Source organism: Leucopleurus acutus, assembly GCF_964270905.1.
Source record: "Leucopleurus acutus genome assembly, chromosome: 3".
NCBI lineage: Eukaryota > Metazoa > Chordata > Mammalia > Artiodactyla > Delphinidae > Leucopleurus > Leucopleurus acutus.
This window is the reverse complement of record NC_139145.1, coordinates 45,518,994-45,662,625: the sequence shown is the minus strand read 5'-3', so window position 1 is coordinate 45,662,625 and position 143,632 is coordinate 45,518,994. Positions and strand designations below refer to the sequence as shown.

The 143,632-nt window shown below is 41.1% G+C and overlaps 4 protein-coding genes across 13 annotated transcripts in view; 2 read left to right on the top strand and 2 right to left on the bottom strand.

Annotated features, from left to right (window-relative positions):
• The window catches only part of FAXDC2 (fatty acid hydroxylase domain containing 2), a 26,790-nt gene extending 3,207 nt beyond the window's left edge, over positions 1–23,583 (bottom strand). The window contains exons 1-6 of one of the 2 annotated variants that reach the window (XM_082835459.1): positions 23,482–23,583; positions 11,354–11,401; positions 9,242–9,333; positions 9,007–9,110; positions 5,574–5,695; positions 439–644 (exon numbers count right to left, since the gene is read on the bottom strand). In XM_082835459.1, coding sequence (XP_082691585.1) covers positions 439–644; positions 5,574–5,695; positions 9,007–9,110; positions 9,242–9,333; positions 11,354–11,401 — 572 coding nt within the window. In that variant the 5' untranslated portion in view covers positions 23,482–23,583. Of the gene's footprint in view, positions 1–438; positions 645–5,573; positions 5,696–9,006; positions 9,111–9,241; positions 9,334–9,572; positions 9,671–11,353; positions 11,402–23,481 lie in introns of those variants that run through there. The other variant, XM_082835460.1, reaches the window with a different exon arrangement.
• A 5,702-nt stretch (positions 23,584–29,285) lies between these two features.
• On the top strand, positions 29,286–56,510 carry CNOT8 (CCR4-NOT transcription complex subunit 8). 4 transcript variants are annotated; one of them, XM_082836750.1, is made up of 7 exons: positions 29,286–29,369; positions 36,100–36,284; positions 37,464–37,657; positions 39,685–39,846; positions 40,582–40,726; positions 41,422–41,532; positions 43,215–44,740. In XM_082836750.1, exons 2-7 carry the CDS (start codon positions 36,168–36,170, stop codon positions 43,362–43,364), a joined length of 879 nt encoding a protein of 292 aa, XP_082692876.1. In that variant the 5' UTR covers positions 29,286–29,369; positions 36,100–36,167; the 3' UTR covers positions 43,365–44,740. The 4 variants fall into 4 exon arrangements, with proteins under 4 accessions (XP_082692876.1, XP_082692877.1, XP_082692875.1 ...); XM_082836751.1 differs by lacking the exons at positions 29,286–29,369; positions 43,215–44,740 and adding exons at positions 30,677–30,767; positions 56,324–56,510; XM_082836749.1 differs by lacking the exon at positions 29,286–29,369 and adding an exon at positions 30,677–30,767.
• Positions 44,809–86,841, bottom strand: GEMIN5 (gem nuclear organelle associated protein 5). 2 transcript variants are annotated; one of them, XM_082836747.1, is made up of 28 exons: positions 86,644–86,841; positions 85,671–85,831; positions 84,767–84,948; positions 81,776–81,927; positions 81,446–81,565; positions 79,700–79,832; positions 78,481–78,646; positions 77,399–77,611; positions 76,312–76,397; positions 72,488–72,570; positions 70,974–71,110; positions 69,653–69,726; positions 68,766–68,947; positions 64,605–64,744; positions 63,435–63,606; positions 61,392–61,619; positions 60,257–60,370; positions 59,384–59,506; positions 58,505–58,603; positions 57,941–58,078; positions 56,787–56,934; positions 53,617–53,736; positions 52,879–53,089; positions 51,568–51,822; positions 49,957–50,119; positions 48,825–49,329; positions 47,357–47,453; positions 44,809–46,795 (listed from the first exon to the last, which is right to left on the bottom strand). In XM_082836747.1, the coding sequence occupies exons 1-28, from the start codon at positions 86,807–86,809 to the stop codon at positions 46,628–46,630; spliced, it is 4,536 nt and encodes a 1,511-aa protein (XP_082692873.1). In that variant the 5' UTR covers positions 86,810–86,841; the 3' UTR covers positions 44,809–46,627. The 2 variants fall into 2 exon arrangements, with proteins under 2 accessions (XP_082692873.1, XP_082692874.1); XM_082836748.1 differs by having other exon boundaries at positions 58,505–58,600.
• On the top strand, positions 86,452–122,534 carry MRPL22 (mitochondrial ribosomal protein L22). Of its 5 annotated transcripts, XM_082836756.1 has the most exons (8): positions 88,577–88,617; positions 90,655–90,728; positions 108,864–108,956; positions 109,568–109,703; positions 113,376–113,441; positions 114,242–114,319; positions 116,052–116,121; positions 122,241–122,534. In XM_082836756.1, exons 5-8 carry the CDS (start codon positions 113,421–113,423, stop codon positions 122,450–122,452), a joined length of 381 nt encoding a protein of 126 aa, XP_082692882.1. In that variant the 5' UTR covers positions 88,577–88,617; positions 90,655–90,728; positions 108,864–108,956; positions 109,568–109,703; positions 113,376–113,420; the 3' UTR covers positions 122,453–122,534. The 5 variants fall into 5 exon arrangements, with proteins under 5 accessions (XP_082692881.1, XP_082692880.1, XP_082692883.1 ...); XM_082836755.1 differs by lacking the exons at positions 90,655–90,728; positions 108,864–108,956 and adding an exon at positions 86,452–86,508 and having other exon boundaries at positions 88,575–88,617; XM_082836754.1 differs by lacking the exons at positions 90,655–90,728; positions 108,864–108,956 and adding an exon at positions 88,466–88,500 and having other exon boundaries at positions 88,575–88,617.
• The last annotated feature ends 21,098 nt before the right edge of the window (positions 122,535–143,632 follow it).

Below are 143,632 nucleotides of genomic sequence, written 5' to 3'. Positions count from 1 at the left end.
CCACCAGAACACGAGAAACCAAAGGTAGGAACTGGGGTTATATCCACGGAGCAAAGTTTCACATCCAGTGAAAACACACTGGATTGGTGCTCCGACAGCCCTGCCTTGTGAGTTCTTCTGGTGACGTTGCCTCTCTCTACCTCAGTTGTATGAGCTGTAAAATAGGGAGGATGGCCAGAAAGGATTCAATCAAGGGGATGAATGGGAAACTGCCCTGCCACACACATGAACGGAGATCCCGGACCCTCGTCGGTGGTCGCACATCGTCAGCGGTGGAGCGAAGAGTTGGCTTCGTGTTAGCTAGTTAGCGGGAGGCTCTTGATGCCAGGTGCTGTTGGTCGCACCCCTACAACTCCGAGGAGGCCAGGTTTCACCCCCATTGGTGGGTGAACCTGGGAGAGTGAGGAGCTGGCTGTGCTCAGGAAGGAAAGCGCTCACCGGTGTGCATAGTAGAACAGCACTTCCTCAGTCAGCGTGAAGACTGCCAGCTCCAGGAGGAACCAGTGGAAGGTGGGTAGCTCTCGGCGGCAGGGGTCGCCCCCCAACTTGAGGATGGGATAGAGCCAGACCATCATGGGGAAAGAGATCACAAACTGGTTGAAGAGAACCGTGCGGATAGACTGGCGTAGTTTCATGGGGTCCACCTGCCCGGGGTGGGGGGGGAGAGAAGGAAGAAAGGAGGTAGATGAGAGTGTGGGAAGTAGGTCTTTCCCTTCTAGGAACCAGGCTCCTCTGTGAGCAGCTCTCGGGAGGCCCTCGCTCGGGGCTGGATGCTAGGAGTGATGTCTGCCTGTAGCCAGCAACCCCTGAGTGCTGCCCGGCCCAGGGATGGAACCGCCTGGTAATGCCCTGCCTTTGGAAACTCCCCTCCCCTGGCCTTAGTTTCTGCCTGAAGCTGCCTGCTCCTTCCTGCTTCTGCAGCTTCCACCACCGTCCTCCCCATTTCTCTGGCCAGGCGCAACCCCACGTACTCCCGACAGGCATCTTGGGGAGCCTCCAGGGTGCTTGGAGAAGGCTCCCAGCTTCATTCCTTCTTTAGCCTTTTGGTCCCTGCTCGTCCAGAGAGCCTTGACCAGGACCAGGTACAGAGATCAGGGTCGCCTGCCTCCTCGTGTGGTCCAGCCTCCCTGGGTGGGAGCCAGGGAGCTGCTATCTGGCCTCTTGTCCCGCTTGCTGTGAGCAGGTCTTGCTGGTTTTCAGGATGGGGCTGTCAGGATGAGGGGCTGCCTGCGTTCTCCCCAGAGCGCTGTGGGGAGCTGGCCTCACGTGCTCACATCCCTTCGAGCCTCAAGACTACAGCCAGCGTTTCCTTGGGAACCAGTGACCCCTGACCCTCCCATTTGTCAGAGCCCTGGAGCTCCTGGGAATAGCCCCATCTCCACAGGTCACTTGCTGGTCCCGATGAACTGGTTTGGCATTCTCAAAGGGGATTCCCTCCTGAGAACTGTCTGCAAGCTGGAGGGTTTCTGCTCCTAGGTGCGGCCGGGTTCAGCGTGGTCCTCATACTTCAGGCCTGCCTGTTCCTCTGCCTTTTCCATGTCCTGCATGTATTGATGGACCAGAATTCATCCCATGGTGAAGCCAGGTCTGGGCAGCCTTGGTCTGAGAGCAGCACAGAGGAAGCCATACACCTCTTCTAGCAGCCTTGACCAGGAGGTGGGTGTGACATGCGATTATTCACTCAGCTGATATCGAGCACCCTCTATGTGTCAGGCAGTGTTCTATGTGCTGGGGAGGAAGCAGTGAACAAAAAGATTGCTGCCCTCACTGAGTTTGTACTCTTATTGTTTTAAGTAGAACGGTCAGCGTAGGCTTCATCGAGATGGTGAGATTTGAACAAAGATGAGGGAAACAGGTATCTGGGGGAAGTGTCTTCTGGCAAAGGGAAGAGCTGGTGAAAAGGCTCCACGATAGGCCACACTCCTGGCGTACTTGACTGGAGAAGAGTGAGGTGTGAGGTGGGGAGAAGTGGGAGGGGAGGTCAGAGAGGCAGGGAGGAGCCAGTGCGTACAGGGCCCCGTAGGCCACTTTGAGGACCTTGGCTTTTATTCCAAGAGAAGCGAGGGTCATCCCAATGTTGTGAGCGGAGAAGTGACAGGATCTTACAGGGTTACTCTGGCTGCTGTGCTGGGAATAGACAGTAGGAGACCAAGAATACAAACGGGAAGACTAGAAGTGCTAAAGTACACATTTAAGAGGATGGTGGTGATGGAGGTGGTGGGAAAGGGCTGGATCCTGGATCCATTTGGAAATTGCGCCAATAGGGTTTCCTGATAGATTGGATGTGGTGTATGAGGGAAAGACGGTCGTCAGGGGTGACTCCAAGGCCTCTGGACTGAAAGGCTCCCCAGCTGAGACTGGGGAGGCTGTGGGTATCAAAGGCTTTGGGGGCTGGGAGAGCAGGAATTCTCCTTGGGTCATGTTGCGTTGGAGATGTCAGGGAGGCATTTGGATGTTTAGTCCTGCACCGAGAGAGAGTTCTGAGCTCGAGAGGTAAATTGGCGAGCTGTTGGCGTTGAGGCGGTTATTTAAAGTCATGACGCCGAGGGGACGAGGACAGAGAAGACGACGAGGCTGTGCCCTGGGCGTCAGCGTAAACAGGGTGGGGAGGTTAGGCTGGGGAGGATCCAGAAAGGAGGCTGTGAAGGGGTGAGTGGCGAGCTGTGAGGACACAGTGGGGCCTTGGCAGCCGGTATAAGAAGCTACAACAGGATGCGGCATGAGCAACTTGTGGAGACGGCCCTGGTAGGTCTAATGAGACAAGCCTGCGACAGGAGCACTGGTGACCTAGCCCAGGACAATCGTGGTGGAGCGGTGGAGGTGAAGGCCTGATGCTAGGAGGTTTCTAGAGGAGGTGAGAGGATTGTTTTGTGATTATTTTAGGAGGTGCAGGCTGAAGGATTTAGAGTTTTATGGTGTCTGAACTTAGCTTCAAATGATGAAGCAAAAAATTATAGATGCATAGATATTTACAGTTTTATATACAGAAAAAGCACATATTGTAAAATGTTTAAGACAAGACTGGAGAATCTAGGTGGTATATAAATGAGTGATCAGGGTACTACTACCTTTTCCACTTCTGTATACGTGTTTTCAATTTTTCATAATTCTGAAATTTTGGGAAAAGACAGTGGACAGGGAGAAATCAGAAACTGTATAGACAACCCTTTAAAGAGCTTTGCTGCGAAGGGGACCAAAAATATGAGTGGGAGTGAGTATGGGAGATGGACGCAAGGTTTTTGGTTTTGGTTTGGTTTTAAGCTGGGAAAAATTATAGCAGGTTTGTAATAAGCCAGAGAGTAAAATCCAGAAGAGGAAGAAAAAAAAAAGGACAAAAGAAAGAGAAGGAAGAATTGCTGGAGTAAACAAGAGGTGCTGGGTGTAGCGTGCAGACAGTGGAGGAACGGGCTGGAGTAGGACCAGAGAGAGGCCACGGGCTGCAGCAGGTGGGCAGTCAGAGTGTGTGCGCAAGTGCTGCCCCCAGGCTGCGGTGGTGCACGGCCGGGGGAGCTGTCTTCTGCTTGAAGCAAGGCCACCCTCTGGGAGGAGGTGACGCGCAGAGGTGTTGAGGATCTGAGGAGGGAGGAGAGGCGTGAACTAGCCATCCAGTCCGGGAGAGTGGGAGGGTACCCAGAGCCGGGCGGCGGGGGTGGCTGGTGGTGTCCTATGAATGCCGTTGCGTTCAGGTCCCACTCGATGACCTGTTTCTGATGTCTTAGGTCAGGGGTCAGACCTTCTTGGAATGGGCCGAAGACAAAATGGCATCTGGGGCTTCCTTCTTACTTGTGTGACTACCTGAGGGTGCACACAGTGTAGGAGCAGATGAGACGAGCTTTCCAAGAACAGTCTAACCTTGAACTAGTCAGTGCACCTTTCTGAACCTCAGCTTCTGCCAAATGCCACGAGACCTTCCCTGTGTGGCCCTCCATTCATGGTAGACTGTGAAGTTTATTGCGCTAGGTGATTCTCTTGAGAGCTGATGTGGCCTAGTGGTTCAGGGCACAAGCCCTGGTGTCACAAAACTTGAGTGTGAATCATGGTTCTAAGCCATGTCACATTTCAGAGCCTCTGTTTTCTCTTCTGAATGATGAAGATGTTTACAGTACTTGGCCTTGAAGATGTACGCATTCAGTCAGTGGTGCCTGGTAAGGAGACCTCCGTGGCCTGACAGGTGAAACATTCTCAAGGAACAAGCCCTGCTTTTAACCCTTTGGCTCTGGTCCCTGCCTGCTGAGCTGGACATGGAGGAGGCCCCTGCCGTCTCAAGTGACGGGAACTGTGAGCCAGGCCAGTAGCTCTGGTTCAGGAAGGGACGGTCCTGAAAGCCTGGATCAAGGGCACTATTTCTCAGCCACTCTGCTTTCTAGAGTGCTGGCCTGGGTAGAATTCCCTGAGAGCTGAGGTGACTCATCCAGGCACCTGGACAGATAATTAAAAATGATTGTCTGGGCTTCCCTGGTGGTGCAGTGGTTAAGAATCTGCCTGCCGATGCAGGGGACACAGGTTCGAGCCCTGGTCTGGGAAGATCCCACATGCCGCGGAGCAGCTAAGCCCGTGTGCCACAACTACTGAGCCCACGTGCCACAACTAGAGCCTGGAGCCCGTGCTCCGCAACCAGAGAAGCCACTGCAATGAGAAGCCGGCGCACCGCAACGCAGAGTAGCCCCCGCTCGCCACAACTAGAGAAAGCCTGCGCACAGCAACGAAGACCCAACGCAGCCAAAAATAGAAACAAATAAATAAGTGAATTTATAAAAAAAGAAAAGAAAATGATTGTCTTGTCTGGGAAGGAAGCCAGGATGTGGTTTGGGTGGGGCTGGGGTAAAAAAATCTGGGTTTAAGAATCAGCTTCTTCCTTGTTGTGTAAGAAAAGGCTTCTGAGGTCGTCAGAGCGCTAAGCAGGCAAGCCGGGCTCAGGGAGCAGTGAACAGTGGGGCTCAATTCCCCGGCCTGTGTCCAACCAAGATAGGTGCTTGGCTTTTTCTCTCCTTCGGGGCCAGGAGTTCCTTGTCAGCAAGGTCCAGGCCTTGTTTACCATGGATGACCTACGTACTATTGGTGGTACTGAATAATCAGGAAGAAGGACCTGCTTAAAAAACCACCACCACCGACACATTCACAATTAATATGATAGTGGGGTTATGCGTTGTTTCAGCAGCTGTGTCCCTCTCTCACAAGGGCAGCTGTTATCCGTGTTTTCAGCATCTAGTTATTGCTGTCCCTTCTCCCATGGATAGGTGGAGACCTACCTGACATATCTGGGACTCGGTCCAGTGCTGGGCTGAGACAATCATTTCTGTTCCTAAAATGCTGGCCACAGTGCCGTAGGCCAGCACAGGCAGGTAGAGAGCCAGGCCTGGGATTCAGAAGATTAGTCTTGACTGACGTTAGGCTGGCTGGCTAATGTCATATTATTTCCTCTCTCTAATTTTCTAACCTGGGGGAGCCTTGTACAGAATCACTTGGCTCCCACCGGCCCCGGTCTCTCCTGGGCCAGCCAGCAGAATTTGGAGAATGTGGCTTTAGCCCCTGCTTTCTGTGCCTTGACCAGGAGAAGCTGCAGCAACACTTACAGGGTCATTCTTGCCGACCTGAATTCGGTAGCGGGAGATGAAGTTAGGCTTTCCAGTTGTGTCAACCACCAGTAGAAGTCCACTGACGGTCCAGAAGAGCAGAACGGGCACCTGGGTGGCACCTGAGGTTGGGAAGAAGAAGGAAACGTCAGGACAACTTCAGGAGCTGGCGGCGCACGTATTCCCCGAACACACGCTCGGTGGTAACTGAGGCTGCGTCGTAGGCAGGCAGGCCCTTGCCAGGGCCTTGGTGTCTGGGTGCTCGGGGCTGGGGGCCTGCCTTCAGTCTTGGGGTGACAAACCAGCTGTGGGGACTGGGATGGGTCACTTAAGGAGTCTCTCTGTTTCTTTTCTTAGCTGTAGAACGGGGACAACAACCTTCTAGGCGGTTGGAGAAAAAAACAACACAAAACTATGGTAAGATGTATGATACACTCCAAACAGAAATGAATTTCGGTTGACATTTGGGCGTCTGTGCCCACTGAGCCCTTTAAGAACAGCCAAGGAAGGGAGAAGCAAAGGGAGAAGCAGAGGAGGAGTTTGGTATGGTACAGCTCACCACGGGCACTTGGGTTCCCCAATCCCCATGACCTTATGATGACATGAGCGGGGGTACTTCAGGCATCCAGTGAGCATTTTCCAAAGTGGAAAACCTACCTCTCAAGGGGCTCCTTGGTTAAAACAGTCTTCACACCCTACCTTCTTGGAGAGTCAGGGTCCAGACAAGTGTGGTCACAGCTCTGAGAATTCCTGTTTGACTTTGTTAAATTCAACCTTTCTCAGGCTTTTCTTTACCCAGCACTCTGTCTTCTCAGAACATCTGAGAAGAGACTGGCCATTCGTCCCTGTCTGCCCAGGACAATTTCAGTATGTATCCATCATATCCATCATGATTAATAACCCCTCCTTTATTCTCACAAATGTCCCATTTCGATGATAAGTCGTATGGTCTCCCCACCCATTAACCTCCGATAGAACTGATGTGCTGCAGGGTATCTTAGAAAATACCGATCAACACAAATTTAGATAGGGCTTTTTGCCCCACATCCCACTTTTCCATGAAGTCATCCCAAGTATTTCTGTTCTCCTCCTGTGAACAAATAAGCACTTTGTCCACCCCAGTTGGCAGTTATTCAAGTGACGTTGTAGTGTTACCTAACTCTTGTACTCTTAACTTTATTTTTCCTTGATTTGCCGCCTCCTCTAATTTCAATATTCCAAGGAGCAAGGGTGTTTAACTTAACTCTCTGTCTCTGCATTCTTCCTCCAGTACCCTTCTTGCTCCATCAATCAGTGTGCCGTGTGGCAGTTGATACCTGAAAAATACTCGGCTAGCACTGTGAGGAAATGGGATTGGCTCAGACATCCTCAGGGCAGTTTGGCAGTATCTGAAGTGAGGAAAAGATCAGAGTGACAGACCAAGACAGAGACAGAGAGACAAAGACAGAAAGAGGGGAAGAAAGAAAAGACATACACACACTCGTGCACATAAATGCCCATCTCAGCAATTGAAAAAAGAGCACAGTAGAACATGTAAGTAACCTAAGTGTCCCGAATCTTAGTTCCCTGACCAGGGATGGAATCCAGGCCACGGCAGTGAAAGCACGGAGTCCTAACCACTCGAATTCCCAGAGAATGGACTAAATTGATTAGAATATTTCCACACAATGGAATAGACAGGGCAGCTTACAATATTGAGCAAATCTATATCAGTTGATATGGAAAGATGTCCATAATCAATTCAATGAAAAAAAGTTAAAAAAATAGTAGATGTCGGGACTTCTCTGGTGGCTCAGTGGTTAAGAATACACCTGTCGATGCAGGGGACATGGGTTCGAGCCCTGGTCTGGGAAGATCCCACATGCCAAGGAGCAGCCAAGCCCGTGAGCCACAACTACTGAGCCTGCGCTCGAGAGCCCGCATGCCACAACTCCTGAAGCTCGAGCACCTAGAGCCTGTGCTCTGCAACAAGAGAAGCCACCGCAATGAGAAGCCTGCACAGCGCAACGAAGACTAGCCTCCTCTCTCTGCAACTAGAGAAAACCTGTGTGCAGCAACGAAGATCCAAAAAAAGCAGCCAAAAATAAATAAATTAAAAAAAATAGTAGATGTCTTTTAAATTTAACCAAATATGCAGTATACTAACAGTGCTTATTTCGTGGATATGAGAGGTAGGTGATTTTCACCTTCTTTATGCTTATTTGAATTGTGTGATTTTTATTTATTTTATTTAAGTGAGCATGTATTTACTTTTATCCTCAGAAATAAGAAACTTTATTTTGAAAAAAAAAAAAACCTTAGGTTGGTTGTTGCCTAGCGGGCCACCCTTCGAGGTGCCTGCCTACGTGTCAATCCAAGGGCTCCTGGAGGAATATACCGGATGAAAATCACAAGAGGTGATCTTGAACTGTTTTCCAGTTCTAACATTTCAAATGGCAAATATTTTTTCTCTCTGGTATTTGCTTATCACTGAGGTGATAGGTGGTTTTCCCATCATCGTAACAGAAACATATAAAATGTTTTCCCACCACTCTCCCCATGTATATTTGCAATCTGCATTGTTCTTTTCAATGAGTGCTTAAGATTCCATTAACCTGTCATGTTTAATATTCAGCCCATTTTCGGAGTTCTCTTCCTAGAAGAAAGCAATCATCAGAAACATTTTATTTCTATGTTTGCTTTGTGACAACTGACACTTTTTAATCTCCCATTCTAGACTGTGACAAAGTGTTTTTGGTTGAGGTTTGTTTGTTTTGTAGTTATTAATTTTCTTCCAGTCAAACGGTGACATAGTTTTTTAATAGGGTAGACATTTTACCTTAATACTTTATCTTAAATATCTCTATATCCTACAAATGAGTTTGGCACAGAATAACTTAATAAATATTATGTGAGTGAATGAATGTATGACGGAGGACAGTCACTATTGTAGATAATGCTATCATAAATACCTATGTTAAAATAGGTTTTTTCTTCTGCTATGTTTTGAGCTTGCTTTCAGGCTTTGGCACTGTCAGTAAATACATTTTGAGTGAACACTTGCTGTCAAGGCCCAAGAGCTAGCTAGATTGCACCAGGTCCAAGGACACAGCCTCACATGAGACAGAACAGCCCTTTGCACTTGTGGACCTGACATCTAGAAGCAGGATTACTGCTCTCACAAGCATTCGTTTTCACACAAACGATTTCTTTTTTTATTTTTCTATTTGGGGGGATGGAGGAGGTGTCTCAACTTCTTTTCTTAGATATCCTTAAACATCCATTCCATATTAACCCCCAAATTTAGCACTCTGGGGTTACCACTGCCTTAAACTTTAAGTCCTCATTCCTTAGGGTAATAAACTGAGAAGTCCCAAAGTAGAGAACAAAAGAAAAAGAATTAAGCTATAACCATGTACCCAAACCCTAAGTGCTGGTGGTCTGGGAATCTCACCTAGAATGTAGAGGAGCCACTCCTTCCCTTCGAACGTAGACAGCAGCCTCTCCCACTGGGCTTGCCAGAAGTAGCCAGAAGCACCCCAGAATCTCTGAAGATGCCTTGAAAGAAAACTCATTCATGTTTCTGGGTGAAGACTGGTGGGTGGACAGCTCCTAAATCCATGCTCTGCCCATAGACCGCCACCGCACGGCCCCCAGCTCCCAAATCAGAGCTGGCCGAGAAGACTCACCATGTGACTGAGTTCCAGAGGGCCACAAGCAAGAGAAGGCCAGAGCCCAGGATGAAAGCCGTCCTCCTCATGGAGCCCCAGATGTGTCCCTCCTAGGGGAGGACAAGAAAGCGTCAGGTCCCAGCAAGCCTCCTGCCTTCACACGCAGCTCACTGCTGAAGCCCAGCAGGAGCGAGGTGGCATCAGGTTCTCAATCGTGCCACCATGGCGCATCTGCTGACCTTTTCCCAACTTCCGTGGGAAGGCTCTTCCTTATCAAGAGCTCTCAGGCTGTGTGCGGAGGTGAGTATGAAAGTTAGAGCTTAAGGCTGGGGGAGGGAAGAGAGCAAACCTGATCCAGAGAATCTAGCATGCAATTGCGTCACCCAGAGAAGGACAGGTGAGCCTTCCGAGAGTCATGGGATTTCATGACCAGTCTTCTTGTTGAACAGAGATGCAGATTATTTGTACATTGGAATCACCTGGGAGCTTTCAAAAACTCCCAGTATCCGGGTTACTCCCCAGCCCGATTACATAAGAGTCTCTGCCGGGGCAGGGGAGGGGGGGCTGGGCCTCCCTGTCTTTTAAAGGTCCCCAGCTAATTCCAATGGACAGGCGGAGCTGGGACGGCCATCACAGAAGGATCTGCAGAATCCTTGATGAGGCCACAGGGACTTCAACTGTGTTCCTGAGCCAAGCCTGTTTTCCCATGCCCATCACCCTTTTGCCCTTGAAGAAAAGAGTAAATAAACATATTTTCTGACTTGTAATATGTCCTCTGCCTTCCAGAGATATTAGCCTGGGCTGCCAGCTGAACGGGACAATGATGGCTTCTAGGGGCAAAGAACAGACCGCTGGCCATCACTGGGCGGTCCTTACATGTTCTCCTCCAAAAGCCTAGAACAGTGGTCATTGCGAGCTCGATGGTCAACCAGCAGGTCCCAGACTTGCGGAAGGAAAACCCTGGCTGCCAGGTGTGTCACCAATTTCTATAGTACCTTGGGCAGGAATGACAAATGTCCATCACAGCCTATGTTTCTACGCCCAGATGCAGTCTGCTAATATTCTTTCGTGGGAGAGGACTGGAGGTGGTGGTCCCTATACGTGTGTGCAGTTAGTGAACCAGGTCACATACACTGTTGTAGGGGAAGCTGATCTAATAGGGGCCAGGTTTTAATCCAGCCTTTGGAGATCTAAAGGAGCAGACCGTTTTGACTGACTCATTCAGAGCGACCTGAATCTGCACTGACTCTTTTCTTCTCTGATTACCCTATCCCACTTTTGATCAGAAGTTAGTAAGTCATTTTCCATGGCTAGTGAAATGTTTTTAAAGGTCTACTCGGGTCCTGAGGTTTGAAAAATGACCTTCTCTCTCTCTGAGCTCTGAAAATGACCTTCTGTTTCCCTCTCTGTCTCCCCCCGTTAAGGGCTGGATCGCCAAGACCACAGAAACTTGTTCTTTTGTACAGGCTTTTCAAAGGTCACCCCCAAATTTGCCAGACAGTTCATCTTGGGCTTTTGCAATTAGTCCTTTTTTAGGATTCAAAGGACCCTTTTCCTGAGCTTTCCAGATTCACTAGGAATTTTTCATTTGAGTTTACTCAAATCAAGCCAAGTCATATTTAAAACCTCGATTTCACATGTAAGATTAGATGTGTTTTCAGGGATCGTGGTGTTTTCTCTCTCTAGCAGCGTGAGGGCCAGGTAAAGTGACAGGACAAAGGTCTCTGGGAAGGGCAGGAGCATGCAGCACAGAAGTTATCTGGGCTCAACAGCTGGTTCCCACCCCCCAGTTCCCAGCCCCCAGTGGGCCTCTCTTGTCCCCAGAGCAGCTGTAGAAAGGGGTGGTTCCAAAGGCCTGAGCCTGGGGCATTCTGAGGGCCAAGAGACCTTGGTGGGACAGCTACGGGGCTCTTCAGCTACCTTCATGCAGGCAAAGGGGCTTGAGTTATAATCGGGCAGCTGGAGTCAAGTGATTCTGCTCAGCTACTGAAGCAAGCACTTCACTGATGTGTCAGCTATATCCCGAAACCTTGGGGGGGGGGGTGTTGTCAGTTATGCTGCAGGCGCAGATGTGGAGAGGGTCACTGGCTGCGTTCTCACCAGTTTGGTGGGTGAGGTGCTCGCGTTTACCTGCTTTTGCTTCTCATTGTGTGGCACACTCCCAGCTTCTCCCTTCATCTGGAATGAAAAAGCACAGGTGAGCCTGGGTGTCATTTTCACATGCAACCAAGGAAGTAAGGAATAGAGAGAGTCAAGGTGAATGGCCAGCAGTGGTTTTTAATGCCGGCAACTCATTAAAATCACCTGGGAGTTATAAAATAAAAAAACCACCAAAAAAAAACCCTGGCGGACAAACTGATTCTAAAATTTACATGGAGAAACAAATAAGAATAGCCAGGAATACAGCAGAAGAGTAGAGGAGGGACGGGCACGAGGGATACTAGGTCTAGCAAGTCTTAAAACACATTATAAGGCTTTTTAAAAGACTTAATTATGCTCTTCTCACTTCTTCAAGGTAGTAAAGAGTTGTTCCTGTGAGATAAAAGAATATCAGTGGACTCTTAACCAGGACTTAAAGAGTAGCTCTAACTTGAGTTGGTTCAGTTGTGTATTCTTTGTTATTATTTGTCAGTTTAAAAACAACAACCAAGGTTTTTCTGAAACCAGTCAACAATTCTATGGCCAGGTAGATGGATAGGAATGCGGTGCATGAAACTCCTTCTAAAATGCTGTCAAACAAGAACTGGCTAGAAGGAGAATAATTAGAAACGCGTTTGAGATCTCCATTTGACAGTATGACAGGGTAAATCTTTCTGGAAGTCTTAATAAAACCAATATCTAATAAGATAAGAGAAATTAAGGCTTGATCATTTTTATTTTCTAATGTGATGTTGCAGAATTTTCCTGGTTATATAAAGATAATGATCAAATGAAAAATAAAAGTTATTTTAAGGAATCCAAATAGTAGTTATTAGACAACTGAATAAAAATTCTGATGTCAAAAGGTGGTGAACACAGATTAAAAACCAATTGCATCTCTACTTAGCAAAATGAAACAAAAAGGATAAAAAATGGCATTGTCCATAATATATGCTGAATGAGATATTTTTGGCCACGTAAACATATTTTTTTTAACATCTTTATTGGAGTATAATTGCTTTACAGTGTTGTGTTAGTTTCTGCTGTACAACAAAGTGAATCAGCTGTACATATACATATATCCCCATATCCCCTCCCTCTTGCGTCTCCCTCCCACCCTCCCTATCCCACCCCTCTAGGTGGTCACAAAGCACTGAGCTGATCTCCCTGTGCTATGTGCCTGCTTCCCACTAGCTATCTATTTTACATTTGGTAGTGTATATATGTCCATGCCACTCTCTCACTTCATCCCAGCTTACCCTTCCCCCTCCCCGTGTCCTCAAGTCCATTCTCTACTTCTGTGTCTTTATTCCTGTCCTGCCCTTAGGTTCACCAGAACCATTTTTTTTTAGATTCCATATATATGTGTTAGCATACGGTATTTGTTTTTCTCTTTCTGACTTACTTCACTCTGTATGACAGACTCTAGGTCCATCCACCTCACTACAAATAACTGAATTTTGTTTCTTTTTATAGCCATGTCAACATATTAAGTGTGCTTTTCCCTGCTTTTATTTTTATGCATCACAAGTCAATGCATACAGAGATAAACTTTTTTGACTTAAAATATTTTTAATTAATTAATTAATTTACAGCTGCATTGGGTCTTCGTTGCTGCACGCAGGCTTTCACTGCGGTGGCTTCTTTCTTCGCGGAGCATGGGCTCCAGGTGCGCGGGCTTCAGTAGTTGTGGCTCACAGGCTCCGTAGTTGTGGCGCACGGGCTTAGTTGCTCCGTGGCATGTGGGATCTTCCCAGACCAGGGCTTGAACCCGTGTCCCCTGCATTGGCAGGCGGACTCTCAACCACTGAGCCACCAGGGAAGCCCAAACAGGCGATTCTTAACTACTGCACCACCAGGGAAGCCCGGTACTAGAGTTTTGATCTAAGTTTTGAGGACGATATTCCTTTTACTACAAGCTAGTTCTATACTGTCAAAAACATCTACAAAAGTATATCCTCCACACTTACACACATACTGCACAGAACTATAAAATCTGGCAAGGTAGAAACTTTCTGGAATTTTCCAGTGTATTTTCAAGGTACAGCAAGCCAAAAGAAAGCATTGTGGACAAGTATGCATGCTGACTCAGGCAGTGTTTCCAACGTAACTCTAGTGTAACACATTCATATACATATACACCCAGGGAATATTTCAGAAGCATCAGTTCTTTACACCTTACACTTGATCACGGATGTGGGTACGTCTCTGACAGTTCATCCTCTTCTTGTGCCAACACCACCTGACTGACCCTGCGGTGGCTCCATAGTGAGGTCAAGGCCAGTGCCATCTGCTGTTTCTTTTTGTTGTTGTTGCTGTTGGTGTGTTTCTTGAAGAGACATAGCCTCTTGGCTTTGTGGTGTTGTTAGGGTTGAAATGCTATTCATTGTGTCTTCCATTTGTCGCATTTGAACATCCAGTGTTTTAAACCGGTGTTCAAATTGTCCGTCAAGGCAGAAGTCTTTGTCCGTGTTCATACTCCTCAATGTAGCATCCAAAGATCTGACTACACCTGCCAGACTTGCCTTTGCTTACTGCTACTGCAGTTTGGTCTCCAGCTGCCACAGCATTTACCCTAGGTTTTATTCTCACAAAATTAAGTGCTAGGTTTTTCTGATGGTTTGTGTCTTTGGAGTGTGTTCTTGTGACTTCTCTGTGCCAATCTGAATGACCTTTTAGATCTTGGCCTTTTTCAGTCTCTTCTTTATCACATTTCTTGGCATTTCTATAAAGTGTTTTGCAACAAACTTTGTGTTTCTCCATATTTGAAATAAAGCCATGACTTCTCTGTGAAGGTGACAGCCTGGGACGGTGGCTGGGTTTGGTGGGAGGGTGCTTGGGGATTGCACTTACCCTGAGTTGCTGCCCAGCTTGACTTGGTTGACTGTCCCCCTACTTGTCTTACCATAAAGGGTTTTTTTTAATAAATTTATTTATTTATTTTAATTTTGGCTGCGTTAGGTCTTTGTTGCTGCACACAGGCTTTGTCTACTTGTGGCAAGTGGGGTCTACTCTTCGTTGTGGTACGCGGGCTTCTCATTGTGGTGGCTTCTCTTGTTGTGGAGCATGGGCTCTAGGCACACGGGCTTCAGTAGTTGTGGCTTGCGGGCTGTAGAGCGCAGGCTCAGTAGTTGTGGCTCAGGGGCTTAGTTGCTCCATGGCATGTGGGATCTTCCTGGATCAGGGCTCAAACCTGTGTCCCCTGCATTGGCAGGCAGATTCTTAACTACTGCAGCACTAGGGAAGTCCCACCATAAAGTTTTTTCTTTTTTTAAAAATTTTTATTTAATTAATTTATTTTTGGCTGCGTGGGGTCTTCGTTGCTGAGCGCAGGCTTCTCTACTTACTGAGAGCGGGGGCTACTCTTCGTTGAGGTGCGTGGGCTTCTCATTGTAGTAGCTTCTCTAGTTGCAGAGCACGGGCTCTAGGCGCATGGGCTTCAGTAGTTGTGGCACGTGGGCTCAGTAGTTGTGGCTCGTGGGCTCTAGAGTGCAGGCTCAGTAGTTGTGGTGCACAGGCTTAGTTGCTCCGTGGCATGTGAGATCTTCCTGGACCAGGGCTCAAACCCATGTCCCCTGCACTGGCAGGCTGATTCTTAACCACTGCACCACCAGGGAAGTCCCATCATAAAGTTTTTTTTTTTTTTTCTTTTTCTTTTTTTTTTTTTTTCTTTCTTAGCGGTACGCGGGCCTTTCACTGCCGCGGCCTCTCCCGCCGCGGAGCACAGGCTCCGGACGCGCACGCTCAGCGGCCATGGCCCACGGGCCCAGCCGCCCCGCGGCACATGGGATCCTCCCGGACCGGGGCACGAACCCGCGTCCCCTGCACCGGCAGGCGGACTCGCAACCACTGCGCCACCAGGGAAGCCCCATCATAAAGTTTTAATAGTTGAAATTGTGTGCTAGCGCATGAGTAGGCAGACATATACAACAGATTAGAAAGTCTGCAAATAGACCTTAAAATATACATGGGAATTTAGTATATAATAAAAAGAAATCAGTATCAATGGACTCTAAACTGAAAAGATGCTGAACTTTCTCCATAATAAGAGAAATGTGAATTAAAACTATAATAAGATATTATTTCTCACCTGCCAGCGTGACAAAAATCCAAAAGTTTGGCCACATGCTCTGCTGATGAGGCTGAGGAGACTTTAAAATTGTATTTGTTCTTTTTAAAAACATCTTTATTGATATAAAATTCACATACAATACAGTTTACCCATTTAAAGTGTACATATATATGGCTTTTAGTATATTCACAGAGTTGTGCATTCATCATCACAGTCAGTTTTAGAATATTTTCATTATCCCAAGAGAAATCCTACACGCTTTAGCCATGAATTTCCTGTCTCCCTATCCTCACCCCCCTCTAGCCCGCGATAATCACTAATCCACTTTCTGTTTCTGTGGAATTGCCTATTCTGGACATTTCATATTAATGGAATCCTACAATATGTTGTCCTTTGTGGTTGGCTTCTTATACTTAGCATAATGTTTTCAAGGTTCATCCATGTTGTGGTATCTATCAGTACTTCACTCCTTTTTATTGCCAAATAACATTCTGTCATATGGATATATCATATTTTGTTTATCCATGCCTCTGTTGATGGACATTTGGATTGTTGCCACTTTGTGGCTGTTATGAATAATGTTATGAACAATTTTGCATAAGTTTTTGTGTAGACACGTTTTTATTTCTCCTGGATATATGCCTAGGAGTGGAATTGCTGGGTCATATAGTAACTATATTTAACTTTTTGAGGAACGTGAAGTGGTTACACCATTTTACATTCCCAAGAGTAGTAATGTATGAGGTTCCAACTTCTCTACATCCTCACCAACACTTATTATTGTCGCTATCGAATAGTGTCATGACCTGGCTGAAGAGGAGCGTTACAGTTCATCGTCCTGCCATGTGACAAGGGTGAGAGAACTTAGAGAAAGGAGGCCAGGTGAGTTTCTAGATGGCAGAGCCAGGATCAGGCCCAGCTTCCAATATCTCTAAGGATGTTTTATTCTTTTGTGGATGTTTATGCTTGGTTTTATTATTCTAGATGCATTTTTACCAGCTTTGACCTTAGGAAATACAGCTTCCCCTTGACCCTCATTTCTTACAGGATACTTAGGCTGGAAAAGGGAAGAGAGGAATGGTGACATATAAAGTGCTTCCAGGGGTTTGAGAAGTTAGGACAGCAGAGGGAGGTGATAAGCTGCTCACCAGCTCCACTGTGAATCATATCACAGCAGAAGGGAGGCAGTCAGCTCAGAGGAAAAGCCTGTCAGAGAGAAATACCGGGAGGTTTGATTCCCGGTCAGGGAGATAGCATCTGGTTTAAGAAAAGGCACCTGAATGTTTGGTGCAGTGTCAGCCCAGTCTCTACCTGGAGGCAGGGGAATGGATTTCAGCCACACTATAGCCCCCCCAGCCCCACCCCCCTAGGCCTGCTTCTTTGTCACCTCCACTCCCTCCTCCAGCACCCTCTGTTGCCTGGCCGGCAGCAGGAGAACCTGCTGTAGCTTGGAGGTGTGGAGCTCTACCTTGTGCTGACTTCTCAATAAAAAAGAAAGAAAAACACACAACAGAAGAGAAGGAATAAAGTGAAGCTGCAGGCATTCACTCCCTGTTCTGACCCAGGAGGGCAGTCAGGATTCCTTTGCTTACCTGAGTGTTAGGGGTGCTCTATAGTCATATTCTGTACCGCCTGAGGCCTCCAGAGGATAACTGCACACGCGTTTCAGGATGACAGGTCTCAGCCCCAAAGTATGGTAAACAGCCCTGCCCCACGTCGGGGACCACAGATGTTACTCAGTAACCTGAATTTATAAGGATTCCCAAGAATTCTCCTTTTTAAAAAAGGTTTAAAATTGTATTTTGGAGTATAGTTGATTTACAGTGTTGTGTTAGTTTCAGATGTACAGCAAAGTGAATCAGTTATACATATACATACATCCACTCATTTTTAGATCTTTTCCCATATAGGTCATTACAGAGTATTGAGTAGAGTTCACCATGGTATACAGTAGGTCCTTAAGAATTCTCCTTTAAGTAGTGATTTTCAAAAAAAAAAAAAAAAGTGATTTTCTCCATCTTCATTGTGCTGAACAATTCCTATTGGCCCAATTCCCAAGTTTGGCCCACATCCTCAAGATGGATACAGGCCCATTCATGAAGTTACCTTTCACACAGTGGTAGAATTCTGGGATGAAGCAGGGTCATTTTCAGTCTGGCAGTTTGCCTTCTTCCTGGAGTCCCAGAAAGCACAGATCTTTAAGGACCTAGTTGTGCTAGGTACTTTGGGGGCTAAGCCTGTAAAGTGTCTTAATGACAAGGAACCAAATATGAAAGGAAACACCTCAAGTTGGGAACGACTTGGAGATCTTAATATCTGCAAACCATGTGCAGAAAGGTAGACCCTTCCCATCACCATGCATTTCCCTCCTCAGTGCTTGTTAGGAAGTGTGAAAGGCTCTGTGGACCCTGTCGAGATATCCATCCTGTTTGGGAGGGAAGCTGAGGGGATTTGGGGTTTGTTTCTTTGTTTGCCTGTTTGTTTCTTTAGCTACCAGTACTCTTTTTGCCATGCCATGCCACAGGAACTTCACTTACAAGTCAAAGTCTCATCTAGCTTTTTCCCCGATATCTTATCATCACCGTTATCTTTGCCAAGAGCTTGCAAAGCTAATAAGACACGGTCTTTGACCTTTTGAAGCTCCTCTATTCCTTCCAGGAACATTTACGAAGAACTTACTATGTACAAGGATTCCTGGAGGTGCAAACTCTCAGTCTAGGTACATGAACCCATCATTTCAAAAATCCATATGAAAAGTGCTAGCCTGAGTTCTGGTCCAGAGCTAAGAAAACACTGAGTAGGACAGGAGATCTGGCATGCCCAAGAAATCTTTAAAGGAGGACAGTGCCCGGGCTTTCTCGTGGTCTCCAACCTTACAAGCAAGCCTTTTCCTCCTAAATTGCATTTTAGCTTATCCAAGGAATGCTGGGTTTTAGTTATATCATACTTTTTTTTTTTTTAAATCAAGATAGATGTAAGAATCTGCCACATGAATATCAAAACTGCCATCGAATATATTCCTTACCCCGCTATTTAGTTCCCCAAATGAAGTAGTGCACTTTTGATGAGAATACAGCTGATAAATTCTTATAAAGAAATTAGTGCACAGGACTTTTCCTCTTGGGGAGCAAACTTGTGGTTGCTAAGGGGGAGGAGGATGGGGGAGCGATGGATTGGGAGTTTGGGGTTAACAGATGCAAACTGATATATATAGAGAGAATGGATAAACAACAAGGTCCTACTGTATAGCACAGGGAACTATATTCAATATTCTATGATAAACCATAGTGGAAAAGAATATAAAAGAAAGAATGTATATATATGTATAATTGAATCACTTTGCTGTACAGCAGAAATTAACACAACATTGTAAATCAACTATACTTCAATTAAAAAAAATTAGGTTTTTTTTTTTTTTTTAAAGAAGTTCTCCTCTTTGGAAGAAGTGGTATGTTTACTTGTGGAATGCAAAAAGGCAATCCATTTTGGTCCTTCTCACCCCTTTTTGCTTTGGCTGCCTGTAATTTCAGAGTTAAATTTAATGCTCAATTATACTTCTTGGGATTGTTTTTTCCTTTTATATAATCCAGTATATAAAAAATGATGTGTGTCCAAGGATGTTCATTGTGGCATTGTTTTTAACGACTAAGAATTGGAAACACCTTGAATTCCATCAATAAAGCGTTGGTTAAGTAATTATAGTACATCTAGTAATGAAATATTCTGTAGCCATTAAAGGAATAAGGCAGCCCTATGTGTACTTTCCAGAACTCGTAGGTGAAAAAGTAATGTGTGGAACATGTGTGTGTGTGTGTGTGTGTGTGTGTGTGCTGTTTATGTATACATAGAATAGTACATAAAATATTAGACTATTGCTGGAAGAATATATAAGAAATTGGTTACAGTGGTGGCTTCTGGTGAGGTGAATTCGGTGGCTGGGGGTCAAGGCAGAAGGAAGGCTATCTTTCTACCATGTGCCTTATTTTTTGCCTTTTGAATTTTGTACCATGAGTATATTTTACCTATTCAGAAAATTATAGAAATATTAAAAAATTTTAAATGAATTCAGTGCTCATTCATAGGAAATATTTTATTGAAGATTCACAGAGTAATTCATTTTTACTTTACTCTTCATCATATTAATTGCAGTTCCTTAAGGGCTTTGGGAAATCTTTGTCTCCCCTGAAATTTCATTTTTCATATTCATAGCATTCATTAGATTATTAAAGGTAACTACGACAAGGACCAGTGTCCTGTTTCTTCTTCTTCTTTTTTTTTTTTTTTTTGGTAATGATTTTACATGGTCCAAAAGCAAAGCAATAGCAGTAAAGCACGTGGTTCTTTTTTCTACAGATCACTGCCCCCCACCCCCACATCAAAACAGTATAAAAGGTATTTATTGAGTGCCTGATGGGTTCTAATCAGTTTTTATTTTTCTGCAACTATTCTACTGCATATATCCTTTTATTGGAAGCTATCTCAAACCCTTCTGAGATGGAGGCTGGATGTAAAGTATTAAGTAGGTATTAAAATTAAACACCTAAGTGAGACTAGGTAGGCTGTCAGTACAATAAGACCCTGGGAGGAGGCGGGTCTGTTGACACCACAGGCAGGGTGCTGATGCCTGCTGTGTCCATGCCATAGAAACTGTTTTGCTGAGACTGAGTGATTAGGGGCTGATAACTAAGCTTGACTTTGGAACGTCAGCCTTCAGGTCAAAGGGAAAGTGACTCTTTATCTTTTGGTGGTGGGAAGGCCCTGTGGCTGCAGGAGTCATAGCATTTATCTGTTGACATCTGACTTCATTAGAAGCAATGAAACATTTCCCGATATGCCATTTTTCTTCGGCTAAGCCAATAGGCCCACATGCTATTTCCTGAGATGTTTGTCTAGGCAGCTGACTCCTCTAAGCTACACAACCGTATCATTCTTCTGAATATTTTATGATAAAGCAGCTTGTTTTCTGTGCCTCTCTACATCTGTAGACTTGTTTTCAGTTTTAACTGAACAGAGTCAGTCAGAAAGGTTCCATGGGGGACCTCAAACATGGTGGGCCGATGTGTCTTCACCCAAAGAATTTCCTTGACATTGTTTGCCAGTGGTATTGTTCAAGTTAGAAATTTTGGCAAACAAAATCAACAATAGCAATTATTAAATATTTACTATGTTAAGGTACTATAATCATTACATTTTTATGGTACCTCCTCTCTTTTTTCTCTACCTTTTGAAGTCTCCCATCTAAGAGCTAGAAGTTGTCTTAAGCTCATCTATTCTGATGCCCCCATGTTCCATTTGAAGAAATGGAGGCATAGAAATCTTCATTATTCAGCTTCAAATTACAGTTATTTAGTGGCAGAACTTGAATTCAGTGCTCATTATACCGATTAAGTCTGCAAAAGGTATAGAATGTGCTGATGTCGGTGAATGCAGGGTGGGCATTTGGATTGTAAAAGGATACAAAGGAATGAGATCAGCCTCTATCAGCCACAAACAATGGATTAGATATTGTGTGTGTGTGCTTTTTTTTTTTTAATACAAAAGGTAAAATAGAGCATGGTTTTTCTAAGATAATAATCATTCTTTCAAGAAATATTTATTAGGGCTTCCCTGGTGGCGCAGTGGTTGAGAGTCCGCCTGCCGATGCAGGGGACGTGGGTTCGTGCCCTGGTCCAGGTAGATCCCATATGCCGTGGAGTGGCTGGGCCCGTGAGCCATGGCCGCTGAGCCTGCGCATCCGGAGCCTGTGCTCCGCAACGGGAGAGGCCACAACAGTGAGAGGCCCACGTATCGCAAAAAATAATAATAATAATAATAATAAATTAAAAAAATAAATTCCACCAGCTAAACATGTGTTTTAAAAAAAAAATATTTATTGTGTGCCAGATACAATGCTAGCTACAGAGGATACAAACATGAATAAGACATGCTTCTTGGTCCTATTTAATAATGTAATACTATATAACTTTGATTTTCCAAGTGAGAAAGTATGTAGGAGGAGGATATGAAATAACATTTATGATGAGAATGCATTCAGAGAGAGAAAGAAATTAAATGCACTAAAAGTAAATATTCTAATACTTAATAACAATGAATTGATTCTCCCTTAAAGGGATTTCGATAGATATTATAAGATTATCCAAATTAGATACTTTTTAGTTTGGTTGTTTTGAAAGCAGATGATTCTGACTGTTTTGAAAGCAATGATTTATTGCAGAATCCCCAATCTAGGTAAACGGCACAGTGAGCCTATAGTGCATGTTCACAACCTAAAAAAATCTGAAGACAGGGGAGGGGAATGGGATGAGGGTGGGAGAAGTAGACAGTTTAATTTTAATTTGTATTTGTCTGCAGCCTGATTCTTTCAGATTCTAGCTTCCTGGATATTCTGCATGGTTGATGAAGGTTCCCATTTTATAGGTACAAGATATATTATCTTTATGTGAATGTGCATGGTTTCTTTGTAAATATCTCATGAAATAATCAGAAAAAAAAAAAAAAAAGACCTGATGGACCATCCGGTCTACCCCTTCCATTTTTATCGCTAAAGAGATAGGCTTAGATAGCAGAACTGACTTGTTCCAAACTCCACACAGTTTCTGGCAAAATCCAGGCTTCCTAACGCTTCGCCTGGTACCACATGTGTTTTCAGAATAGCATAAATTCTATTTCATACGGGAGAGGACTACTCTCCTGAGGACTGAAACTCCCATTACTTCAGCCTCTGTTCTGAGGCTGTTTGTATTCTTGGGAAAAGCTGAACAGCCTGCCTCTAGCTTAAAGCCTCTGATGAAGAGGGTTTCGAGGAACTGCTATGACCAAGGTCTGTACGTACGTGAGACTTTTACAGAGGGGAAAGATACTCATTCAAGAAGGTAAAATGCATGAAGGAAAAGGTTGAATTTTGAGACAAAAATTACTCCCTTTGGACAGTTTTAGCAATGCTCCCTTCACTGCTTTTGCCTTGGGTACTTATACCCTTTATGATTTACTGCCCCAGTTGACTGCATGCCCGTGAAGCTGAAAGCCTGCCTATTTTGTTTACTACGAGATCCACAGTTCCAAACACAAACCTGGCATGTAGCAGATACTCAGGAAATATTTGTTGAATAAACAAAAGAAGGGTAAAAGAATTAAAAGCCTTATTTTTTGCCCTCAGAATGTGTCCAACATTTGCTCTTGAACGTTTCAGCACCTTTTCCTATACTACACACTTACCTTTCTAAGGTCAGAAGCTAACGCTCAGAGCATTTGTTTTACCAAATTGAATTGAATCTTTATATCCCAACCAGAGAAAGTTAGTTGGAATTGCATATGAAACTGAAGCACCCTACAAGTCTCTGTCTTGTCTTGCTTGCCTTATGCCGCAAAAGACCTGTATAGCATCCTGAAAACCAGTGGCCCATTGTTCACACCCTTCTACACACACTGTATTCCTCTCCCTCGGTACCCTCTGTGGGAATCCTTCCTGAGCTACTACCAGGACATCAGCAAGTCTGAAAGTGGAGCATCTGTTGATAAATCCCGGTATGTCGATCAAAACAGCTTTGACATGGTTGTCCACCTTCTAGTCCCCACATCGACCTGGGGCCTTTGCGATTTTAAGACTGTTGTAATTGGCCCCATCCCTTCCAGGTGACCCTGGCAGGTTAGAGAGGAGAAGCAATTCAACCACAGTTGCCTCCTGGCAGTCTTTTTCCAGTAGGATTTTCGAGTTCTGATTTGGGATTTTCTCTTTCATGTGGTTTTGAAGCCAAAGCGAGTCCGTTTGACAGAATTACCTGTCAATTGCTAGAAAAACAAGACTACGGAGGAGGTCGATTGTACAAACATGGGCAGAGGACGGCAGACATTAGTGAGACAGAAAGGGACTCTGTGTACTAAGAAAACATCCCAGGACATTGTTCAGAGGCAGATCTCACCTGCCCTGTAAGTGGAGAGGACAGAGAGGTGGCAGAGGTGAGAAGGGTATGCTTTGCCTTTCTTTAAGTGAACTTGGACGCGTCCTGACCTTGGCGACCAGCTTCCCTGCCCAGCAGCTCCCGCTCACCTCTGCAGTGGGCTGTGTCCCAGCTCCTCCAAGGTCCTGGCACAGCTCAAGCCCGCTTTCTCTTCCTTCAGCCCCGACGCTGGCAGCTGCTGTCGCTGTGCTGCCGCCTCACCCTGTTATTAGTCGGTAGGCTGGGAGGCTGGCCAAGGTGATCATGTTACGGAGCAGCCTACTGGCTCCGGCCAGGCACGTGACGGGAGAAAGAATTTGGGTCTGTTTTGACGAGAGACAAAAGCGCCCTTCTTGCCAAAGGACATCTCCTGAAAGCTGAGAGGAAATGCGCAGTTCAAGCCGGAGCTGGAAAAAGCACATTTGACTGACCTCTGGGCTTGTTTTTCTTCTTTTTAAAAACTTCCCGCATCTTCCTCAACTTAAGAAAATGTCACGGTCCCCTAGGAGGCAGTTTCGATAAGAGGCATGGGTGTCAGATCATGTTGAAGGCAGAAGATGGGCAGTTCAAGTGAATAAAAAGGTGACATGGACCACAGGGCCTCATTTTCTCATTTTTGATTGCTTCTGTCGCTGCTGAGGGCAGCCAAGGGAGGAGAGATGTATCAACTACTACTGTTCAGTCTAGATGCAGGAAAGGAACCCCTGGAGAGGTGAAGTTTACACTTTGAAACAGGTGAAATTAGAATACAGGATGACCTGTGATGTAAAAAGGTGAGACCTTTGAAAAAGAAGTGAGCTTTTATTTTTAAATTTCTAAAAATTATTTTTGAATAGGTAATAATGTCTAATATAAAAAACAAAAGGGTCAAAAGAGTGTACAGTGAAAAGCAAGTCTTTTTTTTACTCCTTCCCAGTCCTCTACTTCTCCCGAGAGGCAACCCCTGGGACGAGTGTTTTGTATATCCATCCAGAGCTTGTCTCTGTAAATAGAAACGTATGTATCTCCCCATCTTTAGAAACAGCTTACTGTATATGCTTGTTATGCTCCTTGCTCTTTTCACCTAGCACGCACATATGGAGATTGTTCCATATAGTACCTTTAAGAGCTACAATGTTCTTTTGAAGGCTGAGTGATGTCCCGTTGTCTAGATGTGTCATCCTTTATTTGGCCAATCAAGGACCATATCTTAGTCATCTTTCCCTGACTAACTCCTTGCACAGCACAAAGCTCAGTAAACATTCAATGTTTGTTACAAATTTTATTTTGTACAACTTGTTCCTGTTTTTCATCATCTCTCCTTTTAGAGGCACCAATATTTTTTTCAATATTCCAGATATTTGCATAATGTATATGTTCCTGGCCACCCAAGTCTGCCTCGTGCCCTGATCAAACCTTTGCTACCTCACTTCCAAGGCCTGCCTTAATCTAGCTCCGCTCATATAACATTATTCCTCACTACTTCCTGTTTTCCTATGCTCTAAGCATCACTGTCATGTGCAAATATTTATTGATTGCTATGTACAGAAAATTTTTTTCTATTTTCTCTCATGCCTACCTCCAAGTAATTGCTTATACTAATCCTCCCACCCAGAATTTCCTTCCTTGTCTTGACCACTACTCTGCCTCTGGTTCTTTTTTTTTTTAATATATAAATTTATTTATTTTATTTTTCGCTGTGTTGGGTCTTCGTTGCTGCACGTGGGCTTTCTCTAGTTGCGGTGAGCGGGGGCTACTCTTCGCTGTGGTGCACGGGCCCTAGGCGTGCGGGCTTCAGTAGTTGTGGCACGTGAGCTCAGTAGTTGTGGCTCCTAGGCTCTAGAGCGCAGGCTCAGTAGTTGTGGCGCACGGACTTAATTGCTCTGTGGCATGTGGGATCTTCCCGGATCAGGGCTCAAACCCATGTACCCTGCATTGGCAGGCGGATTCTTAACCACTGCACCACGAGGGAAATCACTTGTTCTTTCCTTTCTGAACTTTCTTAGCTTATGTGTTCAACACTCCCTAGAGTAGCAGGTAATTTTTTCTGTAATCAGGTCAAATAGAAGCTTTATGTATCTTCATGGCTCTAATAACTCTCACACATAGTAGGTTCTCAGTAGAGCTTGCACAAACGAGAATATTTCTCTGGTCCTCTGGGTTTTCTCTCCATTCTAATTCTGAGGACTTGCTTAGCTTTCCTGTTATTTCAAGGTTGTGTAAGATGGCCCCTCCCTTAGCTGATCTCCTTTAAAGGAGGAGAGGCCCTGAGATCCTGGAAGAAGGTAGATCTGGGTTCAAACTGAGCACTGCCACTGACCAGCTTTGTGACCTCGGCCTCTCTGAGTCTCAGCTTCTTCATCTGTCAAATGAGCCAGTTGGATTAGAGGATCTCTGAGGCCCATTCTATTTCTAATGGAGTTGAGACTTATAACTGTGTTTACCAATTTTTCTGGAATATATCCCTTATCCCACAAACAAACACGTCTGGTTAGAAACTTCAGAGATATTCTGAAGCCTTTGGATCCCATTGCTCCTAGAAAACGACAGAATGTTGCAGAAGTTCAAAACAAGATTCTCAACACTGGTCACATTAAGAAAAAAAAAAAAACCTCACAGGGGATTTTGAGATCTGGCTGTAACACCAGAGATGGGTTTGTTACATTCACGAACAGGGAGAGGAAGGGACAGCTAGAGAAGAGAGCTTTAGAAGTGACCAGAGAGTCCCAAAGTAAAAGTTTTACTCTTAGCTATATTGATGTGCTCTCTTTCCATTGGCTTGTATTTCTGTTTGCCTTGCTCTGTATAGACAGAGGTCAACTTTCTTCTTTATAAAGTACTGAATATTCAGTTAGCAGCTTTGATGAGTTTCACAGTAACAAAAATCGAAAGAAGTAGTGGCAAGTAACTCTTAGTCAGACCCACCTAGTAAAATTACCTAAGTTGTCATCAAATATTTCCATAGGCAACGTATTTATCATGCCTGGGGGAAGCTAGCTTTCTTTTCTTATCAAATTTACTGTAATTCAAATAAAAAAAATTAAGATGTCTCTGCCTTTACTCCATTCTCTGACCCTGAGAGTCAAGGTAATCTTTTATTTATTTATTTAATTAATTTTTGGCTGTGTTGGGTCTTCGTTGCCGTGCGCGGGCTTTCTCTAGTTGTGGCGAGCGGGGGCTACTCTTTGCTGTGGTGCGCGGGCTTCTCCTTGCGGTGGCTTCTTTTGTTGCAGAGCTCGGGCTCTAGGTGCGCGGGCTTCACTAGTTGTGGCACATGGGCTCAGTAGTTGTGATGCACAGGCTTAGTTGCTCCACGGCACGTGGGATCTTTCTGGACCAGGGATCGAGCCTGTGTCCCCTGCACTGGCAGGCAGATTCTCAACCACTGTGCCACCAGGGAAGTCCCTATTTATTTATTTTTTTAAGGTAATCTTTAAAAACATAGATCGGGGGACTTCCCTGGCAGTCCAGTGGTTAAGACTCAGCGCTTCCAGTGCAGGGGCCACGGATGGGTTCAATCCCTGGTCGGGGGTATTAAGATCCCACATGCCGTGTGGCCAAAAAAACCCAAAAAACAAACATAGATTGGATCAGGCCATTCCTGTAAGTAAAATCCTTCTGGGTTTCCTGATGCACTTTGAACAGAGTGCAGTTTAAAGCCTCCCAGGCTTTAGGCTCACTGGGCCTCTGCTTTCCTGTGGAGCCACTCTGCCTTTGCTCCACCTCTTGGCGGCTGCCCTGGCCTTTCACTACCTCTAACACAGAAAACTCATTTGTAATCCTTTTACTGCTTCCAACTGCTCAAGCCTCTCTCTCTCTCTCTCTCTCTCTCTCTCTCTCTCTCTCTCTCTCTCTCTCTCTCTCTCTCTCTCGTTTTGTCCTTCTTATCTCTGCCCAAATGCCACCTTCTCAGAGAGGTCTTAAGTAATTGCCTATATCTTCCCCCAATCCAGTTATTCTCCATGACTTTTACCTCATTAGTCTCCTTCATGACGGCTATCAAAATTTTCATTAGCCTTTTATTTCTTACTTGAGTGCTTGCTTACTTGTTTTATTGTCAGTCCCTGCCACCAAATGTTAAGCTCCACCAGGCCAGGAACCATATCAGTTTCATTCACTAGTGCATCCTCCAGTGCCAAAATGCAGCCCTGCCCATAGCAAATGGACCATAAACACAACTGATTGGATGAACACCCAATCCCATACTGGACTGGAAATCAGAAGACTCAAATCCTGGTCCTATCTTTGGGAGCTGGGTAACCTAAAATTATTTAATTATTGTGAAATTAGGGGACTGTATTAGTTAGGACACTTTGATGGACCCTCTCAGCTGTGGAAATAAGTCTTATGATTACTATTGGTAGATTTTGAAATGTTAGTTTAGTAGACTCCAAGGGAGAAGGAAAATCAAATGAGATACAAATAAAATGATACCTATTTCTGGATTTTAAAAAATGAACTCTGATCTCTGATCTAATCAGAGATCAGAAGGTTTTTCAGGTTGTAATAAAAAGATCAAAATAATACTCAAATGCTTAGTCATGAAACATGATCTTTGCTTTACATTTAGGGGAAGTTTGATGCTCTGCTGATAATTGTCAAGAGTCAGAAGTTTTTTCTATTATGTAGGAAAAGCAGGGACAACACACTTCAAAAGCAGGAAATTTATCCAACTATACCAAGGAAACCAGACAGCTGGATGCATCTTCAGTTGAATGTAAAGATATATATATATATATTATCTGCTAAAAAAACATCATACAAAGTGACAGACCTTGTCTAAGCTTGGGGCAGTGGGTACTGTAATGGAATGGAATTAATCAGCTGACAGGCATCTAGGTGTGTCAGCACTCTATAAAGGTTTTTGAGATTTGGGCTCATATAGCAGTACTATATGCCTGGAGGCATTTACCTTTTTCTCCATTTTCAAAATATTTCAAACCCAAATATGTATTTTAGATTTTATCTTCCTATACATATTCCAGTTTAAGAAATTCATCTTGTTAGGTTTATTTAGACTTGGTAATAATGGAAAGGCTTGGCTGGCTAAGGAAATCACCCTGTCTGGTTCTTAAGGAGACCCGTTTTACAACCAATGTTTTCCTCAGTTTTTTAAAACCTGTACTCTCCCAGCTGAGATGATGTTTAAGCCTTACTTTCTATAGTTTGTAGTGCACAAGCAATATGTTTTTCCGAATGTGATGTATTCATGAATATATTCTACTCCAACGACCCTCTTATTTGTTTGGGGCCTCCCTCCCATCAGGAATCAGTGATTTACACAATTGTTCTAATTTTGCAATAAGAGCAGCATAAAATCCATTGTTTGCAACAGACACTCCAAGGTCTCTGGAAACACAAGCCATCATTGTGTTTGTGTTACCCTTGTCTTCAGTGACCTGAGAAATGAACCATCAGTTCTGGGTGAGGGTGCATGAGGGGGAAGGATATGGGGTACGTTTCCTGCTTGATTGTTTCGGTGCACACCAGGCCCAGTGCTGCAGGAAAAAACAGGCTGCTCTTCATGCGACTAGCTGCTGATAGGCCTACGCTCTCCTGAATGTAATTTCAGAGTGGATTACAGAATATTAGAAACTCACAGGACAGGGGGAAGGGAGCGGCTTACCTGCTTTCTCCATCACAGTATTGCTGAACAGAATGACAAGGGTGCTAAGTCTGCAGCAGAGCTAACAAACACTGAATATCTCGGGGATAACAAACTGAGACAGGCCAGAAACAATTATCTATTGAATACACTTATATATCTTCTACAGTGTGGGGTGGTTTTTCCATTTATTAACGCAAACATCCGCTGATATAGTTAGTCATATCCGTATGTTGCAGATAAGGAGACAGACACTCATGTGAAGGGGAGAAGGGGAGGAGTGTTCAGAAAGTGCATTTGATGGCAGTGGGGGGTGGGGTGGGGGTGGTTCACGTCCCTGGAGACTAGCTTTTGGGAATCCAGGTTGGAATTTGCCGCTGAAGACTTGCCCTGCCTCCGGTCTCGGAAACGGAGGTAGGATTTTGCAGAGCCTCTTTAGGGGGAAATGGTTAAAAGTAGGAAGGTGCAGGGACTTGGGGGTGAATTTGCTATCCACTTAACAGCCCCTTTCGAGGGAAGGCATCAAGGAGTATGACCACAGCCATGCTCTGGGGAGTCCGCACCTTCTCTTAGGGACAGGGTGGAGGTCTTGCGCGACTGACTAGGAGGGCGGCCCGGAACTGATAGCTGTGTGCGGGAGGTCAGTGCTTTGTCTTCTCTCCCACCACTGGAGAACAAACGCTGCTAAGGACAGGCGTTGGCGAAGAGTTCTCTTTCCAAACAGGATTCACAGAGAATAGGAGGGCGGGTGGGAGCTTTGAAGGAACCTCCTAATATAGGCCTGGACCCCACTGGTCTCGCAATGAAGATCTGGCGAGCTCGCTTAGCGTCCGCCGGGTCTCAGACCCTCTCGGGAAGCGGGAGGGCGCCAGCGCTCGCCCTGCGTCTCCCCAACCTAGGCTGCATCTTCTTTGTAACTCGAGCTGACCCTAGCGGGCCGGTTGCTATGGTAACACTGCTCGCTCAGCTCCCCGAGGCTCGGAGCGGGGAGGCGGGCCTTGGCTGACGTCACCCAGACTCGGTTTCGGGGTGCTGCCCCACCCCCAACCCAATGTTTGCCAGAAAGGAAGCCGTATGGTAGAGGTTTTGTAAGTGAAGGTCCAGGGGGCCGCATTAGTACAGAAGGAAGCGGTCAGGATCTCCCCCAGCGAACCTCCTCCCAACTCAGCTTCCGCCGATTTTAATGGCCCTTCAAAGAAGGTAGACGGGGAGGTTGCAATTTGGAGGATTTGGTCAGACGGGCCACGCCCTCTCCTCGGGCTCAGATAGGCGACGCCCACCACGGGGTGGGGCTAGTTCTAGACTACGCCCCCTCTGAGCGCACAGAAGTAGAACCGAAATGGAGGAGCAGTGATCCTGGTGAATTGAACCAGCGAAACTAACCCAGCGAAGGCCGTAGGGGGCCGTATTTCACTTGCGTCGTCTGAGGTCGCCCCGCCCCGCCGTTTTCGCGGCGCCCTCTTGGTTTTGTGCCTGCGCGCCGCTCCCGCGAGCTCACAGGTTGGGCGAACACGCACGGAGTCGCCGGGGCGCGCAGAAGGGGAGGGGCAGGCAGCGTCAGGCGCGCGCCCGCCTGGAGCGACGCGAAGGGAGCAGGCGAGTCGGGAGGATCGGGTGGGTAGAGCGGTGCGGCCAGGTTGTTTGGAGGGCCGTGCGTAAGGTCGCTCTGGGCATGAGGGCGCTCATCTCACTGAGCCGCTCGGTTCCAGTAGCCGATCCGGGGCAGCGGGCGGAGAGCACCGGGTCACGCAGCTCCCGGGTAGTCTGTCCGCCAGCCTGTCTGCCCGCGCTTCGCGGGCCCTGCCGGTCAGGGTAAGCGGGCTCCCGCTTATCAGAGAGGAGCGTGAGATGAGAGAGTGTGGGAGGCCATCGGGGGCCTGCGGGAGGAAGGGGAGTGGGAGCGTGCGAGAGGGACAGGGTGTGTGAAAAGAGAAAGAGGTCCGTCGAATAGTAGTCATGATAACCACCACTACCACACGATATTAATATTCTAGTGATATGTGCCAGCACCTTAAATGCTTCATTCTGTTACCCCCTACAGCAGTCCTCCGAGGTGTGCACCACCATTAGACGACCCATTTTACAAGAAGGGAAAACTGAGGCACGAGAGAGGTTAAGTAACTTATGCAAAGCCACACAGCTCGTCCGTGTCCTGGCTTCGAACTTAGGTCTCTCTGTCCTTAAGGCATGCAATTTAAAAACCTTCGTTTTACAAAAAAAAAAAAGAGTTAGGAGGAGGAGAGGGATGAGGGTGTTTTGAAGAGGGAGAGTGATCCTGAGCAGGAAGAGAAGGATGACGAGAGACGGTGTGAGTCAGAGGACCTGACTTTGGAACCTTGCGGGCTTTCTCCTTCTTGGTTCTTGCGTCCCCGCAACTTTTCCTTGCTATTCGGTGGCTTTATTAACCCGAGCTCTTGGCTCTGGAGGAGCCAGCTCACAGGCCTGGGCCCCATGGGTGGTTTGAAGATCTGGTTGAACTGCGGTTCGGTCGAGGGTGGTGTCTTGGGATACTGTGTTTGGCGGGGATGGAGGACTGCGGGCCCCGCGGCCGTGGATAGAAAGAACCCTCTTGCGAGCGGCTGCCATTTCTTCTGAAGTGCTGCTACTTCCTTTTCCATCTTACCCATGCGCGGCAAAGCCTTTGTCCGGTCGTCTAGAATGGGGAAGTGATGTTTATTGTTTCCTTGCACTCTTAGCCTTAAACAAAACACAATCAGAAAAACCAAAACATGCTTTTCTCCAGCAAGGTCTGGCACTCTGGATTGCTTGCAGAGAAAGCTTTCGGTTGCCTTTATCATTTACTTGCTCTTCAGAGCTTTCCTGGGTTAGTAAGCAGCTTTGTTTTGGAGAAGTTTACACTGTAGATCATTGGGGGGCGAACTGCACAGTTTGTTCTACAGATGAGCGCAGGGCAGAGACCTCAGTAACTCCTGGGTGACCTTCTTATACGGTGTAGTACTGGGAAACAGCAGGTATCAGGGCTTGTATTTTGCTTTCATGTAGAGTAGCTCATGTGGCAGTCAAGTTTTCAAGTCAGCCTGCAAGGCAAGCAGTGCATGCAACCAAAATTATCCTTAACAATTCCTTAGGAAGGCGTGGAGTTGGAGGTGGCCATAGTGTTTCTCAGTAAATCCAGCACAGTCATTTTTCCTTCTGTTTTGAAACTTGTTACTATTTCTTTGGTTGTAACCCAGGTACAGTAATTAGGTTTACCTTTAGGGGCCATGTTGCACAAATAAACATAAGTGAATGGCATAGAGTCATTCTGCACTGTGAGGTGCACTGTGCAGTGCTGGCTCTGAGAGGCTTAGAAGGAGGAAGACTAATAACCAAGGGGAATGGTATGTTTGTGATCCCCATTTTAGGCTCATACTGGAGCATGTGCTCACTGAGTGGAAAGTGGCAGGCAGAATTGCTAGTATTATTTTATTATTATTTCTTTTTTGGCTAGCATATCCAGTAATTTATGCTAAGTTAAATGTGTGCAATGTGATTCCTTTTCATTGTTTGTGTGGCACTACATTTGGGGCTTGCAAGTTTTCCTAGGTAAGGGTTTGGTGGAAGAATATCTTAAATGTTTTGCCACTGGTCTGGTTTTGACTTCCTTGTTTGTCAGATATGTATACAATGGTTAGCTTTTAAAAATAATCCAAAAAAAATTTAAATTATAGTTGATGTACAGTGTTATATATAAGTTACAGATGTACAACATAGTGATTCACAATTTTTAAACGTTATACTCCATTTACAGTTACTATAAAATATTGGCTATATTCCCTGTGTTGCACAGTATATCCTTGTAGCTTATTTTTTACATAATGGTTTGTACCTCTTAATCCCCAACCCCTATATTGTAAAAAAGAATTTTCTTGGAAATGGAAGCCATGGACACTACCTTTTAAAATTGTCTCTGCATTTCAGTTTTCTTATCTGTAAAATGTAGAGAAAGATAGTACTGTACAAAGTTATTGAGAGTTTTCTTCACTGTTATTTTGAAGTAAACCCCACATTTCATATTGTATCACTTATAACTCTTTTTCATTATCTCTAAAAGGTAAGACTCTTTTTTTAAAAAAAACCATAACCACAGTATAACACCAGAAAGAAAAAAAAAGCAAAATAAACAAAACCCTGAAACAAAATACCCAAATCAGGCACTGTTCAGACTTCTGCTTGTCTCAAAAATGTTATAATTTTTTTTTCCTATCACTTGTTTAGAGCAGGGTTTAATTTAGGTCTGTATGTTTTGATTGACTGATAGGTCTCCTGAGAGTCTTTTATTTCTTGTAATTTATTTGTTGAAGAAGCTGGGTTCTCTAGTTTTGTATAGAAGTTTCTGGATTTTGCTGATTGCATTTCTCTGGTGTCATTTAATATGTTTCTCTGTCTGTATTTTCTGTACATTGGTAGTTAAATCTAGAGGCTTGGTCAGATTCAAGTTAGATTTTTTTTTGGTCAAGACTGTTTCATAGTGGTGATGTGTTGTTTTGAGGCACTAATACCTGGTGGTCTCTTTTTGTGATGATTACAGCCCTAGTGATTATTTTAACAACTTTATTGAGATATAGTTTACATACTATAAAACTCACCCATTTTCATGTAAAACTCAGTGATTTTTAGTAAATTTACTGAGTTGTGCAATAATCATTTTAATGGAGTTTGGGAACATTTCTGGTCACCTCATGAGGTGAGATACCTCATTCCCATTTATATAACTCTCAGTCCCATCCCACCATGTAGTCTTTTCTGCCTTTATAGAGTTGCCTTTTCTGGAAATACCGTATAAATGCCATTATGATTATTGCCCAGATCTCTAAGTTCATTAGGGGTTACTAAACGGTGATAGTCTGTCATTCCCTATTTATTTTTATTTATGCAACTTTTATAAAGAGAAACTTTCCTTCAACTATTTGGTTACTTGGGGTTACAGTTTATATAGGAAAGACAAGATATGTATTTTTAAAAATAAGTCCATTCATTAGCATTCTCCAATGGTGGCCAAGTAAATTTATTTTCTTAGTTCATTATGAACTCCTGGATTTAAATCTCTCTATCTGAAAAGTGATGCATCGTAGTAATTATCCATAATGATGTTCATATCGTATTTTATTTGACGAGAGGGAGCCTCTTCATATTGTTTCCTGAGTTCTTCTGATAAAACCTTAAGAGCTTCTTAGCTGGGGAGCCTTGTTCTAAGGGTTGAATGTAAATATCTAATTGCCCTCTTTTTAAGTCTGCTCTTTGTTGCTTGGAGGCCAGAGACATTTTTTGCTTGAGTCCCTTTAGTTGCTTTTGCTTTTATGGAGGTGTTTCAATTAGTGATACCCACTTCCCCTAAAGTAGTTTATGGTTGTGTTTAAAGTGACACCAAAAAGGGAGTGCATTGTTTCAGTTAGGGAAATAAGGAAGCGAAGTGGTACTGATTTAACATTAATGGGCATAGAAATGGTTTTATGCCCTTTTGCAGGGGAAAACCTTAAGCATGGTTTAGAATCTAAAGTTCTGAGCCCCAACATTTTCTTTTTTGTCTTTTTGGCCTTGCTGCGTGGCTTGTGGGATCTTAGTTCCTCGACCAGGGATTGAACCTGTGGCCCCCTGCAGTGAGAGAGCTGAGTTCTAACCACTGGGCAGCCAGGGAATTCCCCCAACATTTTCTTAATTATGGTCCGATAGGGGAATTTACTACACACTCAGTCTGAACTTCTGCCATTTTCTGATGTTCTTGATTTCTTCATCTGCATGCCTTTCATTCATGCCCATTGTGTATAGAACAAAAATGAGAAGAAATGGATTCTGCCTTTAAGAAGTGTTCACCCATATTTGTTAGGAAGCTACCACAGTCTACTTAAGTTTCAGAGTAATTACAGTAAGTCTACTATAATTTCAGAGAAGCATCTGTAAAAACGTGGAGTAACTTGAATAAATGGAATCTTCAAGGGTTGGTGACAAACCAATAGATTGTTTTCTCAGAAGTGTCTCAGAGAAATGATGCCACTTGAGAATGGCAATTTTGTTTTGATCCAGATTCTTATTGTTGTATCTGCTTATCTTGAAAGTAGAAAGCAAAGGTTCGTTTTACTCTTTCTAGGAATTGTTCCTTAAATATATGCGCTGGAGCCCACTCTTACATTGTGTTGAGGATCTGTGCGTGGGCTTGCGTTTTAAGGAAATCCACTTATGATAAGCTCCGTTTCGTCTTTTTATAACTGAGCGTATCATTGCTATAATAACAGCATTACTCTGAGGCTGAACCATGTTGAGTTTTATCGTGTAGAATACTGTTGCCTCCCCAGTTTCCTCCCAGAATATACACTGTAAATCATTCTGCTTCTGGTTGAATTATTTATACCTGCTGTCTTCTCTATTTTTATTGTTGAATTGATACTTAGTTTCTTTATAATATTGTATGTTGAAAAGTAGACATTAATAAATTCTGATTTTCATTGTGGTTGTTCAACTTGGGATTGGTTTTTACAACTTACATCTCTCACTTCATGATCTATTTGCCTCTAGTTGTATTTGACTTGTGGATTGTCGGGAAAAAGAATTTCCTTTTTTGGGGGAGTGGAGGGGCAAGTCCCATGTCCATATTCATCGTATGGTGTTAGGACTTCAGTGTGAGAGTTCAGGTCCACATTCTTTCAGGCTTTTGGAGATCCCAGTACATTTAAACTGGCTAAAGTGATTCCTTTCGAAATGTTTCCATGATTTGGTCCCTGTGCAAAGTAATGTGAAAGTCATGGTAAGGGCATATTTGTGTCAACAGGGGACTATTTTAGTCTTTAGGTAGTCTGGAGAGGGCTCAAAAACTGGTTTAGGGCAATGGTTTCATTTCTGTCCTAAAGGGTAGCTTGGGCAAAAGTTTCTTCATGTTTCTTAAGTAATTTTATTTTCTTCCGGTTAAAGAACTGAGGGAGGGAGAGTGAGTGAGTGAGTGAGTGTGTGTGTGTGTGTGTGTGTGTGTGTTTGTGTCTGTTTTGACAAAGGCAGGTTCCCTCATATAAAATGGAGAATAAATATAATAGTCCTAATGTTTTAGCTTAAGCTGATGAAGTGATGGTAAAATACTGTTTTGATATCTTTGTGAATGTCTTAATGCCAGTATGTAAATTAATGTGATTTCAAAATGTGTTTTTGAATGTAGATCAGATCAACCATTGACATAGTCCCCTCTAACATAGTCAGCTGAAAGCGACTTCAAGTTTCTTCAGGATGCCTGCGGCACTTGTGGAGAACAGCCAGGTCATCTGTGAAGTCTGGGCCAGCAATCTAGAAGAAGAGATGAGGAAGATCCGAGAAATCGTGCTCAGTTACAGTTATATTGCCATGGTAAAGAGCCCTACTCTGTTTGACTCACCTTCTGGTATGGACTTAGGGAATATTTAATGGGAGATTTTTGAAAGAAATGATTATACTAAAGCCATGGTAAATTAAACATGATGGAAGGTTATATTGCTTTTATGAAACATCAAGGTAGCCTGTGTGTCTGAAGAGGATGTAACCTCTAGTATCTAGTGTTTATGATGTTACTTTTGTCTGCAAGTCTTTAAGCAGAAGTTGTCTCAGTGCATAGGGCACATCTGCTCCACAGGTATGGTGAATTTGACTGGCAGCGTTAAAGCAGTTTTTAAAAAGTAGTTGCCAACATTTAAAAATCAAGAGACCTTACTGAAATTCCAGATTTCTGGTATCTCTGGAAGAGATGGACAGATCTGGCATTATAGGGTCTACATTCCTGCCTGACACTGAGTGGCTGGGGGGAGGCACGTATCATAGTGATATCAAGAGCCTCTTTTAGGGGTGGCATGTACCCTTTAGTTTGCTCCAGTCCCCATTACTCATAACCATTTTAATACCCTGCACACTTTACTCTGTTACGTGAGCTGCCTGGAGTTTGCAACTCCTGCTGTGGAGGGTGTAGAATTATGTCTTTAGCCTGGTATTCAGAACTCTCTCTGATCTTGTTCCAGGCTTTTTACTTTAAGCCAAATGTGGCTATTTATTACTTTTGTTGAATGGCTGTTTCAGTTTCCTGTACTTGCATTTTTATTTATATAGTGTTTTGTTCTCAACCTAGACTGTTCCTAATTAACTGTATATGAACCTAGAATGTTCTCTTTTTTTTGGCGGGGTGGGGGGCGTGCTGCGTGGCTTGTGGGATCTTAATTCCCCAACCAGGGATCGAACCATTGGACCGCCAGGGAACTCCCGAGCCTAGAATGTTCTTAATAGACCTAGAGTTAGTCAACTACTTCTATTCACATCCTGCTTAGGATCTCCAAGTTGTTGTGTAAAGCTTCATGTTTCTAGTGCTCCTTCTGTATACATCAATGAAATCAGTATTTTAAGGTGAATTTTTGTGCCTGAGCTTGGGGCTTCTCACATAACTTTTATAAATTTTTATTTATGAATGGTCAAGTCAGCATTCAGTGGTTTTTTTTTTTTTTTTGGTTTTCAGCATTCAGTGTTTTGTGAAACCTTACAATGAGAGATTTTTTCCTTTTCTAGGACACAGAATTTCCAGGTGTTGTGGTGCGACCCATTGGTGAATTTCGTAGTTCCATAGATTACCAGTATCAGCTTTTACGGTGCAATGTTGACCTTTTAAAAATTATCCAGCTGGGACTTACATTCACGAATGAGAAGGGAGAATATCCTTCTGGAATCAACACTTGGCAGTTCAACTTCAAATTCAACCTTACGTAAGTGTCTGAGACACTTCTCAATGTTATTCTTAGATTTGCTACATTTGTACAGACTGATTTCTAACTGATTTTATTAATTTTAAGTTTTGTTTTCACCAAACCCAAGTAGGGGGTTGGAGAGAGTAGTCAAGCAGAAGATGGAGTAAAGAATCTCAAAGAGTAAAGTCCCTCTTAAAGAACTCTTACAAGTCGACAATAAAAAGACAGCCTAATTAAAAATGGGCACAAGGGGGCTTCCCTGGTGGCGCAGTGGTTGAAAGTCCACCTGCCGATGCAGGGGACGCGGGTTCGGGCCCCGGTCTGGGAGGATCCCACGTGCCGCGGAGCGGCTGGGCCCGTGAGCCATGGCCGCTGAGCCTGCGCGTCCGGAGCCTGTGCTCCGCAACGGGAGAGGCCACAACAGTGAGAGGCCTACATACTGCAAAAAAAAAAAAAAAAACGGGCACAAGGACTTCCCTGGTGGCACAGTGGTTAAGAATCTGCCTGCCGATGCAGGGAACACGGGCTTCAGCCCTGGTCCGGGAAGATTTCCTGTGCCATGGAGCAACTAAGCCCGTGCGCCACAACTACTGAGCCTGTGCCCTAGAGCCTGCGAGCCACAGCTACTGAGCCCGCAAGCCACAACTACTGAAGCTCGCCTGCCTAGAGCCTGTGCTCCGCAACGAGAAGCCACTGCAGTGAGAAGCCTGCACACTGCTACGAAGAGTAGCCCCTGCTTGCTGCAAACAGAGAAAAGCCCGTGCGAAGCAACGAAGACCCAACACAGCCATAAATAAATAAATAAATAAATAAATAAAATGGGCACAAGATCTGAATAGACATTTCTCCAAAGAAGATTTAGAAATGGCTAGTAAGCTTATGAAAAGATGGTCACCACCATTAGTCATTAGGGAAATGCAAACCAAAACCATGAGATACTACTTCATACCCACTAGGTGGCTGTGATCAAAAAGACATAATAACAAATGTTGGTGAGGGTGTGGAGAAATTAGAACTCTCATACATTGCTATTGGGAATATAAAATGATGCAACCTCTTTGGAAAACAGGCAGTTTCTCAAAAGGTTAAAAATAGAGTTACTGTGTGACTCAGCAGTTCCACCCAAGAGAAATGAAGACATACATCCGTGTAAAAACTTGTATGTGAGTGTTCATAGCAGCATATTCATAGAGGCCCCAAATTGGAAACTGTCCAAATGTCTGTAATCTGAGGAATGGCTATATGTGGTATATCCATGCCATGGAATGTTACTGCACAGTACAGAGAGATAAAGTACTGACATATGCTATACATGGATGAGTTTTGAAAACATTATGCTAAGTGAAAGAAGCCAGACACAAAAGATCACATTCTTAGCCACTGCACCACCAGGGAAGTCCTGCTTTTCATTAAATAATGAGAAAATGTGGATCTTTCATAATTAAGATACTTATTTTGTGGGGCAAAAATCCCATTTTTCTTTCTGTCACAGGTAAGATTACTTTGTGTGTTTGCTAGAATACTGGAAGGAATGAATTGATTTATTCTTAAATTATGAAAGTATTTCAAGAATACTTACTCTAGGGACTTCCCTGGTGGCACAGAGGTTGAGAATCCACCTGCCAACGCAGGGGACATGGGTTTGAGCCCTGGTGCAGGAAGATCCCACATGCTGCGGAGCAACTAAGCCCGTGCGCCACAACTACTGAGCCTGTGCTCTAGAGCCTGCGAGCCACAACTGCAGAGCCCGCCTGCTGCAACTACTGAAGCCCCCGTGCCTAGAACCCGTGCTCCACAACGAGAAGCCACTGCAATAAGAAGCCCACGCACCACGATGAAGAGTATCCCCCATTCGCCACAACTAGAGAAAGCCTGCATGCAGCAGTGAAGACCCAACATAGCCAAAAATAAATAAATAAAATATTAAAAAATTAATTAAAAAAAAAGAATACTTATTCTATAATTTATAAGGTGATGGTAATATTGTTGCCCCCTACTTCTGTTACCTTACCAGCAGCTAAGAAGTAAACGCCTTCTCTTTTTAGAGAGGACATGTACTCCCAGGATTCCATAGATCTCCTTGCTAACTCAGGACTGCAGTTTCAGAAGCATGAAGAGGAAGGGATTGACACTTTGCACTTTGCAGAGCTGCTTATGACATCAGGGGTGGTTCTCTGTGACAATGTCAAATGGCTTTCATTTCACAGGTCAGTCTCAAGAGAATGTTTCTCTCTTCCTTTGGAAGCAAGAATTGAATTCTTATGTTATTTTTGCAGTCCTCTTGGCGCTCTTTTGTTGCTCACTAGCAGTTATAAAGTTGAAATGGTAACAGTTGCTCACATGTCAGTTTTTCAGAAAACACTTTGGAGCACATACTGGTTTCTTTCACACAGTACTAGGCTGTATCATGTGGCTGCAGTGGGCATATGTCGAGTGGAAAGATGGAGGGTGGGAAGGATGGAAGTACTTGGTCATCTTTTTCTTGTCATTTAAATGGCTGGCCTGGAGTTTCCTGGTACTCAAAAGCCAAATTCCCCTTAGGAGAAGTTATTTTACCTTTCAATACCTTTTCTTTTCTTTTGGTCGCCCCGCCTGGCTTGTGGGATCTCAGTCCCCAAACAGGGATTCAGCGTGGGCCACAGCAGTGAAAGTGCCAAATCCTAACCACTAGCCCACCAGGGGACTCCATACCTTTCAGTACTTTTGAATTTTTGATGAATAAAACCCACATTTATAAACCCTTGGGTTCTCTTATATATCTCCCATATTAATCTGTTATGTGGTCATTTAGTGGAAAGTTCAGAGGACAGGATAAACTACTTTGGAAAACTGAAAGTTCCTAACATGAGGTAGCATCGTAAGTTCTGAGAAATAAAGCAGTTGAATGCTGGGGCCTGTTAACTCCTGCTCTTTCACCTTACTGCCTCATTCTCTCCTCGTAGTGGCTATGATTTTGGCTACATGGTTAAGTTACTTACGGATTCTCGTTTGCCAGAAGAGGAACATGAATTCTTTCACATTCTGAACCTTTTCTTCCCATCCATTTATGATGTGAAATACCTGATGAAAAGTTGCAAAAATCTTAAGGTACACAATATTTTTCTTAATAGTAGTAATGACAACAAGACAAAAACGCAGACTTGTCATTTTGCTTTATTGCAGTTTGTTCAGCATGTGTCCTTTAGTACCTGCTAGGTGCCAGCATGGTGCTAGACAGGGTATATATAGAGTTGATTGACAGAGGGATTTGTGTGGTAACTGTCTTTAACCTGGGCATGAAGGGAGCCTTCTGCTACTGTCACCCTAAGGCAGGCATTCTTCACTTAGGGCCCACGAACCTAGTGAAACAGTTGGAGACATGAGGTATATGTATGATTTGCTAGGAATGAGGTCTACAGTGTACCAGACTCTCAGAGGGGTTCTTAGCTCTAAACAATTTAAGAACTCCCTCCTCTAATAAATTGTTGATATAAGAGGTTTGCCATCTAGAATTGGATTGGCATTTACTATTTCCCCAGCCTTGTTTTACAGCAGTGAGGACTTTCAGGGGCGGAGGTCTGACAAAACTAACGATACAGAAAAGAATGAAAGGAGTGAAAGTGGAATATAACAGTGTATCATTTGGAGGGCTAAAAAGGGGATACTGCTGGGGAAGACCTGTTAAGTAAATGGCCTGTTCCTACTTCCTGTCACCACAAGAAGTAAACTCAAGAATAGACATAGTTGACTCCAGTAGAGAAGTCGGGTCTGTAATATTATATTTGTTTTCCTTACATCTCCAGGGAGGTCTTCAGGAAGTTGCTGATCAGTTGGATTTGCAGAGAATTGGAAGGCAGCACCAGGCAGGCTCAGACTCACTGCTAACGGGAATGGCATTCTTCAGGATGAAAGAGGTAAGGCAAAGGTTTTTTGGGCTGAGGTTTGTTGAAAATTTATAGTTTCTCTTGGAAGTTGGTGATCACCTTGAAAGCAGTGGGTTTTTTTTTTTTTTTTTGGTTGGTTTGTTATTCATGTGTTCAGTATATTAGATGTGCTTTGGGAGGCAAAGAAGCATTCTGAAATGGAGGTCACTCAGAAGTGTACTTGGTGTTCCTAGCACCTCTCATCCTTGCAATTATTTGCTTTTCTTCTGATTTCTAAAATATGGAACACATTTGTGAACCCACCCACTTATTTTATGCTAAGTTCTATTAATTATCAAATGTCCCACAGCTAACATCATATTCAGTGGTGAAAAGCTGAAAGCTTTTTCTCTAAGGTCAGGAACAAGACAAGGATGCCCACGCTCTCCACTTTTATTCAACATGTTATTGAAAGTCCTAGCTGGAGCAGTTAGGCAAGAAAAAGAAATACAAGGCATCCAAATCAGAAAGGAGGAAAACTGTCACTGTTTGCAGATGACATATATAGAAAACCCTAAAGACTCCACCAAAAAACTGTTAGAGCTAATAAACGAATCCAGTAAAATTGCAGGATAAAAGGTTAATATAAAAAATATGGTTTCTATACACTAATAGTGAACTATCAGAAAGAGAAATTATGAAACAATCCCATTTACAATTGCATCAAAAAGAATAAAATAACCTTGGAATAAATTTTATCAAGGAGGTGAAAGACCTGTATACTGAAAACTCTAAGACATTGATGAAAGAAATTGAAGAAGACACAAATAAATGGAAAGATATTCTGGGCTCATGGATTGGAAGAATTAATATTGTCAAAATGTCCATACTACCCAAAGTAGCCTACAGATTGAATGTAATCCTGATCAAAATTCCAGTGGCATTTTTCACAGGAATAGAAAAAATAATCCTCAAATTTGTATGGAACCACAAAAGACTCCAAATAGCCGAAGTGATCTTGAGGAAGAAGAACAAAGCTGGCAGCGTCATGCTCCCAATTTTGCCCTCTGAGGTACCTTTGGCAATGTCTGGAGACATTTTCGGCTGTCATAACCTGTGGGAGCTGGGTTGTGTGCTACTAGCCAGGGATGCTGCTGAACATCCTACAGTGCTACAATACACTGGACAACCTTCCTCGATCCCCCGCAGAGAGTTATCCTGCCTAGTAGTGCCCAAAAGGGTGAGATACCTTGCTGTGTATGTGCTTCCTGTCCATTTTCTCACTCGTAACAACCTATTATTATATTACCCATTTTATGGATAGGAAACCGTGGCTTAAGGAGCGTTGGAGTGATTTTTCTAAGATCACACAGTGAGTCAGTCTGAGTCTAGAGCTCAAGCTCTTCATCATTGCACTACCTGTTAAAGAGAAGGGAGGAGATAGAGGCAGTTGTATTAAATAGCTACAGCAGCACAGGGATCCTGGCAGTAAAAACTCATGGAAAGTGGAAGTCTATTCAGAAAGGGGCGCCTATGTAGAGAGAAAGGAGCATGAAAAGACTGTGTAGGAAAGGTCTGGAGCCTTTCTTTATGAAGTTAGTTTCTAGTTGGCTAGGTTTTCAAGGCTTTAAGAGAGCTGGGAGGTGTTGATGTAGTAGTATTGCGGCTTGGCCTGATTCTTGGCATGACTCTTGGCATGATTCTCACCAGGGGTTCTCTGTCCTATTCTGCAGTTGTTTTTTGAGGACAGTATTGATGATGCCAAGTACTGTGGGCGGCTCTATGGCCTAGGCACGGGAGTGGCCCAGAAGCAGAATGAGGATGTGGACTCTGCCCAGGAGAAGATGAGCATCCTGGCAATCATCAACAACATGCAGCAGTGATGGCGGCGAGGCTCTGCAGGGTGGGCCTGGTCCCAGAGTGGTGCTTAACGTGCTGACTGTGTATACTTATCTTCCTCCCCAAGAGAAGACGCTTCTTTTGAGCAAACTGTACCTACCATCTGCGTTGACAGAAAGACTTTTGTTTTGCTGAAGACAAAAGATGTCTTTTAGATCCGGAGGAAGGGAGTTTGCTCTGAATTTGTAAACACGTCTTCCCTGTTCCTCATCCCTAAGCCTCTCTTCTCCAGTTGCCTCCTGCCACCAGCATCCATGGCTCATTTGACACCTTCTAAAATCCAGGACAAGTCAGAAAGAACCTAGTAAAATGTATATAACTCTTACCTGTGTCATTCTTTTTCTTTTAAATTTGTTGCTAATCTCTGAGGATGAAGACTTCTTGCTGTGATTCTCAGCTGAGCTGAGGACTTCAAGGGAAAGTGGAACCAAGTGGTGGTCTTGTGAAGTGGGTTATAGATGTTGAACCTTTCCTTTCCTTCCTTCCTTTTCGTTTATTTTGACCCTTCTCGAGGACATTTGCTTTCCTCACACTTTGTTGGTCTTTATGTATTATTCCGTGGAAATGAATTACTCAGTGCTGAAATACGAAGACCAGATGATGAAAACTTCCCTTAAAAACAAAATTCTACTGAATCTGTCTACCCTTTATTCACAAGGAACTCCAGAATGGGTATTAAGTTAAGCACTTTCTTTAAGTCTGTGTTCCATTGCGCCACTGAGATTTGCTGTCACATGTGCATCATCTGAAATCATTTTAAGTTTTCATTTCATAAAATACCTTGGATTTGATCCCGAAGGAAACTACTAAGAGCAGGTTTTTGGATCATAAGTCTGTTACATTTTCAGTAATGTGATTTCAGATGGCCATCTGTATTCTCCTGCCTCTCTTCTCTGTTTTCCCTGCCTTTCCTTTTCAGCAAACTGAGGAGAAGTTAGGGAGATGGATTATGGTGAGTACCAGCAATGTGAGTCTTTAAAAAGTTATAGTGGTTACATGTAAACAGGACAGTAAGGAATTTGGTTTATAGGGTTCTCTTGGAGTAATATCCCACAACTGGGGTAGGAAGCTCAGGACTGTGATTTTTTTTTTTTTTTTTAAACTAGTCATTTAAAAAGTACACTGTATTTTTTTTTGAATGACTACAGTATGGACAATTTCAAAAAACCAAAAACTCCTTTGGAATAGTGGAAATGAAAACTGGTAACTCACTGAAGTGGTTGAATAGTCTTGCATATTAAAAGCTTATGGAAAACTCAATTTAAAATGATTCAAAAGTGTCAAGTATTATAAGCTGGTATTTAAGATGCTTGTAAATATTATTTATGTTTTTAATTTTGTAAAATAAAGATTTCTTTTTAACCACTGGCATGAAGGTTTGGTCTTTCAAAGCTCTGAATTGCTGGCTTTAGAAGACGGTTGTTCGCTGTCAGTGATATGGAAGCATCTTGTCTGTTCCCTATCTCTTGCCTTCATTTTCCACAAGTTGGCTTGCATTACAGAATGTCTCACTTTGTAGGAAGCTTTTAACGAGCAGCTGTGTAAATGGAATTGTCCCTTTACTTCATACGCCTCGCTGATTATTGGGCCTTACTAGGAAATCAGTTTTAATTCTACTTCCTGGTGCTACTCCATTATATACGGCAGATTCACTTATTAATTAGTGGACTTCTTCTGGATAAATTGAACGTCTGACATCCTAAACTTGGTTCAGGACTTTGTTTCCAATCCTGTCTATTGGCCCAAAAATGTGGGGTTGTAAGAAGTCAGGTACAGGAGCAGATCTAGGATTTTGCCTGGGATGTTCACATACTGGAAGAGATATATTTATCGTAAGATTTGTGGTAAAGCAGCATAGGTCAGTGGTTCTCAACCAAGGTGCTTTAGCATGCTGGTGACTGTGAGCCCTCCACATATATCCTTAACAAATTTGGATTTAAAATAGGTGTTTATTTTTGCCACAGTTGACAACAGGCTTACTGACATGTCAGGAGAAATGTTGAGATGAAGGGTTGAGGAACTGAGTGTTGAGTAGGGGTGTGCTCATTGCATGGGAGAGATAAGAAACAGTTTATTAAAGTGGTGCTAAAGAAAGGGGCACAAGTGTAGCAGAACTGTAAAGAACTTTGCCTTGTGTATATATAGGAGTGTATGTAGGGCTGTGTTAGTGGTCATCCTCAGAAAGGGATGGTCCTGAAGAGTAACCAAGAGAATACAAACTATGGGCGTAATTCAGCCCCTCCATATACAGTAGTCTCCCCTTATCTGCGGGGGTTATGTTTCAAGACCCACAGTAGAGGCCTGAAACCATGGGTAGTACTGAGCCCTGTAATGTATGCTTTGTGGTTTTCCTATACTAATGGGCAGGTAGTATATACAGCATGGGTATGCTGGACAAAGGGATGAGTCATGTGCTGGGTAGGACGGAGTGGGACCGCCGTGAGATTTCATCATGCTACTCAGAATGGCCACAGTTTAAAACTGATAAGTTGTCTATTTCTGGAATTCCCCATTTAATATTTTTGGACTGCTATTGACTGGGGGTAACTGAAACTGTGGAAAGTGAAATCGTGGCTGACGGGGATGCTATTGTACTGCCAGATGTTCTTGAATTCCTGTGTTCTGCTAACGCAGTAAGGTCAACTACCAATCACAAGCCTTAGTTGTCAGCCAGTGCTGGTATCAATGACCTCAGTTTAGAGTTAAGTCTAAGCTATTGATGAGCATTCTTTCTGTTTCCCAACTTATTCAGTTGAAAGTTTCCATTATGTACCTATTAGATACCAGACACTCTTTAGTGAGTGCTAGGGGTAAAATAGTAAAGGGAAGACATAATCTCTACCCTCAAACAAGAGGGTACATGTTTATGATCAGGCAAAGCATTTATAAAGGTAGCTTATGTTTAAGAATGTAACACTTTGGGTGATTAAAATAGTTTCTCCTCTTTGGACGAAACCTGCATAAGGCTTTAGAGATTATCAACAATCACTTTGTAGGTGTTAGTTCTGAGTAACTACTGCTGGCTTTTCATGATCTTTCTTCCAGTAGGAAACCACAATTGAGTCCAAAGTCAGATTTCATTGTGTTTAAGTGTAGAGTAGATTGAAACTTGACTCTCATTTGTATTATCTGGATCACTGCAGAAACATACAGGGATCAAAGTGAATGTCTGGCGAGGTGTAAATGCAGAGGTGAAAGGTGTTGGATGTTTTGAATTTGGCACAGTTTCTTAGAGGTCCTTGAAAGTTCACGTGCAGAGGGTCTGGTAGTGTCGTTTGTAAACTTTAGTGCTGCCGTATTTCTGAAGGAGCTCTTGAGCCTGTTGCTGCATTTCCTGGGTCACGAAGCCAGAATGTTGGGACCCGATGTGAAGCAGGATGAGGCAGCACTCCAGCACATCTGGGAAGGGCCAGGTCTGAAAGATGACACGGGGATAAATAAGGAAGCATTTGCCAAAAAAAAGCCACAGACACCTGCACAGAGGCATGAGTGTCTCAAGTCTTATCTCATGACACTTCTCTGGCACGGTTGAGCCATTTCTCTCCTAAGACTTCATCGGTTACTCTAAGGAGAGATGATACTCAAAACTGAGATGTCCCTCTCAAATGATACAATCTTTTTCTAGAGCCCTACTCAAATGAATTTAAAACATGATGCTTCTGTTACTACTAGGGCCACATCCAAACATACCTATCCATTTGTAAGCGATCAAACACATGGTTCCAACTGTAATTTTACTTTACCTCGTCATTAGAAAATTTGTTACATTTCTCTGAAGGCTAAGGTATAAAATTGCTTGTGGTGTCAATAATTCTACTCCCACAAAACATTTTAGCTCACCAAAGGCAACTGGATCTTCAATTTTTAAGCACATACAAATGTGTACAGATTTCAGATGACATTAAAGAATTTGGTGTAGTCAATTGATAATATAAAAAGTAATGTTTTACCAAATGAACTGCTATATAAATCTTACCTTAATACTCTCGGGAAACTTAGCTATTCTCTCATTGGCCTCTGTAATCCTTTTGGTTAATTCAGGCAAAGAAACTGGTTCATTTTTTTCTTCTTTACTAGTGATAATAATAATAAAAAAAGTACAAATTATACGTCTTGCCCCTAACTTTTAAGTCTATTGTCCTGTAAATAAAATTACTTTGTCACCTGGGTCTTTATCTCTTCTCTTTAAATACAAAGGCTAAGAGAAGGGAATTTAACGTGATGTGATATAAAATTTTCAAAATGCAGTCTTGTTCCTCACCACTTTCCAAATCCCCACTTCTTAGACATAGAGCTCCAGTGAAAACTAAGGACCTTCAGGGGATTCAGTCCGCAGCCAAATGCAAAGGGCTTGGACTTCTCTGGGGAATGGGTTAGACAGAGCCTGGGTTCCTACCCTCAGGGTGTGTGGATGCACATTTTTCTGGGAAGAGTGTCTTAAGCTTCTCAAAGGGGCCCTCTGAGCCAAAGGTTAAGAGCCGCTGGGTTAGAGAACTTTTTTGTGTTTTTCTTGTTACTAAAACCAAACATAAAGCGCTGCCTAGAGTGTGGTAGCTCACTAGAGAAGTAACTCAAAACTCTGACTCAAGATTTCACTTGTAGTATTTTTAGAGCAACAGATGTAACTTTAATTTTTAAAAGTTTAGTAATAATAGCTGTAAGTTTATTGACTGTGCTAGTTACTATATTTTAGGCCCTGTGCTGCGGGGGGACATAATCAAGGTAAAAGGCACTCGGCATAACAACTAATCAGTAACTGTTAATCACTGCACATGCCCATAGCCAAGTGCCCTGTGATAATGCAAAAGGGCTCTAAAGTGATTAATAATCATCTATATCTACCTGGCCCTTATTCTCAATGGAAATGATTAGGATGCTGCAGCAATCTGATCATTTGGGATTTTTTACAGTTTAGTGTGTAATTCTGTACACTACCCTTTTTGTGTATTTTTTGGGATACTGCTTTCACTGACGAGGGTGCGGGTTCAATCCCTGGTTGGGGAACTGAGATCCCATAAGCCGCATGGTATGGTGAAAAAAAAAGAAAAAAAGAAAGAAAATCAATGGTTTTCATTAATGATGCAATAATGCAACTCCCTATTTTACATGATTGATGATTTAGGAATCTATTGCACAAAAAGTAGGATTTTATTGTACTGTTGTTATTAACAATATTTGTGATTCTGTTTAATTCTCAAAACAAGCAAGGATGGAGTTGGTACTCCATTTATGGATGAGGGAACTAAAGCTCAGAGACATTAAAGACTCCTTCCTGCCTGAGGTCACTGAACAGGGCCAGGACTGGAACCCCACATCTGACTTCAAAGCCTGTGCCTTAATGACTGCATTGTGGTGCTTCCAAGTGACCCGATCAATCTCATCAAGTACTATGTGAGAATCCAGCAGGGTATTTTAGTTCCATGTTGTATTGAATCAGTACTTACCACTGGTTCTGGGGACTAGAGAGGGACTGTTCTGCTTCCTGTTCAGGTTCATTCTTATCAGGGCCATTTGCTGTGGATTTACAAAGCTGACTCTTCTGGTGTAGGCGGATCATTTCTGCCAAAGTCTCTTGGACTTCAGCAATGGTTCTCTGTGCATTTTGGAGACCAGCGTGCTCTTCTGAAAAGAGCTCCTTACAAGCGTTCAGCATTTGCTCACCTTCTTCTGTGAGTCTCACGTCTAGTTCTAGAGTCCTGCTTGGCTCTGGCTGGGAAGCTTTGGGGTCAGTTTCTTCAGGGCTGACATTGTCAAGCTGTTGGCTCTGCTCAACAGAGGTTGTCCTTCTGTGAGCAGCCCTTACCCAGACGCTGGATTCGGGGCAAGGCCCGGAGAGAGACCACCAGAATTCATACAGACGTCCATAAAGAAAAAAGGCCTCCAAACTTTTGAAAGCTGGTGTGGTGGGGGACTGATGGTCACCCAGTTTGTCTCTTAGGTGGTCACAGCCTAGGAGAGAAGAAGAAGATTTAGGGTTGTTCATTTCTTTATCTGTCAGAAATCTGGCTTCCTGCCCACATGTTGTTTCCCGTCACCCAAGAGGCATATCAGATCCCAAGAAACAGAACAGCAGTGATCCATGGGACCACATGCTTTCCACCAGAAGCCAACCAGAGCTAAACATTTCTTGGCCTAAGGCAGTGTCCTCATTGCTACAGGCCATTTAAAGCATGATAGAAAAAGTATTTCATCTGTCCCACTGAAGGCTCTGGGGTAAGATCCCACTGTGTCTCTGAAAAACCACAGTGTTTTAGGTTAGTGACTAATTGTGCAGCTCAAGGAATGTCTTCTCCATTTTTAATAACTTGAGAGCACACTGCTATTTCTCTAGAGCTGTGTGTAGGAAAGTATATAGGAGGCAGTGAGGTAGGTAGGTAGGACCAGGTAAAGGAAAACAGCTTAGTCATTCTGGCTACCTCTTAAGGAGGTTGGGTAAGAGAATTCAAACTTCCTACTATATGACACACTGGCCCATGTCTGTCTTTCAATAACCTAGGTACTCCTGGTGCCACAACACTGGCGGTGGTTATATCATCCTTTAGTGGGTGTGCTCCAGCAGAGCTGGGGGTCTTTTACCCTCTGGAAGAAAGGCTGAGTGCACTTCCTGCATGATGGTGAAGTTTCCTGAGTTGTAGCTCCGGATCACAGCCCGAAGCAGTCCTTCCACAGCTGCGTCCCAGGAGGCCACCTGCTGGCTTAGCACTGCCAAGGTCAGGTCATGGCAAATGTGAAGCAGGAGCTGGAGAGAGGAGCCAGAGACTCAGTTAAACATCCTCTCACATCAGGCAGTGGGAATGACACCAGAAATGTTCCTATTAACTGCATTTGGGAAGTACACACAGTCCACAATTAAGAAAGGTCCTCCCTATCTCCACCACCCATTTTTGCTTCCTCACTGGAAACTTTCATATTTAGTTGTACAGCAACATACACTGTCTGGTGTTAAAGTCTGTTCATGCTAAGAAAATGCCTTGACATTTGCTAAATGCAAATTAAAACAAAAAATTAAAATTAAAACAAAATTTAAAAAATTAAAAAATTAAAACAAAAAGTGAGTTTCTTGAACCAAAAGCTGTAATTAAAAAAAATCTGGAGTGTAATTAAGATTTATCAATTTTAAGTATGCAATATGATGAGTTTTGACAAATACATATATGTGTGTGCATATATATATGTATACATGTATATATATATACACACGTACATATGGTATAACTACCACCAAAATCAAGACATAGAACATTTTCATTGTAAGATACTTCTTTGTGCCCCTTTGTATTCACCTCCCCTCTCCCCATCCCTTGGCAACCAGTGATCTAGTTTTTGCCAGTATAATTTTGGCTTTTCTATAATTCATATGAATGGAACAGCAGAGTATGTAGTCTTTTGTGACTTGATTCTTTGACTTACCATAATGCTTTCAAGATTCACTGATACTCACTGATACATTAGTAATTTGTTCCTTTTTATTGTTGCATAGTATAGTTTTCCACTATATGGATATACTGCAGTCTGTATACCCATTCACCAGCTGATGGACATTTGTGTTGTTTCTATTTGGCTATTATGAACTAAGCTGCTGTGAACATTTCTGTACAAGATTGTGTAGACACCTGGGTTCACTTCTTTTAGGGAAATATCTAAGCAATGGGGTTGCTGGGTATCTTCGTGCACAGGTATGTTTAAGATTTTATAAACAATGATCACATAAAGAAGCTACAAAATAACACGTGTGGTCTGATGCAGGGGCTGAAATTTTTGTGAGCTAGGGCAGGGAAATGGCACTGGGAAGGGAACATGAGGGACTTCAACTTGATTCTTCTACCGAAAGCAAAGGAGTATACAAAACAAAACCAAAAGACTCCATGAAGCAAAAATGACAAAATGTGAACATCTGTTAATTAATTCTAATTGATGGGTACCTATTATTATATTAGTTTCTGTGCTTTTCTTTGTTTTTAGACTTTTTTCTTTTTCTCTTAGAAGGGAATTCGGATCGAAGACTAACTTTAAAGATAAAGGGCTCTAATTCATCTGAAGGGATCTTTCCAGGTTTCCTGGGCCTGGCTTAATCTTTTCTGAAGTACAAACTGGCATTCTACATGTTTCCTTATTATGCTAGACATGGATTAGAGAAGTCTCAGACTACTGAGTGATTAATATCAAAAGCTCATGCAGAAGGGGTACCTGTTTGGAGGGAGTGTTACTTGTAGCAGATGGGTACTTGATATCTTGCAGCTGCTGAAATGCTGCCTGGGACTGCTCTGGGGAGTCGAGGCTGAAGGCGCTTTTCCATACTGCAGTCACCCTCTCCACAAAGGGCCTCTCGCTGCCTGCGGGCCACGCATTGTAAGAAGAGGAGGAGCTTTTGCCCTCTGAAAGCTGCTTTTCCTCCAGGTGCCTGGACAGTAGCTCAAGAAGGCAGAACACCAATCTCTGACCCTGGAACCCAATAACAAAGGAGAGGAGCTGTTATGCAGGGAAGTGCTCCATTATGTAGAGCTCTCCCCAGTCTCTCAGATTCTTCCCCTTTGCATTTGCAGCAGCCTTCCCCTCTGTGCTGCCAGCCCAGTGAGTCTTGTGGGAGGGAAAAAGAGGTGATCTAACAGACAGTTTTTCCAAATGCCTTTTGGGGGATTCCTACCCACAGCTCTTGGGGCTCAAGCAACCATATTTATTACTTTTTTTTTTAGCAACCATATTTGTAATATGACACCCCAGCTATAGCCCTACTCACTGAAATTTAAGCCACATGCAGGCCAGCCACTTAAGACTTGTGGCCCAGTTTGAGAAAAGATGGGCTGGACTCATCTAGTTCTTTTCTCTGCCCAAACTTCAGATTAAAGCATACAGAAGTTAAAGCATCATAGGCAGAAGGTGCTGGAGCAGACAAGCTGTGTAGATCTGAGAGCTGGGGGAGTGGTTAGGGGCTGTATCCAAGTAGGTTTAACAGAGGGAATCAGCTGGAAGAGAAGAGAGCACAGAGAAAAGGTCTAAAAAAAATCCTTACTTCTGCTGGGTTTTCAGTTGCCATGAGATTCCTTGTATATCCCTATAATATTTTCTCACTTAAGCTTGGGAAGGTCTCTGTTTCATATAGGCAGAATTACTGCTAACAGCTGAAGAGGGCTGCTACAGGTAGAGCAACGTGATTTCTGTTAAAGCCAATCCATTTTCTTCAAAGCAGACCCTCCTCCTCTTCATTTTTGTGCTGATGACATCAATGAAGAAACACAGGGGCTGAACTGACTGAAGGGTATTCGACTGCTAAGCAGTGGGAATTACTGTCAGTAACCACATTATCTTTTACTCTGAATGGGGCAACTGATAAGCCACAGTACTTAAATGGGATAGTATGGCCAGGGCTTGCTGGACACTTCTAAGGATACTTACCAAATTGGTACAGCTTGTGCAACTGGGTAATTCACTTGGAATTTGACTAGAAAAGGGTTTGGGGCTCATCCCTCTTAAAAGCAGGAGAGGCAGTAACAGACTGACCTTTAGACTTTCGTGGAGCTGCAGGGCTTCCTGGGCTCCCACCCAGTTCCTGGCCAGAAGCAGTTCTTGAGCACATCTGAGAGCCAGCGTAGCAGACAACTCATTCTCTCCTACGATGGAAGCCAACTCTGCAGCCGTTCTAAGTGATGTCACATCCCCCTTTTTGGCCAAAACTTTGGCTGCATCATAAGCTGAAGTGGCTCCTAAATAGCTAAAATACAAAAGAAAACTCAAGCAGAGTGTCATAAACAGATCGCCTACACCTGCTCCCCAGAGGGTTGAATCATTTCTTTCTGTCCACTTTGCCTGGCGTGCCTTCCTGGGGTCCCAGGTGTGTCATTACCTGTGGCTGTCCCTGTGAAGGCTGAGGCCAGTGCAGCAGAAGCTGAAGAGGCAGCATTATACAGGTTAAGGAAATAAAGGAATTTCAGCAGTTGCTGAGTTGAACCCAAGCAAAGGAGGCATTCCCTCCCATTTCCCATATTTACCGATACAAGACATCCCTAAAGAAAGGAGTGATTTCCAAGTCCATGACTTGGATTTCTTGAAGTTATGGTGACTTACATAAATACCAAGTAGGTAGATCCTGATGAATCTTATGAAGCTGCTTTAATACATATATGCTTTTTAATTTGCTAGTTATTTCACCCCCACCTCTAAACTTCTTTCTTCCATCCTTGTCCAGCTCTTTCAAAGCTCTTCTTTGTTTGGGTGCACTCCTGTTTCCCTCAGACTTACCATTTGGCTGCTAAGGCATAATGGCCGTCTTTTTCTAGGATGGCTCCCCAGCTGAGGTACAGGTCTTTCAGGATCGGGTCCTCTGGGCGCAGCCGGGCCTTGGCAATTGCAATAGCCTCCCTAGAGGCAAGAATAGGTAATTAGCCAATCTGAAAGAGGCCTTAGGAGGGGCTGCAAGGTAGGATAAGCCGTTCCCTTTGTGTTGTCTGTCTTGTTCCAACTTCCCATAAAAAAACTGTATCCCTGCATTACAGGGCAAGTTAGAACTGCGTGCTGTGCTCAATTCTTCACCTATGTCAGCAGTTCTTAAAGTGTGGTTTGTGGATTCCAGGAGTTCCAAAGGCTCTTTCAGGGGGTTCATGAGGTCAAGACTATTTTCACAATAATGTCAAGAGGTTATTTGCCTTTTCTCAGTGTGTTGACATTTGTACTGATTATGCGAAAGCAATGGTGGGTAAACTGCTGGCATCTGGAGCAGGAATCGTTAGTGGCCCTTGTCGTTAAAAAAAAAGGTAAATTTCCTTGAAAAGGAGAAATGATTAATTTCAGTAAATCTTGCACATCCTGTTAATATTCTATGTGACAAAATGGGAAGAACATTTTGTATTCTTTGCTGAATTCCAAAGTACAATGGTTCTATGAAAAACCTGTATGAACGAATTGCAAGCTGAACTAGTTGCTTTTTTTTTAGATGGAATCTCATTACTTCTTGAAAGAATGACAAACAAACAAACTATAGTTATTTAGTGTTGAGTATTTGGCAGATGTTTTCTCAAAAATGAACAAAGCAAGCCTGTCATTTCATGGAAAACGACCAACAGTACTGTTGCCAATGATAAAATTTGAGCTTTCAGGTGAAAATTAGAGTTTTAGGAAACTTGTGCCTGCCACTGTGAGCTTGACGGCTTCCCCAAAGTTAAAGACTTTTCTGATGAAGTAAGCAATGTGATTTTTTTTTGATATTTTATAGTGAAATATGTTAACATTTGGAGGATCTGTGTTAACTGACTGAACTACTATTTTCCAAATGACATACAACTTCTGAGTTGCAGCCAACATAAAGTTGCAGCTGGAATAGAAGTGTTTTAGACTAAGGTGATTTAGACACAGCAATATTTAAGAAGTACATAATTTGAGACCTCTACTTCCAGCCATGATGGAGTGACAACTAGGACCAGACGTATCCTCCTGTTGCAAAATTAAAACATTGGAGAAAATAGGCATGAAGCAACTGTTTTCAGCCACTGGACACCAGGCAGCACAGGACTGTCATCCCGGAGAGAACGAAACAAATGTGAGCCCAATCATGGCCCTGGCTTTCTGCCTAAAACCATTTTCCCAGAAGGAATCCCAGCAGAGCTTCAGCAGTCAGGGCTGAGGGGAGACGAAGCCATTGGAATTTGTGGGGCAGGACAGTAGGAAGGAAGAAGCTGTCCAGAGAAAGAGCTCCACAACAGTGCTTAGGGATCCTGTTGAGTCTCTGGTTTGAACACAAAGCTCTGCATATGTAGGAAAGTCCTTAAGGCTGTACAAAGAATAATCAGGGAACGATAAGCTGAATAATTCCCAGGGCTCACTCAGGTTGTGGAGACATAAAAGTTTTGACCACCCAGACATTTGAGTTCTGATTTGTTGACTTACACAAGGCATTCAGTAAAGACACCAGAAGGCAGGAGGGCAAACTAATTCTAGAGTACGGATTTCTCTGAACTTGCCCTAAGAAAGCTTAAAACAGCCAGGAAAAGATCAAGTTGATCTGCAGGTAACTTTACGGCTTGCCAGAACAGAGTCCGGCATTCTCTAAAGGAAGACAACACACCAAAATAGGATTAAAAGAAAGTCTCACCAAAGCCATCATATGAAATGGCTGAAAATCAGTGGTGGAGAAAGTCCTAAAAACAGTCAGAGAAAAAAGACATAGTTCCTGTGTAACAAAGATAAGAATAAATGCAGTAGTCAAGTCAACAATGCAAGCCAAGAAAAAATGGAATGATATCTATGAAGCACAAAATGACAGAACCTTCCAATCTAGAAGTCTACACCCACTGAAAGATCCTTTAAAATAGAGGCAAAATTAAAGAATTTTATAGACAAACAAAAGCTGATGGAATATGTCACCAGTGGGACCACACTACAAAAAAAATGTTGAAGTTCTTCATGGGAAAGAAGGAATTGACAGCAGTTGGAAACTTGGATCTACATAAGAGAATGGAAAGTGCTGGAAATAAATATATGGGCAAATATAAGAAAATGTTTAAAAACTTAAAGAAAGGTAATTGTTTAAAGCAAGAATTCTGATATTGTAATGTGGGGTTATAACATGTATATAGTATGTGAAATATATGACCGCAATAGTGGAAGGGACAGGAAGAAAGAAAGAAGTATGATGTATGCAAGAAGTGGTACAATATTATCTGAAGGTAAACTGATAAGTTAAAAATGCTCATCGTAAACCCTAAAGTAACCATTAAAAAAAAAAGGATTATAGCTGACATGCCAGTACTGGAGATAAAAAAATATTTAACTAATTTGAAAGAAAGCAGGAAAAGAAGAAATGAAATAGCAACATGGTAGATTTAAATCAGTCGCACTAATATGTACATTAAAACACTCCAATTAAAAGGCAGAGACTATCAGACTGGATAAAAAACAAGACCCAACTGTATGCTGTCTCCAAGAAATATTTTGTTGCTTTTGTTTTCTGTAGTTAAATATGTACTGTAGTGGAAGAATAATAACTTGAACAGAAAGGATTCATACCAGTCTCAGAAGAGTGGTTACTCCTAGAGAAGGGATGAGGACAGAATCGGGGAAAGGCAATTCAACTAAGTCTGGAATGTTATACTTCTCACTTCACAGGTGGGGCTTAAAAAAGTTCCTCTCTTAGTAATTCATTAAGCTGTTCATTTGTGTCATGCTCTTTTCCTTATTTGTATTAACAATAAAGAAATTAAAAAAAAATATCAGTAGCAAATATTGCTGAAAGTTAACATTTGTTAAGTATAGGTGGTGGGTGCACTGATGTTTAAGCTAGCGAACATACATTTGTGTACATTTGAGATGTTTAATTACAATAAAGGTTTTATGGTGGTTATAATGAAACAGAACTGTTACGTAGATTAATTTCACATTACATCCAACTGCTGGTTCAACTGTTGGGTCATACAGACCTGTAGAAATGGTTTGACTTGAGCAGCTCCACAGCTTCATACACTTTGTGGATAGAAAGTAGGTGAGAGGCAGCCTTGACATACTGGTCCTGAAAACACAGTTGTTTGGCAAAAGCTTCCACGGCCCATACCCACACGTGGTAACCGGCTTCAAACAAACAAACAAAAAAAACCAGCAGATTTAAGGGAAAAAAGCACGTACATTTGGGTTGAAAATGCTTGTTAGTCACTGCATTAAGCAGAACATTTAGATAGTAATTCAGTTGCTGTTTCATCTGATCATGTTTCATCTACCTCTCCCCATCCCTACATTTTGAAATGTAAATTGTTTCTCTGATTATGTAATACATAAAAAATAGTACAAAATTCAAATGTACATGAGTATGGAAGTCAGACAGTGCTTACCCTTGTTGGGGTGCATGCAGACTGCCTGAAAGGGAGCATGAGAGAAGCTTCTAGGGTGCTGGTAATGTTATGTTTCTTGATATGGGTGCTAGTTACAAGGGTGTATTCAGTTAGTCAAATTCAAGTACACTCATGACCTGTGTACTTCCATCTCTCTCTCTGGCATACTTCAATAAAAAGCTAAAAAATGAGGCATGGCATAAAAAATTTCCTTGTTATCCTGGCATCCTACTACCCAAACTTGTCCAAATTCCTTTCCCTGGAGACAACCGTTATTATTAGTTTCTTTTGAAACCTTTGGCAATAATCTATGAATATATAACCACACATGTATAAGTATCAAGGACAGAGTATTAAATATTCTGTTGTGCATCTATACCTTGATTCTTTTCACTTACTAAATTTTGGAGCTCCGCTCTGTATCAGAATGTACAGAGCTGCCTCATTTTTGGGGTATCTATAGGAGTTTCTACTGTATAGATATACAAGATTTAACCAGTCTTATACTGATGGACATAGAGGTTCTTGCGATCTTTTGCTATTACAAACACCACTGCAATCATAGTCCATATATAGCTGCCATTTTGCATGTGTAGGTGCAGTTAAATTCCTACAGTCAGAACTGCTGGGTCAAAGGGATGTGGATTTTAAATTTAATTATTAGACATGGCCAAATTGTCCTTCAAGACAAGTCTATCTTTAGTGGATGTATCCTAGAGATGCTAGGGCTTTTGTTGAAAAGAACATACCGACTGGTGCCATAGCCACAAGATTGTCTGTCAGCTCCCCTCTTTCTGCTGCAGTCTGCAGAACACCTTTTAGATCTCCTTTCCAAAGCATGAGCTGGTGAAATAATTCAGGGTGGCCATTTTCCAAGTGACCTTTTCCTGTTTGGAGGAGAAATATTTGGAAAATGTTTTAGAAACATCTGTCTGCACTGTCTTCTAGAAAAAGAAAGGCAGGATGAACGACAGGAATAAATTCCTAGAATATGTAGTCACTGGCTGATGGGTAAGTCACTTCCCAGAGTGTTCATAATGGGGACTGAAGCCCACTCAGTCACTTGTCCACCCACCCACCCACTTTCACTTGTACTCAGACACTCAGAATGAACACTGTATGTTTAGGGTCCTGTGACAGATGCGAGTGAGGAGTGTTTATGAACATGTAAATAAGGAAACTCAAAACCTAGTTAGCTGACATGTAAAACTAACCATTACCACACCACAGGATGGCAGCCGTAAAAGAGGTATGTATAAAGCGTTAGGGAAGCGTAAAGATGGACAGGATTGTGTTGATTGGACTAGTCTCACCTTCAACCTCAATCATTCTGTACAGGGTAGCCCTGTCTGTGAAAAGCCCCAGGTGAAGTCTTTCCTCAAGGTCAGCAGACACATCCTCCTTTGGCTCTGCTAATTCAGAAAGACAAAAATTCAGATGAAGTCATTTAATAGGTTACTGTTTTCTGTCCAGTTACTTCCAAATGTATGTAACACCCACTTCAGATGCTGAGAAAAAGCGTCCTGTGCCCTTGTCTACCCTAACAGAGACCCCTGCGGGTTACAAAGTTGGCAGAATATGAAAATTCTTCGGTAGGTTTGTTAAGTTTGTTTGTCAGGTTTGTGAGGCTCAGGTTTTATACCGTTTGAATTTCATTTTATCATGTGCATCCTTTTTCAACACATAAAATTCAAAATTAAAAAGAAAAAAGTTGCTCAAATGTTAAAATAACACACATTAGGTGAGGGCTTTGAAAAACTGAGACCAAAAAACCTTCTATAAACAAAAACTTCCATCAAAAATTTTTAAAGGAACTGCCGTATTAAGGGTTATTTCCAATGAGCAAATGATTTTTTTTCTACATGTACATGCTGTTTACTGGGGAAAAACAGTTGATGGAATTGATTCACGCTGAGATATTTAAGCCATCATACCAATTCCAGCACCCATATGGCTGGCAACAACTTGATTTATAATAGAAAAGCAGAGCATTATGTCTCCAAGGCACTGGAGAGTGCTGACAGCGGTCAGAGTGTGGACAGAACCTGGCAGCAGGGTGTGGGGGAGGGATGATGCAGAAATACAACAATTTTGGACATTTGTTGGCTCATTCATATAACATATAAACAAGCACTTCTTATGTGTCACTTCCCAGAAGACTACGGATGGGCCAAGGAAGTGTATTTCTGTACCTCTGGAGTGTTTTGCAGTGGCTAATACCAAACAGTCCTGATGAAGCTCCTCTTTGGATCTGTGGTCCAGACTTGTACTCAGTGGAAGCATGGAACGAGCTTTTCGCTTCTTGATTAAGGCTTCTGAAATGTAATAAAAGTACAGACTGTCTGAAGAAGAGTTGATCAAAAACACAAAACTGAATGCATGCCCATTGTATATGTAACCTACTGGAGGGATACTGCTGGGCAGAGAAAGTTCCCACTCTTATAAGGAAGCTTTCAAATTAAATTAGCTGGGGGCAATGTTCACAACACACACAAATGTGTCCCTGTGAAAACTTGTGAAGCAACATCAGCAACTGCAAAATGACAGTTCCTCAAGTACTAAAAAAATGACCCCAAATCGAAACAATCAAAACACTTACAAATATTTAAAATCTAAAACAAAACGAAAAACTGAAAACTTTTGAGTTTTCAGTTGCATGCAATTTTTGAGGATACTTTAACAAAATATTTTATTTATTGTAATAGCCAAATAAATAAATTTGTTTTTTATTCTTTTGTTAAAAAATTTTTGGCTGCGTTGGGTCTTCATTGCTGCACACAGGCTTTCTCTAGTTGTGGTGAGAGGGGGCTACTCTTTGCTGTTGTGTGTGGGCTTCTCATTGCGGCAGCTTCTCTTGTTGCAGAGCACTGGCTCTAGGAGCGCAGGCTTCAGTAGTTACAGCATGCGGGCTCAGTAGTTGTGGTGCACGGACTTAGTTGCTCCATAGCATATGGGATCTTCCTGGACCAGGGATTGAACCCGTGTCCCCTGCATTGGCAGGCGGATTCTTAACCACTGCACCACTAGGGAAGTCCCCCCAAATATTTTAATTATTAAATACCAACCTGACTTTTCTTTAGGTGCCTCCTTTTTCAGTAAAGTGACTTTGTTATTAATGGTGACTTTTGACTTTTCAAAGCCTAAGAATGCTGGAGTGCAGATAACTGGTTCTTTAGAGACTACATCATGGGGAAAAAGAAAAAAAATGTGGATAAGAACAATGTAGAATCTAGTTCTTTTTAAAAATTAAGAGTATACCAGCCTTAATGGTGTGATTTTATCTATTACCCCAAATATAAGATGAAATATTTCAGATAGGAAGCATGGGTAGTCTCCCTTTCCCCATCTCACAAACTGCCTTCCAAGAATCGGTAGGTTTATTGCTTAGAACTCTTGACTAATTGATCTAAGGAAAAGTTATAAAGGTTCTAGCCTCCACAGCTTTATACCATAGGTCTAGGAGTTCCCAAACTTGGCTTGGGTGACAAAGTACTAATTGCATATTTAATTCCACAAACAAGGAACAACTTTACCAATAGAAATTTAAAGTGTATGGGATACAGAGTCACAATCCTGAGTGTACACACCATGAACTCAAAAAACCCCACAAAAAACAAAAAACCCAAACTAAGTTGTTGATCTACAGGGGTAAAAGAACATTTTATGATAAAGAAGTATTCTGATGAATCTAAAAAATAAATCCATTAAACTTTTTAGATCTTTATTTACCCAAACTGTGGGTCCCAGTGGCCATCCCTTGGGATGGAGAGGGTCAGGGAGGACTCTGTACCATATATTTTGGCCATTTTAAATTCTGTCACATCAAAATATTCTGCTGTAGAATTAAACATGAGTCAGTCCTATTTATATTGTTTGCCTGCAAGTTCCCAGAGTGGTGATAGTTTCTAGGTCAGATATTTGTAAGGCACAATGGTTTCTTTCAGTAAACATAGCTGATGACATCATATTGTTACAACTTTCCCCATGTAAGTTTCTATGTATACATTGCCCTAGTTTCACTTTGTCCCACAGTCTTACCCTGCTCAAGTTGATAAGAAGTTTTCTCTATAGAACTTCACTATTTCCATCCCAGTCACCCAGTAGACCCCCTTAATACGTCAAAGGTAGACCTGGCTCAGTTTCCTGGTCATGACTGCTAAGTCCTAGAGAGTTAGTGAAACACAGGATTTGGCCACATACCTGCCGAGGTGACACCACAGGGTAGCTCTGGCTCCCGGGCTTCCTCCTCAGTCTCCTGGTCTGACACTCCATTCTCAACAGGGCCCGAGCTCTCCTTTACACTCTCTTCTTCATTCCCGTCACACAATTCCTGCTTTACAGGCACTCTCAAGATGGGCTTTTTCTTCTTTTTGGGCTTTGGCTTAGGTTGAGAGAGCCTTTTTTTCTCTAATTCAATATTTTTCTTGCCTATAGAAATCACAGTTCAGAAAAGGATAGATTAAAGTATATATTCTTGGTTAAAAGCACTCTAGGAGATAATCTCCAAAACCTTATTACTCTTGTTTTTGATAACATTCTTGCCCTTTCCCTTCCTTCCCAGTGAATTCTTAGTTATATTATCAAAATGTTAACCAAACCAAACCCCTTTGGGACTTCATTAAATCATAAACACAATGCCCCATTTACCCCTGAATACTTGAGTGTGTATCCTACAAACAAGGATATTCTCCTACATCATCAGAGCACAACCGTTAAAATCAGGAAATTAACGATGATACATTACTCCTGTCTACTCCCACCTCACTTAAGTTCTGCCAGTTGTACCAAGAATGTCCTTTATACCAAAAAGAATCAATCCAGGACTACATGTTGCACTGGCTTGTTATGTCTCTACTTTCTTTCAGCCTGAACAGGCTCAGATTTTATTTTGACTTTCATGACTGGAAACTCATGAAGATTACAGGATAGTTATTTGGTCAGATTTCCTTCAAATTGGGTCTGCCTTATGTTTTTCGCGATTAGATTTAGGTTATGCATTTCATTGCCCCAGGCAATCACTGATTTGCTGTCACTGTAGTTTAGTTTTGTCTGTTTTAGAAATTCATATGATTTATAACTACATTTTTTTTTTTTTAATTTATTTATTTTTGGCTGCATTGGGCCTTTGTTGCTGTGCACGGGCTTTCTCTAGTTGCGGCGAGCAGGGGCTACTCTTTGTTGCGGTGCACGGGCTCTTCATTGCAGTGGCTTCTCTTGTTGCGGAGCATGGGCTGTAGGTGCACGGGGTTCAGTAGTTGTGGCATGTGGGCTCAGAAGTTGTGGCTCGCGGGCTCTAGAGCACAGGCTCAATAGTTGTGGCATATGGGCTTAGTTGCTCCACGGCATGTGGGATCTTCCCGGACCAGGGCTCAAACCCGTGGCCCCTGCATTGGCAGGGATTCTTAACCACTGCACCGCCAGGGAAGCCCTATGACTACATTTCATACTCTGTATTAGCTATACAGTATTTAGTCTTTGTGCCCGGCTTCTTTTGCTAGGCATAATCCTTTTTGAGACTTATCCATTTTGTTGTGTTTAAAAGTAGTTACTTTTTATTGCTGAGTAGAATTCCACTACAGGATATAGCATAGTTTATTTACCAGCTGATGTACATTTGGGTTGTTGTTTCCGGTTTGTGGCAATTATAGATAAAGCTATAAGCATTCTTTTATAGGTCTTTATATGGATGTATCATTTCATTTCTTCGGGTATATTTCTAGTTGTTTATATACTCTGTCTAGTTTTCTAGCTATTTCTGGTGAGTGGGCAAATCTGGTACCAGTTATTCTTTTATAGCTAGAAATGAAATTCTGTTAATTATTTCAAGTTCAGATTGTCCCAGATTTGGGTAGCCAGCCCCTTCAAGCTGGCTCCTTTGTCCTTTTGATGATCTCTATTCTTTGAGCACTTCCTTCCTTTGTGGCATATGACGTTGCAGGCTCCTCTTGTATTTTTCTGGTCCTAACCTGGAATTAGCCATTTCTCCAGAAGCCCTGGTCGGTCCCTTTTAATGGAGAATGATATTTAGAAAACAAGATCTGGGTGCTAGGTATACTTGTTACTATTTGGGTGTTGTCCTCAGGCCCCTCCTGGCTGCTATCCTTGCTTGGGCTTCCAACCCTACCATCCTGTTGCTGCCGCCCTGCACGAATGTCTTCCTTGCTTGACTCCAGTCAACTCACTTACTGAGGAAAGGAGAAAGGGAATTAGGCAAGCCTTTATGGGCTCCAGGGTTTGACTGACCTTGAGGAGGTCGGGAATGTTCTTGCATGGAAGTGAGCCATTTGTACACACAGAAGTCATCTGCCCCTGAGTAGATGCAGTCTGGATCCAACGGGGACCATGCGATGCAAAGCAGTCGACCTCGATGTCCTCGGAAATTGCATAGAGGCTCTTCCTGGAGAGTATCCCACACCTAGAACCAAAAGTCACACAAGAGAATAATTTCTCGTTATTCTATTGTTTTTTTGGGGGGTATACATTTTAGAAAAAATCTTAAAAATCTGTGTACTCTTATTTCCTCTTGTGATTTGTACTTTTAGGAGTTCAGTTTCAGAAAGTGCTATTTCCTGTGGGAGATTTTTGTATTCTGGGATATAGAGGCATTCCCATGTGGATGATTTTGAGTAAGCTTTAATGGTGCCCTATGGATTTCACTGTCCTCAACCGGTATCGTATGTTATTTTTGGGCTGGGGATTCAGATACCATGAAGAGAATTCTAATTCAGAGCCCACACCTGCACATGTGATGGATGCTTAGGGTTCTAACTTCTCACAGGTGATTCTTCTGTCTGTGGGCAAATGATCAATTTCCTTGCTGTTTCTTGAATTACTCCAGTCTGCGCTGCACAAAGGGTAGCCCATCATGGCTCTCAGCTCTGTGCAGATAGCTCATTTACCACTCAATACTGAGACAGACATCCATCACAGATGATAGATCCTAAGGTCTCTTCTGGTTCTGATATCCGAAACTCACCCCATACCTCTGGTTTGGCATCTCATCTTTATTTTTGAGAACTTGGAGGTCTGAGTTACCAATTTATTTTTAGAAATATTTTTTCATTACTTATAGTCACCATTCTGTGATAGAACAGAATGGGAGGAGTACTTTTCACATCAACTTTAGTCCATTAAACTGACAGTAGGTCAGAATGAAATCTTTAAAAACATCAGAATTTAGCTAGTTCCTGTTAATATTTCCCCTTTCATCTAAGTAAAATACACCCCAAACTTAGCCTGCCAAGGGCCCAGATATGTTTAATAAACTAAAATGCCCTCTAGAGCTCAGAAAAATCCCTTTCTATAGAAGATAATGGTGAGGGAAGGAGTCTGTACAAAACTGGGGGAAAGGAGGAAAGAGTCTGAGTTAGAGTACACAGTGAAGAACCCACTGAATCAAGGACGCAATAGTACCTGAGCTGTACCATCATAGGAAGCAGATATCAGCCTTCCGTCATGATGTGGGCTCCATGCCAGACTGGTAATCTTGGCTGTGTGCCCTGAGAGGGTCCGGTAGGGCTCTGTAATGGTCACTGGAGATTCAGGATTGCTCTCTATAAGACAAGGGGATGATGTCATTTCTACCAGCAACAACAACAGAAAGACATAAAGGAGGGTATTAACATGGCAAGAGTCAAGATTTTGCCACGTGCTTTCTGTGTGATTTTCAATATTGTTTCTACGTGGGCAGTGTTGTTTAGTAGTTAAGTGCATAGGCATATCCACAGTGCCTGGCACATGGGCTTACTGCAAGAAGTATTAGCTATCATTCTTTCTTTCTAAAAGCCATCAAAATGAAAATAATACATTTTGGATGTGATACCAAGAACATATCATGTATATGGCACTCTAGCTAAAAATGTGTGACCTGAATCTAGTCATGAGAAAATAGGAGACCAAACTAAATTGAGGGGACATCTACAAAATAACAGGCTGGCATTCTTCAAAAAAATCAACATGAGGGACTTCCCTGGTGGTCCTGTGGTTAAGACTCCACACTTCCAATGCAGGGGGCATGGGTTCAATCCCTGGTTGGGGAACAAGGATCTCACAGGCCATGTGGTGCGGCAAAAAAAAAAAAGGCTGACAGACTGTTCTAGATATAAAGGACAATATTGGATCAATTGACAACACGAGAATAAGCACGGCAGATCAAACTATTGTATTAAATTAATTGAAGTTTATAATGGAATTATGGTTATGTAAGGGAATAGCCTTATTCTTACAAAATACACAAATATTAAGGGATATGGGGCATGACATATGCAACACAAACAGTTTGGAAAAATACATACATACACACACACACAGAACAAATCAAATATGACAAAATATAAGTTGTTGAATCTTTGAGAGGGTATATGGGAGTCCTTTGTACTATTCTTGCAACTTTCCTCTAAGTCTCAATTATTTAAATATAATATAAGAAGGTAAAAATAAAATGAAATGGATTCTGGCCATTTTTTTCCGTTTTCTATTATTCAGTAGATATGAAATAAAAAAACAAACTAGGGTGACAGTATTACAGTAGAAAAAGATCTGCACTGCTCTTAAGTATTAAGTTAATGCTCTTCAATAAGTGATGCTGAGAAAACTGGACAGCTACCTGTAAAAGAATGAAATTACAACATTTTCTCATACCGTATACAAAAATAAACTCAAAATGGATTAAAGACCTAAATGTAAGACCTGAAATCTTAGAACTCCTAGAAGAGAACTCTTCGACATAAATCATAGCAGTATTGTTTTTGGCTCAGTCTCCTAAGGCAAAAGGAACAAAAGCAAAAATAGATAAATGGAACCTAATTAAACTTAAAAGCTTTTGCACAGCAAAGGAAACCATGGACAAAACGAAAAGACAACCTACTGAATGGGAGAAAATATTTGCAAATGACTGATAAGGGATTATTTCCAAAATACCTAAACAGCTCATAGATCTCAGTGTCAAAAAAACAAACCACCCAATTAAAAAATGGGCAGAACACCTGAATAGACATTTTTCCAAAGAAGATATGGCCAACAGGCACATGGAAAGATGCTCAGCATCGCTAATCATCAGAGAAATGCAAATCAAAACCACAATCACATCATTTCAAACCTGTCAGAATGGCTATCATCAAAAAGAACACAAATAGGGACTTTCCTGGTGGCACAGTGGTTAAGAATCTGCCTGCCAATGCAGGGGACACGGGTTCGAGCCCTGCTCCGGGAAGATCCCACATGCCGCAGAGTGACTAAGGCTGTGTGCCACAATTACTGAGCCTGTGCTCTAGAGCCCATGAGCCACAACTACTGAGCCCGTGTGCCACAACTACTGAAGCACACGCGCCTAGAGCCTGTGCTCTGCAACAGAGAAGCCACTGCAATAAGAAGCCTATGCACCGCAACGAAGAGTAGCCCCTACTTGCTGCAACTAGAGAAAGCTCGTGTGCAGCAACGAAGACCCAATGCAGCCAAAGAAAAAAAAACAAAAAACACAAAACAAAACACAAATAACAAATGTTGGTGAGAATGTGGAGAAAAGAGAACTCTGGTACATTATTATTATTATTTTTTCTCTCTCTCTTTTTTCTTTTTCCTCTAGTACATTATTGGTGGGAATGTAACTGGTGCAGCCGCTATGGAAAACAGTATGGAGGTGCCTCAGAAAACTAAAAATAGAAGTACTATATGACCCAGCAATTCCACTCCTGGGCATATATCCAAAAAAAATGAAAACACTAATTCTAAAAGATACATGTACTCCAATGTTCATAGCAACATTATTTACAACTGCCAAAATATGGAAGCAACCTAAATGTCCATCAATAGATGAATGTATAAAGATGTGGTATATATGTACAATGGAATATTACTCAGTCATAAGGAACAAGGAAGTTCTGCTGTTTGCAACAAAAGAGACCTAGAGGGTATTATGCTAAGTGAAATAAGTCAGACTGAGAAAGACAAATACTGTATGTTTTCACTTATATGTGGAATCTAAAAAATAAAATGAATAAATGGAACAAAACAGAAACAGACTCGCAGATATAGAGAGCAAACTAGTGGTTATCAGTGGGGAGAGGGCAGAGGGGAGGGGCAAGATGGGAGTGTGGGATTAAGAGGTACAAAGCTGTATATAAAATAAATAAGCAATAAGGCTATATTGTATAGCACAGGGAAAGATAGCCATTATCTTATAATAACTTTATTATTTATTTATTATTATTATTTTTTTTTGCGCTACGTGGGCCTCTCACTGCTGTGGCCTCTCCCGTTGCGGAGCACAGGCTCCGGACGCGCAGGCTCAGCAGCCATGGCTCACGGGCCCAGCCGCTCCGCGGCATGTGGGATCTTCCTGGACCGGGGCACGAACCTGCGTCCCCTGCATCGGCAGGCGGACTCTCAACCACTGCGCCACCAGGGAAGCCCATATAATAACTTTAAATGGATATAATCTATAAAAATACTGAATCGCTATGTTGTCTACCTAAAACTAATACGATATTGTAAATCAACTATACTTCAGTTTAAAAAAATTAAGTTTATGTCCTTTGCCAAAGTAGATATTTAATTTGGAATCAGAGGACTAGGATAAGCTTTCTAACATATCATGCTTATTAGTTACAAACTGTCTGCTATTTATTATTAGCAAAATCTATGTACACTATTAGTTTTCTTATATTCCTTTTAACTTGAGAGAGTCACTGCTAGAATAAAAATTGTTTTGTTATTACAAATAAAGATTCTCAGGAAATCACTGGAAATTAGTTCTAGAGAAATTTAAAATGTCAACTTGAAATTTTCACTATGGTTGACAGCACATACTCTCCAGCATTGGAAACAGATTAGTGTCACATTATAATTTCTTCATAGAAAAAAAAGTAACTACATCTCCTTCACATTAAAAGAACAGGCGCCTCTGACCACTTCTTATGGTTCTTCTGGGTGCTGAAGAAATTCAGAGAAGTTTAAGATTCATTAAGGAATACATCATATGAAAATATGAAAAAGATCAACGTGCCAGGCAGGGACTAGTAGTTACTAGAACACATGCAGACTCTGCAATTAGACAATTTGGGTTTGAATCTAGGCTCTATCATATACTAGCTGTGGGACTTATGGAAGTGAGCTAACCTCTCTGAGCCTCAATTTAATCAGGAAAATGAAGATAACAAAACCTACCTCCCAGGACTGTGAGAATTAGATGCAGTCACACATGGAAACACTGAGGGAAGGGGATATAAACTGGCAATATCTTTTTGGAGAGCGACAGTTTCACACAAGATGAAAAGTCATATCCCTACCCCTGGCCTGGAATAACTATAGCAATAACTATACTTTAGAAAATCTGGAGAAAACATGCAGCAAACTAATAACACTGGATTTTACTGAGGGATGGGATTAGGGAATTTTGTCATGTTTGAAACTTTTGTTGTATTTTAAGTAAGGTGAATATACTACTTTTGAAAGCAGAAAAATTATAAAAGTAGTATTTACTTTAATACCGAAAAGAAAGGAAAAAGGCACAGAAATTGGAACAAGAAGTAGCGGAACACATATACCACCCCCAATATGGAAAGAAACCAAAGTTACCTATGACGGTCTGCAGGTTGTGCACATAAATGACTGCATTGTTGGACCCAGAGGCCATCAGATAGCTCAGCTCTGGCCGGCTGCCATACTCATGATGCCAGCTAATAGTATTCACAAGCTTGTGATGCTGCTGGATGGTGCAGATCAGTTTCAAGTTAGGAACCTTGAATATTTCTATTGATCTGGAATAAGAAACACACCAAGACAAGAAAGATGGATGCTCAAATTACAGTCCAATGCAAACAGGTATCTCCTTCATCCCATCAGTCAAAGAAAGGTGAAATGGAATAGGATAACCCTATATAAACTGCAGAGGTTACTCTCTCACAAAGAACCAGACACAAAAAGTAGTCTTTCAAACAGTTTTCACAAATCTCAACAATCTCTGGAAAGTTGTGTTTATCAGGCTCTTATAATAAATGGTGCAAGGGAGAAGCTAAAAGAAGAATTAATAAACAAATGGCTGAAATAGGACTATGTTACTATGATCAACATTGGAAAGGGGAAAAAAAAACCCCCAAAAAAACAAAAACAAAAGAAAAAGATGTTGGAAAGGGCATGGTGAGGTCTAAAAAGCATTTCTGCCTAGGTTTACTATAAAAAAAAATGAAGGGAGATTTAGGCAGTTTAATTCTGGAGATGAGGATTCTGTGAAGCACACAACAGCCAAAACACAGAGTAGTGTTGAGTACTCTTTGGGCTGAAAATATTTAACTTATTTTTCAGTTCTCAAAGATGCAGAGAGCTGAGTCATTTAAGGATATCAAGGATAAGTCAGAACATCAAATACAACTAGGTTTTCCCAACTAACATTACAGATGGCATTAGCTTGTGATCAAATATATGCGCAATTACAAAGTTTTTTTTATAAAGAAACAAACACATACCCATCTTCATTGCCAAGAGCCATGATTTTGCCATCTGCTTTCCAGCTGATCTCTGTGTGTACAGGCAATTTGTACTAGAAAGCAAAACAAACCAATCTTGACTGAAAACATTGTTCTTCTTACAAATCAGTGATGACAGTGTGGGGAAAAAAAAGAAAATCCCTAGTTTAAAAACGTTCTAATTGTACAACAGCCATTCTTGTAAATAATCTACATAATTCGCCAAAGAGGTACTAAGAGCAAGTGTTTGAAATACGATTTCCTAAATGGGATAAAAAAGAGAGACCAGTAAATACTACACGTCTGCAGTGTCTAACCTTGTGAAATGAACTTAATTAAAATGATTTTTATCCCACAATAAGACATGAAACATATCCATTGGCTTTGATAACATGGGGGTCGTCGCCTTTTTAATAGAAGTCATACACACTACGCTTTTTTCTTCCTATCTCTTCTGTTTCTTTTCCAGAATCTTTTTTTTTCCTAACTTTTTTTGGTGTTTCCCAAAGCTGCCTGGGCCCTCTTCTATTCTTACTTGTCTCTTTAGATCACCTCATACATACCTGCAGCTTCTTTAGCTACCATTCATGTGAAGAGACTCCAAATTTCTATTTCCAGCCCAAACTCCTTATATGAGCCTCTGATCCATACATTTAACTGTCACAAAACTAAAAGTTTGTTAACAATAGAAATTTTGTCTCTTTTATTCATTGTTGAATGTTAATGTTCAGATGACATTTAAGACACGAAGGAATACAGTCAACAAAAATAATTCAATTTATGATTAAATGTTATTTTTATGCTAGCCATACAAAATAATGAGCAACAGTAAAAAATGCTCATTTGAAAGAGTAAGGAAATCTCAACATTTATGGTTTCATTTAAAAAGACAGTTCTGGCATACAGATACACTGATAGGATGGTAAAGAAAATGTGGCTAAATGTGGAAATCTCAGTCAAGGATATAAGGAAATTATTTGTATTATTTTTGCAACTTTTGTATAAATCTGTAATTATTTCACTAAAAAAATTAAAAACAAAATGACAATTCTGTCTTGAGCAAAATACCTTATATCTGCACTTGAATACCATATTAAAAAATTATTTTTACGAACACCTCACTCTGGAGAAAGTGGCTGGCGTGAAAAGGCTGCTTTATATTCAAGATCAGAAAGTTTATAATAAATCACCATTGCAACTGAGAGACGCTTGAAATCTGCCTGAGCATAATGGATACCTCTTATAATGGCATTTATCATGCAAGATGAGAAGCCAAGAAGATGGAGAGATCATGAGAAGACTTTAGACCACAGGAACTCACTTTGATTGAATTGGTGTCCCTGATGAGTTTGTTGATGTCAAAGGCCTCTCCACTAAGCTTCCAGGGGTTGTGTTGTAAGACAATCCCTTCCCCTCCACAGCTGTATAAAGTGAGGGAAGGTCTGTCCCCTTCTCCTCCTATATGAGATAAGGAAAGAAAGCGTATCCGTTTTGTACTTCACCAGCTTAACTATTTGTTGCTATAGTGTGACCATATCATACTATGAGATGTTTTAAAAGAATTACATTAATTTATTGGAATAAAGTCACTGTTCTTTGCATCTGAACACAGTTGTTGGGGGCAGAAATAAATGGTATATTAATTCTACATTAATATTTATAATACAACATATTTGCTTTAAACATTCTTCTGCCACTCAAAATAGTAGGGGTGCCAAAGCTGGGATCAGAAAACATGTTTTCAAAGTTTTGGGGAATTTACCTTCTCTTACCGACAAGTACTCCTTGGGCATTTAAATATATGGAGCTGCAGGACTTGCTATGACTAACTGTAAGAAGCTGTACTCAAAGCAATGATTTCTTTGGTGTTACAGCAATCATCCTGTTGATTTTTAAGAAGCAAACAGTGGTTCTGGTGGGTTTCTGTAAGGGCAAGTTTTATTTTCACCACTGCTAGAACTAAGCTTGGCACAAGTCGAGGATCAACATTTGTTGAATGAATGAATGAATGAATGAATGAACGAACTACCACTGCAATGCTGCTTGAGTTCTGATGATTTACACTGTAAACGTTTACATTATTATGGAAATTTACAGATGTTCCATTATATATGGTGAAGAAAAGATTACCAAAGACTTTTGCTGAACACATTCATTTTTAAAATTCTGCAAGACCTACCACTGTAGGCATACGAAAGAGAAATATAAGGCTGAGGGGTTAGAAAAGGAAAAGGGTCAGAATACATCAAAGGCAACAAGAGATCATTTGAGAAATTCTAAGTTTGCTTTAACTGTAGGTGAAAACAGATGATCATTAACATTACAATTCTTTTTTTTAAATTTATTTTTTTAATAAATTGCTTATCTTTATTTATTTTTTTGGCCACACTGCATGGCCTGTGGTATCTTAGTTCTCGGACCAGGGATTTAACCTGGGCCTTTGGCAGTAAGAGCACAGAGTCCTAACCACTGGACTGCCAGGGAATTCCCAACATTATCATTCTGATAAAATTAAAAGGTGATAGCAAATTTTAGTGAAAATCATTAGATTAGGTATCAGGACCAAGCATGAGATAACTATATTCACAATGAAAAAATTCAGCTCAAAGAGATCAAATATGCTTTAGTTTGGAGTTTGGAGAGGCTTATTCTGGGTGAATGCTTTCCAATTTATCACCTGTTACAACTGCCCTCATGGACCCCTGGGAACATAGCAGCTTGCTTAAGTAACCACTGCATTAGAATATTTATGACTCTTTCCAGGTTGCACATCCTAGGATTAAGTTGAAAGAAAGAGAATACTCTCACGTTTGTTACAGAATGACTCACACTTACCGGGTGCCATGGAGGGTACCGGTGGCCCCCAGGCTAATGAGTATACAGTCTTCTTGTGATATGTGCTAGAAATCTGTGGAGGCCTGGGGGGAAGGGGGATTACAAACAGAAAGACTTAAAACAAAAAGATATAGTGGAAAACAGACCATCTTTTTCAAAAAGTTACCTGTTATATAAACTTAGTTGCTGATATTAAAGAAAAATTATTTAACAGTACCCTTCTCCAAATAACTGACTGTAAACAAGCAAACACTTAAATAATATACCATGTAATGATAGCTACTAACAAAATAATTAAGTCCCGAACATACTTCACCCAGTAAAAGAATGCTATTAACCTCCCTAACTGGCCAGCTTGGGATCAATCTCCCCATCTCTGTCAAATATTCTAATATTATTGTAGTTATATAGCAGTGTAAAGGCTATCACAACTAGAGAAAAACAGGACAAGACAGAAAATGCAAACTGTTAAGCCCAGAACTAAGGTTACTGCTAGGCATATATTATCACCATGCAGATGTATCCACCTTATATTCAAGTAAAAGACTGGAAGTCATTTTTGGCTTACCCTGTCGTTAACATCACATTCTTTTTTTTTTTTTTTTTTTTTTTGCGGTACGCGGGCCTCTCACTGTTGTGGCCTCTCCCATTGTGGAGCACAGGCTCCGGACGTGCAGGCTCAGCGGCCATGGCTCACGGGCCTAGCCGCTCCGCGGCATGTGGGATCTTCCCGGACTGGGGCAGGAACCCGTGTCCCCTGCATCGGCAGGCGGACTCCCAACCACTGCACCACCAGGGAATCCCTATTTTACAGTTTTTAAAGGTTACTTTCCATTTAATTATTACAAAATACTGGCGCTATTCCCCATGTTGTACAGTACATCCTTGAGCCTCTCTTACACCCAATAGTTTGTACCTCCCACTCCCCCACCCCTATAGTCCACCCCACCCCAACCACTAGTTTGTTCTCCGTATCTGTGAGTCCGCTTCTTTTTTGTTATATTCACTAGTTTGTTGTATTTTTTAGATTCCACATATAAGTGATAGCATACAGTATTTGTCTTTCTCTGTCTGACTTATTTCACTTCACATAATACCCTCCACATCCATCCAAGTTGCTTCAAATGACAAAATTTCATTATTTTTTATGGCTGAGTCGTTATTCCATTGTGTGTGTGTGTGTGTGTGTATACACACAACTTTTTTGTCCTTTCATCTGTTGATAGACACTTAGGTTGCTTCCATATCTAGGCAGTTGTAAATAATGCTGCTATGAACACTGGGGTGCATGTATCTTTTCGAATTAGTGTTTTTGTTTTTTTTGGATATATACCCAGGAGTGGAACTGCTGGATCATATGGTAGTTCTTTTTGAGTTTTTGATTTTTTTTTTTTAAAGAAACGTTGCTCTTCAGGGTATTTTTGAAGGTTGCTGTGGTGATTAATAATATGTGATGTGTCAGGACAGGGCAGTGCGGTTATTACCTTTAACATATACTGTATTCTTTGTATAATTTTAGAATTCCAGGATTCTAGAACCTATGACTGAACTAACTTAGCTGTTGACTTCTTTATTTCCATGTATCTGACACATTTACCATTATCACTCTAGACAATGAACCAATTTTTCTTTGGCTGAAAGAAGTAGAATAAGCATTTCTGGCTGAATACTAACAATGTACCTACAGCAACATCCTTCCTCCTACTACATACCTTTGCTGGTATCAGTTTGGATATTCAGCTTATAATAACCAAACGATAGTAATTTACCAGAATTAGTCAGCAGTTTTGTGATGACACAAACCTATTTAAATTGATACATAGTTTTATTTTATTAAATACTTCTTTGAAATAGTGTAGCCTTTTTTAAAAAAGCTAGATATGAAGAAAAATAGTTAATGCGTATTCAGTTATACATAAGTACCTAAAAAACTGGCATATAAAAAGGTTAGCCGCACAGTATAATGAATGATTCTCACTTAGATGCAAATGATCTTTAGGCAAACTTTTTCTGTAAAGGGCCAGATAGTCAGTGCTTCAGGCTTTGTGAAACATGCAATTTCTGTCACAACTCGTTTATTCTGCTGTGGTAGCATGAAAGCAGCCTCAGACAAGAGGTAAAAAAAATGAGTGTGGGGCTTCCCAGGTGGCGCAGTGGTTAAGAATCCTCCTGCCAAGGCAGGGGACATGGGTTTGAGCTCTGGTCCAGGAAGATCCCACATGCCGCGGAACAACTAAGCCCGTGCGCCACAACTACTGAGCCTGCACTCTAGAGCCCGCGAGCCACAACTACTGAGTCCGTGTGCCACAACTACTGGAGCCTGCATGCCTAGAGCTCGTGCTCCGCAACAAGAGAAGCCACCACAATGAGAAGCCTGCGCACCGCAATGAAGAGTAGCCCCCACTCGCTGCAACTAGAGAAAGCCCATGCACAGCAACAAAGACCCAACGCGGCCAAAAAAAAAAAAAAAAAGAGCGTGGCTGGGCTCTAATAAAACTTTACTTATGGACAGAGAAATCTGAATTTTATTTACTTTTCATACATTGTGAAATACTCTTTTGATTCTTTTTCATTTATTTCAAAAGATAAAACTATTCTTAACTAATGGGCCATAATTCTCTAATCCCTGGCCTAGAACAGTGCTGTCCAATAAAGTATACCTTAGCCAAATATGGCCCTTGGGCACTGGAAGTGTGGCTCATGCAACTAAGAACTCAATTTCTAATTTTATTTATTTTTAATTACTTTAACTATAAATAGTCACACATGGCCAGTGGCTACCAAACTGAACAGTGCAGGTTTGGAATCTAATCAAGCATCTAGAATAGCTGTGCCCAGTAGATTTATACTGTGAGCCACATCTGCAACTCAAAGCTTTCTAGTAGCCAAGTTAACAGAAGTAAAAGAAACAAGTGAAATTCAATTTTAAGAATGTATTTTATTTAGCTCAGTATATAAAAAGTATTATCTTTTAAAATATAGTGAAAATAAATAATTACTGAGGCATTTTACATTCTTTTCTGGGGACTAAGCCTTTGCACTCTCGAGTATGTTTTACACTCAGCACATCTCAGTAGCCACCTGTGACTAAAGACTACTGTAATGGACAGTGCAGCTCTAGACAGTTTATAGGAAATACAGGGAATACAAGGAATATAGGAAATACAGGGAATAGTGAAATGAGTTACAAGTCACCACAAAGAATTAAGAAGTCCAAAATGCAGAATATGCTACAAAACAACTTATCTGGAATCTTCAAATTGAAAAGGCAATGTTATGGAAAGAAGTGGGGGATTATTCTAGAATAAGAGACTAAAGAGACATAACAAAATACAACGTGTGATCCCTGATTGAAAAAAGCTTGAAAAAAAAAAAAACACTCATTTGGCTCAAATGAGGAAATTTGTATATGCACTGGATATTAGCTCACATTATGGATATTGTTAATTTTTGTTAAGTGTAGCCAAATAAGGCAAGTATGGCAAAATGTTAACAACTGGTAAATCAAGACGGAAGGTACAGAGATGTTCTTTGTTCTCGGCTTTTAACATTCTTCGATGTCTGAAAACTTTTGTAAAAAAAATGTTGAGGGAAAACAAAAGCAAATGGTTTATTTTAGTGGTTCCCACAGGTCAGATGGGCTGAACCACCATCACCTGAAAAAATTTTTTTAAATAAAATTCTGAGTTCTAAGCCTAAACTCAGAGTCAGAATCTTAAAGATACTTCCCAGGCCTATTATGATATACATCCAGGTTTATGAACTCAAAATTAACTCACTGACAATTTGGTCAATGGGCTAAATAGAAATCGTCTATTTCTTACTTGTTGGAGTAGGTGTCATACAATCCCACTTTTCCATCATCAGTTCCAAAAGCTAAGCAGCCTTCCTTGGTTGGGTGCCAGCAGAGCTACAAAAAAATGAGGAAAGGGGCAGTGTTAAGGGAATCCTTAGGTTATACTTCAAGTGTTCAGTTGGAAAACTTTCTTGTTCTTTCTGTCTTATAATTTTAAAAGTAACAAATTCTCATTATTTAAAAGAGAGAAACAAAGAAGTATTAAAAACAAAGTAAAAGTCACCTGTAATCTCACCATCCAAACACCCCATTGCCAATTCTGTATCTTTCTAGACATTTTTTGTGGTTGAACTTTATATATAATTGAAAAAACAAAAATAGGTTCAAACATTTAAATGATGTGCATGATACATTGTTGAGTGGGGAATAAAAGATTCCAGAACAATTCAGAAAATATGATTCTATTCATCATTAACAAAGCTTGGAAAGATACATCACAAACTGTCAACAGTGGTTCTCTGGATGATGGAAGTGGGAGAATGGAGTCAAGGGTGGGGTAGGAAACATTTTTTGCTTCCTACACTTCTGTACTGTGGTTTTCGTTTTGAATCACAAACCTTTATTGCTTTTAGACTAAATAGCCACAATAAAGATATCACTTCGAAGAAAAACAAAAAAATTATACATATTGTTTTGTAATCTGCATTCCATGTTTTATAATTTGCATTTTTCATGAATCATTAACATTTTCCCACATCAAAGAAAGATCTACATTATCACTTTTAATAGTTTAATACTATTCCCCATGTGGTTATAATTTAATGTATCTCCTATGAATACACATCCAGGTTATTTCTAATTTCTTACTATTAGAAAATAGTGTGACTTGAACAAAACCTTAATTTTACAAACAAAGCCAAATTTCTGAATTAGGAGGTATGTAATGGGTTTGGTCAGAGAGAGTCCTTCTGCTGTTCCACTTTCAAATTGCATCGAAAATACCCTTGAAGAAGTCTGAATTCCCAATAGAGTTCATTTATATGAATAGGTATTCTCTAAAAGAGAATTAGTTATTTGAAAAAAGTTCGTGGCAAGCTCAGAGAAAGCTTCCTTACCGCTGTAACCTTGGACTTGACACCCTGCCAAAAAATTTTCACATCATAGTTGTTCTTTATGGAGAATGTATTCCATATACGGATCATGCCATCACCAGCGCCTATCGCCAAACAGCCTGTGTCTACAGGAGAGAAAGCCAGACTGTAGGCAAACCCACCAAGGGAAGGCAGGGTCCAGCAGCACTCCAGGGTGGCCATGTCCCAACATTTTACCTGAAAAGATGAAGGGTTAGGGTCTTTATAAAGAAGGTCAGAGAAACAGGGAAAACAATCAACACTTCAAATAGGATGGGCTCAGAATACATCAGGATAATGTAACTTAACTATTCCAGTAGGAATGAGAAAAAAATAATCAGTTATAAATTGTAGAGCTCAGAGGGATCTTAGAATACATTTATTCCCTAAGATGCCAAGTGAATAGAGAGCACAATAAACTAGAACCCAGGCTTCCTATTTCCCAGAGTTCAGTGGCCTTTCCACTCTACTGTATCACTGTATTACAGCATTGGTAATTTTCTCATTTGGCAGACTCAAAAAAAAAAAGATACAGGTGCCTCAGGACAGTGGAAGAATCAGAGTCGTTATCTTCAAAAGCAAAATATTTTATCATAGCCAGTGGAAGAGGAGTGCTGAGTTTTTAATCGTCACTTGTTTAACAGTGACTTGGAAGAGAACGGTCTGTCAAACAAGCCTAGCTTATTGTAAAACAGAAAGGTGTCTCAAGTAAAGCCGACTGTCTCTTACAAAGACTGTGCCAAGAAGGGATGGCTCTGCTACCTGAACGACAGACGAGGGTATCTGAAAGCTAAGGCTTGATGATCTCGCACAGCCTTCCATGGACACATCTACTCTTCCTTGTTGTACCTGCTTTAGCAAAAAGGCATCTTGGTCGTTTCTCAGCTTTCCCCTACTTTTCTGCTGCTAATGTATTTAATGCCAATCAGTAACAGTAACTCTGAACCTGGAACGCGGGGGCAAGGTGAGGTGTGAGAAATCTTGTACGGTTTGAAAAAGCCCTCTAATCCCATGCAAGTCCTCAATCACTGCTGTACAGTGCTGAATGCAAAATAAGCTGTTCTTACATCTCTGTCCATTGATGTGGAAAGCAACAGCTGTTTGTCATCTTCAGTTTGTAGAGGACATAAATTAAACACAATTCTTGAATGATTCTGCCCTTCTGATGAAGCACTAAAGAGGGTATATTTCCGTCTCCAAGACTGAGTGAGATCCCATAGTAGCAGTTCGCCTCTGTGAAGGAAAAACAAGTATTAGTTCTCTTTCATGAGCAATCTGAAAACAAGTGATTTTGGGCCAGAGAGTGTGGGCCCTCAGCTGCAAAATAATTTCTGTTCATTGTTCCTTTAAGGAGATAAAAATTACATATTCTGAAATAGGCACAAAATAATCTCTGGAAAAACACACACAAAACAAAAAAAAGTCACTGCCTATGGGGAGGGGAACCAAGTAGTGAAGACAGAGGTGGAGAGGGAGCTTTGGAGTTCCCTGGTGGTCTAGTCATTAGGACTTGGTGCTTTCACTGCGGCGGTCCAGGTTCAGTCCCTGGTTGGGAAACTGAGATCCCGCAAGCTGTGTGGTGTGGCCGAAATATTAAAAAAAAAAAAGGGAGCTTTACTATATCCTTTCATTCTTTTTGAATCATACAGTTGTACTGGACTACCTTTTGAACAGATTTTCCTAAAAGCTTTAATTATAAAATGCCACCATAATTTGCAGAGCCACAAAGGCTTTAAGACATAGTATGTCTTTTTTGGAGCAGTGGGGATAGTTGGGATGTGACTAACACTTTGGGGTATTTCTATATGCTTTGCCTGTATTACCTCATTTAAAAGCAGGGAACTTGTCTGTTAAATTCACTTATCATCTCAAGCAACTAGAAGCTGGTGCTTAATAAATTTTGCTTAATGAATGGCCATAATCATCCTAAGAGAGAGGAAACACTTATATCCTCCCCTTTTTTCATGTGAAGTCACTGAAGCTCAGAAAACTGAAGGGTCTTGCTTATGAACAGCCGGTAAGTAACAGATTGATTCTGAAATTCAGTTCCGCCTGAGTTCAGAGTCCACACTTAACCACCAGGCCGTACTTATTTGATCTTTTCACAACTCTTATTAGACAGCACAGGTATTAGTTCCATGATTTTTCCATTACAAATGGCCCATTATAATATAAACCTTAGTCACTGCTTTCTCCATCTTCTGTGTCTAGAAAGAAAGGCCTAGGAATTCCTGAGGCTAGAGAGGAGAACAAAATATGTCAGAGAGCATGACCAAAAAGACTTACCCAAAACAGCTGGATACCAGCTGTGTTGGCTGACCCTTGGGCCAATGGAGTGTCAACCAAAGGCGCTCTTTAACAGTTGGGTCTATACCCCCTCCTCTTCTCTTCAGAAAGGGCAATTTCAAAGTCGTCACCACTGCAGATTTAAAGAAGGTCCATGGACAGTCAAGACAATGAAAGTACATCCATGAAGCCACCAGCAGTTCACAACACAGTTCATGTTTAGAAGTTTGTTAGTTTGGTTGCTTAGAATTCAGACCTCATTTTCTCATGGAAATTTACGCATATAGTGGTTAATACTAGTCTAGCACATTTTGGTCAAACAAGCTCTTACAGGCTGTCTCGGCAACTTAAACATTAAGAATATGGTGTGGGGCTTCCCTGGTGGCGCAGTGGTTGAGAGTTCGCCTGCCAATGCAGGGGACGCGGGTTCGTGCCCTGGTCTGGGAAGATCCCACATGCCGCAGAGCGGCTGGGCCCGTGAGCCATGGCCGCTAAGCCTGCGCGTCCGGAGCCTGTGCTCCGCAACGGGAGAGGCGGCAACAGTGAGAGGCCCACGTACTGCAAAAAAAAAAAAAAAAAATGATGTATCTGGGAAAATGAGGTTCCAACTGGGATTGAGAACCCAGATGGTAACACAACCCAAGATTCTTCAAAGTTGGAAGGACAGAGAGTAGGACTCCATCTTCTAGCTGGCAAGAAATCCAACAACGGGGATAAATTTGGCAGTTGCGGTGGTAAGTTCTCCACTCCTGACATGCTACTGACCAGATGTTCTTAGTCCCTACTGTGTATGAGAACTACCACTTGCGCTTCTAAAAATACATATGCCAGGGCTCTACCCCTAGAGATTCTGATTCAGCAGATCTGAGGTGGGGTGTAGGCACCTCCCGCTGATTCTGCTGCATGACCAGAATTGAATACCATTGTATTAGACATCTGTAAGTTCAGAGATTACCCTTTTGGAGGGATTCCTAGCCCAATGTTGTCCCTACTAGGGAGTATCAGCCAAAGTGTGTCCAAAAGCAGTCCACAAACCTTAAAAAATTCTGCTTTCCAAAATTATACTACTAGGTACCACTGACTGAACCCTAACTATGTGCCAAGCACTGTGCTACTTGCTTTACGTGTACTAATGCATCTGGACAAAGACGAAAAAACTTCCATGGTTTTACATAAATTGGAGAAAGAAGACTGCTGTAAAGAGAAAAGCTAGATTTTTACTGTAAAGGTAGAATTCAGTCTGCCTGGAGTTCCTCTCAATCTATTCAATATAAACTTAAGGTAAAAGTTCTGTTCGAAGAGAAGCTTGGGAAAGCTATATGACTGAGGGTCTCTGTAATTTGGGTAAAGTGAGCTTTCACATTTAAACAGGTACTTCTATATTAGGTATACATTATTAATTCTGCATTTGTGCATTAAAAGCTCTAGCTCTAGAGATCTTTTCCATTCCTTTGATCCAGGCCTTGCCAAGTTCAGATATTCCCATTCTCATAATAAACATCTTGCCCTCCAGGCCAGACAGTGATCTTTCTGTGAATGCAATAGAAAACCTCATTGCCAACACCAAAGCCAGATGTTCAGAGTGCAGAGAGCTCTAGCCCAGGCTAAAACTTTCTGGATAGAAAAGTAAAGAACTGCTTTCTGACAGATGACACACACTGAGGATAACAAGAAATAATAAGCTTCTACTTCTACTGGATTGCTAATAGGTTATATCACAAAGGAAATGTTAAATGTCAGTCTTACCTCGGCCTCTAGAGCAGCTCCAGATACGAATGGTCTGATCTTTGCTTCCAGTGGCTAAGTAGCAGCCTTTTTTTACTGGAGTTTGTGCTACAACTTTCCCATTGGGGATTTCAAGTTCTTCTAGGGTAGAGATGGTAATTTTGTTTTTAATTTGCATTAAACATGCACTTATCAAAGAAAAAATAGTTTGCAAGGGTTCCTGAAACTTAGTTACTGTTTTCGTAGATTTGATCTGTAAAATCTAGTTTTAAACATAATTCAAATTGTACTATTCTACCTAATCTGTTCTTTAGGTCTAAAGAGTAGTGAACCCTCTTAAATCATCTCTACCTGAATTTTCCTCTTGATTTATGAATAAACAATCTTCACCAGGCAGGGGGCACCAGGCTATGGAATGGATCTCATCATCGTGGCCTCGAAGCCTGTGTATAACTTCTCCTTTCTTGCTGATGTCAATTATAACCACTATGCCATCCTTGTAGCTAAAAAACGAGAGTTAGAAACATTACTGAAAAATGAAGACAGACTGTCTTTCTAGGAAACATTTTGGCTTAGGAGTTATTGTGCATTTCTAAAAGTTAAGTGCATTTGGGGTGGGGGGAAGGAAAAAGAGTAAGAAATAATCTTGTTCTGTCCTTATTCCAAAGTACTTATTTCATGTTTTCCAGTTTTTAAAAAAACCCTCCCCCATGCCAAACTCCTGGCATTAAGTTATACTATACACATTTCCTGTCACGAAGCTCAAACAGTGGACCATGCCTGTGCCCAAGGGGAACTGACAGAAGAATAGTTCTGACAGGGGCCCAGCAATTTCCCTAATTGGAAATGAATTTGTCCTAATAAACGAAAAATATCTCCTTCCTTTTACAGATGATCTTACTTTTCTAACAAAAGCTGCAGAATTCTAACTTCTAGATCTGGATATTCCAAGGCTGTCATTTTTTGAATTCGGAAGAAACTTAGAAATTGTAATAGTTTTGTTTTTTCTTTTTTAATGATGAAGTATTTCAGATACAAGAAATATCTACTCTCTAGCTTAAGAAAAAAAATATTACCAATACAGTTGAAGTCCTCTATACATCCCACCCCAATCAAACCTCTCTCCCTTTCTTCCCCAGAGGTAAACTGCTATTCCTAAATTTTGTGTTACATTAATCCTAGCCTTTCTTTGTATATATTCCTAAATAAGGTACAGAATTACTTTGTACATTTAGAAACTTCATATAAATGGTATCGTGTTGTCTGTTTTTCTGTAGCTTGCTTTTTTCACTCATTCTTTTTGTGAGTCATTCATGTTGACACATGTAACTCTAGTTCCTGGTCAGTCATTTATACTATTGCATAGTACTCCACCGTATGAATATACCACAAGTTTAGTTACTCATTTTCCTTTTGAAGGGCTTCCATTTTTTTTTCTACCATTACAAACAAAAAATGCTATTAAGAATTTTATACACACTTAAGCCAGTTTTAGGTTTGATGTCTAGTAATAGGATGTTAAGATATACACATTTTTGCTTTACTAGAAAGTGCAAAATTGCTTTCCAAAGTGGACATACCTGTTTACATTTCCTATACACTAGACGGTCCTACAGGGAAAAATACCACTACAGCTTTATTTATTTTTCTCCTTTTGTTAAAATTTTTTTTTCCCCATTACAGCTTTATTTAAAAAACATGACATCATAGAATATATCAAATCTTTGAAGACATAGACTTTGAAAACCATCAAAATATATAACCTGATAGTCATGTGATCAACCTGTTTTACAATTTCAGTCAAGACTTCAGGGACTGTTTTGAACCTCTAAAAACAAATTCTGATTCAATCCTCTTTGATTGTCTTGCACCTGAAAGACTCTTCTTGTGAATTCCTGCTCATCTTTCAAGGTCAGTTTGATTCACGCTTCTCTGACCCCTGCCTACCACCCTTTCTGCTCCCTCTCTTGTACTCCCACCAAGACAATGCTCCCATTTCATGGAGACCTCCGATCACAGACCCCTTCCATTTTCACTGTTAACTCACCCACACCTGTCTTCCTGTCCTTTGCCCCATGCAGTGCAGATTTTATGATCCATCATTATATTCACTCCTTAAAAAACACCCTTATCTCCTTTGTTCCCCCTTTCTCTCAGGGGTATTTACTCCACAAAACCCCAAACCTGGTTGAATCCCACCATTTCCTTTCTCAGCCAGTTTGAGTAGTTTACTTAAAATTCATGACCACAATCCTTGGCTTGGCACTCAACCAGGACCACAGGACCTGCAGTTTCTCTCAGTAAGTTCATTTTCCTCTTCTGAGATGACTGTTTACATACCCTCTTCCTGCATCCAGCTCCTTCCCCACCCTGAACTTGACTCCACCTCTTTGACTTCTTCTCCACCTCTTTCTGCCTCACTAAGAAAATCAGCAGCCATCAGAATGAAACACCCTCCTCTTCCAACAAGATCTGTGAATCTTCTTGCACCTATTTCCACATTCTTAGCTGTTCTTTCTACTTGTGGTCTGGATCCAGTTTCCTCTTGACCTCCCATTATCACTCATGCATTCTTCACTGTTCACCCCTGCCACAGGCTCCCCCTTTTCTGCCTCAGCATCAGCATAAAAACATGCCTTTGTTATCTTCCATTTAATACTCCCTTGACCCCCATACACCTCCTCTGGCTTCATGTCTATATGCACATTGTCACAACAAACTGTGGAAACGTTGTCTCCATGTGTATCTACCTCACCTCCCAGTCTCTTGAATCCACTCCAGTTGAACTTTCTCCTCCTACATTCTTGTGCTTATGTCTAGTATTCAAACTAGAGAGACTGAACATCTTTGGGAGAGAAGTAAATGGAGTGGTGAAGGAGAGGGGATTGTGCTCTCAGGCAGCTCGTGTGAAACAACCTTGGTGATCACTGGGGAGACAGATCCCAATGCCAGATCGCTTTCCCAATTAAGTGGGAGAGCTGAGAACCAGACACAGAGCTGAGTCATTTGACACTTTGGGAGTAAATGTTATAACCAAGGGTAAGTATGGAGGGAAAAAAGATGAAAGAGGACATTTCTGACATTTGGAGGTTGACTGAAGCAATCAGATATGAAGAATGAGTAAAGTACAGTATCATGGAAACCAAGGAAACAAAAATAGAATGGGAGAGACAATGAGGACCCAGAGGTCACAAGAATAAATGATACCAGGGGTGAAGGGAGAGTGGTTAGTACCTGTAAATGGTTTCCTCTGAAGAATAAAGGGACAGGAGAAGGTAAAGAAAATGCAAAATAAGATCATAAACAAAAATAGATCATCAGTGCAGATGGCACAGTACTTACCCAATGGCTACTAAATCTTCATGATGAGGTGAGCAAGTAAGACAGAAAATTGTCCTGGGTTCTATAAAGAGGTGCTGGCTGTCATTTCTGTTAAGCCAGTAACAGAAAACTACTCCTTTTTCATCTCCAGATACCAGTAAATCCTTTACTAGAGGAGACCAATGCAATGCTGATATTGTATGCTTTAAAACAAAACAAAGATATCTTCGCTTTTCATTTGTCAATGCTGAACTTTTTTTACTTAGTTTTTAACCTGTATAATGCTAGGCACATTATAGGTACTTAATAAATACTGTTAGGACCACTTGTAGAGCAAGACTACATTATAACCAAATGAAAGGAGAATTTAGGCTACTGGGGATCAAAAAGCCATTTAAAAAATTTCTTCCTTTCATAGATTAATGCAAAGTTCTTACTAAGATTAACTGAGTCCTTTCCTACATTCTCTAGGCAGGTATATCAATTAATCATCTAGTTTGGAAACAAGTTTCATTCACTTACAGTTTATATCAGGAGTTTTTTTCATGGTAAAGTGCCAGAGAGTAAATATTTCAGATTGTGTGGGCCATACTGTCTCTGTTGTAACTACTCAACTCTGCCACGGTAGTGTGCAAGCAGCCAATACTTAAAATTGTAGACAGTACTTAAATGAATGACTGTGATTGTATTCCAATGAAAGAATTCGCAAAAGCAGGCAGCAGTGCAGTTTGCTGACCTCTGATTTATATGTATCTCCTTCCAAAAAAGTTTTGAGGTACCTTACAATATAGAGCTTCTAATCTAATGAACAAACACAATTATAAAAGTTACCTTGCACAGATTAGCTAGCAAAACTATACTTGAAGGAAGAGAACTCTGGTACAGATAAATAATAATGGTCTGAGAAACCAGCAAGTCATGGTACCTGATGGAGCGCATGTTCCGTCACAACTGTTTTTGTCTCTACATCCCAGATTTTCACAGTCCCGTCATCAGAGCTGGTGGCGCAGAGGTTGTATTGACCCGGGTGATGACAAAACGTGAAGCCAGACACCCTTTCGGTGTGTCCCACCAACTCCCCTATGACTTCAAGCAAAACCAGACTCCAGATTAAAGTGCTACCTAGGATTCCAGGCAGAATCCTTCTGTTGTTAGATGGTGATTGGGGCCTCACTTATCCCATGGAATAACAAACATTTCCAGGGACTCACAATCGGAAACCCCAACTGCTGGTATTGGCTCTGCCACCTGACTTCAGACAAGTCTTTTTATCTTCTTGGGTCTCAGTCTTCTCAACTGTAAAATACCATTCATATCACTTGACGTGCCTAGTTCTTAGGCTGAGGAGCAGCTCAAGTGAAGAATGTAAAAGGGATTCCTATTTAGATCTGGCCAGAAGTCATTTGGAAAAGAATAAGTATCTGGCATACCATATCCCAAGGCATAATCAAAACCTAGTTTAGAGCCTGAAAGCATCCGGCTCAAGTCATTCATCTTACAGAAATGAGTATCATATATTTGCAGGATCTCTCTTAGGACCTGGAGCTGTAGGCAGCACCCAACCCCAGGAAGGCTCTCAGGGGGCCCGCACGCACTGGGTTGGGGAGGAAGGGCTAGGTGTTATAAATTCCTGGCGAGACACATGGATAACTCTTCAGTAAGCCAGCGGATCCACGTGAGAGCGCCAGGAGGCGGGACCACTCAGCCGCAGCGTGGTGTACAGCCAACCTCGGAGACCGGGACACGACTCAGTTTAGATGACTGTGAGCGGACCCTTCTCCCTGCCCGCGTCTCAGTTTCCCCATCAATAGAGAGGGGGGTGGCTGGACACGCCCACTCGGCGCCCCCGGGGAACGCAATTAGTGCAGGAAGGCTGGGGCCAAGAGGTGGGGAATTACCTCGAAATGGAGACGTCCCTGGGATCACGTTCGCTCCCGGGCCCACGCGGACAAGGAAGACAGAGGTCCGCGCCGCGAAGCCGAAGAGGCCCCCAGGCACGGCATCGCTGCATCGGGAGCAGTACCAGTTAGGAGAGGGCGGCAGCGTGCGCGGTTCCTGTCCCATGATCACGAGCAACCGGGAATGAGGCAGACAGTTCGTAGCCCTACGCCAGAGACGGGAAGGGGGCGGGGTTAATTTAGAGCCCCGCCTCCTGGGGCACGCCGCTACGGCGCGCGCGGAGGTCCAGGTCTCACTGCGCGCGGCGCTCCTGCTGGGAAAGGCTGGGCCCTGCGGGCGGCTTTTTGCTCCACCAATGCCGCCTGCGGCTGGAGGGTCTGGTGCTGCTGGTTAGGTATTCTCACTTGCTACAGCAAGGAAGGTTAATTAAGAGGTTAGAATGATGGAGTCACCTCCCCGCACTGCTGGTTTATTCTCTGGACCTGTTCAACCCTGTCCCATCAAATATTTTTTTAAAGCTATGTGCCGGGGCGCCTTGGTAGCTCTGGAGATGCTTTAAACGTATCTACAAGAAGACAATTAACAAAAAGATAAAAGTTCGAATCAGAAATCAAAAACAAGGGTTTCTGCAACTGGGTGGAAATTCTGGCTCTGGTTTTTGATACTCAAGAAGCAGCAGAATAGAGTGACTCTCTTTTGATCTGATTAAGTGCCAACTCTATGAAGGGACTGTTTGTGTTAAGTGCTGTGGAGGAAAAAGAACCGAAGTTTTCTTCCAACTCAAACGTCCTAAAATGCTCAGTTTCTGCGCTTACACTCTTCTACTCCGTATTGCTTGTTTGCATTGGATACCAGGAACTCTTGCATATGTAGCAAACGAAACCAGAGCTATCTATGCTAATGAAAAAAAATATATATATATATATATACACACATACATTTACTTATTCGGATGTGGGTAGGAGCACTAACTTTGGAGGCACCCAACCCTAGACTGACCACTGTTTTTGCCAGGTGTTATCTGAGAGACGTTAACCTATCCTAAATCTTTTTTCTCAATTGAAGACCTGATAATACAGGTCTAGTTGGATTGCTGTGAGGAATACACGAGATTTAGTGAAATGCCTGCTGGCCATATATGGTAGCAAGTTCCTGCTGATTATTAACCCTTACCTCTTGGAGGTCAACCTGGAGATTAGCATCATACTTTGAACTGTTTGTTCTTTATTTTTATTTATTTAAGTATAGTTGATTTGCAATATTAGTTTCAGGTGTATAATATAGTGATTCACAATATTTAAAGATTATACTCCATTTAAAGTTATTATAAAATATTGGCTATATTTCCTGTGTTGTACAAAATATCCTTGTAGCTTATTTATTTTATACATAGTAGTTTGTATGTTTGTTCTTTAAAAGAGCTTTCACACAATCTCTAGTGATCTGCACAAGCCTGTGCCGTAGGGATACTTAGTTCTTTTGAGAAAACTGAAGCCCTCCCAGGTTAGTGGACTTGGTTCACGGTCTCTGTTTTCCAAATCCTTTCAGACCATTTGTGAGGTGAGGCTTCGCAGTTTTTCTGGATCCCGACGAATTTTCGGAAACTCGCTAGTCTTTGACCTTTGTTAAGTAATTCTTTCCCAAGCAAGGCTGATCTGACCACACTTTAAGCGCCGGCCGCGTGTTCACGGTCTCCATGACAACACCTCGGGTGTCAGTTGCGGCTCGGTCTCGCGATAAGGGGGGGGGGTTAAGTCCGGAGAATTGCGCATGCGTTTTGCCCACACAGCCTCTGAACTCGGAGGCTTCCGTAGAGGGCGGGAGAAAGATGGCGGCGGCAATACTGGATCGTTTGGGTAAGGATTTCTTGGTGGGTGGAGGGAGGGAGTGAGGTGGGAGTCTGAATTGACGGCGTGTGTTGATATTGCAGGTGCGTTATGGATGCAGAATCTGAGGGGGAAGCTGGCCTTGGGGTAAGTCTTTCGCCTCGGAGTTGGGGAAGGGTCCAAGCCTTACTCTTACTAGTCTCAGTTACTTAGAGCCTAAGTGCCAGGCTCTGCTTTAGGCTCTGAGGCTAGCGAATGAGACAGCCAGTCTCTGCTTTGCCACCCTGTGTTTTCACCGCCGTATTGCATAGCCCTGCGGGTATCAGGATTATCTATGACCGAAGAGACGTTGTAAATGTCTTTTCTGAACACTTTTTTTTTATCTTTTTGGATATGGTTAGATTCTCCCGCCCAAATTGGGAGCGTACTTTTCTAGTTATCTCTGTAATTATTTGCTTATTACGGGCAGGGACTGTATTGCAGACAGGTGCGGTTTATATCGTGCCTGACATTGTTAAAATCTTTGTACGCGTTCTCTCTTTCTCACAGCATCCTACGTAGTGTAGGTACTGCTATACCCATTTTTTCAGACAAGGAAATTGAAGCCCTCAAAGTAAAGTAAGTTGCCCAAGGTCCGTCAGTTACAGGAATTTTGAAGCTTTATACTATATTTTTAGAGCATTCTTTGACCTCAGGACAAAGCGTTAAGGTTAGGGAATGCAGCTGAAGTCAGTACTGGCAAGAGGCTTTCTCTGCTCCCTTCTTATTGTTCTTCTTCTGTAGTACAGCTGTGGCTCTTTGGAGGTTGATAATCTGATTGTAAATTTTATGATCGATGTATTTGTTAACATTAATTTTGGTTTAGTCCATGGACTTTGGAGACAGATAAGTTGAGTGTGAGTCCACATTTTAACTGCGATTTTGGAAAAGTTACTTATTCTTTCTAAGCTTCAGTTATCTTCTATGATATGAGAGGAAAATTAGTACTACCTCATATATTTTTAATCAGGATTAAATGAGATAATGCTTATGAAGTGTTTTGTACAGTGCATGGTGTATAATAATCCCGCTCTAAATCTTAGCTTCCATTAGTGTTTTTATCATTATAAACTACTATTGAGTTCCCATTATATCTAGCTTTGTCTTAGATTCGGCTCGAGGGAGGAAGAGGTGGGCTACAAAAGAAAGTAGGAAGTACTGGCATTTAGGATTTGTCTTCACTGCTTTCGTAGATTATCTTCTATCACCCTACCCCCAACCATGCTGATTTACTTACTTTTTCTGAGTATGCTGTGCCTTTACTTGTTTCTTGGTTTTTCATAATTTTCTGTCACTTTCTGTCAGTAACAGCAGTCCTCATTATTCAGACCCCTCTTTAACTGTTTCCCCTTCATGATCTCACTAAAAATGAAAGAAATCAATTTCTCCTTTCCTTTAGTATGTGTTCCTTAAATAATGGCTTCATGTATATGTGTCTGTGTCCTTTGTTACCTCGTGTATCCTGGACAGTTAGGGACACTTCTTGTTTTTTTTGTAGCTCCAGTATAGGGTCTTGCACAAAGTGAATATTTTGTTGATTTTTGTTGATTTAAGTTGTCCCACACTGACTTATATTGGGAAGCTCTGAGCAAGTAACTAAAGCAGCTTGGCTTCAGTCTTGTCATCTGTGTAATACAAGAGGGTTGGATTTTGCTAGGTAGTCTTGGAGGCTCTTTCTAGTTTTGAAGTTATATAATTTTGCAAGTCCCCATTCTGAACTTTTTAGTGGGGAAATGACCACATGAAAACTAAGTAGAAAAGGCATAACTAATGCTTTTGATGACCGTGTAAAATTTTAGAGATATCTAATTCAGTGGTTGGAAACTTAATTACATACCAATTGCCAGAAAGGTAATAGAAATGAATAAACTAGCAGAGGTGGTCTTTGTAAAAAGAGAGTGGTAGGGCCTGTGGCAGTCATAGAGTGCATTCCTCCTCTAAAGGCATTGAATTGGATTAAAAAAAATGCTGCTGACCAAATAAAACTTTTCTGCAGGCTATATTTGGTAGCAGATTGACAATTTCCAACCTTTGAATTTCAAGCCTCCCATTTTACTGATGCATGCATTTGGGAATTTTTGTGACTTACTGAAGGTTACATGGCAAACCTAGGATCTAAACAAAAAATTCTCTGGCTTAAAATAGTGCTGTATCACATCCTGGGAGGGACTGAGTGATGAGCCCTGAAGGGGTTTGTCAGAGGAGTCTTTCTGGAAGAGGTGAGTTTAAGTTTAAAGAATGAAGAGTATATTTTGGTGGTTTAAAAGTTTGAAGGCACTGGTTACTAAGCTGTACATAGGTTAAAATTCTCCACAAGATAAACCAAGTTGGAAATGTCATGAATCGGCAGTTTGGTGGATAAATGATGAGAACAGTGTGATATATTTGAATAAATACTGGGCTTCAGGTGATAGAGCTGGATTTTAGGTCTCTGTCAGGGACAGATATTGCGGTCTTGGGCCATTTGTTTAACTTCTGTGAGGCTCAGTTTCCTCATATCAAAAAATGAGGATAATATTTAACTTCAAGGGTGGTTGTGAGAACTAAGAGACTAATACGTAAAATGTCTATTTTAGCGCCTGGCACTGTGGAGGTGTTGACTGGGGATGATATTGCTGTGAAGTTGTTTGAGAGGAATCAGATTTAATGCTGGAACCAATCAGTAGTTTTTCAACACTCTTAGATGAGATTACATTTTTCATCTATCAGCCCTACTTTTGTAGAACAACTGGCAGGAAGATAAGAAACTGAAATATACATTAGCCTATTCAGTTGAGTCACTCTTAAGAGACTTTTCCAGTGTAAGGGATAGCAATTACTTCTTGTTTTCATGCATCCATGCTTTCAGTGTTCTGAGTGCCATGGCCAGCAGATTTGACAGCCCCGCTGATTTGTGCTCTCTTAAATAGATCTTATCCTATGATCTGAGGGCTTGTGATTCCTTGCCCTTTAGGACAGTGGTTCTTAAATTTGAGTCACAGACCTCTTTGAGAGTATGGCGAAAGCCACAAGAAATGTTCCCAGAAAAATGCATATCGCATTCATAGTTTGGCTTGTAATTTCATAACCCTTAGTATAGGAATCTTTGCACTGGGACATCATAACTAAACAAAAGGACAATAATGATACACAATAATAAACGTAACTACACAAAAATGATTAGTGGTGTAAAGTATGTTGGAAAATGTGTCAGGCAGTGACCCTTGTGTTAATGGGTGAAATATTTTCCTCAATATATTTTGAGAAATTTCAGTCGTATCGGAAAGTTGAAAGATTACAATGTCCTTCAGCTGGATTCATCAGTTGTAAACATAACTCTATAAATATACATGCTTTTTTCCCTGAATCATTTGAAAGTGAATTGTACATGTTATGGTACTTTACTCCTAATCACTTCAGGTTGTATTTCCTGAAAGTGACAACAGTCCCCAAGAACCACAAACCATGATCAAAATGGTATAATTTAGTGATCTTTTATTTTAATGTTTTAGTTAAAAGGATTCAAATAGAAATCAAGTGTATGCTGACATTTACTTTTTTTTTTTTGAGGGGGGTGGGCTGCGCTGTGTGGCTTGTGGGATCTTAGTTTCCCGACCAGGAACTGAACCTGTGCTCCCTGCAGTGGAAGCATGGAGTCCTAAGCACTGTACCGCCAAGGAATTCCCTGACATTTACTTTTTTTCTTTTTTAGTTTATTTTTGGCTGCACTGGGTCTTCGTTGCTGTGCACGGGCTTTCTCTAGTTGTGGCGAGCAGGGGCTACTCTTTGTTGCGGTGCGCAGGCTTCTCACTGTGGTGGCTTCTCTTGTTGTGGAGCACAGGCTCTAGGTGCGTGGGCTTCAGTAGTTGTGGCGTGTGGGCTCAGTAGTTGTGGCTCGTGGGCTCTAGAGCACGGCCTCAGTAGTTGTGGCACACGGGCTTAGTTGCTCTGTGGCTTGTGGGATCTTCCTGGACCAGAGATCGCACCTGTGTCCCCTGCATTGGCAGGCAGATTTTTAACCACTGCCCCACCAGGCAAGTTCCCTGACATTTACTTTTGAAAAAAGAAAAATTGACCATTATTGAGGCTTGACAGTAAGCCCTAAAATGGCCATGCATTAAAACAAGGAGACCTTATAGATGGACATTTTCAGTTCCATAATATTTATGTTTGTTTAGTGAGTCTCTTGTTTATGTGACACTTCATTCCTTTGAAAGCACTCTCAGGACTCTTCTTTCAATCAGAGTTTGTATCTCCTTCATGTCTCACTCATGGATCTGAAAGGTTTCTGTATTAGTTTCTTAGGGCTGCCGTAAGAAATTACCCCAAACTGGGTGACCTAAAACAAATGAAATTTATTCTCCCACAGTTCTGGAGGCCAGAAATCCGAAATCAAGGTGTCGGTAGGGCTGTGCTCCCTCTGGAGGCTATAGGGGAGCATCCATTCCTTGCCTCTTCCGGCTTCTCTTTGTCTTTACCTCACCTTTCCCTCCTTTTTTCTGTTTCAAAACTTTTTCTGCATCTTTCTCATTAAGAAAAACAGAATTACATTTAGGGCCAAACAAGATAATCCAGGATAAGCTCCTCCTCTCAAGATCCCTAACTTAATTACCTCCTTTTCTATAGAATGTATTATTCACAGATTCTGGGAGTCAGGATGTGCACATATCTTTGGGGCCACCATTCAGCCCACTGTATTCTCTTTCAAAACAGGTCTATTGTATCATCTTCAGGTCCTTTTCTTCAGAAAGATGCCCTGTAAATCACACCTTTACTTTCGCTATGCCTTTAACCTGGAGTGCTCTTTTACCAGATTTCTGAATATGGAAGTCCATACTTTGTTCAACCCTCAGCTCAAGCCCCAACTCCTTAAAGCCATGCTGATTACCCCAGCCCTCCTGTGACTTCTTCTGACATTGTAATGCCTGTTGCACATTATGGTTAATCCTTTATCTCTCTAACTGAATTTAAAGTCACTTGAGGGCTGGAAATAGGTTTTATGTCTCTTTGCATTCCCATCACCTAGAATAGTACCTGTAGTACCCTATCCTTATTACTTGGTCAGTAAGTGTAAGTTGAACCATCAGTCAGCCTGAACAGATGCAAGGTGTAGTCTGAGAGATTGCCAGAAATGAGATTCAGGTTTTTCCACTCCAGTGCCGAGAAGGAATCCTAATGGCAAATTAAGTATAGGTACAGATTTCCAGCTTTATGTAATAGAATAGTTTATGCTGATTATACAAATTCTTTTAAGTATTCCTTAGGACAAAATGAGGGCTTTAGAAGCTCTATATACCCATGCAGTTAGTTACTCACTAGAATATGACTGTTATTACTCTGAACGATACAGTAGTGATCTGAAAGGTTTAATGCCTTATTTTCACATGATTATTGACACCAGAGGCTTCCACTAGCTTTTCTGAGGGAAGGTGTTAGATCTGTGAACTAGGAAGTTGAACAAGAATACATTTATAAACTTTCTGATTTATTCTCAGATTCTTTTTAAAAATTGTTCTACTGAGAATTGTGACTTTTAAAATTTGTTCTCATCCCCTCTATAGTGGGCCAAACTCCCAAAAGTATATAAGTATAAATAAAAATAAATGAATAAATATGTGCTATATCATGAAAAAGAAGAGTAACATGGGGGCAGGGAAGAATGAAACATTTTAGATAGCCGCTTTGGGGCTGTGCTAGCTTACCCTGAGAGGTTACAGATTGGAGATCTCTCTGATGAATCAAGCCTACAGATATGTTTTGTTTGTATGTTATATTGTGTTTAAAACCTTCTTTTTCAATCAGTGTTTAAAAAGTAGTAGCTTGCTCATAAAAATATAGGTTTCTAGATTCTATTGTGCATTGCAAAGCATGGCAACAATTTTCTAGAGCAGAAGAGTGTACCACTCTTTAGATGGGATGTATATTCTTCAGTTTTCCTCATTTTCCAACCAAGTGTGAAATTTTTACATAGGTACCTATACCCAGCCCTCTTATTTATATTACCTGGCTGCCCCCTGTATTCTCTAATTCATTCTACAAATGTGTATGTAGTGCCTGCCGTGTGCCAGGCTATTCTAGCACTAGGAATTTTGTAGTGAACAAAGAACATAATCATTGCTCTCATGGAGTGTACAATCTAGTGAGGGAGGCAAATAATAAGTAAAATACAGAGTATATTAGATAGTGACAACTGCTTAGGAGAAAATGAGAGCAGAGAATGGGAATAGGAAGTGTGTGTATACAAGAGGGAGGTTGCAGTTTTAGATAGGAAAGGCCTCATTAAGATAGCATTTGTGTAAAGATCTGCAAGAAACCAGGGAGCAGGCTGTCAAGGCACGTCAGCATCTGGGTAAACACCGTTCTAGAGAGGTGGGACATAAGTGCAAAGGCCCTGAGGAGGGAACATACCTAGTATGGTCAGAAGCGGTGAGTGAGGAGGGGAGGTCGTAGTAGGAGATGAGGTCAGAAGAAGGAATAGGAGATCATGTAGAGCCTTATGGATCATTGTAAGTACTTTGGTTTTTATTCTGAGATGGGAAACCATTGGTGGATTTTCAGTACAAGAGTGATATGATCGGACTTATGTTTATGGGTGGTGGCTCTTTCAGTGTTCAGAACAGACCAGAGTGGGGATGAGGAGCAAGGATAGAAGTAGAGACCACTGGATATTTCAAGTTTGAGATTATGGTGGCTTGGATTAGGGTGGCTGTGAAGGTGGGTGATTGGTTGGATTCTGGCAGCGCCTTAACAGCAGCTGACAGGACCTGTTGGTGAATTGGACGTGGGTTGTGAGAAAGAAGGGTGACACCAGGGTTTACGACCTGAGCAGATGGAAGCGTGGAGTCACCGTTTGCTGAGATAGGAAGACTTCCAGAGGAGCAAGTTGGGGAGACCGTCAGGAGCTCGATTTGGGGCTTGTGCGTGTGAGGTAGAGACGTGAGGATGCAATTGGATATATGAGTTTGGAGTTCATAGAAGGCCTGCGGGTTTGGGAGCCATCAGTGTATGAACGGTATTTAAAGCCATGAGTCTGGTTACTTCACTCTGAGAGTAGATAGAAAGCACAAGAGTCCAAGGATTGATTCCTACCTGAGGCAGCCAACGTTCACAGCTCAGGTTGAGGAGGACAAAACAAAGGAGACTAGAGAAGTGTCTAGAGAGGTGAGAGGAAAACCCAGAGTGTGTAGTGTCCTGGAACTCAAGAAAGTACCTCAAGGAAGAGCAGGTGACCAGATGTGATATTATGATTTATGACAAATAGGCCAAAATATATTTCTCATGTATGTTTTGTCTTTGTCCATGGTTCTGTCTCACAGCTCCCAAAACCCTTGGAATTTCCTGAGCCATAGGGTTATGGCAGCTTCTTTTGTCATCATATTTGTTCTCTTGTCCTCAGTTTATGGCTTCAGAGCCGTAAAGTGAAATGGGTGTCTTGTTATTCCTGACATGGCCCCTTTCCACCACAACTGGGTTTATGCTAATGAGGTGAATTTGGGGAAGCACCTAAGGATGGGGGTTGGTTGCTAGGGGAACCAACCATGAACAGAGGGGTGGAACTTTTAGTCCCACCACCTCCTGGTTTCCAGGGAGGGGAGAAGGACTGGAGGTTGAATCAGTTACCAAAGGCCGATGAGTTAGTTAATCCTGCCTATGTAATGCAGCCTACATAAAAAGCCAAAAGGAGGGGGTTCAGAGGGCTTCTGAGTGGGGAACCAGAATGCTTCTATGGTCACTGTGCTGGGCCCCAAGTTTCATGAAGACAGAAGCTCCTTTGTTTGGGACTTTGCCCTATGTATCTCCTCATTTGGCTTTTGATTCATATCTTTTACTGTCTTTCATAAAAAATCAGTAATCTAGTGAGTAAATGGGTTTCCTGAATTTTGTGAGCTGGTGAAGCAAATTAATCAAACCCAAGAAGGGCATCATGAGAACCTCTTGATTTATAGCCAGTTGGTCAGAAGCACAGGTAACAACCTGAGCTTGTAATTGGCATCAGAAGTGGAGGGTGGTCTTGTGGGACAGAGCCCTTAATGTGATGCTGTCCCTAGGTAGAGAGTGTCAGAATTGAATTTAATTGTAGGACACCCAGCTGGTGTCAGAGCGTTGCTTAGTGGTGGTGTGAGGAATTTATTTTTGGCAGCACTGGGTCTTCATTGCTGTGCCTGTGCTTTCTGGAATTGTTGGGTAGTCAGAGAGCCCTTTTACCAGGGATACTTAGATCATTCTCAGATGAGGACTGAGAATTGTCCACTGGATTTTACAACACAGATATCTTCGATGACCTTGATAAAGCACTTTTGATGGAATGATGGGAGAGGGTTAAGGATGAATGGGAGGGCTGGAATTAGAGACAGGGAGTTTAGGTAACTCAGTCAAGGAGTTTTGCAGCAGTAGCTAGAGGGAGTTGGTCAGGGGACAGTTAAGTTGGGAGATATTAGAGTATATTTGTTTGCTGATGGTAGTGTTCCAATAAAGAAGAAAAATTGATGATTTAAAGGGGGAAGAAAGAATTGCCACAGCAGTGCCCTTGAGTAGATGGGAAGAAATGGGATCTAGGGAGCAAGGGATGAGATTGGTCCTGATTAGGGCATAGACTTGCATTCATAGTAACAAGTGAAGATAGTACGTGTGTATGGGCATGGATGCTGGTGGGTATATAGATTAGGTGGTGGGGGCTTGTGGAAGTTCTCTTCTTCTTTTTTAAAAGCAACAATTAATTAATTTAATTTATTTAGTTGTGCTGGGTCTTAGTTGCAGCAGGCAGGCTTCTTAGTTGTGGCTCACCTGCTTCTTAGTTGCGGCCAGCAGGCTCCTTAGTTGCAGCTTGCGGGCTCCTTAGTAGCAGCTTGCCAGCTCCTTAGTTGTGACATGTATGGGATCTAGTTCCCTGACCAGGAATTGAACCCCAGCCCCCTGCATTGGGAGCTCAGATTCTTAACTGAGGGAAGTCCCCTGGAAGTTCCCTGGAAGTTCTCTTTTGATTTTTCAATTTTCTCAGGGAATAAGCACAATTTTCAGCCAAGACTGAGGATGAGGGAGGAGATATGGGAGGTTTAACTAGCAAGGAAGAGGTATGAAGTTTGTCTACAGAGCCTAGGAGAGTAAATGGACTAGAGAAATACAGTAGGAATGCCAGGCAGCCTTAAGGGCCCGCTTATTCTTATGAATAAGAATGTAAAATTTAGGCATTCAGTCATTATTGCTTTACAGAGTGAGAAAATCTGACTTACTAACCATCCACATGTGTATGGCGTGATAACTGGAACCTTTTGGAACAGAGAGGTCATGCTCCCTAGTCTGCAAAAACTAGCACTGTCATTTTGTTTTTGTTTGTGTGTTTGTTTTAATGCTGCTTTAGCTAATAGTGACTTCCAATTGGGAGCAGTTTTGTCTCTCACCTCCCCCCAGGAGACATTTGGCAACATTTGGAGGCGCTGCAAGATTGTCACAAGGCAGGGGTGCTGCTGGCATCTAGTAGGTAGAGGTGAGGGATGCCACTAAGCATCCTTATGACAAAGGCACAGGAGAGCCCTCACAACAGAGTGTCCTGCTTAAAATGTCAGTAATGCTGAGGTCGAAAAACTCTGAACTTACCACGGTCCATAGTTGCTGGGATTTCACTTTTTTTGTTTGCTAAATTCTTGTTTCCTTGTTTGATTGTCCTTGACTTTCACTAAGTACTAAAATTATACTGAGTTATGAGAATATACATATCACTTCAGCTTTTTATTTTAGATTTTAATGGAGGCAAGAGGGAGGATGTTCTTTTATTCAGCCTCAAGTGTGGGATTAATGTTTTCTGAAGTAAATTTGGAACAAAGAACTTTTTACCTTGATGCATCTAATAACATGAGTTTTGTTTTTTTTTTTTTTAATTGCGGTACGCGGGCCTCTCACTGTTGGGGCCTCTCCCGTTGCGGAGCACACTCTCTGGACGCTCAGGCTCAGCAGCTGTGGCTCATGGGCCCAGCTGCTCTGCAGCATGTGGGATCCTCCCGGACCGGGGGACGAACCCGTGTCCCCTGCATCGGCAGGCGGCCTCTCAACCACTGCGCCACCAGGGAAGCCCACATGACTCTTTTTGAATTATGGTTTTCTCAGGGTATATGCCCAGTAGTGGGATTGCTGGGTCGTATGGCGGTTCTATTTTTAGTTTTTTAAGGAACTTCCATACTGTTCTCCATAGTGGCTGTATCAATTTACATTCCCACCAACAGTGTGCAAGAGGGTTCCTTTTTCTCCACACCCTCTCCAGCATTTATTGTTTGTAGATTTTTTTGATGATGGGTTAGGCGGATTCTTAACCACTGTGTCACCAGGGAAGTCCCCCAACTTCCTTTTCTTGAATTTGTTTTCTTTAGTGACTCTTCACAGGCTTTCTTACATAAAGTGGTCTCATAAAAGCCTTAAGTTTTGGGAATTCCCGGGCGGTCCAGTGGTTAGGACTCAGTGATTTCACTGCCGTGGCCTGGGTTCAATCCCTGGTCGGGGAGCTAAGATCCTGCAAGACGATTGGCATGGCAAAAAAAAACAAAAGCCTTAAATTTTGAACTAGTTTTATTTTCGATTGTACTTTATGAGCTCTTCGTTTCCTGCTTTAACTTAGTGTTATTCCAATAGTTGGCCAGGAGAGGGCGCATGAAACTTTTTGATTTAGTATACTTCTGAATTAAAGACCCCGTTTGTAATCATATTTTACTTTGATTTGATTACAGTTGTTTAGTATTTGGTTGATAATTCATTTTATGAAGCATTTGAGCCCTGAAAGTATTGTAGGCGTTCGGAAAGCTTTTTCATTATTGATTCATAATGTGTTTAATTTATTAGCCATTGTATTTAATTCAGTGAATGTGTATTGAGGATTTGAGGAGTATTGAACACTATGCTAGGTATGGGGGATATAGAAGGCATGGGCCTCACCCTCAAGCAGTCTTTCAGACTGTTTAGTATGGTAGTGGTTTCACTGAAGAGTTAAAGAGAAGCCAAGGTATTCATATTTCTGTAATCCTGCTGTCATCCATGAGATGAAAGAAGAATTAAGGTTTGGAGAGACCCTGGAGATGAAGTACGCCAATTCCTCTTCTCATCGATAAAGAAATTGACAAACTTAGTGCACCCACGAATTACAACTTCATAGAAACAAATGATCATGATTATAAACATGAGAAGAAGGTTTGAAATTGTGTAATACGAAGTTTACACAATTCAAACAGTTCAGACTGTTTATTTTTTTTGAGAACAGGAGACATGAACTGTTCAGAGGGCCTAATTTAAAGTTAATACTAGCTACCAGTGTTTATCTTGTGCTAGACTTTGTAGGGTGTTGTATGTTAATTATTTATATACCACCAACAGAATGAAGTAGGTATTCTTCTCATTCTAAAAGTAATAATCTCAAATTTATTGAGCCCTATTATGTGTCAGGTTAAGTATTTTCCTTAAAGTATCTCATTTGAGCTCCTTAAGAAGCCTGTGTGGGAGGCTTCGCTGGTAGTCCAGTGGTTAAGACTGTGCTTCTACTGCAGGGGCGTGGGTTCTATCCCTGGTTGGGGAACTAAGATACCGTATACCTTGCGGTGTGGCCAAAAAAAAAAAGAAGCCTATGAGGTAATTACTCTTATTACTCCATTTACTGATGAGAAAACTGAGGTCTAGAAAGTTATGTGCATTCCCCAAGGCCATTCTTCTAGTATTAGAGTTAGGATTTAGACCCAGGTCTAGTTGACTCTGTAGTCTCTGCCCTCATCACCTGGCTTATAGTTTTATTAGAAAATTTTGTCCTCTTACATCCAGGAACTCATTCTTCTGCAGCCACCTTACAGTTCAGGAGTAATACAACGCATTGCTATACGTCTGGCAAGAACAGAGTACTAAGGCAATGGGGGGATTGGTTCTCTTGGAGAAGGGATCTGGTTCACATTGAGGTGACACCTGAGCTGGGACTTAAAACAGGACAAGCGTTTCATTTAGGAGATAATAAGGGAGGAGAAAACAACATGAGCAAAAGTGTAAAGATATGAAAGAATGTGGCTTGTTCAGGGAACAATGAATGTTTGTGTCGTTAGGCTTTAAGGTGAATAAGCTGAGATGGCCAGGCTGGTGTTAGATTATGGAAGCCCTTCTGTGTCTTGTTAAGGAGTTTAGACTATATTCTGAGCAGTAGGGAAACACCAGAGTTGTTCTTATTTGGCTATATCCAGATGTAAACAAAAGTAGACAATACGACGAACCCTCATGAACCCATCACCCAACTCCAACAATTATTAACTCATGGTCTATCTTGTTTTCTTGTTTTATCTAGAGCCCCTGCTCTTCCCCATCATATTTTGAAACAAATCCCAGATAGTATATTATTTCATCCATAAATATTTCACCATGTACTTATTAAAAAATACCAAATGCCCAGTTAATGTTCAAATTTCCAATGGTTAAATAACTTTTGTACTTTTAAGATTATAGTAGTCCACACTTAAAAAAGTCTTTTTAACATTTCTTATTTCTTGTAAGGTCAGTTTAGTGGTGAGGAACGCTTTTAAGCTTTTGCTTGTCTGGAAGACTCTCTTTCTCCTTCAATTCTGAATAACTTTGCCAGGTAGAGTATTCTTGGTTGGAAGTTTTTTTTCTTTCAGCACTTTGAATGTTTTATGCCCCTTCCTTCTGGCCTGCAAAATTTGTGCTGAAAAATCTGTGGATAGGCTTATGGGGGTTCCCTTGTATGTAACAAGACTTTCTGTTTGCTTTTTTTTGCTGCTTTTAATACTCTTTGTCTAACTTTTGACATTTTAATTATAATGTGTCTTGATGTGGGTCTCTTTGGGTTCATCTTACTTGGAACTTTCTGGGCTTCCTAGATATGAATGTCTGTTTCCTTCCCCAAGTTAGGGAGGTTTTTGGCCATTATTTCTTTTTCTCTCTATTTTTTTTTTTAAGAGGAATTTGTTGGTTTTTTTTTAAATAGGTCTTTATTAGAGTATAATTGCTTCACAATACTGTGTTAGTTTCTGTTGTACACCAAAGTGAGTCAGCCATATGCTTACATGTGTCCCCATATCCCCTCCCTCTTGAGCCTGCCTCCCACCCTCCCTATCCCACCCCTCTAGGTCATCGCAGAGCACTGAGCTGATCTCACTGTGCTTTGCTGCTGCTTCCCACTAGCTATTTTACATTTGGTAGTGTATATATGTCCATGGTACTCTCACTTCGCCCCAGCTTCCCCCTCCCACCCCATGTCCTCAAGTCCATTCTTAAGAGGAGTTTTTATGGTAGAGTAGAGGGATAGTAATTTATTTATTTACTTATTTATTTATTTTGGCCATGAGCGATCTTAGTTCCCTGACCAGGGATCGAACTCTGGCCCTTGGCAGTAATAGCCTGGAGTCCCAACCACTGGACCGCCAGGGAATTCCCCAGCCATTATTTCTTCAAGTAAGATTTGTGCCCTTTTCTTTCTTTCTGGAAGCCCTATAATGCAAGTGTTAGTCTGTGTGATATTGCCCCATAAGTCTCTTAAGCTATAGTCAAATTTTTTCATTCTTTTTCTTTTTGCTGCTCTGCTTGGGTCAGTTCCACTGCCTTTTCTTCAAGTTGACCGATTCTTTCTTCTGCTTTATCCAGTCTGCTGTTAACACTTCTAGTTATTCAGTTATTATATTCTTAAGCTCTGTGACTTCTGTTTGGTATTTTCTTATATTTTTCATCTCTTTGTTGAAGATTTCGCGGTGTTCATCCATTTGTCTTCCCAGTTCGGTGAGCATCTTTATGACCATTACTTTGAACTCTTTATCAGGTAAATTACTTATCTCTGTTTCATTAAGATATTTTTCTGAGGTTTTATCTTGTTAACTGACTTGGAACATATTCCTCTGTTCCTTTATTTTGCTTGACTCTCTGTGTTGGTTTCTATACAGTAGAAGAAACAACCACTTCTCCCAGTCTTGAAGGCGTGGACTCATGTAAGAGATAAAACTTTTTATTCAGCCCTGCCCCAACTTTTGGTCATCTCTCAAACTTTTGTGCTTGTCCAAGCATCCTGTTATGTTATTAGTAGCTCCCAGTAGTTGAGGATGTGCCAAGAATAGACAGTGTCCCAAAGAGGAGGATATCAGCACCTAGATTCAGTCGGACTGGAAGCTAGACCCTCAGGCAGCAGCTTTATAAGTATGCAGATATATTCAGTTCTGGGGGGCCACAAATGTAAGCCCTGCTGGCCCCCAGAGCCACATGATCTGTCCCCTGGGCGGCAGTTGCAAAAATCAGGATACACTGTCCAGATGAGTGTATAAGCTTCTTTTTGGGAGTTACTGGTGAGCTGGAGCAAGGCAGAGAAAGAGCACCAAGATGGTGTCTCCAGCCTGCATTGTTGAGAGCAGCTCCATAGGCCACCAAACGTGTGCCAGACTTGAGGCCTGCCACTCAGTCGAAAGCTGCAGGACAGGCAGAGTGGCCTCCTCACGGAAAGAATGGGGAGTGTGCCTTGGTCTGCTGTCTGCACAGTCTCCTGAGGATAGTAGCCTGCCAAGAGCCATCCCTCCCCAGTTGCCACAGTCCCATGAGACCCCAGAACACAAGCCCCTTTGGCCATCAGGGCCAGGTGATGGGCAACCTCTGGATGTCAGCCGCAGAAACTGCACCAGCCGTGTGTAAAGGATTACAGTCAGCCCCTCCATATGTTGTTTAATTAGAAGCCTGCCCCCAGGCCACTGTCGTTATGATTAGCTAATAGGCCTCCTTCACAGAAAGACAGACCTCAAAGGTCTGTTGCCTCTTGCTGTGCCCTGGGGGTGGCAGCTGTTTAGGAACTCTTTCTCTGTTGGTTACAGTCCTGGGGGGCCCACAAGCATAAGCCCTACTGGTCACCAGAGTCAGGTGATGTAGAAGTGTCCCCTAGCAGCAGTCATAAAAATCACGGTGCCAAACAGGGTTATGAACTCCTTTCTGGGTGACACCTATTATTACAGTCCCATGTGACCAGGAGCGCAAGCTCCCCTGACCTCCAGAGCCAGGCAATAAAGAGTTATCGCCTAGGGACTTCTTCCCTGGTGGGGCAGTGGTTAAGAATCTGCCTGCCAATGCAGGGGACACGGCAAAGGGAGAGGGCAAAGATGGCACCCACTAGTCTCCATCCCCGTACAGTGAGTGTTCCAGCAGGCTCCTAAATGTGTGTGTAAAATTGGATGCCTGATCCACAGGCTGAGGTGTGTTTGTTTGTTTGTTTGTTTGTTGGCTTTGGGCCGTGCCACATGGCTTGTGGGATCTTAGTTCCCTGACCAGGGATTGAACCTGGGCCCTCAGCAGTGAGAGTGTGCAGTCCTAACCACTGGACTCCCAGGGAAGTCCCCAGGCTGAGGTTTTTTTTTTTTTTTTTTAATATTTATTTATTTATTTGGTTGCACAGGGTCTTAGTTGTGGCAGGTGGGCTCTTTAGTTGCTCCTTGTGGGCTCCTTAGTTGTGGCTCACCAGCTCCTTAGTTGCAGCACGTGGGCTCCTTAGTTGTGGCTGGTGGGCTCCTTAATTGCGGCTCCAGGGCTCCTTAGTTGCGGCTTGCCAGCTCCTTAGTTGTGGCACACGGGTTCCTTAGTTGTGGCATGTGAACTCTTAGTTGCGGCACGCATGTGGGATCTAGTTCCCTGACCAGGTATCGAACCCAGGCCCTTTGCATTGGGAGCGTGGAGTCTTACCCACTGTGCCACCAGGGATGTCCCCCTAGCCTGAGGTTTTACTGTAAGCAGGTGAGCCTCCTTTACTTTACTTATGGGTGCAATCAGCTGCCTCTGAGCTGGGCATTGGGGCAGGTGAGTTTCTGAGCGTGACTCTTTAAGAGGTGTTTCTCTGATTGTCTCCATCTTGTGGGTCACAGGCCATGAGCTCAATTGGTTTTCAAAATTAGGTGTTTTGGGGGTTCATCTGAAGTGCGTGTCTTAAAAGTTGCAGTTCCTGATGTGGGGTTTGAACCCTTTGTTTCTCAGGGAGAAGCTCTGGGTTTTGAGTTCCCTCCCAGGTGTGGGTTGCCATACTGGGGGTGGGGTTTATGACAGGATTGTGAGCCACCCTTTCCTACCTGCTTTAATGTCGTTTTCTTCTTGTTTGCCTGATATGTAGTTGTCACCCAGCCAGCCTTTAGTTTTTTTTTAAAAGGAAGTTGTTCCACATGTAGCTGTAGACTCAGTGTGTCTGTAGGAGGATGTGAGTTCAGGAGATTAAACAATATGCTACTGAATAACCACTGGGTCAAAGAAGAAATAAATACCTTGAGGAAAATGAAAATGGAAATGTAACACAGCAGAATTTATGCAGTGTAGCAAAAGCAGTTCTAAGAGGGAAGTTCACAGCAATAAATGTCTACCTCAAGAAATAAGAAAAGTCTGAAGAAACAGCCTAACTCTACACCTCAAGGAACTAGAAGAAGAAATGAAGTCCAAGGTCAGTAGAGGAAGGAAATAAAAAGGTTAGAGCAGAAATAAATGAACTAGAGACTAAAAGCACAATAGAAAAGATCAAAAAAAAAAAAAAAAAGAAAAGATCAATAAAACTAAGAACTGATTCTTTGAAAAGATTAAAAAAAGAGAAGAAACCCCAAACCTGACAAACCTTTAGCTAGACTCAACAAGAAAAAAGAGACAGGACTCTAATAAATAAAATCAAAAATGAAAGAGTGATAGTGTCACTAGTGTGACAGTGATACCACAGAAATACAAAGGATCTTAAGAGACTACTATGAATAATTATACGCCAACAGATTGGACAACTTAGAAGAAATGGAGAAATTCCTAGAAACATATAAACTACTAAGACTGAATCATGATGAAATAGAAAATCTGAGCAGACTGATTACTAGCAAGGAGATTGAATGAATAATCAAAAGCCATCTAACAAACAAAAGTCCAGGACCAGATGGCTTCCCTGGTGAATTCTACCAAACATTAAAAGAATTAAAATCAATCTTTCTCAAACTCTCCCAAAAGATAGAAGAGGGTAGAATTCTTCGAAACATATTTTATGAGGCCAGCATTTTCCTGATACCAAAACCAGACAAGGGTGCCACACACAAAAAGTTACAGGCAGTATCCCCGATGAGCATGTATGCAAAATCCTCAACAAATTCTTAGCAAACTGAATTCACCAATACATTAAAAGGATCATACATCGTGATCAAGTGGACTGTATTCCAAAAGTGTAAGGATGGTTCAACATCTGCAAACCAGTCAGTGCAATTCACCACGTTAACACAATGAAGGATAAAAATCATATGATCATCTCAATATTGACATGCAGGAAAAGCATTTGACAAAATTCAACATCCGTTTTTGATAAAACTCTCAACAAAGCAGGTATTGAATGAACATACCTCAACATAATAAAGGCCATATATGACAAGTCCACAGCTAACATCATACTCAATGGTGAAAGGCTGAAACCGTTTCCTCTAAGGTCGACGATGTACACTCTTGCCACTTTTATTCAGCATGGTATTAGAAGTTCTAGCTGCAGAAATTAGACAAGAAAAAGAGATAAAAGGTATCCAGATTGGAAAGGAAGAAGTAAAACTATGACTATTTACAGATGACATGATAAGAAAACCCTAAAGACTCCAACCAACTATTAAAACTAATAAACAAATTCAGTAAAGTTGCAAGATACAAAATCAAACAAAAATCTTTTGTTTCTTTATACTAATAATGAACTATCAGAAAGATAAATTAATCAAACAACCCATTTACAATTGTATTAAAAAGAATAGAATACCTAGAAATAAATTTAACCAAGGAGATGAAAGACTTGTATATTAAAAACTACAAGACATTAATGAAAGAAATTGAAGAAGATAGAAATAAATGCAAAGATATTTTGTGTTCATGGATTGGAAGAATTAATATTGTTAAAATGACCATACCACTCAAAGCAGTCTACAGATTCAGTGCAATTCCTATCAAAATTTCAATGGCATTTCTCACAGAAATGGAATAGTGTTTTGTTTTGTTTTTTAAAAAATTTTATTTATTTATTTATTTATTTATTGGCTGCGTTGTGTCTTCATTGCAGTGCACGGGCTTCTCATTACAGTGGCTTGTTGCGGAGCACTGGCTCTAGACGCACGGGCTTCAGTATTTGTTGCACACCGGCTCAGTAGTTGTGGCGTACAGGCTTAGTTGCCCTGCAGCATGTGGGATCTTACCAGACCAGGGTTTGAACCCATGTCCCCTGCACTGGCAGGTGAATTCATAACCACTGTGCCACCAGAGAAGCCTGAACAAACAGGCTTAAAAGTTGTGTGGAACCTCCAAAGACCCCAGTAGCCAAAGCAATCTTTGTGTGTGTGTGTGTGTGTGTGTGTGTGTGTGTGTGTGTTACATGGGCCTCTCACTGTTGTGGCCTCTCCTGTTGCGGAGCACAGGCTCTGGATGCGCAGACCCAGTGGCCGTGGCTCACAGGCCCAACTGCTCCGCGGCATGTGGGATCTTCCCGGACCGGGGCACGAACCCGTGTCCCCTGCACCTGCAGGCGGACTCTCAACCACTGCGCCACCAGGGAAGCCCCGCTAAAGCAATCTTAAAGAAAAACAAAGCTGGAGGCATCATGCTACCTGATTTCAAACTATATTACAAAGGTATAGTAATTAAAACAGTATGATATTGGTATAAAAACAGACACATAGATCAATGGAACAGAATATAGAGCCCAGAAATAATCCCTCGCACATGTTGTCAATTAACTTATGACAGTAGAGCAAGAATACGTGTTGGGGAAAGGGCAGTCTCTTTAATAGATGGTATTTGGAAAATTGGACAGCCACATGCCAAAGAATGAAATTTGATCCTATCCTACTCCATACTCCAAAATTAACTCAAAATAGGTTAAAGACTTGAATGTAAGACCTGAAACCATAAAACTCCTAGAAGAAAGCAGGCAGTAAGCTCTTTGACATAGGTCTTGGCAATGATTTTTTGAATCTGATTCCAAAAGCAAAAGCAAAAGTAAACAAGTAGGACCTAATTAAACTAGAAATCTTCTGCATAGCACAGGAAACCATCAACAAAATGAAAAGGCAGTCTACTGAATGGGAGAAAATAATTGTAAGTCATATATCTGATAAAGGGCTAATGTCCAAAATATACAACAAACTTAGACAACTAAATAGTAAAAATAACCCCAATCAAATTAAAAAATGAGATGATCTGAATAGCTATTTTGCCAAGAAGACATGCCATTGACCAATAGGTACATGAAAAGATAGTCCATATCATTAATCATCAGAGAAATGCAAATACAGACCACAATGAGATACCACCTCACACCTGTTAGAATGGCTGTTATCAAAAAAATAGGAAATAAGAAGTGTTGGCAGGGATGTGCAGAAAAGGGACTGTTGTGCACTGTTGGTGGGAATGTAAATTGGTGCAGCCACTGTGGAAAACAGTACGGAGGTTCCTCAAAAAACTAAAAATGAACTACCATGTGATCTAGCAATTCCACTTCTGAATAGAACAAAAACACTAATTTGGAAAGATATATACACACTCACGTCCATTGCTACATTACAATAGCCAAGGTATGGAAACAACCTAAGTTTCCATCAGTGGATGAGTAGTTAAAGAAATTGTGATATATGTAAATATATAAACACACACACTCACCACACGTAAACATAGAGGAATATTAATCAGCCATAAAAAAGAATGAAATCTTGCCATTTGTGACAGTAAGGATGGACCTTGAGGGTATTATGTTAAGTGAAGTAAGTCAGGCAGAGAAAGACTAATAGCATTTGATATTTCTTATATGTGGAATCTAAAAATCAAAACAAAACAAAAACCAAACCAGCCTCATAAGTACGGAGAACAGATTGGTGATTGCAAGAGGCAGCGGGTTGAGGGTGAGAGAAATGGGTGAATTGGGGTTTTTGTTTGTTTGTTTTGTTTGTTTTTTTGTTTAAATATATTGAATAAAATTTTTTTTAAAAGTCCACCCATTAACTGACTTTTTTCTTAATTCTCGTAATCTGTAGGTTCTTTATTCAGCTCTTTTTTTTTCTCCTTGTAATTTATTTGTTGAAGAAAATGGGCTGTTCGTCTTGTAGAGTTTTGTACAGCTTGGATTTTGCTGAGTGCATCCCCTTCATGTTGTTTAACAGGTTTCCCTGTCTCTGTATTTTCTGCATTGAATCTAGAGGCTTGATTAATTCGAGTTTGTTTTTGCAGAAAGACTACTTCATGGATGGTGGGTGGTGTCTTTTTACATCAGGAGGCGAATGAAGCCACCTTTATGCATTAATTTCTTAGGGATTAGAAAGTGATGTTATTTGTCTTGATTATTCAACGAAGTTGAGGAATTCCACAGATCATGTCAAAGATCCTCTGTGCCTTTAAATCTATTTTAGGACTGAGATGACTTACAGTAGAGAATCAATAGTCATTGACCACCATAAAAAGGAATGAAATTCTGCCATTCGCAACATCGTGGATGGACTTGGGTTGGTATTCTGCTTAGTGAAATAAGTCAGACGGAGAAAGACAAATACTGTGTGATATCACTTATATGTAGAATCTAAAGTATAAAATAAACGTGTATATAAACAGAAAAGAAACAGAAATGTAGAGAACAAGGTGGTGATTACCAGTGGGAAGAGGGAAGGGGTGAGGGGCAGAACGGGTAGGAGGTTAAGAGGTACAAGCTACTATGTATAAAATACATAAGCTCCAAGGATATACTGTACAACACAGGGAACATAGCCAAACTTTTATAATAACTGTAAATGGAATGTCACCTTTAAAAATTGTGACTCACTGTGCTGTATACCTGAAACTTACATAATGTTATACACCAGCTATACCTCAATTAAAATCTTGTGTTAATAACTGTTTATTATTTGACTTACATGAGGTACTGACTTTTCACTCTTCTTAGTCTTCAGTAAACTACTAGCTCTTTGTGGTATTTTATGTAATCTCGATTCTTTGTTAACAAATATGTCTAGAATGTTTCCACTTGTGATCCTTAAATAGTTGCCATCAAAATGGAGCTGATGTGGTTCAGAGGATAGATAAGCTTTGGAAAAGATTCTAAATGTCTGTTGCTTTACAGGCATTTTTCATCTCACAGCGTTTTACCCCAATCACATATTCACACAAGTGCTTCTCTTGAAATATCTCGAAAATGGGAGAAGAAGAATAAAATTGTTTATCCTCCACAACTGCCTGGAGAACCTCGGAGACCAGCTGTAAGTTTGTGGGTAGAACTAATCTCTTGATTTTGATAAAGCACTCTTGCTCTTGTGTGGCTAGCAGTGATTTATTATTCCGTGTTAAGAAAAGAAAAAAATTATACGGGAATTTGCTTGATCTTTTAATTGGTACAGAAAATGTTCTAGATCTATCTTTTTTGTAGTTAAAATGATTGTCTTTGTTTTACTTATTTGCCTTGACTTAACTTCCTGGATAGGAGCCTTAACTCTAAAACTGAGCTAATAGCTTGAGACGTTTCGACTGATTTTTGACTCCAAGAGGCTTGATAATGGAGCATGAGGGGTTGGTAAGAATGGCTTAAGCCGTTGGCCAATATTTAAATCATATGTATGATTTTCCAATGTTTTATACTTGAGTATAGACACACTTGGTTGTGAGGTTTTTCTTCCTTTTTTTGTAATTTACAAAACTTTGAACCGAAGGTTTGAATTTAATCATTGGATTCCTTCCAGAGATACCTTACTCCTTCCAGACTTTAACTTATCTTTAGTTGCTCAGAATCCTTTTGCCCTTTCCAAATTGCTAGACATTGCTCTAGTCTGGAATAAAAGACAAATTTCTAGCTTAATATGAATTTTCTGTGGGATACATACACATCTCTTAAAAAGTTTAAGTAAGTAATAATAGCATAAACAAGGTGGGAACATTTGAATCCTTAAGAAAATGAACTGTGATAAGTACTTTAGAAATAGAATTACTGTTAATTATAAATCATTCAGTTTAGCAAACATCTTTTAAGGTCCTTTGGGATTTAAGGCTACTGGATAATCAATATAATCTAAGTAATGTCATTTGCTTAGTTTTTATATGAACTTGACAGCATGCATTTTATTAAAATTCAGTTGCTATCTAGATATTGGTCTGAATTAGTACAGTTTTATGTTTTGTTTTTTTTTTCTCATTTAGGGGAGTTAATTTATTCATTTAAAGACCTCCTACCTGACTGGGAACTAAGAAGAAAAAGAGATCTTAATAGCTTAAACAAATGAGTTGTTAACTTTCATATTTTATTGTGCCATCAGAGCTTAAAAGTTTGATTTGTCATAGAATCTGTGCTATTAAGCATTGACTCCATTTTGTAATTAACCAAAATTTACACATTTGTACAAATATCATAAATAAAATATTTTCTAGGGACTTCCCTGGGGGCACAGTGGTTAAGAATCCATCTGCCAGTGCAGGGGAGATGGGTTCAAGCCCTGGTCTGGGAAGATCCCCCATGCCGTGGTGGAACTAATCCCATGTGCCACAACTACTGAGCCCGTGCACCTAGAGCCTGTGCTCTGCAACAAGAGAAGCCACCGCTATGAGAAGCCCGTGCACCGCAACGAAAAGTAGCCCCCTCTCGCCGCAACTAGAGAAAGCCCACGCACAGCAACAAAGACCCAATGCAACCAAAAATAAAGTAAAAATTAAAAAATATATATATTTTCTATAATGAGCTTTCTTTACTTCTTACTTGAGCTCTCTGGACTTGGCTTTAACTGGAAATAAAGAAATCATAATAGTATTTGTCAGGTCCAGAATCTAAAGCGAAAGTTTGTATTTTGTAAGTACCAGTCTTTTTGGATGTTAAACACACTTCAGGATACATCCTAAATAGCAAAATTCAAATAGTTAACAGTAGATTATCTACCTAACTCTAGCAAATGAAGAACAGTGTCAATTAAATCATTTGTTATATATTGTAATTTACTGAAACTATTTTGGTTAACTTTTGCATAATATATACTTCTATAAGTGCCTGTGTGAAGACGTTTGGTTAGATTTTATATAGGCACTTTGGAGAAACCTCATTTAGTTCTCTATTTTGCACAGATTTTGTTTGAGGGAGTAATCCTTTTCTGGGACAAATTAAGACTTTTGGAAAATACCTTAACATTTTCTGATTTTAAATAGTATTTAGTAAATTGATTTTGGTGTAACAGTTATACCTGTTATGACTAAATTATTAATGCTGTTTATAAACACCTTGCTTATTAACAGGGAATAATTTCCTCACCTAGCCACATAGTTGATACACTGTGCCATTATTTGCAGTGTCCCTTAGGCTTTTCAATCCGCTACCTGCAAACATTTTAAAAATTAGTTTTATCTCTTGTTTAGAAGAAGGCCAGATAATATTTACTATTCTATCTCATTCTGATCTTCAGAATTTGGAATATGTAGTTAAATAATAGTAGATGGGGCAATGAGTAAAATCCTAAGGCATTTGTAAACTTCTAGCAGGAGTCAGAATGTTAGAAAGTTTTGAGGTTTCTCTGCTTTTATTTGCCTTGAAAAATGTTTTCTAATTTTTTTTTAAGTGGCATTATGGTATAATAGTAGGAAGAATGCGGGTTTTAGAGTCATGAGGGGAACTTTAAAGATACACCTGCCAGACATTGTATTAAGCCCTTCACATACTTCCCTGTGTGGCACTAGCTTACAAACTTTGCTATCTTGCACAAGTCACTTGATTTCTCTGATTTTCATTTTGTAAAAGGTTTATAAAGTGTTTTTTTCTCCCAACTCATAGAGTTAGATCATATGAAATATGAAAAGTGCTTTGTGAACTATAAATTGTTTAATGGATGATTGATTTAAAAATTCAGTAGGATATACCTACCACTATAAATAGAAGACAATAAAAGCTAACGTTTAGTAAGATCTTACCATGTACTAGACACTGTAAAGTACTTACTTTATATAGGTAACTTTATTTAATCCTTATTATAGTTTTATGTGTTAGGTACTATTATCTTCATTTTAAAGAACAAGAAACTTAAGCAGAGAGAAGTTAAGTAGCTGGTAAATGGTAGAGCTGGGATTCAAACCGAGGTAGTCTGATTCTAGAACCTGTGCTCTTGACGGAACACTTACAATATTGGTTTTCTTATGAAAATAGTTACTTTATCCATTTTGCCATTGTTCTCCTCACTAAGAAGAAACCTTTCTGTACCTTTTCTTTTGTTCTTTTAGCCAGCTAAATGTTTTCAAAATACTTTAGTTTAAGTCTTTTACTATTCCTCTGTATAGCAGCATTGCAAACTTTGTCACAAACTAGCCATTTTACAGTTTGTTTTTCCCTTAGTAATCTTTATAACATAGTGAGAATTTGGAAAAGTATAACTTTGTATAGGGAAAAAGCGTCCCCAAATTCTTTTTTTTAAAAAATAAATTTATTTATTTATTTATTTTTGGCTACCTTGGGTCTTCGTTACTGCACGTGGGCTTTCTCTAGTTGCAGTGAGTGGGGGCTACTCTTCGATGTGGTGCGCAGGCTTCTCATTGCAGTGGCTTCTCTTGTTGCAGAGCATGGGCTCTAGGCTCATGGGCTTCTCATTGCAGTGGCTTCTCTTGTTGCAGAGCACGGGCTCTAGGTGTACGGGCTTCAGTAGTTGTGGCACACGGGCTCAATAGTTGTGGCTCGCAGGCTTAGTTGCTCTGTGGCATGTGGGATCTTCCTGGACCGGGGCTCGAACCCATGTCCCCTGCATTGGCAGGCGGATTCTTAACCACTGCGCCACAGGGAAGTCTTCCAAATTCTTAATAATGTTTTTATTTCTTATGGCAGCATTTCATTAAACACAGAAAGTAAAAACTTTATTAACAGTGTTTTACTGTCATTTTGATAAAATTGCTTAATTTTTTTTCCTGTTTGTAAGGAAATCTACCATTGTCGAAGACAAATAAAGTACAGCAAAGACAAGATGTGGTATTTGGCAAAATTGGTAAGCTAAAATGACTATTACCGTATAATATATAGGGAAAGAAGCTACAAATTTTACCCCAGGATTTGAAAAAAGCAAAAAAACTTGCCCTGTTTTTTCCAAAAAGTGAGGAATACAATTACATTTTTAGACATTTCGTAGGTAATCCAAAAGTGATAATTCAGAGATTGGTGATTTTGCTTAATTTTTACCTCCTGACAAACTAAATCATGTTGGATATATAGATACTTTAGAAGAAAGGCATCAAGAACCTGGCTATAGTTAGAGAATCCAGGAAGTAAACTTACGTATCTGTAAAAGTTGATTCAACCTATTTCAAAACTGTTGCCTTTGTAAGTTTTTTACCTCGAAAATGAAATTTATATATGAGAGAAGACAAAAGCAGCAAATACACATGTAATACATTTCTTCTATAGGAGAAGGAGATGCCTTTAGTGCCTACTGTGATCCTTGCCAACCTGTGATCTTTCTCTGTCATGTCCGCTCTCTTTTATTATTATTGAAACCATTATAATCCAGGTTTAGTGGTTAAAAATTTTAAGTTTGATTTTGACCTACAGAGGGTGGTGGCATCCCTTCTCAAACTTGTTTTCTTCTCTTTTGCCTGCGTTTAGTTAGCTATTTTTATTAATGAAGAAAGTTTTTCCCCACTTTTATTGAGATGTAATTAACATGTAACTAGTTAGCTAATTTTAGAAGTTATTGGATTATGTAAGACTTTTACTTTTCACTGAAAAGGGAATGCTGACTTTGTAAACTAATTTGTTTATTTTCTCTTGTCTGTTACCCTTTAATTCTAGATACGAGGAATGTCCATTGACCAGGCTCTGGCTCAGTTGGAATTCAGTGACAAAAAAGGGGCCCAGATAATTAAAGAGGTAAACTAAGATTGGTGGGGAGGGAGCGAATAGTTGGCTTGCAGGTGTTAGTAAGCTTTGCCTAAATCCTGAATTCGCTAGTGTAAATGCATAGTTTATATAATACAGATTTAGGGGACTCAGTTTTATTAATGTCCTTATACCTTAGGAATGTTCTGTGCTTTAAGTATTTTTTTTTTCCTTAGATGCTTTTATTTGCACCAGATAGTGATTTCTGTTTTATGATCTGTCTGTGACGTGAAATGATACATCTTATTTTTAATGATTGGGGGCTTGATAAACTTTTTAAAAGATTTTTTTTTTTGTAAGTTCCACAACTGAGAGCTTGGGATTTTATAACTAGTTGAGTGGAAAGAGCACTGTACTGGCACTCAGGGGAGTTGGAGTCTTATCTTTTCTCTGATAGTTTCTGTTGTGATTTTGGGCAAGACACTTGTCTGGTTCCATTTTTCTCACTTGTAAACTAGGTGGGGTTGGATTGGATGATCTCTAAAGACACTTCTAGCTCTAAATGTAGCTGATTCACTAGGTGCACATGACTGTTGATATTTGTGCTGACTCATTCTAGGCACATGAGTGTTTTTGTTTCAAAAAGCTGAGTTGAGGACATCTGGGGATATTAGCATTATTTCTTATAGTTCAGTTAATTTTCATATAAAGTCATATCTTTTAGTGGGTGAATATTTAAGGTGGTTGGATTCAGACTTCTAAGAGGCTCTATTGTAATGCTTGTATTTATTTCCATTCAGAATGCAGTTACTAATTATCTGTTGTGTACCCAGCTTTGTACTACATTCTTCATCTTTAAAGGAGGGAAAGATCTGATTTCTGTTATTTCTGACAACAGTTGTCCTATTTTAAAAAATGTGTTCTGGAGGAAGTTAATTCAAAATATCCTTGGAGTATAAATTTAATAATTCTTTAAAAAAAATTTATTTATTTATTTATCTTTGGCTGCATTGGGTCTTCCTTTCTGTGCACTGGCTTTCTCTAGTTGCAGTGAGAGGGGGCTACTCTTTGTTGCGGTGCATGGGCTTCTCATCGTGGTGGCTTCTCTTGTTGTGGAGCATGGGCTCTGGGCGCATGGGCTTCAGGAGTTGTGGCACACGGGCTCAGTAGTTGTGGCTCGTTGGCTCTAGAGCTCAGGCTCAGTAGTTGTGGCCCACGGGCTTCGTTGCTTCGCGGCATATGGGATCGTCCCAGACCAGGGCTCGAACCTGTGTCCCCTGCATTGACAGGCGGATTCCCAACCACTGCACCACCAGGGAATTCCCAAATTTAATAATTCTTAAAGGAAATTTTCAAGTATGATTTTCTCTACTTGTCTGATGTTGTTAATGGTTATTTTGGATCTAAAGTTTAAGAATTTTCAATAAGATTTAGCCCTTGAGCTTCTTGAACTTGACAAGTCTATGAATCAAAGCCATAATGCCCATTACCAAGGGTACTGCTGCAAGTGTTGTTATCTCCTCCTTTACAGCTTACACATTCCATTTAAAACTTAGCAGGACCTGGACTGTGTTCTTTGCATTTGCAATTCTTGTCTGAGGAAGGAAAGCTCACTGTATCCCTTTTCCTTAGTACTGTTATAATTTGATATTCTCTTTTTAAAATTGACTGCAATAGGAAGGCATGTGATTAGCAGTCATAGAGATAACAATAAGAAATGAGAAATTTAATTCTGTTTTAGTTCAGGTCAGCCATATGAATGCCTTTCTTTTCCTTATTTAAGGTTCTCTTAGAAGCACAAGATATGGCAGTGAGAGACCACAATGTGGAATTCAGATCCAATTTATATATAGGTAAGATCTTTAATATTCTTAGCTTTGGAAAATGGCTTCCAACAGTGATGCCAAATTCTTCATCTAATAACAGTCTTTGATATCTAAATACTTTGGACTGTGTTTGCTAGTGAAAATTGCTGGTAATAGCTTATTCTTCAGCCTTCAGCATGCTAATGTTAGTTGTAAATGGTCCTAACTTTACTGCTTTATTGTTACCTGTTCCGTAATGAGACTGAGATCATGAAACCTATTGCTGATAATTATTAAATAATGGATATCAAGATGATATATAGAGTGGTCCTTTAATCATAATGAAACTATGGAAGAATGTAACTGATTTTTTAAAAAATGAATTCTTTGTCAACCCAAAGGAGATATATAAAGGATCACAGGTGGACTTAAAAAAATCTTTATTTATAATGTGCCAAGCCAGGTGCCTAATCCCTAAAGGTATCCTATAAGTTAATCTTCCAATTACCAGAATGGAAAATCTGTTGAACTCTAAAAGCCAAGGGGCCTTCGAAGGCTCAGATGACCCAGATGTGCTGGCTCCCCTTTGTTATTACATCCTGAAGCATTACCTCAGCTTTGTATGCTTGTTCCACATCACATTAAATTAATGTGTGGGAATATGTTTTGGGAAGCCTGGTACACTGTACAAATGTAAGGGATTTTTTGGTAGCATACCTTCATACTGCTCCTTTTTTAGAAAGAGATCAATGGTTATTATAAAGCTCTCCCGCCGCTCCCCTAACACCACAGTAAAGTAGAGCAGTGGCTGGAGTTACTGCAGCAATTACTGCTAACCTCAGCAGTTTTGTAATCAAACAGAGATATTGATGTCAAAGCAAAATTTTCTCAATCTGCCAAACCTGCATATGAGAAGGACTGTTTTACCTAAAGCTATTTTAAACTCAAAATATGGGAACTGCTGCTCTCCAAATGGAGGGTAAAAGGCTGAATCATTCTGGGGGAAGTTAGCTGTGCCTTATAGTTTTTCAAAAATTAGAATTTTAAAAAAACATCTAAATTGCACTTTGTCATATAACCTCTGCTCTACTGGAGATATTTATTCTGATTTAGTTAGGACCTTACCTCATCTCACCTGGAATTGATGCTGGCAACCACACCTACTTCTGAAATTCAAATGAGTTATGATTTTCAACTGAAATATCTTATTTTAAAGCTGAATCTTGTATAACTAATTACATTCTTATACAGAGGAGAATCAAATGGCAACTCAGAAGATGCAGTCCACAGTAATTAATCATAAGCATTTTCTTCTGGGAGCAGCATGAATAAATAATGCTGGAAGGACCCAGAATCATTGGAAGAGATGAAATAAAGAGCAAGACCGTTTGCTTAAAACCTCTTGGTGACCTTTCCTGCTCCATGACTGAATATGAAATCAAATTTATTTAATTTTGTTCAACTTTATAGGAATATTGGCTTCTTAGCTGATAGGCAACATTTCATAATGGAAATCAGATGCAAGTGAAATGGAATTTGTGTTAAATATGTTTCAACAGTTGTAGTACTGTTGAGAGAGAGGGTGAGGAGCTTAATCCTGTCTTCCCAAATGAAGGAGCAAAGTCCAATGTTGCCTTTAAGCAAAAATCAACTTAACCAGTCCCATGTGAATGGTCCTTTAATGCATTGGTCTCTTTAGGCACATTTCTGCTGAAAAACCTCTGCCCTTCCTACACCTTCCTTTCATGTAGTTCTGGGTCAAAATCTCTTTTCTTAAGTAGGGCTAATAACTTTGGATTTGTCTTATGATTTTAAAAACTCATTTGCTAAGTATTTTGTTGCCTAATTCCATTATGAAGGAAAAAGAGATGAGTACCCACAGGAAGATGAAGTATCTGACCACAACACATCAGGCATTTTATCCCTGTATTTGCTAAACTTCCCTGATAAGAATCGTCTGAGGTTCTTATTAAAGATACAGATTCCCAGGCCTCACCACAGACTCACTGAATCTGAAACCCCAGGGGAGAAGCCTGGGTAAGTTCTATTCATTCTTACCTATAAAATCTGGGAAATGGATTTATCTTCTTACAGTCTTTGAAAAGGCCTAGACATTTTATTCCATAGACTTCTTTTAGAGCTTTGAAAGACTAGTTACTTGTTGGCTACTGTTTCGGCTCAGCAATAGCTCTTTCAGTCCCCTGAAATAAGTAAGTACTGGCATTTTAAGGGACTTGCTTTTTTGGTAGCATATGTTCTCATTATGTGGTAATTCTCTCAAATGCTTGTCATCAGTCTAAAGCTAATACCTGGTATTGCATGACCACAGACTTTGAAAGTTCATTTCCTTTTCAGACTTAAAATGATGACTAATGACACTGTGAACAGGCCTTAACAAGTGGACATGGACTAATAAAATGTCACTGCTTCATGATTCATGACATCTATAGTAGTTCACTTCAGGGAAAGTCAATGACTGACTTTGTAAATCAGTTTTCTGGGCTAAGAATGATGAAGGAGGAAGGGGGAGAGTTTCTAAAGTTAAGCCAAGATTCGTATTTACCTAAATACAAGTACTAGGAAATATTGACAATATTTTAAATATGGTACCTGCTGGGCATTATCTTTAGAAGAGCATTATCTTGGGCATTATCTTTAGAGGGTCGTTTCCACTTTTGAGATGTCTTTATGTTTTTTCTTTCATTCAAAAAGTATTTGAGTGCCTTCAGCGAGTATACCACACACACAGTTAGGTGATGGTATATCTTTTATAGCAATTTAAAACATTTAGCACAAGTAGTTTTGTTCTTTGACAGTAATAGCCCTTTGGAAGAATACATAAATTGTTCTCCCTAGTTGGAACAAAACCATGTACACTATTAGTATTGTAGGTACTTGGAAAACTTTGAAATTTATTTTAGAATTTAAGCAAATTTACCAGAAACATCTGTATTGAAAAAATGATATTAATTAGCAGAAGATGTATTTCAAAATCATTTCTGTTCCTTATGGGGCATGAACTTTGGGGACAATACAAGAGGAGTGTAAGTTTTGTTGAGGAAGTAACTTTTACAGGTGAAACATGAACACGTACACAAGGTAGTATATGGTTTGGGACCAAAAAGAGTAAAAGGTAAATGGTATTGTTGGAATAGAGAAGAGGAGGTCAGTATAGCTTAAAATAGTCATGGAGATTTTCTAGACAATTTTAGCTTTTGAAGATATGCTTTTGGGGATCTGAAGGAGTGTCCAAGAGGAAAAATTTTCAAAGTGAGGTAACCACTTAAGCAAAGGCACATAGGTTGGAATGAGCAGTAAGTGTGTGGTACAGTGAGTAGAACAGTGCAGAGGAAGTAGAGGCTTGCCTTAGAGGAGATGAAATTGAAAAGGTGAACATGGCCTAGATTTCAGAGGGCTGAACATGGCAAGCTGTGGCATTTGGTTAAAACAGTATTGACGAGGAACCACAGGAAGTTTTTGGGTAAGAGATTTATGTTATTAAGGCAGTGTTTTAAGACTATTAACTCTAAGCATTGGTTTTGAAATTGTGCTCTGAGGCCTCCAGGGGTGGGGCCTGGGACAAGCAGAAAGGCTTCTTGGTCACTGCTGTATCCTTAGAGCCCAGGATGGCGCTTCACACCCAGCAGGAACTTGGAATTTCTATATGTTGGGTGAATGAATGGCAGTAGTTTTGGATCTACTCTCACCCGTGTTTCATTCTTAACAGATTCACGTGAAAGTAGGCATCTACGTATTGTTTCATTTAATTGAAATGGTTCCGTACTAAAGCAGTTTGAAACGACTCCACGCTTCCAATTCAGGGGCCACGGGTTCGATCCCTGGTCAGGGAACTAAGATCCTGTATGCTGTGTGGTGCGGCCAAAAAAAAAAAAAAAACCGGAATTTATACTCTAAGCCCTGATTTCATTCAGATGTCCGAGTGGCTGTGTTGGGTATTCCCATTCCAGAGTGTTAAAGAATCCTGGTGTTTCAGAAGAATTAATGTTTTTGTTTTGATATAAAAAAAGGATGGCATTATTTGCATAAAGGTAAGCAGATGATATTTTATGGATTAAGGAGGAAATCATAACTGGCATTTAGCAGGTATTGAGTGTCTTCTCTTCTGTATTTTGGGAGAGATGGAAGGAAAATGGTAGTTAACGTAGACCCTCATAGGGTTGATCATTGTGTTTTGATAGATTATGTAGTCCTGCACAGTTAGCTAATTTTGATACTTCCTTCATTGGAGTAGTATTCCTTATTCTCAGGGTATTTGGAAATTGGTGCTCAAGTTGGGTAGAGTAGCAGTTTTGGATAAAATTAGCTATCATGTTTGTAAAATCTTTTTAGAAGTTTCTACACTCTTCCCAGTGTCACTGTTTTTGTTTGTAGGATTCCTCCTGACAAGTGGATTCAGGGCACCTGGTAGTACTGTATTATAAAGTGATTTGTGTAATGCTGCTTTTTCTTTGGAAAAATTAAATTTTTTTTTAAATTGAGGTATAATTGATGTATAACATTATATTACTTTCAGGTGTACAACTGAATGATTCAGTATTGCAAAGTGATTACAAGTCTAGTTAACATCTGTCACCATACATAGTTACAGAATTTTTTTTCTTGTGATGAGAACTTTTAAGATCTATTGTCTTAACAACTTTTAAATATGCAATACGGTATTATTGACTATAGTCACCGTGCTGTACATTACATCCCCATGGCTTATTTATTTTATCACTGGAAGTTTGTACCTTTTGACTCCCTTCACCCATTTCAGCCACCTGCCCCCCACCCCCATCTTTGGAAATTCTTAAATTCATTTCTTTAGTGCCAGTAGATGAAGTTGATAAAAGGGTGGTAGTTCTCTCCTTATCTCACTGAGACCCTAGTCAGTTTTCTTAATCACTTTCATCCTTAGCTTTCTCTTTGGCAAAGCTAGGGTGCTTCTGCTGAAACCATTTCATGAGAGGTTTGTAGTTAGAGGGTTGTGGAGCACGTACTTTGATATGGTCCCTGCAATATAAAGTTCTGTCACAGTAAAAGAATGGTGAGTATTGAAGTGAATTAATTTGCTACATATGCTATAGATTTTGCCTTTTTAAAAGGCTTATTAAATTAACTAAAAAGGTAAGACTAAGTAAATTCAGAAGGTGGTAGAAGGTAATTACTACCCTGATTTACTGTGGGTGAACAGGTGAACAGATTTCTTCTTGTGCTGTTTAAGAGGTTTCCTCAAATTTTGCAGGGTCAAACTTTGACATGTTGAATGGGGGAGGGGAGATGAGGGGACAGATGTGATACAGGAGTTCCTAAACCTGGCTGTGAATCAGAATTGCTTGGGGTGTGGGGGAGTGTTGTTTGCTCAGGATTTAATTTTCAAAGCCCACTCCAAATATAGAGTAGAGATGGGATCTCAGCATCAGCATTTTAAATATGTTCCCTAAGTTAGTTTGATGTAGTAGCCTGAGGACAGCATTTGGGAATCATTGGTTCCAAAGGGACAGTTAGAATATAATACAGTTAGAATAAAATCAGAACGTCATCCCTCAGCCTCCAGGGCTCTGTGTAATCTTGCCTGCATTTCTGATCTCGTCCCCTTGTTTGTATCACTCTTTCCCTTGCTTACTATGCTTCAACAGGTTCTGTTCCTGAACCAAGCCAAGCATGTTCCTACCATTGGGCCTTTGCACTTGCTGTTCCCTCTTCTTGGAACACCTTGCCCCTAGATATTTGCATGAATGATTCATTCTGGTCTTGGATCAAATGTCTCTTCCTCAAGGATGCCTCTTGACACCCCCCAGTCTCAAGTTGCCTCCCAGCACCCCATCAGTCTCTGTCACATCACTGTTTTATTCGTAGCACTTGTCACTAACTAAAATGATCATGTTTATTTTCTCTCTTTCTCCTCTAGAGTGTGCACTGCACAGAGCCAGGGCCCTTGCTATTCTTGTTCACTCCTATTTCTGCAGCACCTGGAGTAGAACCTGGTCCTTAGTAAGGAAGGACTCAGGAGATACTTGTCTTGAGACAAACCTGCTGTAGCCAGCCTGTGAGCTCATGTAGTCTTAGAATCCAGTTGAGGAAAGGGCAGAAATTGCTCAGCTGATCAAGCTGTAATCTTGTGGATACAGTTGTTTCCTGTAATTTTCTTTTTCTTCTCTGTCTAGCTCAGTCCACCTCAGGGCGAGGCCAGTACCTGAAACGCATCCGATACCACGGCAGAGGTCGCTTTGGGATTATGGAGAAGGTTTTTTGCCATTATTTTGTGAAGTTGGTGGAAGGCTCTCCACCTCCACCTGAGGCACCAAAGACAGCAGTCGCCCATGCCAAAGAGTATATCCAGGAGCTTCGCAACCGGACCATCATTCACACTCTATGATGGGGGTATTAAGACTCCACAGTGTATATATTTTACCATTCATTTCCTAAAACCAACAAAAATTAAAGACAGATGCTTTTTATGATTTGTCATTGAATTATTGAAATATGAAGTACAACTGCTAGTTTTACATGAATATTTATAAAGCTCTGCCCATTTCTCTTGAGCCTCTGGGTATATTTTATGTATTTGCAACTAAGAAGGAGAAATCAGCTTTAAACATAGTGACAGACTATGTAATTCAGAAGGCTTTTTTGAGTGATGTTTGAAGGCAATGTTAGCTTTCTAGCTTGTGCCCTGCAGGTGGTACTTTTGATACTGGACTTGAGTAGAAAGTTACAGGATAAGAAAACTTGTCCTTACTATTTCACTTGATTTTTCTCCTGGAACTGGGGGAGGGGGTGGTGGACGGGAGCATCCCTGCACATTGTTTCAGTGCAGTATTTTAGGGCATTCTGTAGTTCAATTTTTCCTTTCACTGTTGGCGTAGGCCAGTGGATGAGGGAATATATTTTCCTTTACTGATTTAGCAGTAACTTGAAATTACAGGAGTTTATTAGATATATTAATCTAAAACTCCAAAAACCATTTAACTTAGAAAGTTTTATTTTACTTAAATAATGACTATTTTATGTCTCCTACCAACAATGCTTTCTATTGCTTGGTTGTCTTGTTTAGTATTGATTCATTTTTCAGAGTGCATTCAAATTAATGGAGAGAGGAATTGAACCAGTCTCAGGCTTGCATTCTAAAATAATTGATATTTTTAGGACATTCCACCTGAAAGCGGAAGAATACACTTTCTTTTCAAGTGCACATGGAATATTCTCCAGAATAGATCACATCTTGTGTCACAAATCAAGCCTTGGAAAGTTTAAGAAAATTGAAATTGTATCAAGCATCTTTTCTGACCACAACACTGTGAGATTAGAAATCAGGTATAGGAAAAAAAAAAGTAAAAAACACAAATACATGGAGGCTAAATAGTGCTGCTAAATAACCAAGAGATCACTGAATAAATCAAAGAGGAAATCAAAAAATACCTAGAAACAAATGACAACAAAAACACGACGATCCAAAACCTATGGGACACAGCAAAAGCAGTTCTAAGAGGGAAGTTCATAGCAATTCAAGCTCACCTCAAGAAACAAGAAAGATCTCAAATAAACAATATAACCTTACACCTAAAGCAACTAGAAAAAGAAGAACAAAGAAAACCCAAAGTTAGTAGGAGGAAAGAAATCATAAAGATCAGAGCAGAAATAAATGAAACAGAAACAGAAAACAGTAGCAAAGATCAATACAACTACAAGCTGGTTCTTTGAGAAGATAAACAAAATGAATAAACCTTTAGCCAGACTCATCAAGAAAAAAAGGGAGAGGATGCAAATCAATAGAATTAGAAATGAAAAAGGAGAAGTTACAACAGACGCCACAGAAATACAGAGCATCCTAAGAGACTCTACTACAAGCAACTCTATGCCAATAAAATGGACAACCTGGAAGAAATGGACAAATTTTTGGAAAAGTACAACCTTCCAAGATTGAGTAAGGAAGAATTAGAAAATTTAAACAGGCCAATCACAGGTGATGAAATTGAAACTTCAATTAAAAATCTTCCAACAAACAAAAGTCCAGGACCAGATGGCTTCACAGGCAAATTCTATCAAACATTTAGAGAAGACTTAACACCTGTCCTTCTCAAACTCTTCCAAAAATTTGCAGAGGGAGGAACACTCCCAAACTTGTTTTACAAGGCCACCATCACCCTGATGCCCAAACCAGACAAAGATATCACAAAAAAGAAAATTATAGACCAATATCACGAACATAGATGCAAAAATCCTCAACAAAATACTAGCAAACAGAATCCAACAATACATTAAAAGGATCATACACCATGATCAAGTGGGATTTATCCCAGGGATGCAAGGATCCTTCAGTATATGCAAAACAATCAATGTGATACGCCATATTAACAAAGGATAAAAACCATGTGATCATCTCAATTGATGCAGAAAAAGCTTTTGACAAAATTCAACACCCACTTATAAAAGTCTCCAGAAAGTGGGCATAGAGGGAACCTAGCTCAACATAATAAAAGCCGTATATGACAAACCCACAGCAAACATCATTCTCAATGGTGAAAAACTGAAAGCATTTCCTCTAAGATCAGGAACAAGACAAGGATGTCCACTCTTGCCACTATTATTCAACATAGTATTGGAAGTCCTAGCCACAGCAGTCAGAGAAGAAAAAGAAATAAAAGGAATACAAATTGGAGAAGAAGTAGTAAAACTGTCACTGGTTGCCCATGACATACTATACATAGAAAATCCTAAAGATGCCACCAGAAAACTACTAGAACTAATCAGTGAATTGGTAAGGTTGCAGGATACAAAATTAATGCACAGGACTTCCCTGGTGGCACAGTGGTTAAGAATCAGCCTGCCAGTGTAGGGGACACAGGTTTGAGCCCTGGTCCGGGAAGATCCCATAGTCCGTGGAGCAACTAAGCCCATGCACCACAACTACTGAGCCTGTGCTCTAGATTCTGTGAGCCACAACTGTTGAGCCCACGTGCCACAACTACAGAAGCTCGTGTGCCTGGAGCCTGTGCTCTGCAACAAGAGAAGCCACCGCAATGAGAAGCCCGCACACTGCAACGAAGAGTAGCCCCTGCTCACTGCAACTAGAGAAAGCCCACGCGCAGCAATGAAGACCCAGCGCAGCCAAAAATAAATAAAATAATGATAATAAATAAATAATAAATAAAAATAAGGCAGTAGGTGGCACTCACTTCCCTCTTGATAGCAGAAAATTGTTAAGAGTGTTCGGCAGTACCTGATTCTCGTTGATACACATGTTTTCATTGACAAGAGGCACTCTGTCCACAGCCCTAGTCTGGTGTTTCTCAAACGTTTGTATGTAGAGGAAGAACTTGGGGTGCTTGCTTATTAGTGCAGACTTCTGGGTTTCGCCCAAGAGATTCTGATTCACTAGAAATCTGTTTTAAACAAGCACTTCCAGGTGATTCTGTTGTAGGGGACTGTACTTTGAGAATATCCCTCTAGTCAAATGAAGAATGTAGCTTTAGTGCCATGTTTTAAGATGGCATTAATTATAGATACTATTTACTGGGACCTCATTATTTGACATGTTCCATGCTATATTTTACAAATAACTGTCTCAGGGTCACATAGTTTGTGAATATTGGAGCTATGATTTAAACTCTAGGTTTAAGTACCTGGTTCTGCATACCTAGTGAATATACAGGTATTTTCTGGGCCTCTGCAGTTACCTTAATGTGTGGGTAAAAAGGCAAAGAGCTCAGTGGAGTAAGCCACTGAGGTTTAGGGCAGATCCTGGGTCCTAAGCTATTATAGCATGGAATCATGGAAATAACACTGGAGTGGTGGAAAGGGAACTTTATTCTAGTCCTGGCATACTCATTAACCAGAAGACGACTTTGGGCAGGTCTCCTCCCTCCCTGGCCTCCATTTCATTCATCCAGAAGATAAGAGGCTCAGTGTTGTCTGTAGACCACCTTCTTCAGAATCACTTGAAGGACTTGTTAAAAGATCCAAATCCCTGGGCCCTATCTCAGACTTAGTGAGTCAGGAGCTGGTGTGGGAGACCAGGGGGTTTGCACTTGTAGTGAATGCCCCAGTGATGTGTGGCCAGAGAATCACTGGGCCAGAGGGTCTCTGGGCTCTCTTTCAGTGCAGAGGCTCCATGAGTTTTAGCCTTGAGTTTTGACTTCCTCGAGTGTGACTAAAACACGCCAGGTGGTGATGTGGACTCCGTAACTATAAATTACGTAAATGAGGTTGCTGCTTCATCAGGCTGTTAAAGCTGTTTTGAAAGAGTTAAGGACAAAACAGATCTTAGGTTCTAATGAAGAAAGTTTGCTTGTGATCTAAGATTCAGCCTTTATTTGGAGCTGCTTCTGGTTAAAGTGTACTAACTGCTAACATGCAGCACTGGGTACCTAGCACTCTTTTAAGCACTGTATATATATTTTTTCTCAATGAATCTTTCCCATTGTGACTATTGCTAAGTCCATCTGGTTAGTTTCCGTGGCTGAGAGTGCACTTTCTAACATAAATGAACATTTTGGTCCCCACTTAAAATTAACTTTACATGGTTCAGAAACTAATGTCTTAATTATTCTTTAATGGCAATATCTGAATGCTTGTGATTTCCTTCTTTGTCAGAGAGTTATGATAGAATTAAACTTTTTTAGTTGGTGTGTAGCACATTCAGGAAGTGCGCTGATCATAAGTTTAGCTCAGTAATTGATCAAGTGGTGAACGTGCCCAGGTAAACAGGTGAAGAAATAGAATGTGATAGCAACCCTGAGTCCCCTTCATACCCCTTCCCAGTCACTACCCACCTATCCAAAGGTAACCGTCACCCCGACTGCTACCATATGATAGATTTTTTTTTTTAAAGGTTAGCTTTTGTTTTCTTTAACTCAGCATAATTTATTGGGCAACCATTATATGCCTGGTGCTGAGGATACAGATAGTGAAAGAGGAATCAGCCCTTGCTCCTGGAGCTCACACTCTGCTGGGAAAGGCAGAGTAATCCAGTAAATCACTAATTACAAGTCTTCACTGTGCTGAGTGTTACGAAAGCAGAGGGACATGGGCCTATGGGAGCCCTGGAAAACAGTCATTGGATTTTGGGGCAAGTTTATTTTCTTAAAGATACGGTAAGGGGAAAGGGTAAAATGACAAATGTCATATGGATCAGTAAAGGGTTATGTTGTCAGAATGCCGACTTGGGTTTTGTTTTCAACTCTATAAATGTTAGGACCACTTCATCCTTCCAGAAATAAGATGTAGGATGTGTGATGTGGATGGGGAATATACTGTCTTTGGAGCTGACTCAGAGTTACTAAACTTCATGAGGCTCCAGCTAACACTGAGGGGAAAGGCATGCAAAGTGAGTATACTGCAAACATTGCAAAATAAAAGGGATATGTTTTTCTATGTGATGAAAACGATTAGATTTTTTCCAGTCATTTCATTTTAGTGCAGAGGTTGTAATTACAATTTTAGTTGATTAAGAAGAGCTCAATCACACGTGTGGGTTTAAAACAGGAAATGTTTTGGCGTAGGTGAGCTTCCAGAAAGATTCTAAAGCAGGACAAAACTATGTAGTTTTGTCTATGTAGATGACATTATTAACACTTCTAGGAATAGGCACCTCTTCTTTTTTTTTTTTTTTTTAACATCTTTATTGGGGTATAATTGCTTTACAGTGGTGTGTTAGTTTCTGCTTTATAACAAAGTGAATCAGTTATACATATACATATGTTCCCATATCTCTTCCCTCTTGCGTCTCCCTCCCTCCCACCCTCCCTATCCCACCCCTCCAGGCTGGGCACCTCTTCTTAACCCACTGTCTCTGATATAACTGTCTAGGATCAGATCTCTATATAAGAGAGGTTCTAGCCTTTATTCTTAAGCAAACCAGCCTACTCTGAGTTATGTTAGTACATAACTTAGGATTTATCTGTATGGAATCACAAATACATTGGATCAAAGAGAAAATATTGGGAAATGAATCATACTTGTGCAGTCAAGTAAAATATTTTTTGTGTTTGTCCAATAGGGACTTGAATGAATTTTTATTTTCACTTATGGCTCAAGGAGACTTATAAAAATTCCACTCTGGAAAGTAAGGGATGGCAATATTAATATCACAAAGTAGAATTTAAGGAAAAGACATAAATGAACCTAAAAGCGTTGTTTAATGCACATATGGAGGAATACATTCTGCAGTCAATGTGAAACCATTTCTAAACCTCCTGAAGGTCATCGAAAAGTTCCAAGTTTCCATAGTGGACCCCAGCATAAGAAATGATTTTAGTTCATTTTCTCTGGCCACAGTTCTTGACTCTTTCTATATCCATGCTCTTTGCAGTGTGACTTTGCAGCGCCTCTTATTATGAGGTGGAGTCTCTTCTGACCTCTTGAATTTGGGCTTACTTTGTAATAGAACGTGGCAGAAGTGACAGTTTGCAGGTTTTCAGCCTTGGCCCTGTTTGCTTCCTCTTTCTTTCTTGGACCTCTGCTTCTCCATGTAAACAAGCCCAGGCTGATCTGCTCGAGGACGAGAGACCATGTGGAAGAGAGATGTGGGCCCCAGCTTACAGGCAGCCAACCACAAAACACGAGAGAGCCCAGCAGACATCAGCACAGCTGCAGATGCAGCAAAAACTGATGACAGATGCATGAATGAGCCCAGGTGAGAACAGGTAAACCACCACAAAATGACCTACAGACTCATGAAGAAATTAGTAAGTTCTTATTGTTTAAGCCACTGAAATATGAGGTAGTTTGCTACATAGTAGCAGCTGTGATAAGTATTTCAAACTTTGTACTCTTAAGGAGAATACCTATCCTTTTCAAATGTCCATAACAATTTGTATAATTGATTCTACAAATTTTAGATTCTACAGTTGTAGACTCTAAATTGATTCTACAATTGTAAAATTGATTTACAAAGAAGACCTCACATTATCTCAAATAAGAATTATATAGACCACTTTAAAAAATTATTTTTGTTTATTTTTGGCTGCATTGGGTCTTTGTTGCTGTGCGTGGGCTTTCTCTAGTGATGAGCGGGGGCTACTCTTCGCTGTGATGTGCAGGCTTCTTATCGCGGTGGCTTCTTTTGTTGCAAAGCACGGGCTCTAGGTGCACGGGCTTCAGTAGTTGTGGCATGTGGGCTCAGTAGTTGTGGCTTGCAGGTTCTAGAACACAGGCTCAGTAGTTGTGGTGCATGGGCTTAGTTGCTCTGGGGCATGTGGGACCTTCCTTGGCCAGGGCTCGAACCCATGTACCCTGCATTGGCAGGATTCTTAACCACTGCACCACCAGGGAAGCCCTAGGTCACTTTAAAAAATACTGCCCTAAAACCAGAAATTTGTTCTTAAAAAGAAAGTTTAAGCATAATATACTTGATAATAAAACACTCCTAATTCTTGGTTCTTTGGGGGGAAGAATCATTGAAATGGACAGATCTTGTAAGTCCAATAAGAAATACAAATGATACAAATAGCCAAGACACGGAAGTGACCTAAATATCTGTCAGTAGGTGAATGGATAAAGAAGATGTGGTGTGTATATATGTATATATACAATGGAATACTACTCAGCCATAAAAAAGAATGAAATAATGCCATTTGCAGCAATATGGATGGACCTAGAGATTATCATAGTAAAGTAAGTCAGAAAGAGAAAGACAGATACCATATGATATCACTTTTATGTGGAATGTAAAATATGACACAAATGATTTACAAAACAGAAACAGACTCACAGACGTAGAAAACAAAATTAGGGTTACCAAAGGGGAAAGGGGGTGGGGGAGGGATAAATTAGGAGTTTGGGATTAGCATATACAAACTACTATATATAAAATAGGTAAATAACAAGGTCTTACTGTATAGCACAGGGAACTATATTCAATATCTTGTAATTATAATGGAAAAAATATGAAAAAGTATATGTGTGTGTGTATATATATATACGTATCTGAATCACTTTGCTGTATACCAGAAACTAACACAACCTTGTAAATCAACTACAATTAAAAAGAAATACAAATGAAAAAATACGTATGAGACAAGGGCATAAAACATACAGAAAAAATTTAAAATTCTTTGTAGGAATGAGCTGGATCATTCTATTTCTCTGTACGGTTCTGGATTAGAATTGATCAAAAGATGAACTTGAGTCATAATTGGGAGTTAGAAGTGATTCTCTCACAATCATTTTGGCATCTTGATACCTATCACAGTGGTGCCTCAGTCTAAGACACCACACTAAGGTAGCAAGTGTCCCATTCCAACATCTTGTTAGAGTAATTTAAGCATGGGTATCAGTGACTGGCAGAAATGTCATAGGACTGAACCTTAACTATAAAGGAGTATAGAAATGTACTTTCTAGTTTTCTAGCCTCTTAAAACATGTCAATGTCCTGCAGCCAGAGACCACCATGATCACAATTATAGTTGAAAAAGTCAGGTTTATTGTTGCAGCAAGGGAGAACACACACTGTGGGGAACCATGGGGAATCCTCAGCAAGAGGATATTAGGATTTGGGCTTTGGTTGAGTGACTTTATAGGATCTGGGCTTTGGTTGATTGAGTTGTGGAGAGTCTAAGGAAGCTAAGGTTTGCTCTGTATTGGATGCCATCAGAAAGTGTGTGTGTGGGAATTCTATGATTATCTCAAATTTTATACATAGGGAGGGCAGACTAGGGTGAGGAAACAGGTGTCATTAATTGATAAAGAATTAACAGTCACTCATTTAAGCAAAAAGAGGGTGATGGTTGGTATTTTGTGGATGGCACAGCAACCTTATTTTTGTCTGTGCTTAGACAAAATTATGTTGTGGACTTGCTTTATATGATTTAATCATGTTCTCAGAATGACCTTGTCTGAGTTGGTATTCTGTGAGACACCTGGTTTACGTCCAAAAGGAGAATAACAGCGTTGAGTGCCTGGCCAGCTTCTGAATGTCAGGGGCTGTTCCTTTCTCTTCTTTTTCAAGTACAGGCTGGAAGGGAATTTGAGTGACTGCTCAGTAAGCGAATTTGTTGTATCTGCCTCAGGTTTCATCGTACTTAATGATGAAGCTCTGGAGTTTCCCACCAAAGTCAGGTACAAGTCAAGTATGCCCACCATCCATGGTTATTTAATTTACCAAAAGTTTAGTCAAAGCAGTAAGATAAAATGAAATAAGAGAAAAATCTTTGGAAAGGAAGAGACAAATTATTACTTGCGTATAATTGCCTCCCTAGGAACCGAAGAAAATCAACTGAAGAATTATTAGAAGTAAGGAGAGTTCAGTAAGGCAGCTGGTTACAAAATCAGTATACAAAAGTCAATGCTTATGCCTTAAATCAATAATCATCAGAATATACAATTTAAAAAAGGCATTAAAATAGAGACTAAAATAGAAAATATCTAGGAATAAACTTGACATAAGAAAAGTATGAGGGACCCATATAAATAAAACTGTAAAACTTACCTGAGAGACTTGAAGACTTAAATAAATGGTAGGGCATACCACATTCTTGGATGGCATAACTCAATAATTCAGCCATTTCAATTCTAATAAAAATGTCAAAAGTATTTTTCTTTTTAACTAGACCATATAATCCTAAGGTCACCTGGGAAGCTTAATAAAAGGCTGAAGAATTTTTAGAAGATTGAGAGGTGACTTACACTGCTAGAAAGAAAGATTTATTATAAAAGTAGCATGATTCTTGTGTAAGAATAAAAATAGCCCAGACAGGCTCAAGTATATACATATGGTTTAGGATAAAGGTAGAATTGAAATGTTCTTATATTTCTGCTTAAGTTACAGAAAGCTGCTAAGCACATCGCTTCTGTCCTAATAATGAGAAAATGACAGATAAACTACAAAATCGTTACTTTTGTTGGGCTCATGAGAAAGATGAGGTTGTGAGGCAAGCAAGTAACCTCATTCAGAAGAGAGACAAGCCCCTCCGAGGAGAAATGGGCTTCACAGCTGTCTCCATTCTGGCAGAGCATGGGGAGGAGAGGCACAGCCACTGTCCACGTGGGGAGAAGAAATCAGCTAAATTGTAACACAAAATCCATGTGTGGGTGAGTGTGTAAACCTGGGAAAGCTGAGGTAGAAGAGGAGTTTCCACTCAGCTACAAACTCTCTTCCACAGACTTCCACCAGGTGCTCACAAGAAATATTGGGAGCAGGGCAGGAGGCTGGCCCTCTTGAGCCCACCTCTGAGGTCCAGGCAGAGGGAGGCAATCAATGGATGTTGGGGACACAAAATGCCATTGGCTTCCCTGGATTTTCCTCCTTTAGGGATCAAAAGCTCTAAGCTACTGTGGGTAGGGCAGCAAACTCAGTTACCCACAGGGTTCAAAGTGATCAGTGGATGTGAGGCCCAAGGCCCTGCCTACTAACCTGGACAATTTTCCCTGGACAGTAGACTACAACCTCAAGTCTCTGGAGTGGCAGAGTCTATTACCCCCAGGGCAGACGGAGCAAGATGTGTTGCTTAATATCTGCATGAAAAGCATGTGATAACATTGAACATCCATTTATGATAAAAACTCAGCAAACTAGAACTTCCTCAATCTGATAAAGGACATCTACAAAAACCCTATGGCTACCATTATACTTAATGCTGGAAGATTGAGTCTATAAATTGTGGTACGTCCCTACAATGGAATACTTCTCATCAATAAGATGGATGAATCTCAACAGCATTACGGTAAGTGAAAAAGCCAGACTCAAAAGGCTGGATAAAACATTGGGGAAAAAAAGGCTGTATACATTGTATAATTATATTCAGTTGACATTCAGGAAAAGGCAAAACTGTATGGACAGAGAACAGATAGGTGGTTTCCAGGAGCTGGCAGGTGGGGATGGGGGATTGACTACAAAAGGGCACAAGCAAACTTTCTGGGATGATGGAAATACTCCATCTATATGTCTTGATTGTTGTGACTACGCATTATGTATTTGTCAGAATTCATGGCATTATAATCTTAAAGAGGATGAATTACATCTTGAGAGATGTGACTTTAAAAAACTGATTCAGGAAGAAAGTATTATGCTAAACAGTGCTGAAAAAATTGATAAACCATTTGTGGAAAATTAACTGGATTCCTCACATCGTATGATAAGATAAATTCCAAATGGATTATAAATAAGAGTGAAAAAAAAATCAAACCATTAGAAACTTAAAAATATGCAGAAAAGATAGGTGATGAATACATACGAGAGCAAAGCATAAAGTAAAACAAGGAAGTGAAGACTGAAACAGGATAGTGATTATCAAGAGATAAAAGGAGTGTGTCCTTGAGAAAGAACCCATTGTAGGAATTTCTGTCTTCTCTCTCCCTCCGTCCCTCCTTCCCTCCCTCCACTCTCCCTTCCTCCTCCTCTTCCCTCCCTCGTTTCCTCTCTCTCCCTCCCTCTCCATCTCAGTAATATGGATAGCAGTTACATGAACATTTGTTTTATGATTGTTCATCACACTGTGCGGCCCTCTGTATATGTACCATATTTTATAATTTTAAAAAAGGTAAAACTTGGGTTCCAAATGTAATTTCCTATATTTTACACACAGAGGATTTAGGCACAGAGGATCCAAGTCCATTGGTGAAGATAATCCATTTCCTCATCCAATTCCCCATTCCCTATACAATGCCCTACCAGCCAGAGCAACTACATGGTTCAGCACAGGTTTAAAGACTGAACCTCATAAACCAAACCCAGTTTAAAAGAACCTAGGTTGCAGTTATGAGGTGTATAATAAAAAATTAAACAAATATGGGTGAAATCAATCTGACTTGGAATGGAGAAAGCCTTTTTAAATATCAAAGGCAGAAGACATAAGGAAAAGATTGATAGGTTTGATTACTCCCAAGTTAAAAATGATGTACAAATTTTTAAACATCAAAGCAAAAATTGAAAGACGATGTACAATTGGGGAAAATGTTTAAAAAATACATGGCAGGGTACTTCCCTGGTGGCGCAGTGGTTAAGAATCCGCCTGCCAATGCAGGGGACATGGGTTAGATCCCTGGTCTGGGAAGATCCCCCACATACTGCGGAGCAACTAATCCCGTGCACCACAACTACTGAGCCTGTGCTCTAGAGTCCGCAAGCCACAACTACTGAGCCTGCGTGCCACAACTACTGAAGCCCGCGTGCCTAGAGCCTGTGCTCCGCAGCAAGAGAAACCGCCGTAGTGAGAAGCCCGTGCACCGCAACGAAGAGTAGCCCCCACTCGCCGCAACTAGAGAAAGCCCACGTGCAGCAACGAAGACCCAACGCAGCCAAAAATAAATTAAAAAAATATATATGGCAGATAAATGGTTAACGTTCTTGAAATGCAAAGAGCCCTACAATCAATGAGACCAATACTGCAGTAGAAAAACAGGCAGGGAATATGGATAGAGCATTTTTAAGGGAAGAAATACATATTACTAATAAACATCTAAAACTATTCGTTCTCCCTAGTAATCAAGTAGTTACACATTAAAAGTGTGTACCTGTCACATATATAATTTTCCAGGATTAAAAAGAAGGGAAACATCCAGAATTGGAAAGTTGTAGAGAAAAGAACACTCTGAAACACTTGGTAGGAGAGCAGTCCAGCAACATTAACAAGAGTCTCAAAAATTGTATATTCTTTGATTTAACAAGATATGTACAAAGATATTCATAATAAAGATAACTGGAAATGACCTAAAACATTCCAATGATGGGGAACTGGCTAGGTTATGTTCCCTTTGTGTACCTGGGCGTTTTCTAGCTAAAATGCACACCATTGTGTGACTTAGAAAAAAGGCTCCTCTTATTCCAGGGGGACCCCACCCCACGCCAGGCCTCCAGTTTGTGCAGGCAACAACTTGGACAGCGGAGATCCTAGCTCTGATACACACAATGTGATGGTGTGCTATGGAGTCGTTAAAGCACATTTTTGAATGACATAGGGATAGGTTCACAATATTGCTATTAATGACATAAAATGTGAAGTGTTAAGACTAATTACTAGTTATTATTTAAAACATAAGTTTTTCACTATGTACAACATGAGTCCAATTTTAAAAAGAGCAAGTAGTAATATGCATAGAAAACTAGGAAAAAAAAACAAACCTAGAAGGATGTATACCAGTATTTTTAAGCATATTATATCTGGTTGATAAGAATATAGGTAATTTTTATTTTTCCTTTTTGCTTTTCTATATTTTTGACATTTTCTAGGTGGAACATATATTACTTAGGTAATTAGGAAAAAAACCAGTAAAATCAAAAATCTCGTTTAGAGTACTGAGCAGAACCAGGTGAAAAATGCAGCTTAGCCAGGAGAAATGTGTGCTTTTGGCTACTTTCATTACCTTGAGTTTCACCTAAACGCTTAAGCGTTACAGATGGAGAGAAAAATCAGTAGAGAGTAGCTATTTAAAATGACATTCAGTGACAGTGGTGAAAATGTGACCACATTAGAACACTGAAACGAGATGAGGTTATGTGATGCCATTCTTGATGTGCAGGTGGAACCCGAGCAAAATGCTTCTGACCCAGCCCTGCTCATCACAGATGTTAAGGGGCCAAAGGAAGCTTGGCACGGCTTAGGGGACAGATGGAGAAGGCAGTGGGAAGCCTTGGTTAAGTCATAGAAGCATGGGAAGCTCCTGTACCCTCCACCCAGTGATTCAAGTGGGAGATAAAGGCAGAGCGGTCTTTTTGGAGTTTGTGCTTAAGCCTAACTTTATTACGTGGCTCGTTACTTCTTTATATCCGAGTTCCCTCTTCTGATAAGGTGTTTGCTGCAAAGTGAGAGCGTTAAATGTGGCGTTTCTGTTAATGGTTTGTTTTCCCTGAAGCCAGTGGTGTTAATTATCTGTGTTGATGGAGAGGAGAAAGCCCATGACGGAGTGAAATATACAGATGTCTTTGTCCTCTCTCTCTTCTTCTCTAATATTTCCCTCCACTGCTTACAATCCTCCAGTGACTCCTCACAGGCTTCAGGACAAAGTGTAAACTCTTCATCTTGGCATAAAAGATCTGCTTTTCATTCTAGTGCCTTCGCTCAGCACCACATACTCCAATCACACCAAAGTAGCTTCGTCCTCTAAAAACATGTAGCATGTTATCTCATGTGTGGGGACATTTATCATCTTGCTAATATTATCCACTGCCTACTATGTGCCAGGCATTGTGCTAAATGTATTATCTTCTGCCTCATAACCATCCTATCTTGTAGGCTTGAATATCGTCTCCATTTTATAAATAAGAAGCCTGAGGTTCAAAGAAATTAAATAACTTTCCTAAGGGTCACCCAGTGAGTTAGTAGCACAGTCAGAATTTGAACCCAGGTTTTTTTTTTCTTCACCACTTTATTGAGGTATGATTGACATACAAAAAGCTATAGGTATTTAATATATATAACTTGAGGTGTTTGGAGATAACTATGCACCTGTGAAACTATCATTACTGTCAGAGCCATAAGCTTACCCATCTCCTCCTCCCAGCCCTTGAACCCAGGTTTGACTCGAAAGCTTGAATACTTTTTTTTTAAATTGAGGTATAATATATGCAACACAAAACTTACATTTTAACTATTTTAAGTGTACATTTTTATGGCATTAGGTACACTTACATTGTTGTGCAACCATCACCACCATCCATCTCCAGAACTTTTTATCTTCTCCAACTGAAACTCTATCCGGTAAACACGAACTCCCCATTTCTCCCTCCTCCCAGGCCCTGGCAACCACTATGCTACTTTCTGTCTCTGTGAATCTTCCCACTCTATTAAGCACCTCATATATGGGGAATCATACATTATTTGTCCTTTTGTGACTGACTTATTTAATGTAGCATAATGTCTTCAAGGTTTGTCCATGCTATAGCATGTTTCAGAATTTCTTTCCTTTTCCAGGCTGAACAATATTCCATTGTATGAATATATCGTATTTTGTTTATTCATTCACCCTTCAGTGGAGGCTTGTGTTGCTTCCACCTTTTGGCTACTGTGAATATTGGTGCTCTGAACACGAGTGTACAAATATCTGTTCAAGTCCCTGCTTTCACTTCTCTTGAGTATTTATACCGAATTGGAATTGCTGGATCATGTGGTAATCCTATGTTTTGTGACACGGACATGGTTGAAGATTGTAGGCCAGTCATTTTGTAGAATCTCCTTCAGTTTGGTCTTGACCAGTTTCTTCATGGTTAGACTCAGGTTATGTGTTTTGACTGGAATGTCACAGATGCTTTTTTTTCTTTTAATCACACCCCACAGGGTGGCACACGATGTCTATTTGGTTATTGGTATTTTTTTTGTTAAGTTACTATCTTTCTTTAAAAAATTATTTATTTTTGGCTGCGTCGGGTCTTAGTTGCAGCACACGGGATCTTTCATTGCAGCACGCAGGCTCCTTTGTTGCAGCGCACGGGCTTCTCTCTAGTTGTGGTGCACAGGCTCCAGAGTGCGTGGGCTCTGTAGTTGTGGCACATGGGCTGTCTAGTCGTGGCACACTGGCTCAATAGTTGCAGCGCACAGGCTTAATTGCCCCGCGGCATTAGGAATCTTAGTTCCCCGACCAGGGATCAAACCTGCATCCCCCGCATTGGAAGGCAGATTCTTAACCACTGGACCACCAGAGGAGTCCCTGGTTATTGGTATTTTTAACTTTGATTCACTTATTGTGCTGCTGTCTGCCAGGTGTCTCTACTGTAAAATTATTGTAAAGTTTCTTTGTAATTAATAAGTATCTTGTGAGGAGATACTTTGAGACTATGTAAGTATCTCTTTCCTCATCAATCTCTCACCCACTAGAGTTTAGCATCCTTTGATGTTTCTTGATTGAATTAAACATTACTATGATGGTTAGTAAATGGTGATTTTCTAATAACCATCATTTCTTTTGCATTTATTGTTTACTATAAAGAAGAGCTTTCTTTTCTAATTTATTTATTCATTTATTTCTATAGGTGTAGCTTCATGAGTACTTACTTTATTCACTGTATACTAATCTGTTGCTATCAGTATTTCTTTTCATGCTCACGATGTCCCAGATTTGGCCAGTGGGAGCCATTGCAAGTTGCTTCCTGTGTCCTTTTGACATTTCTTCATCGTTTGAGGACTTTCTTACTTTATGACACAAAAAGATGTTCCAGCCTCATCTTGTTATTTCCCTGGATTCAGTGATTTGAGGAGAGCATATTCATCTGTAGAAATAAAGCCACCCCTAAATGTCAAAAATGGAAAAACAGGGTGTTAACCAGGTAGCTTCACATGCATCCACCACCAGCGAGCCCCATGGGTTTGGGATTTCACCCCTGGTTTGTTACCGGATTCGTGAGTCCAAATGAAGACATGTGCATTTTATGGCCAATTCAATATCAGCTGTAAACTTGAGCATCCCTGAGGGGGGCGCAGAAAGCAACTGGCCCCAACCTGTGCTGCAGGGTTGTTTGCTTTCCTTCTCTAGGGTACTCTAGGGCCTGCTGGCATGGGAGCTCTGTTTAGAGAGAAAACTGTTTTTACATATTTCTCTCTAATGGTAATAGAAGTGAAACTATTGTTGTGAAAAGACACTAGGTTTAGACCACACCATATGGCAGTGAGAGGCGTTCATCACTACAGTGTCTAACGGCTGAACTGAAAATAGCCCATGTTTCTGCATTTTTGGAGAATTAACCCCTGACTGCCAGGAAACGCCCATTGTAGCAGCTCTTCAGCCATGTAATTTAAAATAATTACTAATTAAATGAGAATAAAATAGAGTCCATAATAATAATCATCATCACTGTAACCCAAGTTACTGTTTGTTGGAGCATCACCTAGGGGAAGATGCTTGCCAAAGGGAGGAAGAATGGCCGGGGAGCCTCCAGCTTCATCGCTACTGCTGAGGTAAGGAATCGGGACCTTTCTGGGGTGCTTGGCAGCTACATACCTAATTTTATATTCCGTCAATATTGCGGACCTCATGTTGTTTCAAGGGACTTGCTCACCAATACAGCAGGCAGCGCGCCATTGAAAACTGAGTATGGGAACAGCTGTGTGGCACTTGTCAGTGGATTTGTGTCACTGCGGGAAACAACTCAAGCAATTACCTTGTCTTCGACAGGTGTCACTCTCAGCCCCATCTCAGGAAAAGCAAGGCCCCTTTGTAAGGGTGCCGTTGGGTGCGAGCGTCCAGTGCCAATGGTTATGAGCAGGTATGTGGGATAGTGGAGGTGGGACGTGTTTCAGGTTACTGTACAAAGGCCTGTCTGGGTGTCTAAGAAAGTAAAAGGTGGGGGCTGTTTGGGTTAAAGGCAGGGTTTCTGCTTCCCGTTGTTTGGGTGATTTAAAAGAACATGCATTCCTTTGTTTATTCACTCATCAACAAGTGCATGCCTACTATGTGCCAGACATTGCAATAAGTTCTGGGACTGTGGATCAAGGCAGACTTGGGCGCTGACCTCAGGCATCTGACCGTCTCCTGGGTAGTGAGGGATGTACAAATAGAGGCATGCAGAAAGTGCCAGGGGGCTAAGAGAGCTCTTGACAGGAGAGAAGAGGCATTCTTTTTGCAATGTGGCAGCTGTGAAGCACCCTTGAGGAAGGTCCATTTATGCTGAGGCCTAAAGTCTAAGGAGTGTTTGGCCTGCAAAGGATGAGGGGAGAATGTTCCAGACAGAGGCCCTGCGTGAAGATGGAACCTGGTTAGTTTGAGGAACTAATGGAAGTACAGAGGGTGAGGAGAAGCACAGAAGTACAGAGTGAGGGAGGATGTGGCACAAGAATTTGGCAAGGTCACGTGGCTTCAGAGGGAGGAGTCCGCATTGGATTCTGAGTGCAAGGGGAAGCTTGAAGCTGAAGGGTAGCAGGACCCGGTTTAGGCCTGTAAAAGCCCAGTCTGGCTGCTAGTGGAGAAATGCCTGGGGGGCTCGGGGCTTGAGTGTGGAGGTACCGGGACCGGCTCCCAGCTCTCTGGCTGGAGCCCCTGAGTGAATGGATGCACTGTATGCTCAGGTGGGAAATATCAGAGGGCAACTATATCTGGGCGTTAGAATCCTCAGATTTTTCTTATTGTGGTAATATATGTCTTACCACAATAAGAAAAATCCGAGTATTGGCAACCATCATTCTACTTTCTGTCACTATGAATTTGACTGCTCTAGGTACCTCATATAATCGTATAGTATTTGTCCTTTGGTTACTAGCTTTTTCCACTCGCACAGTGTCTTCCAGGTTCATCCATGCTGTAGGCTGTGTCAGAACTTCCCTTTTAAGGCTGCATAATATTCCATTGTATGTATATGCCACATTTTATTTATTCATCTGCTTATTGATGGGCATTTGGGTTGCTTTCACCTTTCAGCTCTTGCTTATTGCTTGTTATTTAATGCTGTTACGAACATGGGTGTACAAATATCTGTTCAAGCCCCTGCTTTCACTTCTTTGGGGTTTATACCTGGAAGTGGAATTGCTGGATCATATGGTAGTTCTATTTTAAGTTTCTTGAGGAACCGCCCAACTGTTTTCCACGGTGGCTGCACCATTTCACATTCACACTCAAAGTACACAAGGGTTCCAGTTTCTCCACTTCCTTGCCAACACTTGTTATTTATTAAGTTTTTGGATAACCTCCATCCTAATGGGTATGAAGTGGTGCCTTATTGTGGCAAAACATTCAGATTTTTAGATGTTGTATTTGAGATGCCTGAGAGATATTTCATGGCACTGTCAAGTAAATGGTTGGCTATACCAAGCGAGATTTCAAAGAGAGGTCTTCTGGCCCACAGATCAGTTTAAATTCCACTGACCAAGGTGTGCAGCGGGCTGTTGTAAATGCCTCACCATGGTGAACCTTGTGTATTTGTTCTAAGGCATCCGACCCCTGCCACTGTGCCTGCTATTTCAGGATGTGAGCCTTTGGGCATTTGGGTTCATTTCTGGTGAACGAATGACATTTTGTACCTGGTTCTCCCCTTTCTGATCCATATTGCAGCTCCAGTGGAAATTAACCAGGAATTACTAATTATGATCAGCAAATAAAAGTGGTAGAAAGCTTCAGAATGAGGGAATTTATTGTTTTGGTCTTGGAAGGGATATCTAGCTGAAGTCAAATACGTTTGATGGTACTTTAGAGTGAATGGAAGGCATTTTTGTTTCTCCCTTTTCTTGATAACAAGGAAAATACAGCTTTAAAGTGTTTTTCAGTTTCTCAGCTCCCTTTCATTCTCTGATTTCTTTACTCTTAATGGGATAATATAAACCAGTTTTCTGTCTGTTATTCATCAAAGCTGTTGATTTATCCTGAACAGAACAAAAGCAAGGATGTTATTAAAATAAAACAACTTCCGATTGAGCTGCTAATAAATGCTGAAATGCATCCACATGTCTGCTATTGATTATCTCCAGCCGACAAAAGCAGACACAAGTTTGTACTGCACGCTGCCTGTGGAAATGAAAGATTTAATTAGATGAAAACCGAATGAGCTGGAAGATCTACAGTGCTCAGCCATCAAACGATTGTTATTCATAATTGGCTGTTTGAAATGTCCCTGCTTCTTGAGGCTTTTTCACTTAAAAAATTCCCTACAGTGCATTAAGATGAACACAGTCGTTAGTAAATTTTCCCCCGTGCATTTGACAAGCTCAAGGTCGTGGGCTAGAATGAGCTCTGTCAGACCATAAATCAGGTGTAATAGAACATCTTGAAATTGAGAATTAACAGGCGAGAGCAGGGAGATGGCAATGTCTTTTCCATTTCAGGCCCATCTCCAAATGCTGAAGGTGGAAGAGGAGATGCTGGTGGGGAGGATGTATGAAGAGGCCCATGAACTCTGAAGGTGGAATTCTTTAGAACTCACTAACTCTGTAATCATGTGCATGTAAACTTTAATGTCTGGTAAATGCACGGATGTTTAGCAATGAGAGTGTATTGAAAAGTGGGTATTCACTTTGCCAGGAATGTTTCAAGCACCCACCAGGTGGCCTGCTTTTTAAGACAGTGGGGAAGAGAAAGATGGATGTGAATCATTGCCTGTGGCAGCCACGTGGCACTTAACCTGTGCAGGTTTTTCTTCCTGGAACCTACGGCAAGTTATTAAGATTTAAAAGCTTTGGTTTCCTCATTTGCACAATGGGGGCGTTAATCATACCTATTTCATCGATTTGTCATGAGTATTGAATGAGATAATGTAGACAAAGTGTTTAGCACAGTGACTGGGCACACGGCACACAGTAAATGGATGTCAGCTACTAGCAATAATATTTCACCTTCCACATCTAAAGGCCCTGAAGGGAAGGCATCATTTCTTCTATTATATTTCCCACAGCATCTTGCTTTGTACCTGACACTCTGCTCTCAGTAATTTTCGACTGAATTAAAACGAAGTGTCAATCTCTCAATCATCAGGTTCTTGCAAATTCAGATGAGAGCTGACAGTCCTTCAACAAGTGTGTATTTACTATCCTAAATTGTTTTTAAAATATTTTGATTTTCTGGTTACAAAACAAGTAGCAGCTGCTCCTGGGCAGAGGCAGTAGTGGTTAAGAGGGCAGGTGCCGGAGCCAGATTGCCCGGGTGCGTGTTCCTGTCCCCCCCAGCCACAGAATGATTGGACTGTGTGAGGATTAAATGAGTTGAGACACAAACCACGTGCAGCAGGGTCTAGCACATAATATGTGCTCAATAAAGCATAATTCGTGTTGAGTGAAGTACAGTAAAAACCAACCAAGAGATCATTCATTCTCATGACCCTGAGATAACCGCTAATAAATGCTTATTGAAAATGTGCTCTGGGGTTAACAGTGCAAGGCATAATAGGGCATCATGAATAGCCCAGTTATTGAACCCTTGCTGCCACCAGGCACTGTACCCAGTGCTTTGCACAAAATATCTCGTTTAATTCACACAACAATCTTATGGGGTAGGCAATATTATTCCCCTTTTGTGAGATGAGAAAACAAGATCAGGGAGGTTAGGTAACTTCCCAAGGTCATGTAAGTGGTAAGTGATGGAGCTGAGATTCCAATGTAACTCTCTTTGGTTCCAAAGTTAACCATTTTGCCACCCTATCTTGAGAAGCCTGATATTGAATCAAGACCAGACAGCCGGTATGAAAGAGAGATGCATGATCTAAGTGAGGTGGGAGAGCTGGAGGAGGATCAGAACACAGGTACTTATGATGTCCTATGCTCCATGCTATGACTGTAACTTCTGATTAGGCTTCAGACTCTTTCTTAACACAGTGATTTAGATGTTGGAGCAAAGTTGGCACATGAAATGAAATCCATCGTGCACAGTGCCGCATATTAAGCAGGGACTCAAGCCCAGATGGGTTTTTCCAGGAAGGCTTTCTTGCTCTCCTGCATGTTTGGGCCTGATTCTTTGTGCCATATCTCACTGAGTTTATGCTGCAGTAGAATCTCAGGCTAGACGTTTTCTCTTCAATATCTGGCGCCCTGTAGTCATCACTGCTTTATAAAAACACTGTGGTATGATAGTTCTTGTTTCTCAAGTGTAATTTGGAGTCAAGTGGAACAGATAAACAATGTCAATGAGAATATCTTCTGCAGACACTGATGGGACTTATCTGTCTTGAAATGAGGAGATAAAGGATGCATGAATGTTTACTTTTTCTTTGCAT

Coding starts and splice junctions, on each gene's coding strand:
- CNOT8 (XM_082836750.1), top strand. CDS start 36,168: ATGCCTGCGGCACTTGTGGAGAACAGCCAGGTCATCTGTGAAGTCTGG. Junction 36,285..37,463: donor GTTACAGTTATATTGCCATG/GTAAAGAGCCCT, acceptor TTCCTTTTCTAG/GACACAGAATTTCCAGGTGT. Junction 39,847..40,581: donor AAATGGCTTTCATTTCACAG/GTCAGTCTCAAG, acceptor CTCTCCTCGTAG/TGGCTATGATTTTGGCTACA.
- GEMIN5 (XM_082836747.1), bottom strand. CDS start 86,809: ATGGGACAGGAACCGCGCACGCTGCCGCCCTCTCCTAACTGGTACTGC. Junction 84,949..85,670: donor CGGAACATGCGCTCCATCAG/GTACCATGACTT, acceptor TTTGTTTTAAAG/CATACAATATCAGCATTGCA. Junction 53,090..53,616: donor TATGCCTTAGCAGCCAAATG/GTAAGTCTGAGG, acceptor TTTGTATTTTAG/CTATTTAGGAGCCACTTCAG.
- MRPL22 (XM_082836754.1), top strand. CDS start 88,473: ATGGCGGCGGCAATACTGGATCGTTTGG. Junction 88,501..88,574: donor GGCAATACTGGATCGTTTGG/GTAAGGATTTCT, acceptor TTGATATTGCAG/GTGCGTTATGGATGCAGAAT. Junction 116,122..122,240: donor CAGATCCAATTTATATATAG/GTAAGATCTTTA, acceptor TTCTCTGTCTAG/CTCAGTCCACCTCAGGGCGA.